Source organism: Neophocaena asiaeorientalis, unplaced genomic scaffold (assembly GCF_003031525.2).
Source record: "Neophocaena asiaeorientalis asiaeorientalis breed wild unplaced genomic scaffold, Neophocaena_asiaeorientalis_V1.1 scaffold283, whole genome shotgun sequence".
In the NCBI taxonomy this organism is placed as follows: Eukaryota; Metazoa; Chordata; class Mammalia; order Artiodactyla; family Phocoenidae; genus Neophocaena; species Neophocaena asiaeorientalis.
Genome location: NW_020172827.1, coordinates 2,528,929 through 2,638,378, shown reverse-complemented (window position 1 = coordinate 2,638,378; position 109,450 = coordinate 2,528,929). Strand labels below are relative to the sequence as shown.

At 38.4% G+C, this 109,450-nt stretch overlaps 2 protein-coding genes and 1 long non-coding RNA gene across 3 annotated transcripts in view; 2 read left to right on the top strand and 1 right to left on the bottom strand.

The window, feature by feature from the left end:
• Positions 1-9,767: 9,767 nt before the first annotated feature.
• On the bottom strand, positions 9,768-34,063 carry LOC112397717 (uncharacterized). Its single transcript, XR_003002860.1, has 3 exons — positions 33,961-34,063; positions 11,652-11,733; positions 9,768-9,877 (listed from the first exon to the last, which is right to left on the bottom strand). It is a non-coding gene; the product is annotated as an uncharacterized LOC112397717 (long non-coding RNA).
• A 32-nt stretch (positions 34,064-34,095) lies between these two features.
• On the top strand, positions 34,096-80,555 carry TMCO1 (transmembrane and coiled-coil domains 1). The gene is made up of 7 exons (XM_024741972.1): positions 34,096-34,378; positions 34,785-34,862; positions 43,842-43,901; positions 55,424-55,470; positions 56,830-56,897; positions 66,723-66,867; positions 77,461-80,555. The coding sequence occupies exons 1-7, from the start codon at positions 34,309-34,311 to the stop codon at positions 77,557-77,559; spliced, it is 567 nt and encodes a 188-aa protein (XP_024597740.1). The 5' UTR covers positions 34,096-34,308; the 3' UTR covers positions 77,560-80,555.
• Positions 80,556-86,854: 6,299 nt separating this feature from the next.
• ALDH9A1 (aldehyde dehydrogenase 9 family member A1) overlaps positions 86,855-109,450 on the top strand; it is a 28,733-nt gene continuing 6,137 nt past the window's right edge. Inside the window, exons 1-8 of the mRNA XM_024741977.1 lie at positions 86,855-87,064; positions 88,851-88,996; positions 97,380-97,509; positions 98,269-98,403; positions 99,683-99,879; positions 100,535-100,675; positions 106,073-106,261; positions 106,487-106,574. Of these exons, the coding sequence (XP_024597745.1) occupies positions 86,884-87,064; positions 88,851-88,996; positions 97,380-97,509; positions 98,269-98,403; positions 99,683-99,879; positions 100,535-100,675; positions 106,073-106,261; positions 106,487-106,574 (1,207 nt within the window). The 5' untranslated portion in view covers positions 86,855-86,883. The remainder of the gene's footprint in view (positions 87,065-88,850; positions 88,997-97,379; positions 97,510-98,268; positions 98,404-99,682; positions 99,880-100,534; positions 100,676-106,072; positions 106,262-106,486; positions 106,575-109,450) is intronic.

The following is a 109,450-nucleotide window of genomic DNA, read 5'->3' as shown; positions in this document are numbered from 1 at the left end:
GGACTCAGGGCTGTAAAGGACACCTGCCCTCAAAAAAATGTTCTGAGGTAGGGAGTAGTGAAAAAAACTCAAAAGAGGAAAATTTTCAAGAAGATCGTATGAGAGGTAAGTTTTACACACTGATTAAAGAAATAAAAAGGAAAATGGATAAAAGGTCAACATCAGGAATTATTAGACTCATGCAAATCTAATCTACGAAAAGGTTTCAACACACACCAGGCTTATGACCACCAGCAAAAAGTCTACAAACAATAAATGCTGAAGAGGTTTTAGAGAACTCTAACTGCTGGTGAGATGTAAAGTGGTAAGAGCCAATAATGAGAACAGAAAAGAACTGCATTTCAAAGTAAAAATTGAGGTACCATTCAATCCAGCAGGTCCACTGCTGGCCTTTCACCTAAGAAGACCAGAGTCAAGAAGACACAGGCTGGCAAAGGTGCACTGCAGCAATATTCACAAAAGCCAAGACGTGGAAGCAACCAAAATGTCCATCAACAGATGAATGGGCAAAGAAGAAGTGGTCCATGTACACAATGGAATATTAACCATGGAAAACAATGAAGCACTGCTCTTTGAGGCACCACAGATGAGCCTGGAGATAATCACAACACATGAGGTAAGTCGGAAAGCAAAAGACAAATAGCTTATGATATCACTTCTAGGTGTTATCTAACAACTGACACAAATGAACTTATTTCCACAGAGAAGACACAGACTCAGAAAACAAACTCTGGTTATCTAAAACGAAAGGTGGGAGTAATGGATAAATTAAGATTAGGGTTACCAAACCTATACCAATACATATTAAATACATATATCAAAAAGACCGACCATATACCAACGCAGGGGTACAGATCACTGTGTATTAATTTACATGAGAAGAGGATCTGTCCATGAATATATATATATATATATATATATATATATATATATATATATATATTTTTTGAGATATATATATATATATATAATGTACAAATGAAACAGATTGTGTACACTTAGTACAAATAATATTCTAATAATTACCCTGATTAGTAAAAATAAATTAGAACAAGAAGTACTGAGACATAAACTTATGGAGGTTTTCCCTGGCAATTTCCATTCTAATTTACAACCTAGAAACACAACTTCCAGGAAAGGTCTACTGCCCTAGTAACCAGATTTGGGAATGGAGAAAGGCTGCCACCTTGTGGCCGTTTCTCACAATAGCAGCTTTAAACCCAGTGCTAATGGTCACTTAATATTAACAATATTTGCAGGCCTGTAAACGACACCTGCCCTTAAAAAAAATCCTGGGGTCGAAAATAGACCAAAAAATTCAAAAGAGGGAAACCTTTCAGAATTCAGAACAATGATAGTGAAAATGATCCAGGGCCTCGGAAAAAGAATGAGGACAAAAATTAAGAAGATGCAAGAAATGTTTAACAAATACCTTGAAGAATTAAAAAAGAAACGCCTAGAAGAATTAAAGAACAAACAAACGGACATGAACAATACAATAATAGAAATGAAAAATACACTAGATGGAATCAATAGCAGAATAACTGAGGCAGAAGAACAGATAAGTGACCTGGAGACAGAATGGTGGAATTCGCTCCCACGGAACAGAAAAAAGAAAATAGAATGAAAAGAAATGAAGACAGCCTAAGAGACCTCTGGGGCTACATTAAACGCAACAACATTCGCATTATAGAGTTCCCAGAAAGAGAAGAGAAAGGACCTGATAAAATATTTGAAGAGATTATTTTCGAAAACTTCCCTAAGATGGGAAAGGAAACAGCCACCAAACTACAGGAAGTGCAGAGAGTCCCAGGCAGGATAAGCCAAAGGAGAAACATGCCGAGACACATAATAATCAAATGGACAAAATTTAAAGACAATGAAAAATTACTGAAAGCAACAAGGGAAAAATGACAAATAAAAGACAAGGGAACAGCTGATTTCCCAGCAGAAACTCTATAAGCTAGAAGGGAGTGGCATGATATATTTAAAGTGATGAAAGGGAAGAAACTACACCAAGAGTACTCTACCTGGCAGGGTCTCATTCAGATTCGATGGAGAAATCAAAAGCTTTAGAGACAAGCAAAAGCTAAGAGAGTTCAGCACCACCAAACCAGTTCTACAACAAATGCTAAAAGAACTTCTCTAAGTGGGAAACACAAGAGAGGAAAAGGACCTACAAAAACAAACCCATAACAATTAAGAAAATGGTAATAGGAACATACATATCGATATTACCTTAAACGTGAATGGATTACATGCTCCAACCAAAAGACACAGGCTTGCTGAATGGATGCAAAAACAAGACCCATATATATGTGGTCTACAAGAGAACCACTTCAGATGTAGGGACACATACAGACTGAAAGTGAGGGGATGGAAAAAGATATTCCATACAAATGGAAACCAAAAGAAAGCTGGTGTAGCAATACTCATATCAGATAAAATAGACTTTAAAATAAAGAATGTTACAAGAGACAAGGAAGGACGCTAAATAATGGTGAAGGGATCAATCCAAGAATATAAATATATAAATAAATAAAAAAGAATTAAAAATAAATAAATAAATAAAAATTTTAAAAATAAAATAAATAAAAAAACGAATATAAATAAATATATATGCACCCAACATAGGAGCATCTCAATACATAAGGCAACTGCGAACAGCTATAAAAGAAGAAATCAACAGTAACACAATAATAGAGGGGGAATTTAACACCTCACTTACACCAGTGGACGGATCATCCAAAATGAAAATAAATAAGGAAACAGAAGTTTTAAAAGACACAACAGACCAGATAGATTTAATTGGCATTTATAGGACATTCCATCCAAAAACAGCAGATTACATTTCTTCTCAAATGCTCGCGCACGGAACATTCTCCAGGATAGATCACATCTTGGCTAACAAATCAAGCCTCAGTAAATTTAAGAAAATTGAAATCATATCAAGCATCTTTTTAGACCACAGTGCTATGAGATTAGGCATGAATTACAGGGAAAAAAATGTAAAAAACACAAACACATGGAGGCTAAACAATATGTTACTAAATAACCAAGAGATCACTGAAGAAATCAAAGTGGAAATCAAAAACTACCTAGAGACAAATGACAATGAAAACACAACAATCCAAAACCTATGGGATGCAGCCAAAGCAGTTCTAAGAGGGAAATTTATAGCTCTATAAGCCTACCTCAAGAAACAAGAAAAATCTCAAATAAACAATCTAACCTTACACCTAAGGAAACTAGAGAAAAAAGAACAAAAAAAAAGAACCCAAAGTTAGCAGAAGGAAAGAAATCATAAAAATCCGAGCAGAAATAAATGAAACAGAAACAAAGAAAACAATAGCAAAGGTCAATAAAACTAAAAGCTGGTTCTTTGAGAAGATAAACAAAATTGATAAACCATTAGCCAGACTCATCAGGAAAAAAGAGGGAGAGGACTCAAATCAATAAAGTTAAAAATGAAAAAGGAGAAGTTACAACAGACACTGCAGAAATACAAAGCATCCTAAGAGACTACTTCAAGCTATGCCAATCAGATGGACAACCTGGAAGAAATGGACAAATTCCTAGAAAGGTATAACCTTCCAAGACTGAACCATGAAGAAATAGAAAATATGAAGAGACCAATCACAAGTAATGAAATTGAAACTGCGATTAAAAATATTCCAACAAACAAAAGACCTGGACCAGATGGCGTCATAGGTGAATTCTATCAAGCATTTAGAGAAGAGCTAAGACCCATCCTTCTCAAACTATTCCAAAAAATTGCAGAAGAAGCAACACTCCCAAACTCATTCTATGAGGCCACCATCACCCTGATACCAAAACCAGACAAAGATACTACAAAAAAAGAAAATTACAGACCAATATCACTGATGAATATAGATGCAAAAATCCTCAACAAAATACCAGCAAATAGAATCCAACAACACATTAAGAGGATCATACACCATGATCAAGTAGGATTCATCCCAGGTATGCAAGGATTCTTCAATATACACTAATCATTCAGTGTGATACACCATATTAAAAAATTGAAGGAGAAAAACCAGATGATCATCTCAATAGATGCAGAAAAAGCTTCTGACAAAATTCAACACCCATTTATGATAAAAACTCTCCAGGAAGTGGACATAGAGGGAACCTACCTCAACATAATAAAAGCCATATATGACAAACACACAGCAAACATCATTCTCAATGGTGGGAAACTGAAAGCATTTCCTCTAAGATCAGGAACAAGACAAGGAAGTCCACTCTCCCCACTATTATTCAACATAGTTTTGGAAGTCCTAGACGTGGCAATCAGAGAAGAAAAAGAAATAAAAGGAATAATAATTGGAAAAGAAGAAGTAAAACTGTCACTGTTTGCAGATGACATGATACCATACATAGAGAATCCTAAAGATGCTACTAGAAAACTATTAGAACTAACCAATGAATTTGGTAAAGTTGCAGGATACAAAATTAATGCACAGAAATCTACTGCATTCCTATACACTAATGATGAAAAATCTGAAAGAGAAATTAAGGAAACACTCCCATTTACCATTGCAACAAAAAGAATAAAATACCTTAGAATAACCTACCTACGGAGACAAAAGACCAGTATGCAGAAAACTTTAACACACTGATGAAAGAAAGTAAAAATGATACCAACAGATGGAGAGATATACCATGTTCTTGGATTCGAAGAATAAATATTGTGAAAATGACTGTACTACCCAAAGCAATCTATAGATTCAGTGTAATCCCTATCAAATTAACAATGGCATTTTTTACAGAACTAGAACAAAAAATCTTAAAATTTGTATGGAGACACAAAAGACCCCAAATAACCAAAGCAGTCTTGGGGGAAAAAAGCAGAGCTGGAGGAATCAGACTCCCTGACTTCATAGTATACTACAAAGCTACAGTAATCAAGACAATATGGTACTGGCACAAAAGCGGAAATACAGATCAATGGAACAAGATAGGAAGCCCAGAGATAAACCCATGCACCTATGGTCAGCTAATCTATGACAAAAGAGGCAAGGATATACAATAGAGAAAAGACAGTCTCTTTAATAAGTGGTGCTGGGAAAACTGGACAGCTACATGGAAAAGAATGAAATTAGAACACTCCCTAACACCACACACAAAAATAAACTCAAAATTGATTAGAGACCTAAATGTAAGACTGGACACTATAAAACTCTTAGAGGAAAACATAGGAAGAACACTCTTTAACATAAATCACAGCAAGATCTTTCTTGATCCACCTCCTAGAGTAATGGAAATAAAAACAAAAATAAACAAATGGGACCTAATGAAACTTCAAAGCTTTTGCACAGCAAAGGAAAAGATAAACAAGATGAAAAGGCAACCCTCAGAATGGGAAAAAATATGTGCAAATGAATCAACGGCAAAGGATTAATCTCCAAAACATATAAACAGCTCATGCAGCTCAACATTAAAAAAACAAAAACCCCATCCAAAAATGGGCAGAAGACCTTAATAGACATTTCTCCAAAGAAGACATACAGAGGCCAAGAAGCACATGAAAAGCTGCTCAACATCACTAATTATTAGAGAAATGCAAATCAAAACTACAATGAGGTATCACCTCACCAGTTAGAATGGGCATCATAAGGAAATCTACAAACAGTCAATTCTGGAGAGGGTGTGTAGAAAAGAGAACCCTCTTGCACTGTTGTTGGGAATGTAAATTGATACAGTCACTATGGAGAACAGTATGGAGGTTCTTTAAAAAACTAAAAATAGGGCTTCCCTGGTGGCACAGTGGTTGAGAGTCTGCCTGCCGATGCAGGGGACACGGGTTCGTGCCCCGGTCCGGGAAGATCCCACATGCCTCAAAGTGGCTGAGCCTGCGCGTCTGGAGCCTGTGCTCCGCAACGGGAGAGGCCACAACAGTGAGAGGCCCACGTACAGCAAAAAAAAAAAAAAAAAATTTTTTTTTCACATATATGTGGAACCTAGAAAAATGGTATAGATGAACTGGTTTGCAGGGCAGAAATAGAGACACAGATGTAGAGAATAAACGTATGGACACCAAGCAGGGAAAGTGGCTGGGGGGGGGTGGGATGAATAGGGAGACTAGGATTGACATATATACACTAATATGTATAAAATAGATAACTAATAAGAACCTGCTGTATAAAAAAATAAATAAAATAAGATTGAAAATTTAAAAAAATAGAAAGAAAAAGTTCTTCTCTTCCCATAGACATATTTATATGAATTATTTCTATGCTTATATCTATAAATACAAAAAAAGGAATAAAACCTACCTTGAACCAAAAAAAGAAAAAAAAAAAAAAAAAAAAAAACCACCAATTATTTTTGAAGTTGGTCAGAGGTGGGGAATCGTCTCCCATGCAGCCAGCAGCACCCCCGCAAGGAGCGTTCTCATTGCAAAGCTGGGGGACTGCGAGGAGGCGTCTCTGAGTAAACGTGAGCTGAGCCCCAGGCCAGCTGCTGCTAAACTGTTCCCACCCTTCCCAGGTAAAACACCTGAATGTGTGCAAAGACTTTAAAGCCTAGAGGAAAAGGGCTTGGAGTCACACCAGCGACAGCACGCAGGCCCAAGATGGTGCCTGCAGGCCAGCCAGGATGGTATGGTACGTGGACCTCTCACTGTTGTGGCCTCTCCCGTTGCGGAGCACAGGTTCCAGACGCGCAGGCTTAGCGGCCACGGCTCACGGGCCCAGCCGCTCCGCGGCATGTGGGATCTTCCCGGACCGGGGCACGAACCCGTATCCCCTGCATCGGCAGGCGAACTCTCAACCACTGCGCCACAAGGGGAGCTCCACACATCGTCTTCTTTAGCAGATGGCAGACTGGCAACTCCTGAAGAAAGTCCAGGAGAGCCCCACTCACACTGGGCCACCCACAAAGCCGTGGCCCCTCACTCCCTCCCACCAGCCCAGCCCACAGACTGCTGACGGGACAGAGAATATGGCGTCAGGCACAGCTGCAGGGGATCTGGCTGCCTAGGGGGGGTCTTTATATTGACCTCAACCCAGGCACACCTGGGGAGGGCTGGCCCGCCAGGTCAGCCAATCCTCACCCATCAAGGGCTCATAGTTGCAGAAAATGGGCCTTGCTGCACCGGCCAGGTCGAAGGAACAAGTTCTGAGAGTCAGGATAGACAAGGGGCTGCAGCTCTGGCTTGTTTTCTAATCATTTTATCTGGTCCATGAGTGGGAGACAATTCAAGAAAACCCTCTCCTAATGAGAAGAAGCCAGGAGTCAAGCAGAGGAGGGGTGGTGGGTGGAGACATAGGCCTGGTGCCCCAGCTGCAGTGGAAGCCTCTGGAAGACCAGGCGGAGTGAGGCCACACAGAGTGAAACCCAGGGTCACAGACCTGTTGGAGCTGATGTTTTGTTAGTTCAAGCCCTGCTCTGCGGTGCTCTGGGTCAGCTCTGACCAACAGGTGAGCTGGGGGTGCTCTGCAATGAAGGCTATGTGCATGGTTCCTGTGTTGCCACCCCTGCTGGGGTACCTGCTCAGGCGAGCTCCGTATCCTGGAAGGGCCCTGCCCATGAGAGCCCCATGGGCTGCTGGGTGCCAGCCCAGTTGAGCTCCATATCCTGGGAGGGGACTGACCACGAGAGCCCTGTGGGCTGCTGGTTACCTGGTAAAGGACATCAGGACAGTCCGTGAAGCCACCGAGGATATATATCGAGTAGTTCCTAATTCCTACACAATGCTTGTCATTTGACTCTCCACTTGCACCTGTTATTCTGTATTAGACTTAAAAGATGCCTTCTTCTGTATTCCATTAGTCCTAGAGTCACAAGAAACTTTAGCTTTTGACTGGCAGGACTCAACATACAACAAAAAGAATACTGCTGGGCCGTCCTACCACAAGGGTTCAAAAATTCCCCCACCATCTTCAGGGAAACTTTAGCTAAAGACCTAAAAGATCTACCTCTGGAGAAGGAAATTCCCTCCTTCAATATGCAGACATTCTGATCACCAGCCCTACTAAGGAGGTCTCTGAACTACGCAGCCAATAAAGGATAGAAGGTGTCCAAGAAAAAGGCTCAAATATCACAGACTAAGGTGACCTGCCTGGGCTTCATTCTCACAGAAGGTCGATGAAGTGCATCTCAGGAAAGGGAAGAAACCATTTGCAGCCTTACCCTTCCTAAAACAAGAAGACAGCTTAAGGGTTCCTGGAGAGGCCGGGGATTGCTGCATCTGGATCCCTAACTGCAGTCTAATAGCTGGGCCTCTATATGAAACATTGAAAGGAAAAGATGATGATCCTTTTGAATAGAATCCAGAAGCGGCCTTTCAAGAATGGAATGAGCAGTTAATTCAGGCCCTGGCCCTGGCCCTCCCAAATTTAGCTAAACCCTTTGACCTTTACATTCCCGGTAGAAGGTGAATCGCCCTTGGAGTATTAGTGCAAAAACTCGGACCACTTGAAATGGAACAACTCAAGAATGCCCTCCAGGTAGAAGAAACTACGGTAACCAAGAGCTGGGCCCGCTGCCCCATCCAGCCAGGATACTGGTGGTATCTAAAAACCTGTAAATCAGCAGCCCGCAAGGTCAGCTGCCTGCTAAGGGAAAAGGACCCCACGTGGTGATCCTAACCACCTACCTTGCCTTGAAGTTGCAGGGGTCGCTCCGTGGGCACGCTGACCTCGAGTGAGGAGGCCCTCAAGCTCCAACCTCCAGAGAGACAACTGGGGGCCCCCATGACGACTCGTGTGAGCATCACTCGACCTGGAGCTTCTCTTCCGGAAAACAACAAGAGTGTGCCCCAGAAGAGCAGACTACTGCTTGCAGGACTTACTGCATCCAGAGGGGAGCTAATAAGCTTGGCGGGGGAACTGTATATCACGCTGTCACCATAGGAAAGCCACCAGACACCACGGTGATGGTGGCCAATGAGACTGGCTGGACTCCTAGCTACTTCAAAAGTCCGTTGACTCAGTGGCCATCATGGTCCTGGATCACCACCGGCCTTGGACTGTCTGTGAGTTGACCAGGCAGGGCTCTGACACCTGGTTCTGTTTTTAAGTTAATTCAGTGGCCTAACTGAAGAAAGCACAGACTACTGGTCAGAGCATCTAGGCTGGCAGAAACCGTCAGCCTAAGGTGGCCGAACAAATGTGGGGCCGAGGTAAAACCGCCACTCTAGCGTCTCTGCACATCTCTTTCCTGGACCCTTAAAGGTCGTTAGAATTTATAACACTTCCAATGCTGGTGCTCAGGCGGACGAACAGTGAGGCAGGAGCCCTGGGGACAATCAACCTCACCTGGAGGCTGCTGAGGAGAAGTTCTGCCCCTCCCCGCCAGGTATGAGGACTCCCAACTCAGCACGAAGCATTTACAGAAGAGGGGTCTGCACCCTCAGCGCCCCAAGAATGAGGAACGGGACAAAAGGCAGAGGAGGAGTTTGCCACCGGCAAAGCCCATGAAAAATTCCTGGAGATAAAAATAGAATCTGGGCAATAAAGTAAAGTCTAACCTTTTTTTCCTTTGTGCTTTGCCTAATTTCACTTGCTCCTAAAGTTCCGCAGGCAGAGGCCTCACACCTGGCACTGCAGAGCCGATTTCCTAGTGCAAAATGGCTGGGCCGAACCTCAGCTCGCGGGGCCCCGTGCAGACTCCGCGACATAGAGCCTGAGTTCAGCCAACCCGCCCCTCGAGAGCTCCGCCCCCTCCCTCCCGCTGACGCTGCCGGGATCCCTACACAGCAGCCCGGCCCACAGCCCGCGGGGGAGCGCATGCTCTCACCTCTCCATTCTCTGATCAAAATATAAAGTTTTCCTTTGCTTCTGAACCAAACTCAGTCTCGTTCTGTTGACTCCAATGACGCTGGGCAGGGGGACCCTTGTTGGGACCCACTCTGGAGGATCAGTAACAGAAATTGAGAACATTGTAACTTCAATGAATAGATGTGTGAGCCAAACTGTAATTAACATAGAGCAGTGTATAAGGCTCGTGTAAAATAAGATGTTTCTAACACTTCCATTTGATGTTTCCATAACTTTACTATAAGCAAGTTCAGTGGAGGGGTTTGTCTTATTTGTCAGGTCAACATTAGAGAAATGAAGTGATTTCTTTCCAAGGATGTACATCTAATAATCTTGGCTGAAGCTTCAATCTTGTTTTGAATGCTTTTCCATTGAATATGATATCTCTCTTTCAGCTCCCCCATTTCTGAGAAGTATAAAATCTTATAATTTATTATTACCAAAGGGGAAACGCGGGAGGAGGGATAAATTAAGAGTTTGGGATAAACACATACACACTGCTATGTATAAAATAGATCATCAACAAGGAACTACTGTATAGCCCAGGGAACTACACTCAATATTTTGTAATAACCGATAAGGGGAAATATTCTGAAAAACAATAGATATCTATATCTACATCATCTATCAACGACAGATAAAACGAAACGTAAAGGAGGCCGACGGTGAGCGCTTCTGACCCTGAAGACTTCAATCATCTAAAGCTTGGAATCTGCCTACTGCCCAAGGCCCTTAATGAACATACACATACCCATAGCTTAAAAATTTCCCAGTTTGTGTTTCCGGGAGACACTGATTTGGAAAAATCTCCCGTGTTCTCCTTACATGCAGGGGATTCTTCCTACAGCTAAAACATGCCTGTGACACCCAAAAGATGGTACACCGTTTGATCAGGAAGAGTTTGGAAAAGACACGTCATCTCCTCAAATCCTGGTAGTCGGGTTCACCCCTCCAACCTCTTTCCTAACAAGCTCCCCACTTGGAGAATCAGCACCTTTAAACTCCTGTTTTGTACAGTTTGCAATTTGTCCCGAGGATGAATGGGAAGAGGGGGAACCAATGAGAGACTAGCTCTAGGTGTTTGGACAAGCACATGTCACTCTAATTTCCAATCAGGAAGAAGAATTAACCAAAGGCTCAGCCTGCCCCACCGGAACCAGAATAAGACCTGAAGCAATCCTGCAGTTTTGTGGCCAGTGCACAAAAAAGCGAGTTGAAAAATGGAGCTCAGGGGCACTGCAATTCACAAACCTGCAGAGTTATAAAGGACAACTATCATCCAAAAATATATTGAGGTGAGGCAACCAAAAGGATCTGAAAGCAAGGCATAATTGCAGGAAACAGTTTTCAAGACGTAGATTGGACTCACCTTCAAAGCACATGAAAAGTGGCAGAACTTCGCCAATGATGCAGTTGGCCAAAAAGGGCATATGTGTTTTTCCTAAATATATTCAGAAAAATCGCATACGTGCTTTTTGGCCAACCAAACAAGCAGGCAATGCAAGTCAGCACTACAAAGAAGTCTTACTTCACATTGGTCAAAAGGGCCACCCTGGAAAAGTGTAAAAACCACAAATGCAGGACAGGCCAGGGAGAAAAGGGAGCCTTGTTACGCTGATGGGGGGGGGATGTAAATTGCCAATGGCCACTCTGCAGAAGTGTATGGTGTTTCCTGAAATATCTAAAAAACAGAGCTACAGAGCATAGGGCACTTCCACTCATGGGCATATATCTTGGGAAAACCAAAAATCGACAGGACACAGGCACCCCAAGTTTAGTGCTGCTCTGTTTACAAGAACCTCGACTTGGGTACACCTTAAATATCCCAGGAAAGAGAAAAATGGATAAAGAAGTTGTGGTACTTACGTACAATGGAATATCACTCAGCCATGAAATCAATGTCATGAGGCCAGTAGCAGCATAATGAGTGGATTTAGGTACAATGATTCTAAGTGAAATAAGTCAGACAGAAAAAGAAACTTATCATAAGATATCACTTAGAGGGGGAATCTAAAAATTGCTACACATGAACTGAATTATAAAACAGAACAGAGTCACACATTTAGAAAACACACTTATGGCTGCTTAAGGGGAAAGGTGAGGTGAGATGCTGCATAAAAGAAGAGTTTGAAATTAGCACAGATACCGTTCGATAAACCAAATATGTAACGGAAAAGACCTACTCATTGCTCAATGAACTGGACTCAACACACCCTATTCACCGGAGAAGAATATATCTGAGTAGTAAGAATCTTTTTTTTTTTTTTTTGCATCGGCAGGCGGACTCTCAACCACTGCGCCACCAGGGAAGCCCTAGTAAGAATCTTAAAACGTGTATATTGATATCTCTCTGTAAGTAAATGAAGTGGGTGTAAAGCGGCATGAACACAGCATTGAAAATCAGCTAAACCCCACTATAAAAATAAATTACAAACAAAAACAAAAACAAGGACAGTGAAAGTGAGAAAAATTCTTACAAAATTCATTCAGGGGCTGTGATGCAACCTGGATTGACCACATCTAGACCCACAGCTGGATGAGACATAGGCTGGACACTCTTGGGGCTGAGAGGATTGGTGAGTTTGGGTGAGCAAATGCAGACCCTTTAAAGTAATACTGCGTGGTACCCATTCCATGGGTCCCAAATCTCCAGATTCAGGGGAATCTTCCTACAGCTAAAACATGCATGGGAAACCCAGAGGATGGTACACCGTGTGATCAGGAAAGGTTTCTAAGACGCACCTCATCTATTCATCTCCTGGTGCTCGGGTTCGCCATTCCAGCCATTTTACTAACAATCTCCCCACTTGGAGAATCAGCACTTTTAACCTCCTGTTTCGTACAGTTTGCAATTTGTCCAGAGGATGAACGGGAAGAGGGGGATCTGATGAGAGACCAGCTCTAGGTGTTCGGACAGGCATATGTCACTCTAATTTCCAATCAGGAAGAAGAATTAACCAAAGGTTCAACTTGCTCCCTGGAACCAGAATAGAGTCTGAAGCAATCCTGCAGATTTGCGGCCAGCTCCCAAAAAAGCAAGTTGAAAAATGGAGCTCAGGGGCACTGCAATTCACAAACCTGCAGGGTTATAAGTGATAACTATCGTCCAAAAATATATTGAGGTAAGGCAATCAAAATGATTTGAAAGCAAGGCAGAATTGCAGGAAACAGTTTTCAAGACGTAGATTGGACTTGCCTTGAAAGCACATGAAAAGCAGCAGAACTTTGCCAATGATGCAGTTGTCCAAAAAGAGCGTATGCGTTTTTCCTGAATATATTTGTAAAAATATAAAAATCCTTTTTCCTGATATATATATATATGTAAATACATATACACACACATATATATATGGTAATATATCCACAAAGTAAAAAAAAGAAATTAGCTATACTAAAGAGTATACAGTAAAAACTAAATATTTACCATGTGTATTCCCAACGTTACCACCCAAAGGCAATCACTCCTAATGGTTTCTTACGTATCCTTAAGCAGTCCATGCACATAACAAATTAACACACACACACAAAAGTATATGTGTATTCTCTCTCCAATTAAAAAAAAATAGCATATGCTGCAAACTGTTCTCCATTTTGTTTTTATCACTGTATCTTGGAGACTATTCTATATTAGTACAGAGGTATCTGCCTCATAAAAAATTTTTTAAAATTAAAGGCACAAAACAAAATAGTTTCAGGGCCTAGAGGAAATTACTTTTGAGGAAGGCTAAACAGATATTATGGGGAACTTATTGGTTATTAGGAGTATAAAGAGGAATTAGAAATCATTTCTACCTTCTAGGAGTCACATATTAGGAAATACACTCATATAAACAATTTAGCAATTGTTAATACCGTATGATGTGATATTATGCTATACAGTGGCAGCACAAAGGATTAAGTAATCAACTCTACTTGTGCCAGGAACAAATGTTAAGCACTTCATGGGCATTAACCCATATATGACTTACCACAGCCCTATTACATGCCTGCAGGGGGTCTTTATTAGTCAGGGTTTGATTAGAAGTTCCGCCAGTTGAGAGACTGCACTAAGATGCAAAAGTTGCCCTGCTATATATTTACCAATAAAACAATCACTTATAAAACTAGTCATCAGATATCCCTCCTCATGTAATATCTTTCTGTTCCCATTAGCCTATTTGCAAATTCATTCCAAATTGTTTGCAAAATGAAACTGCAAATCTATTGCAGAAGATGTAGGACTTTCACGAAGTCATGGAAAGTAATAGTGGAGAATTCCTCAAATCACAAGCAAAGCCAGAAGAATATTATAAATATAACATTGTTATGGAAGTATACTATTTAATAATTGAGGAAGACAAACTCCAAAAGGGTAGTGGCATTTCACAAGAAAATGATTTGAATGCAAAAGAAAGGAAAAGTAAAATGTCTGTTTCATATATCATGGTAAGCAAAGGCAAAAGCCTGGAGTAGATAAACAAAAGATAACAACAGAGTGGTACCAATAAGTGTACCACTACAGAAAATCATCAAGTCAAAAAGGAAGAGAACAAAAGAAGGAACCAAGAAATAACAAAACAGCCAGAAAACAATTAACAAAATGGCAACAGTAAGTCCATACCTACCAATAATTACTTTAAATGTAAAGGACTAAATTATCTAATCAAAAGACATAGAGTTCTTGGGACTTCCCTGGTGGTCCAGTGGTTAAGACTTGGCGATTCCACTACAGTTCTGCAGCCTGTGGAAGGAAAACCACATGCACAGAAAGATAGACAAAATGAAAAGGCAGAGGACATTGTACCAGATGAAGGAACAAAATAAAACCCCAGAAAAACAACTAAATGAAGTGGAGATAGGCAACCTTCCAGAAAAAGAATTCAGAATAATGATAGTGAACATGATCCAGGACCTTGGAAAAAGAATGGAGGCAAAGATTGAGAAGACGCAAGAAATGTTTAACAAAGACCTAGAAGAATTAAAAAAAAAACACCTAGAAGAATTAAAGAACAAACAAACAGACATGAACAATACAATAACTGAAATGAAAAATACACTAGAAGGAATCAATAGCAGAATAACTGAGGCAGAAGAATGGATATGTGACCTGGAAGACAGAATGGTGGAATTCACTGCCACAGAACAGAATAAAGAAAAAAGAATGAAAAGAAATGAAGACAGCCTAAAAGACCTCTGGAACAACATTAAACACAACAACATTCGCATGATATGGGTCCCAGAAGGAGAAGAGAGAGAGAAAGAACCAGAGAAAATATTTGAAGAGATTATAGTGAAAAACTTCCCTAACATGGGAAAGGAAATAGCCACCCAACCCAGGAAGCGCAGAGCGTCCCATACAGGATAAACCCAAGGAGAAACATGCCAAGACACATAGTAATCATACTGACAAAAATTAAAAACAAAGAAAAATTATATTGAAAGCAGCAGGGAAAAATGACAAATAACATACAAGGGAACTCCCATAAGGTTAACAGCTGATTTCTCAGCAGAAACTCTACAAGCCATAAGAGAGTGGCACGATATATTTAAAGTGATGAAAGGGAAGAACCTGCAACCAAGATTACAATACCCAGCAAGAATCTCATTCAGATTCGATGGAGAGATCAAAAGCTTTACAGATAAGCAAAAGCTAAGAGAATTCAGCACCACGAAACCAGCTCTACAACAAATGCTAAAGGAAACTCTCTAGGTGGGAAACACAAGAAAAGAAAAGGACCTACAAAAACAAACCCATAACAATTAAGAAAATGGTAACAGGAACATCCATATTGATAATTATCTTAAACGTGAATGGATTAAATGCTCCAACCAAAAGACACAGGCTCGCTGAACAGATACAAAAACAAGACCCATATATATGCTGTGTACAAGAGACCCACAACAGATGTAGGGACACATACAGACTGAAAGTGAGGGGATGGAAAAAGATATTCTAAGCAAATGGAAATCAAAAGAAAGCTGGAGTAGAAATACTCAGATAAAATAGACTTTAAAATAAAGAATGTTACAAGAGACAAGGAAGGACACTACATAATGAGCAAGGGATCAATCCAAGAAGAAGATATAACAATTATAAATATATATGCACCCAACACTGGAGCACCTCAATACATAAGGCAACTGCTAACAGCTATAAAAGAGGAATTTGACAGTAACACAATAATAGTGGGGGACTTTAACACCTCACTTCCACCAATGGACAGATCATCTAGACAGAAAATTAATAAGAAAACACAAGCTTTAAGTAACACAACAGACCAGATAGATTTAATTGATATTTATAGGACATGCCATCCAAAAACAGGAGATTACACTTTCTTCTCAAGTGCACATGGAACATTCTCCAGGACTGATCACATCTCGGGTCACAAATCAAGGCTTGGTAAATTTAAGAAAACCAAAGTCATATCAAGCATCTTTTCTGACCACAACGTTATGAGATTAGAAATCAAATACAGGGTAAAAAACGTAAAAAACACAAACACATGGAGGCTAAACAGTACATCACTAAATAACCAAGAGATCACTGAAGAAATCAAAGAAGACATCAAAAACTACCTACAGGCAAATGACAATGAAAACACGACGATCCAAAATCTATAGGATGCAGCCAAAGCAGTTCTAAGAGGGAAGTTTATAGCAATATAAGCCTACCTCAACAAACAAGAAAAATCTCAAATAAACAATCTAACCTTACACCTAAAGGAACTAGAGAAAGAAGAACAAACAAAATCTAAAGTTAGTAGAAGGAAAGAAATCATAAAGATCAGAGCAGAAATAAATGAAATAGAAACAAAGAAAACAAAAGCAAAGGTCAATAAAACTAAAAGATGGTTCTTTGAGAAGATAAACAAAATTGATAAACCTTTAGCCAGACTCATCAAGAAAAAGAGGGAGAGGACTCAAATCAATAAAATTAGAAATGAAAAAGGAGAAGTTACAACGGACACCGCAGAAATACAAAGCATCATGAGAGACTACTACAAGCAACTCTATGCCAATAAAATGGACAACCTGGAAGAAATGGAGAAATTTTTAGAAAGCTATAACCTTCCAAGACTGAACCAGGAAGAAATAGAAAATATGAACAGACCAATCACAAGTAATGAAATTGAAACTGTGATTAAAAATCTTCCAACAAATAAAAGTCCAGGAACAGTGATTAAAAATCTTCCAACAAGTAAAAGTCCAGGGACAGATGGCTTCAGAGGTGAATTCTATCAAATATTTAGAGAAGAGCTAACACCCATCCTTCTCAAACTATTCCAAAAAATTGCAGGGGAAGGAACACTTCCAAACTCATTCTATGAGGCCACCATCACCCTGATAACAAAACCAGACAAAGATACTAAAAAACAGAAAATTACAGACCAATATCACTGATGAAATTAGATGCAAAAATCCTCAACAAAATACTAGCAAACAGAATCCAACAACACATTAAAGGGATCATACACCATGAACAAGTGGGATGCAAGGATTTTCAATATACACAAAGCAATCAATGTGATACATCATATTAACAAACTGAAGAATTAAAACCATATAATCATCTCAATAGATGCAGAAAAAGCTTTTGACAAAATTCAACATCCACTTATGACAAAAACTCTCCAGAAAGTGGGCAAGGAGGGAACCTACCTCAACATAATAAAGGCCATATACGACAAACCCACAGCAAACATCATTCTCAATGGTGAAAAATTGAAAGCATTTCCTCTAAGATCAGGAACAAGACAAGGATGTCCACTCTCCCCACTATTATTCAACATAGTTTTGTAAGTCCTAGCCACGGCAATCAGAGAAGAAAAAGAAATAAAAGGAATAATAATTGGAAAAGAAGAAGTAAAACTGTCACTGTTTGCAGAAGACATACTATACACAGAGAATCCTAACGATGCCACCAGAAAACTACTAGAGCTAATCAATGAATTTGTTAAAGTTGCAGGATACAGAATTAATGCATAGAAATATCTTGCATTCCTATACACTAACAACAAAAGATCAGAAATAGAAATTAAGGAAACAATCCCATTCACCATTGCAATAAAAAGAATAAAATACCTAGGAATAAACCTACCTAAGGAGACAAAAGACCTGCACTCAGAAAACTATAAGACACTGATGAAAGAAATCAAAGATGACACAAACAGATGGAGAGATATACGACGTTCTTGGATTGGAAGAATCAATATTGTGAAAATGACTATACTACCCAAAGCAATCTACCGATTCAATGCAATCCCTATCAAATTACCAGTGGCATTTTTTACAGAACTAGAACAAAAAATCTTAAAATTTGTATGGAGACAGAAAAGACCCCGAATAGCCAAAGCAGTCTTGAGGGAATAAAACAGAGCTGGAGGAATCAGACTCCCTGACTTCATAGTATACTACAAAGCTACAGTAATCAAGACAATATGGTACTGGCACAAAAACAGAAATATAGATCAATGGAACAGGATAGAAAGTCCAGAGATAAACCCATGCAACTACGGTCAACTAATCTGTGACAAAGGAGGCAAGGATATACAATGGAGAAAAGACAGTCTCTTCAATAAGTGATGCTGGGAAACCCAGACAGTTACATGGAAAAGAATGAAATTAGAGCACTCCCTAACACCATACACAAAAATAAAAACAAAATGGATTAGAGACCTAAATGTAATACAAGACACTATAAACCTCTTAGCAGAAAGCATAGGAAGAACACTCTTTGATATAAATCACAGCAAGATCTTTTTTGATCCACCTCCTAGTGTAATGGAAATAAAAACAAAAGTAAACAAATGGGGCCTAATGAAACTTAAAAGCTCTTGCACAGCAAAGGAAACTACAAACAAGACAAAAAGAAAACCCTCAGAATGGGAGAAAATATTTGCTAACAAATCAACGGACAAAGGATTAATCTCCAAAATATATAAACAGCTCATGCAGCTCAATATTAAAAAAACAAAGAACCCAATCAAAAAATGGGCAGAAGACCTAAATAGACATTTCTCCAAAGAAGACATATATATGGCCAAGAAGTACGTGAAAAGCTGCTCAACATCACTAATTATTAGAGCAATACAAATCAAAATTACAATGACGTATCACGTCGCACCAGTTAGAATGGGCATCATCAGAAAATCTACAAACAACAAATGCTGGAGAGGGTGTGGAGTAAAGGGAACCCTCTTGCACTGTTGGTGGGAATGTAAATTAATATAGCCACTATGGAGAACAGTATGGAGGCTCCTTAAAAAACTAAAAGTAGAATTACCATAGGACCCAGCAATCCCACTACTGGGCATATACCCAGAGAAAAACATAATTCAAAAAGACACATGCACCCCAATGTTCATTGCAGCACTCTTTACAATAGCCAGGTTATGGAAGCAACCTAAATGCCCATTGACAGAGGAATGGATAAAGAAGATGTGGTACATATATACAATGGAATATTACTCAGCCATAAAAAGGAACGGAATTGGGTCAGTTGTAGAGACGTGGATGAATCTAGAGACTGTCACACAGAGTGAAGTAAGTCAGAAAGAGAAAAACAAATATTGCATATTAATGCATGTATGTGGAACCTAGAAAAATGGTACAGATAAACCAGTTTGCAGAGCAGAAATAGAGAGACAGATCTAGACAATAAACGTATGGACACCAAGAGGGGAAAGTGGTGGGTGTGGTGTGATGAATTAGGAGATTGGGATTGACATATATACACTAATATGTGTAAAATAGGTAAGTAATAAGAACCTGCTGTATAAAAAAATAAATAAAATTTAAAAAAAAAGACTCCGCGATTCCACTGCATGGGGCACAGGTTCAATCCTTCGTCGGCGAACTAAGATCTCACATGCCACATGGCGCAGAAAAAGAAAAAAAAAAAAGGAAGACACAGAGTGTCTGGTGTCTGAATGGATTACAGAAACAGTAAGACCTAAGTAACTATATGCTGCCTATAAGAGACTCACTGAAGATTTAAGGAAACACACAGATTAAAAGTGAAGAGATGGAAAAAGTTATTCTTTATAAATGGAAGCCAAAAGAAAGCAGGAGTAGCTATACTTAAATCAGATAAAACAGACTTTAAGCCAAAGACTGCAATAAGAAACTAGGAAGGTCATTATACAGTGATAAAGGGATCAATGCAAAAACAGGATATAACATTTGTAAATACTTATGCAACCAAAATATGAGCACCTAAATATATAAAGCAAATATTAACAGACCTGAAGGGAGAAATGGCAACATAGTAATAGTAAGGGACTTTAATAGTCCCTTTCAACAACGGATAGGTAATACAGATAGAAAATTAATAAGGAAACATTGCACTCCAACTACATTAGACCAGATGGCTTTACCGGCGAATTCTACCAAACATTTAAAGAATTAATACGAATCCTTCTCAGACTCTTCCAAAAAATAGAAAAGGAAGGAACACTTCCAAATTCATTTAATGAGGCCAGCATTAACCTGATACCAAAATAAGACAAAGATGCCATGAGAAAAAAAAAAAAAATTACAGATCAGTATCCCTAATAAACACAGATGCAAAAATCCTCAACAAAATATTGGCAAACCAAATTCAACAATATATTGAAAGGACCGTGTACCATGATCAAGTGGGATTTATTCCAGGAATGCAAGGATGGTTCACAATCTGCATATCAATCAATTTGATATCCCTCACTAACAAAATGAAGATAAAAATCATATGATCATGTCAATAGATGTAGAAAAAGCATTTACAAAATTCAACATACATTCATGATAAAAACTTTGAACAAAGTGGTATAGAAGGAGTGTACCTCATAATAAAGGCCATTAGGACAAGCCTCCAGGTAACATCATACTCAATGGTGGAAAGCTGAAAGCTTTTTCTCTAAGATCAGGAACAAGAAAAGGATGCCTACTCTTGCTACTTTTCCTCAACATAGTACTGGAAGTCCTAACCAAAGCAATTAGGCAAGAAAAAGAAATACAAAGCATTCAAATTGAAAAGGAAGAAGTAAAATTGTCTTTTTTGCAGATGACATAATATTATACATAGAAACCCCCAAGGGTTCTTTCAAAAAACTGTTAGAACTAATAAATGAATTCAGTAAAGCTGCAGAATACAAAATCAATATACAAAAATTAGTTGTATTTAAAAACACTGACAATGAGCTATCCAAAAGAGAAAATAAGAAAACAATACCATTTACAACTGCATCAAAAGAAATAAAATACCTAGGAAAAAATTTAACCAAAGAAATAAAAAAATTGTATAATGAAAACTATAAAATATTGATGAAAAAGTGGAAGAAGACACAAGTAAGTGGGAAGTTATTCTGTGCTCATCGATTGGGAGAATTAATATTGTTAAAATGTTCATACTACCTAAAGAAATCTCAAATTCAATGCAATACCTACAGGACTCCAATGGCATTTTTCATAGAAATAGAATAAACAATTCTAAAATTCATATGTAACTACCAAAGGCCCCAAATAGTGAAAGCAATCTTGAGAAAGAACAAAGTTGGAAGTATCACATGTCCTGATTTTAAACTATATTACAAAGGTATAGTAATCTAAACAGTATGGTATTGGCATAAAAACAGACACATAGATCAATGGGACAGAATAGAGAGCCCAGAAATAAACCCATGCATATTTGGTCAATTAACAAAGGAGCCAAGAATATACAATGGGGAAAAAATAGTCTCTTCAATAAATGGTGTTGGGAAAACTGACAGCCACAACAATGAAACTGGACCTCTATCTGATATCATATACAAAAATCAATTCAAAATGGATTAAAGACTTGAATGTAAGACCAGAAACCATAAAACTCCCAGAAAAAAAGCATAGGGAGTAAGTTCTTTGACATCAGTCTTGTTGATGGTGTTTTGGGGTTTGTCATCAAAAGCAGAGGCAACAAAAGCAAAAAATAAACAAGTGAGACTACATCAAATTAAAAGTTTCTGCACAGCAAAGGAAACCAGTAGTAAAATGAAATGGCCACCTATGGAATGTGAGAAAGTATTTGCAAATCATATATTTGATAAGGGATTAATACACAAAATATATAAAGAACACATAAAAACTGGGCAGAGGAACTGAATAGATATTTTTCCAAAGACATACAAAAGGCCAACAGGTACATGAAAAGGTGCCCAGGATCACTAATCATCAGGGAAATGCAAATCAAAACCACAATGAGGGGACTTCCCTGGTGGTGCAGTGGTTAAGAATCCGCTGCCAATGCAGGGGACACAGGTTCGATGCCTGCTCCAGGAAGATCCCACATGCCATGGAGCAACTAAGCCCATGTGCCACAACTACTGAGCCTGCAATCTAGAGCCCACGAGCCACAACTACTGAGCCCACATACCACAACTACTGAAGCCTGCACACACCAACTATTGAAGCCTGCACACCTAGAGCCCATGCTACACAACGAAGACAAGTCACCGCAATGAGAAACCCACACACTGCAACGAAGAGTAGCCCCCGCTTGCTGCAACTACAGAAAGCCCGCGTGCAGCAACTAAGACCCAACACAGACAAAAAAATATAAATAAATTAAAGAATTTAAAAACTCCTTATCTTAAAAAACAAATGAAAAAACCCTACTCAATGTAAAAGTTGTGAGCTAAGTTTTATTCAGGGACCTTAGAGAGGACTATAGCACAGGAGACAGCCTCTCAGTAGCTCTGAGGGGCTGCTCTGAAGAGGTAGGGGAAGAGCCAGGATATACATGATTTGTGGGGTTGGGAAATACATGTAGTCAAGCATGTATCTTGGTAAAAGATGACTGCTAATCACAAAGAACAGATATCTAAAGTTAGTAATTGTAATGCTTTTCTGCGTATGGGAAGATTCAAGCATTTGGAGTCATTGAAATTTTTCCTTAGATATGGATCGTAGCTATCTAGGAGCTCAAAGCACAGAATATTTCATGCTGTTCCCCACCCATCCCATCCCATTCTTTTTTTAAAAATTAATTAATTAATTAATTTTGGCTGTGTTGTTTTCACTGCTGCATGTGGGCTTTCTCTAGTTGTGGTGCATGGGCTTCTCATTGTGATGGCTTCTCTCGTTGCAGAGCATGGGCTTTAGGCGTGCAGGCTCAGTAGTCATGGCTCGCAGGCTCTAGAGTGCAGGCTCAGTAGTTGTGGCCCATGGCCCCACTTGCTCTGCAGCATGTGGGATCGTCCTGGATCAGGACTTAAACTGTGTCCCCTGCATTGGCAGGTGGATTCTTAACCACTGTGCCACCAGAGAAGTCTCCCCCCATCCCATTCTGAATTCCCCTCAGAGCGCACAGATGGTGAGCTATCTCAGTGAGTTGCAACTTAACCCTTTTATAAATGGGATGATAAGCCACACTCTGTTCTTTTTGTTGAAGTCTTGGTTTGCTGCCATGAGGGGCAAATGACTCCATTTTGGGCCTGTTACTTTTTTTTTTTTTTTAACATGAGGCTGTATTGTATAATTGAGATTTGCTATGAGAGTAGAATTTAAATGTTCTCACCACACACATGCACACAAAAGATATGTGAGGCAATTGATGTGTTAACTATGTAGATGGAGGGAATCATTCACAATGTATATGTGTATCAAATCACTACAAATATTTTACAATTTCATTTGTCAATTATACCTCAATAAAGCTGAATTTTTGTTAAAAAATTAAAACATCTTTCAAAAATGACCCTTTGGGGACACACAGCAAACTTGGGCTGAAGTCTTGCTCCTCCAACCCAACTGTAAAGATGCCATAATAGCAAGAAAGTTGATAGATTCCAGCACTTAACATAATTACTGTAAGAAAAGCCTGGGGGAGAAAAAATAGTGATTCAGTTCCTGAATGGGGAAAAAAATGACAGTCAATATGTAAGAGTGCCAATACCATGAAAATGGATATTCTGGGTGAGAACTTAACTGTGCTTTTTTTCTTTCCCTCTCACATTGTTTCTTCAAGATGGTTTCCTAAAAATTGATTTGCATATATAATTTTATCAGATAATGCCAAATTCCTTTGCATGCAGTTATACAATTTTGCATTTCCATCAGCAATGTATGAGAGTGTCTGATAATTCATAACCATGCTCATGGAGTATGTTGTCAAATTTTTGGATTTCTGATAGGTGAGAGAGTTGAGAGTTGAGAAATGGTGTCTCAGTGTTGTTTATTTACATTTATTTATTTATTTATATTTTTGGCTTAGTCGGGCCTTAGTTGCGGCATGCGGGCTACAGAGTGCGTGGGCTCTGTAGTTGTGGGCTTAGTTGCCCCACAGCATGTGGGATCTTGGTTCCCTGACCAGGGATCAAACCCATGTCTCCTGCACTGGAAGGTGGATTCTTAGCTATTGGACAACCAGGGAAGTCCCCCAGTGTTGTTTTAAACTGACTTTCTTATGAGTAAGCTCGACTGTCTTTTTGTTTAAAAGACATTTTTCTGTCGTTTTTGTGAACTACCTATTTGTGAATTTTGTCCATTGTCCTATCATGTTATGGATCTCAGTTTCTTAATGTAAATCAGCCTTTTGTCTGTGGTACAAGTTGCAGTTTTTCATTTGTCTTTTGCTATGTTTGTAGCCCTTTTTGTCATGCAAAAAAATATTTATAATCTTTAAACACTTACATGTATCAGTCTTTAGTATCATTTCTTCTGATTTTGGGTACTAGTTAAGAAAAGATTTCCCCTCTCCCAGTTCTAAAGAAATTTATCCCTGTGTCTTCTAGGGCTTGTATGGTTTCATGTTTTTAATTTTAGATCTCAAACTATTTTGCTAATGTTTTCAAGTCTTTCATATTCTTACTGATTTTCTATCTACTTGTATCAAACTATGACTGTGGATTTATCTATTTTTCTTTTCTGGTTTGTTAGTCTTTTATTTCATGTATTTTGAAGCTCTGAATTAGGTGCATATACAATGAAGGTTGTTATGTCTTTATGTTGAACAAATCTTTTTATTATTATGAAATGTCCTCTTTACCCCTGGTAATATACTTGTCCTAAAGTTTACTTTGTCTCAGATTAATATAGTTCAGCTTTCTTAAGAGTAATATTTTCAAATTTCTTTTAACTTATGAGTTTTAATATTTAAGAATATATTATATTCTTGCATATCTATATATACATTATATATATATGTGTATTATTTAATTGGTTCCTTTTAAAAGCCAGTATGATCAACAGAAGAATGGCATAATGATGTCAAGTAACATTGCTTGACCTCTTCCTATTTGTTCATTTATTAGGCATGTATTATTTTTATCATATCAATAGCAGAATAAAATGTAATTTTGAAAAAAAAAAAAGAAAGCCAGTATGAAAAATCTCTGCCTTTTCATTTTGGTGTTTAGATCATTTACACTTAGTGTAATTTTCCACATGGTTAGGTTTAAATTTACCATTTTGCTATTTGTTTTCTATTTTTCTGATCTGTTCATTGTCCCCTTTTTAATATTTTCCTGGTTTATTTGAATTATTTTATTTAATTTCCACTTCTGGCTTATTAGTTATATATATATATTTTTGTTGTTGTTGTTGTTGTTGATTTATTTATTTTGGCTGCGCTGGGTCGTAGTTGCAGCATGCGGGAGATTTGTTGTGGCATATGGCATCTTTAGTTGCAGCATGTGGGCTTCTTAGTTGTGGCATGCGAACTCTTTAGCTGCGGCATGCGTACAGGATCTAGTTTCCTGACCAGGGATTGAACCCTGGCCCCCTGCATTGGGAGTGTGGAGTCTTACCCACTGGACCACCAGGGAAGTCCCATTAGCTGTATTTTTGTATTAGTTTTTTAGTGGTTGATCTAGAGTTTACAATTGCATCTTTAACTTATATTCTATCTTCAAATACTATTATACGACATGATAAAATGTAAAAATCATACAAGTATACTTACATTTCTCCCATCCATTCTTTGTTGCTGTTCTTGTCATACATTTCACTTTTACACGTTATTAACCTCACAATACACTATTACTATTTTTGCTTAAACAGATATCTTTTAAATAAATTATAGTTTATGAGAATCATTATATTTACCATATTTATTATTTCTGGGATCTTTATTCCTTTGTATAAATCCAACTTTCTATCTTGTATCATTTCCCTTCAGCTTGGAGAACTTCAACATTTCTTTTACTGTAGTACAATATGTTACAGACCACCTCTCTCAGATTTGTCTGAAAATATCTTTATCTTACCTTGATTTTTGATGAATATTTTTGTTACATGAAAAATCAGGGTTTTTTTTCTTTCAGAGTATTAAAAATGTTCTATCTTCTGACTTGCCTAGGTTCTAATGAGAAAGCTGTTGTCATTTTAATCTTTGTTTCTCAGTACATAATGTGTATTTTAGTTCCTCTTATTGCTTTTCATTATTCTCTTTATCAGCACTTTTCAGCAATGTGATTATAATGTGCTTTGATGTGCTTTTCTTTTTACACTTACCCTGTTTGGGGTTAGTTGAGATTCTTGGATCTAGGGTGGTAGTTAAAAACAGTATAAAACAGTGTTATATCTGCATTCCATATGGTCAAGAAGCTAGAGAAAAGACTGAACACGCTAAGTAGAGACATGGAAGATATTAAAAAATCACAAATAGAACTCCTAGAAATGAAAACCATATTGTCTTAGATGAAAACCACACTGAAGTGACAGCATACTAGATATTGCAGAAGACTGTTCAGTGAATTTGAAGATAAAGCACTAGAAACCATCCCAAATGAAACAGAGAGAAAATTTACCACAGATTACCTTAAATTTCTGAGAAGAAAAAGGTGAACTTATTGAAATGAGATGAGTTCCAATGTGCTGGAAGATGTGAGAGAGGTAGGGAAGATTCTAAAAGGCAAACAGGATAGAGGTTTAGGAAAAAAGATAGATAAAATGATTGCAAAGAGCATACAAGACTATGCTGAGTTTGTATAACATAGTTTCTTTTAAGGATCCATTTCCCCATTAGCCACACTAGAAACACCAGAATAATTTTTGCCATTTCTCCTTTCTCTATTCTCTAAGCCATGCTAAATTAGTCTGATGAATTACTTTCCTGGTTTCTCTAGTATTCATTCTTTTCACTGACACCCTAGTTCTGGCTCTTTTTTCTGTTCGTCTGGACATCAATATGGTCTTCTAATTAATCTGCCATCCATTCTAAACTGTGTTGCCAAATTCTTTTTCCTAAGGCACCACTTTGATCATGTCACTTTTTTACTATAAAATCTTCAAAGGCTCCACTGCCCTCTGAATAAAAATTTGGACTGTGTTTCACCTGCATTTCAAAGTCTTACCTATTTCTCCAGCTTTCTGTCTTATGATATAACTGTACTAAATTATCTGTTATTTCCAACAAACTTTCATTTTACTGCCTCTTAATCATTAATGAAAACACTTACTGAGTACCTACAATGTGGCATTAGTCTAAATGACAGGGATAGTCACTTTCCTTCAACCTAGGTTCATGGAAATCTGATCACCTTCATACAAATCCATATAATGAAGTTTCTGAACTTCCAAAGTTGAAGATCAGACCTCAGATAGAGGTAAAATCACTACGGTACAGTCACTTAGGAAGTTTTACCTGAAATAACCAACTGCCATCTATGTTCAGAACATTATGGAATGAATTATTTGCATGAGGTTCAGAGAGAACACAGAAAACAGACCACAGAAAAATGCGTAAGAATCAGATTGAAATGAGTGAAAAAGGTCTAATTTGTCCTGCACAGAACAATTTCTCCTTGGGAAAGGATAAGTGATATGTACCACAAGAATGGAAAGTTAAAATTTCCCTGTGCTTTGGTTGAATGCTTTTGTACGTAGAACATGCATTTCATCCCTTTGACAAATATTTTTAAGTATCTACTAACAGGCCCTGTGCTTGGTGTATATGTCAATTTGAGATGGAGCTCCTGAAAAGGCCCAGAGTCAGAGAAATGAACATTTAGTAGTATTGTTTATGGTATTTATGTTTCTCCATGAATAAAATCAATGCCTTTTTGGCAGCAAAGTGAATTATTAAGGTGGGTAATAGTCTAAGTAGTGAGTACAAGTGAATTATCGGCCAAGAATCTACCATAGGAATACTGAGTAAGCATGACAATGTGTATTTCTAATGGGAAAAGTCACCTCAGATTTTAGTCTTCTATTAAAGATGGCCCAGACTCACATGTGAGAAAAGGAATGTGGACTTGTTTAGGTATTTAAGCATTTTCAAGGGTCCCTTCTAACTCTTAATATTATAAAGCTTATTGTCAAAACCAAATTTTTTGTATTTTCCGCTCTTAAAAGGCTACTTTTCCCAGACATTCTATGTCAGGTTTGTCAAAATACAGAGACAGATTTACCATGAAATTAATGAAAGAAACTTACGCTTTTGGGATCCTCACTTGCGCTGGCCCCTTTTAAATAAATAAATAAGTATTCACTTTTGTACCTAATTTTGACATGTGATTCCATATTGTTCTTTGTAGAAAGAGCCCAAGAATTGTATAAGCTTTAGGTCACAATACACCTAGAAATGCCTCTGGTAGAAACCTTATAATTACTGAAGTATTCTTGTTCACCTCATTTTATTTAATTCTAAGAATTACTATTTCATCCTTCAAAACTCTATTGGATTTTCTCTTGTCAATTTCTGCTGATACTATTTAGTTCAGGGCTTCCTCACTTGAAAACTGCATCATGATGATAGCCTGATAGTTGGTTTTCCTGACTGCAATCTCCCTTCCAAATAAATCTATTCTATGTAAAGATGGCAGACTAATTTTCTTAAAAAGAAACACTGCTTATTTTGCAAAATTCCCATCCAAACTCAAGATATTCTCGTGTCTTTCCACTATCACTGATCTTCTACACTTGGGATGCTTAAATGCCCAGGCAAAAGTGACAGTCAATAAGAGGATACTTGAAGCCACAAGAGAAATGTGACACATTTTTCTAGAGTATCATTTTTTTCTTGATAGCAAGTAATTTAAAAGATTATTTCCCCCCTTTTCTTTACTTGCATCAAAGAGATATCGAATTGAATGTAAAAAGATAAAATATTTTTGAGCTCAGATGCAGAAAATTAGATTCACTATTATTCTTGGCTCATGATACATTCTCACCACTGGTTCATTCAAGGCTCTCAAGCATTCATTCATTCTTTCATTCAAAATAATACAACAGGGGAATTCCCTGGCGTTCCAGTGGTTAGGACTCCGAGCTTTCACTGTTGAGGGCCCATGTTCAATCCCTGGTTGGGGAACTAAGATCCCAGAAGCCGCACAGCCAATAAATAAACAAACAAACAAATATCCATGAAGTCACCGCCAACATGAAAACTAGGACATGAATTTACATTGACATTCACCTCTTTGACCCTCCATCGCATCACCCAGCCTCTTCCCACTCAAGGTAACACTATCTAAATCACCATTCTCTTGCTTTTCTATTTAATATCACAGGTGTATATATATATATATATTCCTAAACAGTTTTGGGGGGGCAGCTTAGAAGTTATTAACTTTATAAGAAGTCTATCACATGCTGTATGTAATTCTTAGACTTACTCTTTTCACTCAATATTATGTTGCTAGGATTAATGCACATTATGGCATATAACTGCAATAAATTCATTTGGAGTGCTGTATAAATATATTCTAATTTATTTATCTATTCTTCTACTTGTAGATGGGCATTTGGGTTGTCTTCAGATTTTGATATTAAAGAGAATGCTCATATGAACAATCTTGTGTATGTCCTGGTACTTGTTCAAGTTTCTTTTGGGTATATACCTGGAGCAAAATGGTAGGTCAAGGGGTTTCCAAATGTTTATCTTTACAGGGTAATGATAAACTTTCAAAGGAGGCTGTACCAATTTATACTCCCACTAGAAATGACTAAAAGATTCTGCTGATCCACATCCTCTAGATATGGTCCAACTTAAAAAAGTTTTTTTAAGTTATGGTAACATAGGCACAATATCAAGCCTACCATTTTAACTATGTCTAAGGGTACAGTTCAGTGATATTAAGTACATTCATATTGTTGTGCAATAATCACCCACCACATCCATCTCCTGAACTTTTTCATCTTCCCAAACTGAAACTCTGTGCCCATTAAACAATAACTCTCCTCTCTCCTCTCCCCAGTCCTTAGCATCCACCATTCTACTTTCTGTGTCTATGGATTTCACTACTCTAAGTACCTCGTAGTGGAATCATACAGTATTCATACTTTTGTGACTGGCTTATTTCACTTAGTGTAATGTCTTCAAGGCTCATCTATGTTGCAGAATGTGTTAGAATTTCCTTCTTTTAAGACTGAATTATATATATATGGACACATTTTGGTTATCCATTCATCCATCTATGAACACTTGGATTGCTAAGTATAAGGGAAGAAGGGAAAATTGGAGTTTGAGTGAAAGAACTGGATAGGTTCAGTCTGGGATATCCAAACGGAAATGCCCAGTTGGCAGTTAAGTTACTAGGTCTGAGAATCAGAAAAGAAACCTGAGCTACAGATATTATTTCATGAATTATCAGTGGGTAAATGGTAACTGAAGCTACTGAAGAAAGCAAGATGACAGGGAAAGTGAATAGAATGAGAAAAAACTAGTTCAAGGATTATGTACTAGGTGGTTTAATAAGAACCAGTAACAATAACAGTTAACACTTATTGTGACCTTTCTATGAGCCGGGTACCATTCTAAATATTTTGCTCAAATAATTAAAAAAAACAACTTTGGACTTATTATTATGCCATTTTACATTTAAGGAAACCAAGGCACAATGCAGTGAAATAATTTGCCTGAAATTGCACATTAAATTGAGTGGTGAAGCCAAGATTTGAAGACAGGTAGCCTGACTCCAGAATTTTGTTCTCAACCCTATACAAACCTCACAGTAATTCTGGAAGGTAGGTATTTTTACTTCTACTTCATAGATTAAAAAAATAAATGAGGCTCAGAGAAATTAAATTAACTTGCTAGAGTAATACAGCTTGCATGAAGTAGGATTACGATTCAAACGTAAAGACCACATCCTTTAATACGTCAGTTATGAGAAGAGATTTAATTTCTCTCATAATCTTTTACAATGCCTCGCCTAGTACTAAATATTTGTATAAAAAATGGTATTATTATCCTTAATTATTACTACTAATAATGTAAGAACATTGAAGTTTAGCTCCAATTTACCTTTCACAGGAAGTTACTTGAGGTTGTACCACAACATAAAAAAAGTATAAACTAAGGCGGAAGATGTGGGTCCAGGAAATAGTGACTTGTACCCTAAAGAATAGTGAAAGGAAGTCCCAGTACAAAAGCCTTATAATAGTCATAGAAATTGGAGCAGGACAGTGAATTTTTGGACAGTGGTCTTCATGGAGAAAACTTTGAAATCTAAAAATTAGTACAATGAGACTTTAGAGATATGATAAAGGAACCTGGTAGCATGTAGTAAAGATGTCACTGAATTGCCTCTAGCACTGTTCTTGAACAAAAGGCATTAGGGTCATGATATTGTTGCCCTAGAGAAGGAAATGTTATCCTAGCAGACAGTTCTGTAGTAAATATTAACATAGGAATAATTGAAATGCTTTTTATTACTGTATTTCACTGATTGTAAGACTTTTCCCCCCATATTTTAAACTTCTGGATGGGATGCATCTTACAATCAATGGTGTGTCATGGTTTAATTATTTTCTTTCTTAATAGTACATAAAATAATAGTGCATCTTCTAATCAATAGCATATTGGATTTGATCAACTATGTGTGCCACAAACAGTTTTATATGCTTTATAATATTACTCTTTCAAATTTAATCTTCCTAACAGTTTCATGTAGCTGACGCTATTACTATTTTATAGACAAGGAAACTGAGGCTCAAAGATGTTAAACAAGGCTTCCCTGGTGGCGCAGTGGTTGAGAATCTGCCTGCCAATGCAGGGGACACGAGTTCAAGCCCTGGTCTGGGAATATCCCACATGCCGCAGAGCAACTAGGCCCGTGAGCCACAACTACTGAGCCTGTGCGTCTGGAGCCTGTGCTCCCCAACAAGAGAGGCCGCGACAGGGAGAGGCCCTCACATCGCGATGAAGAGTAGCCCCCACTCGCCGTAACTAGAGAAAGCCCTCGCACAGAAACGAAGACCCAACACACCCCAAAATAAATAAATAGATAAATAAATTTGTCTATTTATTTAAAAAAAAGATGTTAAACAATATGCTCAAGGACTGCTGTCAACTAAGTGGCAAAGCCAGAATTGAAAACCAGGTCTGGGGAATTCCCTGGCGGTCCAGTGGTTAGGACTCAGTGTTCTCACTGTCGGGGCCCTGGGCTCAATCCAGAAACCTCGTGGCATGGCCAAAAAGAAAAAAAACAGAAAAAGAAAACCAAGCCTTACTTCAAAGGTCATGCTCTGTTGCACCTCAACATTTACCATGGGCGATACAAAGTTGAATAAAAACCATCGAAGTTGAATAGTTCAGGTGGGATGAAGTTTTTCCAACTCCTCCAGAAAGAACCAATCTTGCCCTCATCTGTGCTCCCATAACATTTTATGAGTACCTCTGTGGATGTAAAATGTCACCTGCCATATCAGCAAACATAGGATATTGTGGCCATCAAGCCATCAGCCACTACATCAGCCCTGAGGCAACTCAGGATAGAGAAAAACAAACAGGCTGCTGGTCACCAAGCTGTCAGCCACTGCAGCTGTCCCCAATGGTGCAACCTGAGGGGATTCAGGATGGAGTAAAAAACAGGATACTGGCCCTAGACAGTTAAGGTGCATATCAAAGGAAGGATATCAATAAGCCCAAACTCTTGCATCTTCCCATACACAGCTAAATTCATTAACTTGAGATGTCTGGTTTTTCTTCAATTAGCAGTACTCTTTTGATTGCCAACTACCTGGTTTTTGTTGCAAAAACTCCTATATATCCTTGCTCCTCCCTTTCCTCTTTGGAGCAGTGTCTCAGAGCTGAAAGGCTGCCTCCCGGGCTTAAGGCCTCAGAAAGTCCACGCGGAATAAAATATAACTCCCAACTTTCAGGTTGCGCAATTTTTTTCAGTTGACACCTCTAGTATATGTTGTTATAATGTATAACTTACAGGGAAGTCAGTAGTAGTATCTTAATCACTCTTTCCAACCTTAACAGTGCTTACCACTGAGCCTGACACATGAAGAGAAGCTCAATATCTGTTAAAAGGAAACAGGGTCTCTGCCACTAAGTGTAAAGAGGAGACAAGAAAGGCACATATAACTAATAAAGGCCAAATATAGTGTTATAGGAAAATTATAAATAAAATGCATTGGAGTTTACAAGAAAAGAAAAAAACAATAGAGAGTACAGGTCAAGGGGAAACAGTTCAGCCAGCTTTCAGATTTTCCTACACACTCACACAGACACAGTCTGGAAAAGCTGAAAAGGCTGAAACCAAGCTAATGAGACAATTTCTCTACCCATTTTAAAATTTAATGAGTTACCAGCATTTATAGACTGAACTTGTAAAATTTCATATAAAATCATTTTCTTGAAAAATGGGAAGGTATTGGAAACTGGGTGCTCATTCTCCAAGGGAAACTGGTTGGATGTAGCAATTGTTCCCTTCAGATAAAGTTAGTGCTCCCTTGCTCATCGTAGTACCTCCCACCATTTTCTTACGCCCACCCAGTGTAAAATACTTTATACCTGACCATGATGGGTATTTGGGTTTAGGACCCCTTCTCAAGACAAACCGCTCACTGCTCTATTACACACCGGGTATTTTCAAGCACCGTGTCTCTGCCTGGAAAGACTCTGCTTTCTACAAAACCACTCAGACTTCTCTAAGCGACTGCTTCAATTCCTTCTACTAGCTTTCTCTGATTATCCCCTCAACCTGGTCACCGCAGCATTCTGGTCATACCTCTATTAAAACCCCAATCACACCGTATGTACAAGTTTTTCTCTTTTACTAGGATGTGAGTGCCTGGAAGCCAGCGGGCCACGATTCATTGACGTTCGCGCCCCAAATCCGTGGCCCGGCATCTAAACACAGGCATTCGGTACGTGTGTGCGGAAGTCAATCTCCCCACTTTACGCAAACCTAGGCTAAACTACCTACTCGACCTTAGATGTGGGACTGAGACATAAACGCACACGAGTCAAAACAAGTCGACTCTGGGCGAGAAGAAAGCACACCTCACCACCACCGCGAGAAAACGCTACCAGACGAGGTTCCGCCGCCGTAATTCTGTTTCAGCGGCTCCAGTTCCAACTCTCGCGAGATTCGGCCTGAGCGCCAGCCCATAAGCCCCAGAGACACGCAGCTCGGTTTCCGCGGGATTCTCGCGGTAGCGCGACACGCCAGGAGGAGCACTTCCGGCGCTGCGCCCAGGAAGCGGAAGTGAGGCTTCCAGGCTGAGAGTGTCGGTGTGTTACTCGGCTGTCCGGAAATCTAGAAAAAAAAAAAATCGTTTTCGTTTCACTTTCCCTGGCTTTCGAGCGCTTCCCCCCTGGCGGGTGGGAGTGCAGAGACTGAAGCGCAAGATGAGCACCATGTTCGCAGACACGCTACTCATCGTGTTTATCTCCGTGTGTACGGCTCTGCTCGCCGAGGGTGAGAGCGGCTGCTTCTCTGACGTTTGATCAGTCCCCGAGGGAAGGATCCTAGGCCCTGGGTCCCTCGAGCCTAGGGAGAGGTCGCGAGCCTTGGCGGGGGTGGGAGTGGGCTTCATCTCCATTCCAGGGAATCTTACCTCCAGGAGCGGGAGGGGTAGTGTGGAATCGATTGCCGAGGTTTCTTCGGTCTAGGGGAGGTTTCACTTGCGTGTTTGTGAAGACACCTTCGTATCGTGTCACAGTTTTGGTTGAAGATTCAGTTGTCTTAACGTTTGAAAAAAGTTAACTATTGGTGAATACAAAGCAAAAAATTGAAATCCATTCTTATCCAACGGTAACCACTAATAAAGGCTGTTGACCGTTCCAAACATTTCTCTATTAGCATGCTGCTTTTAATGTTTCAGGTATAACCTGGGTCCTGGTTTACAGGACAGACAAGTACAAGAGACTGAAGGCAGAAGTGGAAAAACAGAGTAAAAAATGTGAGTATGGGGCTTCCCTGGTGGTCCCCAAAAAAAAAAAAAAAAAAAAAGTGAGTATGGCAACATCCTTTAAAAACAGTTTTCAATACATCAGGCTCACTGAGTGCATGTTCACAGTACATATTTTAGGAGCATCAGCTGATGTAAAAACTTCATAGGAATACAAAGGTGAATCTGACTAGAATTGAAGTCTGTTTAGAAATATAAGATTTTCTTTTTTTTAAAGAAAACTTTTAAAAATAAATTTATTTATTTTATTTTTGGCTGCATTGGTTCTTCGTTGCTGCGTGCAGGCTTTCTCTAGTTGCGGCGAGTGGGGACTACTCTTCGTTGCGGTGTGTAGGCTTCTCATTGTGGTGGCTTCTCGTTGTGGAGCACGGGCTCTAGGCACACAGGCTTCAGTAGCTGTGGCACGCAGGCTCAGTAGTTGTGGCACACGGGCTTAGTTGCTCTGCGGCATGTGGGATCTGCCCGGACCAGGGCTTGAACCCGTGTCCCCTGCATTGGCAGGTGGAGTCTTAACCACTGCACCACCAGGGAAATCCCGAAATATAAGACTTTTATGCAGAATACGTGATACAAACCTCAGTGGAGTGACTGACAAGAGAGGTACTTATGTGCTGTGGTGGTTCTAAAGAAGAGACCCCATTCAGTTGTGAGGGGCCATGGAAGCCTTTGTGATGCAGATAGCCTTGCAGTCCTTCATGTGTAGTTAGAATTTGGACAGAGGATGAGATGAGGAAGGAGTTCCAGACAAAGGAAATAGCATACGTGCAAAAAGGGAAATTTTAACTAGTAAGGTGTGTTTGGAGAACAACAGGTCATGATGATAGGTATCAAGGTAAGTGGTGTCTTCAGGGATAAGCCAACTTTCATTTGGGTCTGATGGTTGAAGGAGTATTTGAGGAAAAGTTTAAGAACAAGTTGAGTTTGTTGTTTTTGAAATAAAACAGGAATTCCACAGGATACAGCTGAGGGGGCTGCTATAGGTATAATGTGAATGGTTCCTTACAAGCTTGATTTGGTTTTCAGTCTCCTTTTCTGCCTTATAAAGATTAACTCTAACTTTCACATCTTAAAATTCTTGTGACTTTCTGTATTCTATGACTTTTCTATATGTCTTCATAAGAGTTTGAAGTTTTCTTTTTTACAACATCCCATTTCTAATATCCACATAGTAACAATTTGTGGTCAGTTGTGTAAAATTATTCTCCTTTTCTAGAAAAGGAGATTGAGACTCAGAAAGGTTAAATGATGTATTAATGTCTCAGAGCAAACAAAGAATTAGAAACCAAATTCAGGCCTTTTAAGTTACGGTTTACTGTTCCTTCATTTATTCAATGTTGTTAATGCACCTCAACATATTTAAAACCAAACTCATTATCTTTACCTTCACACATGTGATCCTTTTGCAGTATTTTCCTATTCGGTGAATGGTACTTCCTTGCTTCCAATGGTGCACGCCAGAAACCTTACTATACTTTCTTCATTTGGCTTTCAGGACACCACAATCTTGGGTTTGCACTTACCTTGTCAATTGGTCATTCTTTTGCAGTTTCCTTTTTGGTTCCTCTTCTTGACCTCCTGTTGTTGGGAGTGACTCAAAATTTATTTTTTTTCCTCTATACTCCCTTAATGAACTCATTTATGTGCTCTATTTGCCAGTGACCCCCAAATTTATATCCTTAGCCCTCTACTAATGCAAGATTCATATATCCAACTATCAACTTGTTAATTCCACTGGAATGTCTAGTGTATATCTCAAACCCAACCTGTCCAAATTGAACACTGTTCCTCACTTCCAAGCCTGCTACATTAGTAGCCGTCACAGTGTCTTGGTCAGTGGTAATCCTGTCCTTGTGTAGGACATAAGGACATAATCCTTTTGTAGTTATCTTTGACTCTTCTCTCACAGCCCACATCCAGTACTGTTGGGCTGCTTTCAAATATATCTAGAATCTGCCCACTTTACATCACCTCTACTGCTAACTACCATAGTCCAAACCACCATCATCCTTTGCATGAATTATTGTGATAGCCTCCAGCAAGTGGTCTTGTTTCTCTGTAATCTGTTCCCAAGATAGCAGCCAGAATAATCTTTTTAAAAGTATATCAGGGGCTTCCCTGGTGCCACAGTGGTTGAGAGTCCGCCTGACGATGCAGGGGACACGGGTTTGTGCCCCGGTCTGGGAAGATCCCACATGCTGCGGAGCAGCTGGGCCCGTGAGCCATGGCCACTGAGCCTGCGCGTCCAGAGTGGAAAAAAAAAAAAAAAAAAGTGTATCAGATCATGTCCCTTCTCTGCTCATAACTCTGTGATGGTGTCCCATTCTGATTCGGAGGAAAAGCCAAAGTTTTTACAGTGGCCTACAGAGGTCCCCTGTTACTGCTCTGATCTTCTTTCCCTCTCATTCGCTCTGCTCCACTCTCACTGACCTGTTTGCTGTTCCTTATTACACATCAGCCTCACTCCTGTGCTGGGACCTATTTAATGGCTGTTCCCTCTATCTAGAATGTTCTTCTCTGTGATATCTGTTTACCTAACCCTTGTATCTTCTTCACATCTTTGTTCACAGCTCACCTCAGTGAGTCTTAACTTGACCACCCTATTTAAAACTGCAGTCAGCCTACCTCCTGTACCACTGCCACTCCTCATCTTCCTTATCCTGCTGTTTTGTTTTGTTTTCATTCATCTGCTACAATGAATGCTTCACTAGGGCAGGGTTCTTTTTTTTTTAATCATTGTTGTTTACTGATGTATCCCATGCACCTAGAAAAGTGGCTGGCACATGGGAAATGTCTAATAAATATTTGTTGATTCAAATACTTCCTTCTATCACCCTGTATGTGCAGTCCACTCTCAACCCCTGATCCTGTTGTCCTCCTGAAGAGTTTTCAGTCTTTCCACATCTCTTCATTTCCACCACCATCACTTAGCCTAAACTTCTGTCACATTTCATTTGATTTACTGTGATAGACTCCTCATTGCTCCACCTGCAGCCACTCAAATTTATTCTGTTCAGTAACACCTGGAGTAGTTTTTCAAAACACAAATCTGATTGTGTTATTTGCCCTTCTTAAAACACTCAATTTCTTCCCATTGCTTTGAGGACAAAGGTGTGTCCTACAAGGTCTAGCGTGGTCGGGTACCTCCCTCTCTTCCTCTCCGACTACATCTGCATCATGTTTTCCCCTCCTTTCTATTCTCTAGCCATCCTCTGAACTAATCTTGCTTTTTCCTACTATGGAACTGGGCTTTTGTATCTACTTTTTCCACTGTCTGGAATAATTTTCCCTTCTCATTTGTCTAATAAACTCCTAGTCATTCTTCAGATCTCAAAGCCTTATTTAGTCTCCCCAGCAGGATCAAATCTTCGGATCATGGACCTTAATTTATCCAGATACTTCTCCTTAGAGAACTTATCATAATTACAGTTTTTTCTATGTATAATTATTATTATTCAAATAATGTCCTCTCCCCAACTGAACTGTAATTTCTATGAGGGCAAAGGCCCTTGTGTCTCTAGCACTTAACACAGGTCCTGGCATAGATTCACTACTTGATAAAAGCATGTTGAATAGCTTAAAGAATAAATGATCTCTGTAACATAACATCACATGTATTCTTTGTGAGGAATTGTTCTGCTATGATCATAAACTAGTTAGCCAGCATGCAGTGGCATCCAAAGACAAATTTCTTCATATCACATGTATCATGGAGTAGTCTTATGAAATACAAAACTCCTTTAGTTTCGAATTTGTTTGGATTAATATTCTCATACCTTAAATACTTATATGAATTTGCTCTGTAGATTTTGGGCTTCCTTAGTATCCACAACTGATTGCCTTGTTTCTAGTTATCTGTATTACAGAAGTTAAGTCTCCTTCACCTGACACCTAAATTCAAAGTAATAGTTGCCAGGCAAAGCTTCCATGGTTGTATTTTTTAATATAATTGACTAATGTGCTTGCTTTGAAGATAAGTATGAGGTAGGTTGGTGATGATTGGAATGTCTCAAGGCATTTCTTATGGTCTTAAGTCCTCTATTTCAGGTAATCTATCAAAACTCAGTGAACATGCACAGACATAGAAAACAGATTTAATGATTATCAAAAGGGAAGGGTTGGGGGAGGGATAAATTAGGAGTTTGGGATTAGAAAATACAAACTACTATACATAAAATACATAAACAGCGAGGTACTACTGTATAGCACAGGGAACTATTCAATAGCTTGTAGTAAACTATAATGGAGAAGAATCTGCAAACGAACTTATGTATATATGTATAACTGAATCACTTTGCTGTACACCAGAAATTCACACAACATTGTAAATCAACTATACTTCAATAAAAAAAAAAACACAAGAACTCAGTAACCATGTATTATTTTCATTTACATGATCAGTTGACACATATGATTGCTTGCTTGCTGTAGAGGTCACCATGATGAGTGCAGTATGCAATGAACGGGCATAGATACTGTCTTCTAGATATTTGTAATCAAATGGATAACTATTATTTAGCATGGGATATTTAATAGGAAGAAATAAGGTAAATTCCCTCTTTGAACAAACGTCTTGATTGCAAACATAATCCCTTCTGACATTCTGTGTTCAAAATTTCATATGGATCCAGGCAAGAAAAGTTTGTAGGGACCAAATTTATAGATGGCCCATGGGAATTCCCTGGTGGTCCAGTGGTTAGGACTCCACGCTTCCACTGCAGGGGGCACGGGTTCAATCCCTGGTTGGGGAGCTAAGATCCCGCAAGCTGTGCAGTGTGACCAAAGAAAAAAAGAAAAAAAAAAAAAAGAGAGAGATGGCCCAGGCATAGAACTTATACATAACTATGATTAACATGTTAAAGGATCTAGTGGAAAATGTAGACAATATGCATGAACAGATGGGGATTTTCAGGAGATGGAAACTATAAAAAAGTGTCACATGGAAATGACAGAAATAAAAACATATCAGACATAAAGGATCCTTTGAGGAAATTATCCGATATGCAAGGCCTTAAAAAATTTTATCTCAGCCAACTATTGGAAAATACACTACACCAAAACAAATGAGTAAACCAAAAAAAAAAGGAAGATATGAACTCCAGGAAACAAGAGCTCCAACACAGGACTCAGGTGAAGGGAATTGCCCGGACGATGATGAAGGCAGATTTAGATCTGACATTCTTAGGAATGTCAGCTGTGCACCAGGTTTAGCTTGTAAGAGGGTGCTAGGAGAAACTTCTTCAGGAAAATTTATAATGCCTAAGGATCTGACTTTGTACAGGAAAGATTTAGACAGCTAACTAAGAATTTGGGGCTGAATTAGTGATAAGTACGGAGACAACCAAACAAATTTTAAAATGCCATAAATCTAGGAAAAACTTGCAGGAAGTTAAATAATTTGCTACATAAATTACCTGTGAACAGTATTTTCATGATCATAATTTTGTAAATGTTGAACTCACATTTAACCAAAATTACAACTATAACAATGGATTTTATGATGTAACTAGCTTATTTCAAGATATAGGGGTTAAAAGAAAAAAAAAAAACTTTATGGGAGTTCCTTGGTGGTGTAATGGTTAGGATTCGGTGCTTTCACTGCCATGGCCTGGGTTCAGTCCCTGATCGGGGAACTGAGATCCCACAAGCCACCGGTGCTACCAAAAAAGAAAAAAGGATATAGGGGTAAATATCAAAATAATTAGCTAAAAGAGGTAAAAGTGGTTGCTCTTTGAAATGAAGGAAATAGGGAGTGGGGGCAAGCATAAGACCATCGCTTATCTTTAAAACTGACTCTTTAAAATAAATGAGTGTTTTACTTTGGTTATTTATTTTTTTAACTATTTTGTATTGGAGTATAGTTGATTAACAACATTATGTTACTTTCAGGTGTACAGCAAAGTGTTTCAGTTATACATATACATGTATCTGTTCTTTAAAATGTTTTCCAGTGACCACTCTCATTGGATGATCACCAACTTGTAGACTATTAAAATAGTTACTACCTGATATTTTAAACTTATATAAAAATCTAATCTATTCACAACTTCAGGCAAACAGAAATTCTTTATGAGTATAAATAAGTAGGCAGTCACAGTTGAAAAAGTAGAAATTTTCTGTCTATTGAAACAATTTTGAATCAGTCAGTACATTTTGGACTTTGATAGCTAATAATGAATTTAAGGTGACTAAAGTGTATTTTCACACATTTCAGTGAACAAACCAATCAATAGTAATAAACCAAACTGAAAGGAAGCCTTGCTATTTCATCTACTCTTTGTTCTGTAATAAAGCGATGGGAATCACAGGCTCAAAATGTAAAAGAATAAAATGAAATGAAAAAAATAATTAAAACCTCAAAAAAAATTTGTAGGGTTTTTGAGGAATACAAAGAAATATAAATATATTTGAATCAGAATTAGGTGTAGATTTCGTATCTTGAGCAGATCTGATCTGAGGCATTATTTGGAGAATACTGGTGTTACCTACAAAGCTGTCCTATTGTGGTGGGGCCTTTGACAAAAGATGCTTTCATAAAGGTACCAAGCTGTTTGATTTAGGTGGTCACTAGACTTAACGAGTGTGCTCTAAACGTCAGTAAGTCTTTTTTCGTTGTGTCACTTTAATAATGTAGACCAATGAAAGAACACTTCAGTAAATGAGAAAGATTAAAGTACTATATGTAATTGGATTCTTGTAACAAAATTATTTATTTGAGAACATTTATTAAGTACGAATTATTGTAAAGTATGAAGTATTTCTTTAGTTTACAGTGCAACAGGATAAAGCTTTTAGAGTAATTTATAAACTGTTTGACAACTCTAATTCAGAATGCAGCAATACCAGGTCATGGGCAAAAAATGTGTTTCATAGTAGACGTCTTTTATTTTTGTCAACTCTGATATCTCCATTTCTTTTCTTTCTTTTTCTTTTTTAGAGGAGGATCTCCCTTTATTTTTAAAAATTAATTAATTAATTTATTTTTGGCTGCCTTGGGTCTTCATTGCTGTGTGCGGGCTTTCTCTAGTTGCTGCGAGCAGGGGCTACTCTTAGTTGCGATGCGCGTGCTTCTCATTGCGGTGGCTTCTCTTGTTGCAGAGCACGGGCTCTAGGCGTGCGGGCTTCAGTAGTTGTGGCACGCGGGCTTAGTAGTTGTGGCTTGCGAGCTCTAGATCGCAGTCTCGGTAGTTGTGGCGCACGGGCTTAGTTGCCCTGCGGCATGTGGGATCTTCCCGGACCAGGGCTCGAACCCGTGTCCCCTGCATTGGCAGGCAGATTCTTAACCACTGCGCCACCAGGGAAGTCCAGTATCTCCATTTGTTGTTATAGGGTGAGGTTCTGGTGAATAAATATCAGCAAAAAGAGTTTCTTCGCAAATTCATGAGGTTAAAAAACCATTAGGTTAATTTATATTATCCCTAGAAAAGATTTATTTAGTCTTAATCCAGTGTGCTAGAAGATCAGGTTAATGTTCATTGTATTATCTTATGTTTCTATTCTCTAGCCTTCTGACTTTTTTTTTCCCCTTGTTCTTTATGCAGTCATGGTTAAATGCCAAGTAGCTTAGCTGTGTTATAGTCCTTCTGAGGTGGGAAAGAAATATTTTTTTCTTTGGTTAATAATAATGATAAAGAATAAAGCATCAATGTTTCTGTCCATTTTGTCTTTTAAAATGTTATTTCTGTAACATCTTGTAGAATTTGACTTAATTTCCTTTTATGATCTCATACTAGTAGTTCATTCTAAATCTCTGTCTTGGGACTTCCCTGGTGGTCCAGTGGTTAAGACTCCAAACTTCCACTGCAGGGCACATGGGTTAGATCCCTGGTCAGGGAACTATGATCCTACATGCCGCCTGGTGCGGCCAAACAAACAAACAAAAAAAACCTCTTTTTTCCCCCTATATATGTCATGTTTTATCTTTTTATCTACCTAGAACAGTACCTGTCACTTAGACACCCAATTCACACACACACATTTTATTATAGTCAGAACTTTTCCATTTTATTTTAGTCAGAACTTTACCATTTTATTTGTAATAGTGGAGTTAAATTGAATTTTATATCTCTTTTATAAAGGAGTAACACCAATTTTGCTTTTAGAATTCAGCATACTTAATATACTAAGGGAAAGATTCCTACCTGCCATTTCTCTTTAATGCAGCTTTCAGAAATAATGCATGTACTGTACTATTTGCTAGTAAAGGAAGTATACTAAGATAGTATAAGAAACAGATAATGTAAATAGAGTAAAGGTAATTTTTGGTGTATCTATTGCTAGTCCATTCATAGGTGATTAAAGATAGTAAATATTAAATAGTTAACACTATTCTTCTTCAAAAGCTTACTGTTACTCTATCGTCATATTAATTGAAAAGCCTCAAAAAAAATTAGTCGTAGCTTTTTTGGCTCTCCTGATCTTCCTACCCTGTGTATGTGTTGCCATTTTTCTGTACTATAATTGTTACTTGATTATGTGCCCTCACTAAATTGCTTTTTAGAGGGCAAGAACCATGTTTATCTTTTTATTTACCTAGAATGGTGCCTGTTAACTTAGGCAGCCAATAACTGAATGAATGAATGCCCACCTTCTATGGTGAATATGAGAATGGTACTACAATTAATCACCTGAGAGCAGAATTTTTAAATTGTGCTTAGACTCTACCTAAGGCAATCACCCACAGCTAATGGTCTGAAAATCATCTCAGTTTTGATTATGACTTTGTGTTTATAAAGTCCTTTATGGGTATTTAATTAATGATGCTTACAATATTGCTGTTTTATTTTTAGAATATTGTGTCTACCTTTTACTGTCAGCAGGTGTGGGAGCATACCAGTTAACCATGACCATAATCAAAGGCAGCGTGTAACTTTCTTGTAAGCTTCTTTCATTGGTTCAGCTGTGATAAAACATTCTTTGTTTCTTTTGTGTAATGCATAATTAATTTTTACTGTGTTACTATGTTGTTTACAGTGGAAAAGAAGAAGGAAACAATAACGGAGTCAGCTGGTCGACAACAAAAAAAGAAAATAGGTAAGATGAGTTATTGGTATACAAAATATTGAAGTTTCTTGGAAGAAATAAATTCTTAGATAATGAAAATGGAATAAAGTATTTAGTAGTGGTAACTTACGTTTGTATAGTTTTATGGTCTACAAAGCACTTGCATATGTTATCTTACTTGATTCTCTCGTTTTTGCTCTTAGGTTTGAAATTTCAGTTTAGTGAAATGGTGTTGACAGTCATGGCTTTTGAACTTGGCTGAAGGTTCTTGGCATAGTTTGTAAAAGGGTATTGTTTTTCTTATCTGAGATGATTATTTCCAGTTAAGTCTGAGTTACTTGTATTTATTGTTGCCATAACTTCCTTACTGAGAATTGACTGGTGATGGAGATCTACCAAGATGTAGGAAATTTTCTGCTGAGCAATTTTACCTAGTCTGCAAAATAATTATATGTTTTTGGTTTTCCAGTGTAATTTAGAATTTAATACAGAATGTAGTTCAGTTCCAAAAAGACAACTTATAAGTGACTGCCTGTGATTTCTATTTATACTTTATGATGCTTCCTGATTCTACAGTCAGAACAAAATGGTTGTGAAATTGTGTATTTGGCTCAGAAACTATGTCTCTATGCCTAGGTCACTGCTGTTAAATCCTGGGAGATTACTCTACCAGGCTAGACTATACAATTGTTCTGTTCTGGTTAAAGCTTGTCAGTTTAGTGTAGGGGTATCAGATATGTTCTAAATGGCTTATTCATTTAGTTCCATGGCAAGATGCTACTGTACATCTGCTCTGTATGTGTCAGTCACTCTGGTGGGCATTGGAGAAACAAAGTAGGAAAAAATTCTGTCTTTTAAGACAGGGGTCCCCAATGCCTGGACCACGGACCATTATGGGGCCACACAGCAAGGGGTGAGTAGTGGGTGGGTGAGGGAGCGAAGGTTCATCTGCCGCTCCCCATAACTCTTCATCGTATGCACTACCACCTGAACCATCCCCACACACACACACCCGCCCTCCTCGTCTGTGGAAAAATTGTCTTCCACGAGACCGGTCCCTGGTGCCAGAAAGGTTGGGGATTGCTGTTTTAAGAGGTCTAAAGAGGAAAAACAGATCAATACAGTGTAATACTTACTTTTTAGAGAGATATTCTGAGTGTCATAAAAGTAAAGAAGAAAGGATATCCAAACCAATCTAGAGGACCAGGTTTTCTTTAAGAGATAATGCTTAAGCTGAATCTTGAAGCTTTAGTGTGCGTTAACTAAGTAAAAATATAAATAAATAAAATACTGATCAGTTGAGTTCTTACCATCTGCAACACCCTGAAGTAAGCACTTGACATTTTTTAATTCTCTTAACAATGGTATGTGGTAGTGAACAGTGTTACCTCAATTTTAGAGATGAGAAAATTGAGGTTTAAGTAACTTGCTCTTGGTCATTCGGTGGTATGATGGATTAAGTCAGTGGTAGAGAAGGGGTTTGAACCTAGTCATTCATAACTTTAAGAATCTGCAGTTTTTTAAAATAAATTTATTTATTTATTTATGTTTGGCTGCTGTGGGTCTTCGTTGCTGCACGTGGGCTTTCTGTAGTTGCAGCAAGCGGGGGCTACCCTTCCTTGCAGTGCGTGGGCTTCTCACTGTGGTGGCTTCTCTTGTTGTGGAGCACGGCTCTAGGCACGCGGGCTCAGTGGCTTGCAGGCTCTAGAGCACAGGCTCGGTAGTTGTGGCACATGGGCTTAGTTGCTCCACGGCATCTGGGATCTTCCCAGACCAGGGCTCGATCCCGTGTCCCCTGCATTGGCAGGCAGATTCTTAACCACTGCGCCACCAGGGAAGTCCCAAGAATCTGCATTTTTAAGCCTTGTATATTCTCGGTAGAAGGATAGGCATATACAAAAGCATAGAGGGATCAAATAGCAAGGTATATACCTGGAACTATAAATAGTTTAGTATAACAACTAAAAAAGAAGGTATGTGTAAAGTACAAGCAGACAAGGCTAGAGAAATAAGTAGGGCCTAAACTAAGGTAAGGAGGTTAACGTATGCAGAAGTCTTCCTGTAACCATTAAGGGATTTAAACAGATTTGAAATCAGATTTTAAGGAAGACAACTCTGGCAGTAGTTTGGAGGATAAATCAGAGAGGGGATCATTCTGGAGGCAGGGAAGTTATGAGGCTTTTTAAGTATCCTAGGCATGCAAATGGCAAGAACCTGAACCTAGGCATTGACAATGGGAATGGTGCAGATTCAATGGATATAGAGGAAGTAGATGTAACAGGACTTGAAGGCCTTTTTTTTTTTCTCTTAATTTTATTTATTTATTTGGCTGCATTGGGTCTTCGTTGCTGCACACAGGCTTTCTCTAGCTGCGGCAAGCGGGGGATACTCTTCATTGCGGTGCGTGGCCTTCTCATTGCAGTGGCTTCTCTTCGTTGCGGAGCACAGGCTCTAGGTGCACGGGCTTCAGTAGTTGTGGCACGCAGGCTCAGTAGTTGTGGCTCGTGGGCTCTAGAGCACAGGCTCAGTAGTTGTGGCACATGGGCCTAGTTGCTCCATAGCATGTGGGATCATCCCGGACCAGGGATTGAACCCAAGTCCCCTGCATTGGCAGGCGGATTCTTAACCACTGTGCCACCAGGGAAATCCCAGGACTTGCAGACTTTTTAGATGTAGGGTATGTAGAGATGAATGAATCTGGGAAAAAGCCCAGATTTCTGATTAGGAGAGGAAATAATCAGAGAAATTGCAGATTGGGATGAGGAAGAGGAGAGGATGATTTCAGGTTTGAACATGTTAGATTTGCAGTGTCTGTGTGACAACAGGGCGGAAATACTTGGTACACTGTTGGATGTATGGTTTGGAGCTGGCAGAGAGATAAAGGCTACAAATAGAATTTAGAATCATATGATTATAAATTATAATTGAGTCCACAAGGTAAATGAAATCACACAGGGAGACCATATAAAGTAAGAAAAGCAAAGAGCTAAGGATGGAGAGTTTTGAGACATAGAAATTTAAGGGGTAGAAGAAGAAGTGGAGCTTGGAAAGGTATTGCCAGGGAAGTTGGAAAGGAGTTGTGTCACGGAAGTTGAGGGGAGAGTTTCAGAGGACAGGAAGTGTTAGAGGCTGGGTATTAAATATCTAAGAGGCAAAACAGAGATAATTAGTGATTTAGCAAGAATAATTTCCGTGGCATGATAAGGGATAGAAGCCAGATTGTATAGATTAGGGAGATAATGCATGGTGAGGAAGTAAAGACATTGAACATGGGTAATTCTTTGGAGTAGCTTTGCTATAAAGTATAGGCAAGATATAAAAATGGAAGGCACATTACCCACTACCCTTAAAATTGACAGCACAAACTATCTATACTCAAAATTATTTTACCATGGAATGCTACCTTAAATTGTTTGCTCACCAAAATGTCATCAGAAGGTAAAAGAAATAATATTTATGAAGAGTTGCTTGTCAAAATCTAATAGGAGTTACAAGACATAATATTTGTTAGGAGTTGCTTGAAGGACCAACATCCTATCCATTCTGTAGATTTATAAATTTTACTCCTAAATTAAACCAGACTATCAGAAATCTGTAAACCTAAACTTGTATATAGTTTTGGACTTTATAAAATTGCTTCTACTCTATTTCTCCTTGACATTTGCACTATTAGACATGTCATGAAAAACTCAGCCAGATAAAATTTACTGTAGTTGCTATGGACTATCTTTGAGAACATTATCTACAACATTGCATGATACCCCTTTGACGAGAAATTATGGAAACTTTATAGTAGTTTTCAGTGTCAAGACAAGCAGTGATTCTCATAAATAATTGATTTATTTTTTATCTTATTGACCCTGTGCTTGAACTGATGGTTTTTCCCTCTACTTTGAGACTGGCTGCTAATAAGCATAGAGTCAGATTTGCTGTTCATCTCCAGCAACTTTATAAGACCAGTTAAATGTATTTTTGTAGACTGACCCTATCTACAATTTTGTTATTATGCAACCCTTACTTTCCCTTTGCTCAGATTCCCCACTTGGGTTTCTTTAAAATAAAAAATATATAGGTATGACTTCCCTGGTGGCACAGAGGTTAAGAATCCACCTGCCAATGCAGGGGACACGGGTACAAGCCCTGATCCAGGAAGATCCCACATGCTGCAGAGCAGCTAAGCCCATGCGCCACAACTACTGAGCCTGCGCTCTAGAGCCCACGAGCCACAACTACTGAAGCCCATGTGCCTAGAGCCCGTGCTCCACAAGAGAAGCCACTGCAATGAGAAGCCCGTGCACCGCAACAAAGAGTAGCCCCCGCTCGCCGCAACTAGAGAAAGCCCGCGAGCAGCAACGAAAACCCAGTGCAGCCAAAAATAAATAAATTTATTTTTAAAAAAGCAAACATATATATACAGTAATGGGGAGACTATAAAGAATGATATTGCTGCATTGAAAGAAGGGAGTTTTTAGTAAGAGGGGTGTGGTCAGCAATATTCAGTGTTTTAGAGAAGCAAAATGTCATTGATATCACTAGGTGAAGCTCTTAGAGATAATGGTCTTGGATAGAGACATTAATTTGAAACTGAGGTGTCTGAAGATTTTATGTTTCCCATTCTTAATTTCAGGAGCAGATGTCTTGGTTATTTTACGTTTCCGTCTCATAAAAGAGAAACTACTTTTGATGTATGAATTTTATTTAGATCTTTTGGCTGCAGTCAAGTTACCTCAAGTAATGAGGAATTTAAGGATACATGTGATCCAGAACTCAGGAAAAGCTGAACTATTTGGTTACAGGAAGGCAGGAACTGTGTTAAAGCAATTCCTGCAGGCAGAGCAAGCCCTGGGATAAAGCCAGACATTGGGCTCCACTATTAATTTTTAGTACTTCTCTCTCTTCTGTTGTTCAGCTTCCCCACTTTCTCTGCAGTGCTTCCGTAGCATTTAATTTTTGCCTGTGCCTAACTTTGGCTTGTCTCCTCTGGTTCTTTCTATATCGGTATTACTCATAATGTGCTCTCTAGACCACCTATATCAGTATTGCTTGAGATACTTGTTACAAATGAAGGGTTCTGAGTCTTACTCCCAGGCTTTACTGAATCAGCATTTCTGGACATGGGACACAGGAGCCTGCTTTTTTAACAAGCTGCCCAGATAATTTTTAGATGAACTAAAGTTCAAGAGCCAGTTCTACATTACTATTTTGCTGTTTCTGCTCCCACAGTTAAATGATTTACTTTCCCAATATTTTCTGGTTTAAATTCCTGCAAGAAGGAATCCAACTAGCTCAGCTCATCTTTTTATGCTGTAGGTCATGGGTAAGTCTATGGATTGGCCTCCTTTTTGGTCAGTAGTGGCAGGGCAGGGGATGTTAGGAATATTCATAAGGTTGAACCTCAACAGAGACTATGATGAGAGGGAGATATTCCCCAGAAGGTGACCAGAGAAGGGAGAGCAGGCATTCTGAAGCTTTGCTGAATGGGGTGTGTATCTCCTTTCTTGGTGACTTGGAAATATGGGAGGACATTTTTGAAATTTATTTGGGGCCCTGAATTAATATATTTATTCTAGATGTTTATCTATGCTATTTGGATTTTCTATAAAAGAAGGCTGTATCAGGCATTTCATTTAAATTTTGCTTCTCCCAATCTACATGAAATTTTAAAGGCATGTTATTAATTGGTCTTCCATTCAAAACAACTCAGAATATAGAAATGTCTATGGCATACCTAACTCTTTTAATCTATAGAGAAGCATCTGCTATTTTGATCATCTCTTCCTTATTTGAGAATGTTCCCCATCTCCCAAACTGTCAGTTTGATCAGACTACCCAGTTGCCCCGTGAGTACTTTAATTGATTTATATTCTTTGACAGAAAAGTCACTGGTTATTTATTTTTTATTTTTTAAATTTTTTTGGCTCATTGGATCTTTGTTGCTGTGCCTGGGCTTTCTCTAGTTGTGGTGAGCGGGGTTGCAGTGCGTGGGCTTCTCATTGCAGTAGCCTCTCCTGTTGTGGAGCATGGGCTCTAGGCGCGCGGGCTTCAGTAGTTGTGGCACATCGGCTCAGTAGTTGTGGCTTGCAGGCTTTAGAGCGCAGGCTCAGTAGTTGTGGTGCCCGATTCTTAACCACTGCGCCACCAGGGAAGTCCCGTCACTGGTTATTGACTAAGGTAAATGGTGACGTGTTCCTTTCTTAGTTAAATTATATTAACTTATTGTACAAAGCCTAATGCTGTCAAAAAAAATGTGTGATAGATTGGCTTGAGGTTTGTTCATTCTTTGGTCAGAATGGATGTCATCGTTGCTACTAGTGGATTCCAATAGCTACAAGAAATGTAGCTTCTTTATAATTAGAGTATTCCCTTTTAGAATTTTAATGTTTCCTTTTGTCTGTCATCTTGGATAATAAATCATCCTAGAATATAAATATATCTCCTTTATATTTCCAGTTTTTTCTCTCCATGAAATTTCCTTAAATTTCATAGAGGTGTATTCCAAAAGTTCAGTAGTAAAAGGGTGTATAGAATTCCTTTCAAATGGAGGAATTGAGGTATGATTCTCCTCTGTATTAAATCCTGAGGTTCTGAATGCCATAAAGAATAGTTCACACAGGACAAGTGAACACTGAATGACATAGAATATTTATTTCCAGCACTCGGCTTGGAACCTTTAAATTCTAGATCTTCAGGGGAGGTGTAGAAGGTTTTAGACATAGTTTTCTCCCTTCTTATGTCCACATAGCAGTTGAAAGGTGGGCTGGGAAGTACAACCATCTTGGAAGCCTTGGGCTTCTAGATGTTGAGTTTTCTCAAAGGAGAAAACTAAGGGTGAGTGAATCTTAGGAGGAGGTTCACTAGCTATACTTCTTTTTTTTTTTTTTTTTTTTTTTTTTTTTTTGCGGTACACGGGCCTCTCACTGCCGCGGCCTCTCTCGTTGCAGAGCACAGGCTCCGCGGCCATGGCTCACGGGCCCAGCCACTCCTCGGCACGTGGGATCTTCCCGGACCGGGGCACGAACCCGTGTCCCCTGCATTGGCAGGCGAACTCTCAACCACTGCGCCACCAGGGAAGCCCTAGCTATACTTCTTTTAAGTAACACACCACCAAGATGAAAATAACATTAGACTGAGACAGTGACTTCCCTACCTTATTGGGGCCAAGAAACAACTTTTTGAGAGGAGTTATGCTAGTTAACTGACAACAGTTAAGGGCTAAGTTACACACAGAGCAATAGAGAACCAGTCAAACACTTTTACTTATTTCAGTATACTCTTAACTATTTGGGGTACTAGAAGTTAAGAGTTAATTAACTAGCTTTTATTGCATCATCTCAGCCAAAATTGTTCTCATAATTACATGAAGCATTATGCTCAAATATTTGATTGCTGCTAATAAACAATATAAATCATCATTTCAAAATAAATTGTTTGCACTTATTTTGACTTACTAATGTGACTTTCCCAGAAATTATTCACTTGAGGAAACAAAGTTTCTTGATAAGGGAAAAGCAGGTTATTTAAAAAAAGATACTTTTTTCAATACAGTTTATTATTTTCAATACAGTTGGATTATTCTTATAAAACCATGTATTACATGGTGGTTATATTGACAAACCTGTCTTCATAAGCATATTTAACCCATAATGTAATGTAAAAACTTTATTTTTAGGGACAATAGTTGGTTTTGTTTTTGTTCCTCTTTTGTATTGCTGGTAATTAAAAGTAAAATTGGTTAGGAAATAACATTTAAAATTTACTTAAATCATTGAGGCTTAAAGAAAAGTATATATGATTACAGTATGAGAGATAGAAACTCTAAAAGGATGTTTTAAGTACTTTTAAGGACTTAAATGTTTCATTTCTCATTGTGTCTAACAGAATATCCTTGTAAAACTTGAATCTTACATTTTAAAATAATGAGAATGAATAGAATAAATCTTTGCCTAGCAGTTTTATTAGAGTCAGGGTTTGGTAGTCATAATGGAAGAGAGATAGAGAAGGAGTTTAATAATTTTCTAAGACCGGAAAGAAAATAAAGAGGGTAAAAGAGAACGTGGGTATTGAGAGAGAGAGAGAGAGAGAGTAAGAGAGAGAGAGAGACAGACAGACAGAGAGAGAGAGATTAGGAGGATCTGAAATACGATTAATGAGCTGGGAATGGAGAAAACTGAAAATGGAAAAACTTTAGACTAGGCATTGAGGTTACTGGGGAGAGGGGAGGTATATAAACCTAACTGTGGCTTTATGGAGATATTTACAAGTTTATCGTTCGTAACTTGGGGAGTACATGAAATTGCTTCCCTATTGGTAACATTTCTATTAGATCAGGTTTGCTGTTTCCCACATGGGCATTTCTGGATTTCTGAAAACTCTTTCATTGTCTAGGACTTTAAATGTTATAGTGCTTGTAGTGTTTACGCTTCTTGAGGCATCTTAGCATTTCCTACCAACTAAGCCCATCAAGGTCATAGGAAACTTGACTCTGTTTCTTTTATCCCCTCCAAAACCAGACGAATGTTAACTTATTTCTGAATTATTTGAAACCAACAAAACCTACTTTATGTGTATACGGTGGGTACCTAAAAACAATTTGAGTTGAAAAATCTTCAGGAACCAAGCACAGTAGTGTTGGGATATATCATAAACCTGTACTGCTGTATTCTTCTTAAGCCATGTATACATACAGTCTACCTTGACACTACATATGGTTAGAGCTTCTGTTTGGACATAATTGAAAAAAGTGTAATAGAACTTCATAAAAATGGTGTCACTTTAGTGTCCTCTCAGCCTTTCAGGCTTTAAGTGCCTCTTCAGCCTACCAGCTTTATCAAAGACTCCTGTCCCAGAAAAGGGATTTTTGGTGTAGGGTATCTTCAGATCAGCTTTTATTATATTGCTGATTCATTAAGCAATATTGAGCATATACTACAATACTGAGCAACTAACCACTTGCCAATTACTGAGGATACAAAGATGAAGAAGTCCTCGTCCTCCAGGAGCCTGCCATCCAGTTGCATTGTTAAGTACATAAACAGATCATTATAACAAAATGTATAAACTCGGTGAGTATAATGATAGAGATGTGCTTGGAATATTCTGGAAGCATAAAGAAAGGACTTCTAATCCGGTGTCTAAGACTGCATTGTCCAATACAGCAGCCTGTAGCTACATTTGACTGTTCAGATTTTAAATTAATTAAAATAATTAATAAATGAAGTTGAAATTTTAGTTCCTCAATCATACTGGTCACATTTCATTGCTCAGTAGCTACATATAGCTAGTGACTACTGTATTGACAGCACAGATGTAGGATATTTTCATAATTGTAGAAAGCTTTTTAGAATAGTATTGTTTAAGGAATCAAGATTGTCGAAGGAGGTGACACAAGAGCTGAGGCTTAAAAGTTGAGTACAGGCTAGCTAGGAAAGGGTTTGATGGGGTAGGATAAAACAGTCTAGGTGGAAGTAGGGTAGCCAACCATCCGAATTTGTCTAGTCCGAGGAGTTTATTGGGATGTGAGATTTTCAGAGCTAAAACTGGAACAGTCCAGGGAAGACTGGGACACTTGGTCACCCAAGGTAGAAGAGACTTTATGAACAAACACACTGAATCAAGAGAAAAGCATCATATATACCGGAACTTAAAGTTGTTTGGTATTGTAAGAACATAAAAATTTACGGGAGTGCTTGGAAATGTGGCTGCAGAAGTAAGCAGGGGCCAGATGCAGGACTTGCAGGTGATAGTGAAACATGATCTTGGGACTTCCCTGGCAGTTCAGTAGTTAAGACTCCACGCTTCCATTGCAGGGGGTGCGTCTTATCCCCCATGGGGGAACTAATTTCCCACATGCTGCGTGGCGTGGCCAAAAAAAAAGAAACATGATCTTGTAGGGATGAAAAGCCATGGAAGGATTTTAAGCTGGGGAGTATCAAGATTTTGTTCAGTTTTGCCTTTTAAGTAGATCTGACTGCATTTATGTAGAAGATGGATTTAAGGGAACAAGTTTGGAGGCAGATCTGTTAGGAGACTTGAAAGTAATATAGGTAAGAGATGTTAGAAATCCTAACTAAGGAAGTGATAGTAAGGAGGAGGGGAAGAGGTAGATTTCATAAGTATTTATGAGGTATAATTAATAGAACTTGGTGCTTGATTGAAGATAGAGTAGGGAGTCAAGGATGTGCCAAGGTTTCTAGCATAGATGCTTTTCTATACCTTTCTTTTCATGTCTCAGTGGTAGTCCTTTTCCCCCTCTACTTGGTTTTACGCCTGTTTACCTTCTAGTCATCCCAATCTTCAAACACCCAATTTTAAAAAGTCTTATTACATTTTAAGAGGGCTGCTCAGGTAGAAAAAGAGCTCTAGCCCCTGAGATACACCTTAGTTCCACCCCATTTTGTTCATTTTGTTCCATATATCTTCATAATCCCCACTTTCTCCTGCCTGTATCCTTTCCTCCCAGGGAAAACAAACTGGATAGGAATGATTTTGGACAAGGAAGCATATATTCGTCTCACCGTACATTGTTTGGAAACTACAGTCTGCGGTTCCCATAGGCCTGTTCTTCCTTTCCTGAAGTTGCAGCCCTCACACCAGTTTCATATATTCCAATTGTATATTTTTTATTTTAGAGGGTATTATATTTTAATTCCATAATCTTCCTGTGAGGGTGAGGATTTGTGTGTGTTTTGTTCATTCATTTATCCCTAGTGCTCAGAAAAGTGCTCGGCATTTAGTAGGTAATCAATAAGTATTTGTTGAATGAATTGATCCTGGTGATAAAAATGCATAATCAAAGAAAGCAGTAGCATAGTATATATAGAGATCATTGTGTTGGGAGTTGGGAAACTTGAATTCTCATCCTGGCTTTGGCATAAAATACCTGTGTGGTCTCTGAGAAGTCACTTCTCCTTTGCTGGGCCTCAGTTTCTTCATAAGTACAATAAAGTCCCTTACGTTGATGGAATACAGTAAATAAGGTCATTAATGTACAACTGAGACTTCTTTAGCAGTTTAGGTTCTGTGTATATAACAGTTTTCTTGAAATATATGTCAAATTTCCTAGCTTTCCAAGTGACTTAACTATGAAACTATGCTTATTTTTAGATTGATTTGACTGTAATATGAAAGAACCTGAATCTTAAATTCATTTTAATTGGCTCTTAATTTTTAGACTCCATGCTCTCTTAGAGAAACTGAAAGAGGGGGGAAAAATCGTAACAGATGGGTAATTAATACTTGAAACCTAAGTACAGTCATTATGGTTATACTTCCTTTTGATGTAATGTAAGAGTATATCTTAATGTACAGAGTCCAGACACTTAAAGTTTAAATTAAACTTTAAATATTTTTATTTATTTAATTTGAACTATTTTGGTGCCCTGCTTCATTTGAATTTTCTGTTAGTACAAAGTATACAGTATTCCATGTGTTCAGCTTATCTTATTAAGTGATACTGAGACAGAAGTGCTATTATAGTCATCAGGCAGTGACAGTTTAACATCTGCTTTGCGCTCAGCGCTTTGTATATTAACCAGTTCATTAATTCTTTGCAGAGCGGCAAGAAGAGAAACTGAAGAATAATAACAGGGATCTATCAATGGTAAGAGTCCTAAATATAACTTCATGATGAACCACGTGTTTTTCAGCAAAAGACCCTGATTTTCATCAAGTACACTGCACTTACCTTTTCAGAAATTTATAGTTAATGCAGGCTATAAATAATATCATGGTTGTTTCTGGACCAAATAGAAGTGAAAATATGCTACTGGACTGAAACCTCGTGTTAGTAATATGAATAGCTTTTTTTTTAGGCTCTCTCGAAGTCATAATTTGTCCCTTTCACACAGTTTTTATTAGCTTCCACCTTACATTTTCAAATGAAGTAGCTTATTTTCTTTTTCTTCCTCATGTTATTGCTGAATCTTTGGCTTTATGGTGACCTGGTAATCCCAAATAGGAGTTGGAGCATCATAGATGGACTTTATTGTGGCCTTTATTCTCTAAGAGGCCTTTTGATCTGAGGGTCAGGCATATCATAAAGTGTAAGGAAAAGTGATTTTATTAGCCATTTACTCATTTTTTATAAAGAGTAGAGTTCAAGCATGTCTTTCTGAGGTGTAGGTAGGCTAATTATATGGCTTGACTTATTTTTCTACTTAATTTCTGTATATTCAACACAGGACATCTAAACTGTGCAACAGTTGTCTTTTGCTTACCAAGAGACCTTTGCTGTATTATTTTATCTTCTGTTTCTTGAAATTCTTATTAAGAAAGATCGTAATTTAGAAGTGCATTTTTTTTGAAAATAGCTTTTCTGTTCTTGCAACTATTACATGTTCATGAGACCAAATTTGGAAACTGCAGAAAGAATAGATAAAAAATGCTGATAAACTGTTAATCTTATATCTTTATGATCTTTTATTTGTTTATACTTTTATGGCACATGTAATTAAGAAAGAAGTTAGCTGCAAGAAACAAAATGCTTAATAATGGCTTAAACATATAAAATGTTTTTCACTTGCTCAAGAGGTGCAGAGGTTGGTGGTCCTGGCCTGCTGTGGCAGCACAGTAATGGCACTAAGGACTCAGGTTAACCTTCCTTAGCTTATGGTCGTTTGGTTGTTTGATGGTGTTTTACTGTCAGGCATTATGTTCTTCATTCCAGGCAAGAAGTACGGGCAAAAGGCCTAAAGGGATGCTAGCCAAGTTTGTCCCTTTTAAAAGTTCTGGTTGGTACTTACATCTCATTGGCCAGAGTTGGGTCATATGACCACCCCAATAATATTCATCAGAAGCTGGCAAGGAGAAGAGGCCTTGGAGGTGGAGGGTGGGTTAGCCAATAAACAGCTTTTTGCCAAGGAGCATCTTTTAAAAATGACGTAAACCAAAACTTTGAGGGGTGTGCTGTAGTGTTGGTTTTTCTCTAGTGTAAAATAACAATTCGTTGGTTTCCTTCCAGGTTCGAATGAAATCCATGTTTGCAATTGGCTTTTGTTTTACTGCCCTAATGGGAATGTTTAATTCTATGTGAGTAGCCTTTTATATGGTTTTATCTAAATATTGCTCTATGTGTGTGTATGTGAACAATTAGCTTTTTTGGTAATATTTTGATATTTCAAATTTACAGAAGTTACAAGAATAGTACATTGATTAACCAGATTCACAGTTGTTAACATTTTGCCTCATTTGCTTTCCTTTTTTCTGTTTCTCCATATCATATATGTACTCATTCATACATTATTTGTATATTTTTCTGAATCATTCAAGAGTTTGTTGTAGGCTTCATGCCCCTTTACCCATAACTACTAAAGTGCGTATTTCCTAAGAACATGGACATTCTCTTACTTAACCTCGATCCAGTTATCAAAATCAAGGGAAATTTAATTTTGATGGAATACAATTATATGATAACTTTTTCACCCTCTTAATATTGAAGATATCTTATATGTAAGGCAAAGACTAAGGTTTTATGGGTCCTTTAAAAAGAATTTAATACGTCTCCTGGGTTTTTAAGTTCCTTAATAACAAACTTCTTCAAAATGAAGGTAGTCATACAGAGATGTTTTGACTCTTAAAATAGAGTCTTAACAACTATAATCTTGTTTAATAATAAGGTAGGTTACTGTTGTCTAAACTAGCATATAGCAGGCCTGAGTAATTGTAGGACTGCTTTTGACAGAACCTGGGAAAATATCCAGAGATGACAAGCTGTCATTTCTTACCTTTCAGAGCTCTCCTGAACTATCCCACGCATTTTCCGCACTCACTCTTTTCCTTCCGTTTCTCCTACTCTTCCTCCCCTGCTTCATTTCTACCTGTCTGTCTCTCTCTCCTTGTACCCACACCCCACCCCACCTCCAGTCTGTTCTTCTCTTCTCACCTGTCAAGGGCCTACTTTGTGCCAGGCATTGTGCTACGTATCAGAGTATAACAAATAAGATGTGTTCCCTGCCCTCAGTAATATCAAAATTTTATAGAAAGAAAGGACAAACAAATCAATACATTGATGGATGTTACAATAGATGTGTGTGTGTGTGAAATATAGTAGGGGGGGAAAAGGGGAGTGGTTATTTTTACTTAGGTGAGGCACCAAAGGGAATGTCCAAAATGATTTTAATACAAAATTTCCACTTAACTAGTGATTACTAAAATCATAGACCTTTACTGCTGAAAAGGGCCTTTGGAAGATTAAATAACTTGCCCAAGGTCTCTAGAAGTCTCATAATTTCTAACTTATAACTCTAAACTCAGTATCCTTTTTTCACTGCTATGCTTTCTCTCATTTCTTGGGTATATATCACCGTGGATTACCAGGCAAACCAAACACTGAAAGATTTTGTAGGTAACTAGTAAACTTCATTGATACAACTCAAATACTCAAATATTCTTTAATTTGTCACATTCTGGACAGTATAGAGCTAGCTAAGTACTCATCTATATTTTAAAAATTTGATGCTTATCATCTTATTTTTCTCATACTTATGATTTTTAAAATAATATTTTTATAGGTTAGTGGTGTGTGTATGTAGAGCTATACTTACTGGTCTTGGCTTTATTGTGTGATACCTACAATAAATTTGAATCACTGCTTTGCTTGAAGTTCAGCATTTGATTTTATTCCTTAGTCTTATGTACAGGTGGGTTCTAACGAAATAGGCTAATTAAGAAAGAACTGTGGGGAATATAGCCAATATTTTATAATAACTCTAAGTGGAGTATAATCTTTAAAAACCATGAATCACTATGTTGTACACCAGGAACTTATTTAATATTGTAAAACTTATGTATACCTGAATTTTTAAAAAAAGAAAAGGAAGAAAGAATGGTGGCCATTTCTACCAGTGGTAATGCTGCCTTATATTCATGTGGTTCCCTTTCTTAATGTTATTTGTGAACATATCGTGGTATGAATGGCTGGTCTATGGGAAGGGCATCTGATTCAAATATATTTTTCTCCCAATGCCATATTTTTCCCCTCAGGTGTAACCTTTTATTACATTTTTTTCTGTAATCATTGAAGTAATAAATTCTTACTGGAAAAATTCCAATAATATATAAATGTATAAAATATAAAGTAAAGATCACTCTGCCTTCCTCAAATGAGTACGTGTCCTTTCAAGATTTGTACTTCTTCTCTCTGTATACAAACATTTAGATATTTGTATGTATTAATTTTTATACTCCAAAATGGTTGTTTTGTAACCTGCTGTAGTTACCTGTGATGATTTTTTAAATACAGTATGTGTAACTCTTGCATAATCATTTTTAGAGGATTTTTTAAAAATTTTTTTTAAAAAATTATTTTTATTTTTTTGGCTGCGTTGGGTCTTCATTGCTGCATGCAGGCTAGGATTTTTAATATTATTTATTTATTTATTTGGCGGCACCAGGTCTTAGTTGTGGCTCATGGGCTCCTTAGTTGGGGCTCGTGGGCTCCTTGGTTGTGGCGTGTGAACTCTTAGTTGCAGCTTGCATATGGGATCTAGTTCCCTGACCAGGGATCAAACCCGGACCCCCTGCATTGGGAGGGCAGAGTCTTAACCACTGTGCCACCAGGGAAGTCCCATCTTGCATAATCATTTTTAATGTTTGTCAGTATTCTATTGAATGGATGTACCCTAACTTATATAATCTTCTATTAATCTTCACACAGAATTTTCACAGGTAGTATGTACACCAGTGTATGCTTATTTTTTCCTCAGGCATATCCTAGAAGTATTGCTTAGGTGAAATTTTTTTTTTTTGGCCTTGCCGCACAGCATGCGGGATCTTAGTTTCCCCGACCAAGGATCGAACCTGCGACCCCGTGCGGTGGAAGCGCGGAGTCTTAATCACTGGACTGCCAGGGAATTCCCCTAGAAAGGTTTTTATTAATTTATATTTTTCGATTATTGCCCTCAGTACTTGTGAGTGGTTCTTTCTTCATATATTTGTCATCACTGGGAATTATGTATATGTTTAATATTTGCAAATCTAATAGCTAAAAAATAATATTTCTTTTAAAATTTGCATTTCTTGTGAGATGTAGCATCTTTTCATATACTTATTATGTTTATCTATTTCTAAATTTCTAGTTCATGTTCCTTCCCTTATTTTCTTTTTATAAGAATTTTTTATTTATTGAGACTATTAAGCTTTCTTTTTGAGATATATGGGCAATGTTAATTTTTTTTTTTTTTTTTTTTGCAATGTTAATTTTTATGTCAAATCTGTTACTCTTTTCTGTTATATAAATAGTTCCTTTCTCATACCAGATTATATAAATTTTTTTCTACTTTTTATTTTTTATATTTAAATTTTGTTTCATCTGTAATTTTTTTTGGTGGTTAGTTTCCAACTTTACCAAGTACTTAGCTATTGTTAATACCAGGTAGGGAACAAATAATATATTTTCCCTGATGATTTGAAATGACTAGTTTATGATATATCAGGTAGCTTCCCAAAGCTTATGTAGTAGATTTTTTTTTTTTTTTGCTGTACGCGGGCCTCTCACTGTTGTGTCCTCTCCCGTTGCGGAGCACAGGCTCCGGATGCACAGGCTCAGCGGCCATGACTCACGGGCCCAGCCGCTCCACGGCATGTGGGATCTTCCCGGACCGGGGCACGAACCCTTGTCCCCTGCATCGGCAGGTGGACTCTCAACCACTGCGCCACCAGGGAAGCCCTATGTAGTAGATCTTAACCAGGAGTGCGCATCAGAACCAAAGTTTAAAAAGAAAAAGGTTTTCTTATACTAGTAATATACAAGTACTTCTAAAAAATTCAAACAGTATAATGTAGAATAAAAGGTGAAAGTGAAACCAAATGAGTTGAAAACTTATGTCCACACAGAAACCTGCACACAGATGTTTATTGCAGCTTGATAATTGCCAAAACTTGGAAGCAACCAAGATGTTCTTCAGTTGGTAAACGGATAAACTGTGGAACATCCAGACAGTGGAGTGTTATTCATTGCTAAAAAGAAATGGGCTATTGGCCATGCAAAGACATGGAGAAACCTTAAATGCATATTACTAAGTGAAAGAAATCAACCTGAAAAGGCTACGTACTATATGATTACAACTATATGACATTCTAAAAAGGGCAAAGCTCTGGAGACAGTAAAAAGGTCAGTGGTTGCCAGGGATTAGGTGTGAGGGAGGGATGAATAAGCAGAGCACAGAGGATTTTTTAGTGTAAAACTATTCTGTGTGATACTTAATGGTGATACATGTTGCTATACATTTATTAAAACCCAAGAGTGAACCCTAATGTAAACTGTGGACTTTGGGTGATAACGAGGTGCCATTGCAGGTTCATCAGTTGGCAATTATGAATAATGCTTCCATAAACATGTGTATGCAGGTTTTTTTGTGAACATGTTTTTAACTCCTTTGGATAGATACCAAGGAGCATGGTTGCCGAATGGTATTCATGTTTTTTTTCTGGTCTTTGTGCTCAGACCAGAAATTTAAATATATATATATATATATATTTCTTATGTCTAGGACTGTGAGCACCTAGAAGTTAAAGAATGTATCTCTATTTTTATAAGCTGGTATGTGAGATTAAAAGTCTAGTACTTATTTTTTTTTTTTTTTTTTTTGGCAAATTTCAATTTTTTTTTTACATAATGGTGAGCAAATTCCAAGTTTTATTTCACATATATTGAAAAGCAGACATTTCAGATCTGATGTTCAGAATATCCAATCTATAAGATTCAATACTATCTTCATATCCTCAGATAGAATGTCATTGTTCATGTGACGTGACAGTCCAGACAATAGCTGGGATTGAAACCGAATGCACCCCTTTCTTTTTCTTTTCATTAAAAATATTAGCAAATAATAATTTAATCAAAATTTAATCATATTTTGTATGTATGAATTTTAAATTTAAATGGGAAAAAAAAGTATAGAAAAAAAAGCCCACCATCCCTCAGCAGTTCTAAACAAAAGTAATGTGGGTGTCAGTTATTACAGTCTAGTACGTATTTTGATTGTATTGAAGAATCACTATTCATTTTTCGCATAATTTCTCTTAGTTTCACCTTGATCATCTGTTTATTATAGAATGGAATACATTATCTCTAATACCCATTTTAGTCTTACAATTGTTGATAAGAAAAAAGGCTCAAGTTAGACTAAGATGGGAAGGACTTGAGCTCCAGATTGCCAAAGTAGCAACAAGAGGCACCAAATTCAGCTATTTGTCTTTGGCTTCTCTTCTGGATCATTTCCATAAAGCTGAAACATTAAATCTTAGAAGTGATCTTAAAAGTCATTTTAACACATTACTTCTGTGTCAATATGGAAATCCCTCCAATAATACCTCTAGCAGATAATTTTCCATTATTTTTAATCATTTTCAACGATGAGGAGCTTGATGTTTTCTGAGACAATATAGTTTTACTGAGTAGTATTTAGGGTTTGAAAGTGGTTCCTTTTACTGGACCAAAATATGCCTGCTTGTTCTGTTCATGAGCAGTGGTGCTGCCCTCTGGAACTGCAGAGAGTAAGTTCACTTAAAGAAATAATCTACCTATTATAAGCTATCTCTCTCTTTGCACCTTTTTCTTTCCCTCCCTAACTCTTTTCATTATTAGGCTACACACTAGTAATGGTGTCTATTCTTAGCTATTCCTATGGAAAACCTCTAATCTCCTGGAAAAATTAATTTGAAGGGGTTTTTTCCTTCATATTTGTGGCTGGTTTAAGGTCTCATTCGTGCTAAATGTTCAGTTTCACATAAATGAATAACTCACTTATAGGGCATGAAAGATTTTCTCTCTCCTTTTTCTTTTAAAGCTTTTTTCCAGCTTTATTGAGATATATAATGACATATAATATAGAACATTGTGCACGTTTAAGGTGTACAGAGTGATAATTTGATATACATATTGCAAAATGATTACCACAGTAAGGTCAGTTAGCAAATCCTTCATCTCACATAAATATCATTCTGTTGTGGTGGCAGTGAGAACAATTAAGACTTACTCTCTTAGCTTTCAAGCATATAATACAGTATTAACTATAATTACTACGCTGTACAATAGAAGCCCAGAGCTTATTCATCTTAAAACTGGAAGTTTGTACCCTTTGGCCAGCATCTCCCCATTTCCCTCAACCTTCATCCTCTGGCAACCACCAATCTAATTCTGTTTCCATGAGTTCAGCTTTTTTAGATTCCACATATGAGTGATGTCATACAGTATTTGTCTTTCTCTGTCAGACTTGTATACAGTATATATATCACATTTTCTTTATCCGTTCATCTGTCGGTGGACACTTAGGTTGTTTCCGTATCTTGGTTATTATGAATAATACTGCAATGACATGGGAGTACAGATCTCTTTGAGACAGTAGTATATTTCAGTTCCTTTGGCTAAATAGCTAGAAATGGGATTTCTGGATCATATGGTAGTTCTACTTTTAATCTTTTGAAGAATATCCATATTGTTTTTCATAGTAGCTGTACCATTTACATTCCCAGCAATAGTGCCCAGGGGTTCCCTTTTCTCCACATCCTTGCCAGCATTTGTTATCTCTTGTCCTTTTGATAATAGTCATTCTAACAGGCATGAGGTGAAATCTCATTGTGGTTTTGATTTGTATTTCCCTGATGGTTAATAATGTTGACCACCTTTTCATGTACTTCTTGGCCGTTTGTATGTCTTGTTTGGAAAAAATATCTGTTCAGATCCTCTGCCCACTTTTTAATTGGATTATTTGGCATTTTTTGTTTTGCTATTGAGTTGTACAAATTCTTTACATATTTTGGATATTAACTCCTTATCAGATATATAGTCTGCAAATATTTTCTCCCATTTCATAGTTTGCCTTTTCATTTTGTTTCTTTTGCTGTGCAGAAGCTTTTTAGTTTGATGTAGTCCCATTTGTTGATTTTTGTTGCTTGTGCTTTTGGTGTCATATCCAAAAAAATCATTGCCAAGACCAATGTCAAGGAGCTTTTTTCCCTATGTTTTCTTCTAGAAGTTTTACAGTTTCAGGTATCATGTTTAAGTCCTTAATCCATTTTGAGTTAATTTTTGTGATAGGAGTCCAGTGTAATTCTTCTGCATGTGAATATCCAGTTTACCCAGCACCATTTATTGAAGAGACTATCCTTTTCCCCCATGAGATTTCTGGCTCTTGTCAGATATTAGTTGACTGGGTTTATTTCTGGGCTCTCTATTCTATTCTATTGGTCTGCATGTCTATTTTTGTGCCAGTAATATATTAGTTTGATTACTATAGCTTTGTAACATAGTTTGAAATCAGGAAGTTTGATGCCTCCAGCTTTCTCAAGATTGCTTTGCCTATTCAATATCTTTTGTGGTTCCACATGAGTTTTAGTATGGATGTTTCTATTTTTGTGAAAAGTAGAGTTTTGATTAGAGATTGTGTTGGGTCTATAGATGACTTTGTTGTTTTTAATAAATCTATTTATTTTATTTATTTATTTTTGGCTGCATTGGGTCTTCGTTCCTGCGCATGGGCTTCCTCCAGTTGCAAGGAGCGGGGGCTACTCTTCATTGCGATGCACAGGCTTCTCATTGTGGTGGCTTCTCTTGTTGCGGAGCACAGGCTCTAGGCATGCGGGCCTCAGTAGTTGTGGCATGCAGGCTCAGTAGTTGTGGCACACGGGCTTAGTTGCTCCATGGCATGTGGGATCTTCCCGGACCAGGGCTTGTACCTGTGTCCCCTGCATTGGCAGGTGGATTCTTAACCATTGTGCCACCAGGGAAGCCCTGTAGATGACTTTGGATAGTATGGCCATTTTAACAATATTAACTCTTCCAGTCTATGAACATGGATATCTTTCCATATATTTGTGTCTTCTTCAGTTTCTTTATCAATGTCTTATAGTTTTCAGTGTATATATCTTTCACCTCCTTGATTAAATTTATTCCTAAGTATTTTATTGTTTTTGATGTAGATGGGATTGTTTTATTCTTTTTTTCATATAGTTCATTGTTGGTATATAGAAATGCAACTGATTTTTGTATGTTGATTTCCATCCTGAAACTTTGCTGAATTCATTTATTAGTTGTAAAAGATTTTCTTTTTGGTTACAATTTCAAGTCAAAAATGTCAAGGAATAAAATGACTGTATAAGATGAATTTGTTGGGTGTGTATGTTAGCAACAAGAGGGGTAAACAGTTTGGGCTATATTTATTCCAGCCCTACTCCTCACAGTTTAACTCTACAGATGGAGAGTAGAGTGGTGTATGTAGAACAGTATACTGCATATAGCATATAACCAGGAAATATTGGAACAACTGTGTATAATACTTCCTGTGAGTGAATGGGAATACCTCCTCCTGGAAAAGTTATTACAATACTTTGTTTTGCTTTTGTGAGGTTAGTAGATAAGAATAACTACTTCAAGCAGATCTTTAAATATTTTCGTCATATCCAAGTAACAACAGTTCATGATTGAGCCCTTACCCTGTGCAAACTATATACTAGGAAAGCAGTTGGAAATAGTAAGTGGACAATCATACATATGTACAGAATATGTCAAATTCATTCTATTTATATTCTTTGGAGTTCAGCTGTGTAAGAAGCTCTTTATAACCACAATAGTTAATATGGATATTTAGGTATTTTTTCCCCCAGCGAAAAAGATGGTAATGCTACCTCTCTTTTCCCTCTCCCTCTATAGAAATATTCTAAATACCAAATGTTTTTCTAAGAGGGAATGTTCTAGATATTTTAACTGGAGTTAAAGACTTTATTTGGATAAAGTAACTGATGCTGTCATATATTTTTCTAATATTATGAAGTATGAAGTCCTTAATCACATTAATTTATAATTCTCAATATTGTCTGACTGTACAGCTTATTCATAGAAAAGTATAAAAGAAGTTTATATCCTCAGCATCTCAAAATAAACACTGATACCTATTTTCTTCTAGTTTTTTTCTAAGATTTTCTCTTTTCAAAACATTTTTCTTTTCTATTTTAGAAAAAGTAAAAGGAATTACTTTCAAACATTAGAAGTATGTTAAAAGTTATCTCAGAGTATTATGTATGCCATTTTTCATTCACCACTATGTATATTCCATGAATTTCTCTCCAGAAGTGTTTATCCTGTTCAATATGTATATACTGGGACTCTTTGAGTCTTGGAAAAGAGGGTTCTTAAAATCTTATTGGTGTCATGGTTTAGAACAGTGGTTCTCAAAGTGTGGTCTGGGGATCCCTGGAGGTCTCTGAGACTTTTAGGAGGTCCTTGAGGTAAAAAGTATTGTTGTAATAATTCTAAGATGTTATTTGCCTTCTTCACTCTCTTTCTCTCATGAATGTACAGTGGAATTTTCCAGAGGCTTCATAGGGTGTGTAATATTGCAACAGCCTGAGTAATGAAGCAGCTATGAGAATCCAACACTTTTCTATTAAATAAAACATTAAAGAGATTGGAGGGAAAAAAGCCTTTCTTCTCACTAAATTCTTTTCCTGTATGGAACATATATTTTCCATAAAAATACTTGTGTTAACATACTGAATATTGCTACCTTTTAAATGATTTGATAAATGGTTTAAATTTTCTGTTTTAATTTATAAAACAGTAATATTGATAGATATAACCTCTAAATAAAACCTCTTTAGGGTCCTCAATAATTTTTCAGAGTGTTAAAGGATCCTGATACTGAAAAAATTAAGAAGCACTAGTTTAGAAAAAGATTGATGGGAAAAATCTAGGCGCCCTTCCTTACATCCTTATACTTCAAGTCTCTTTTTAGAATATCATCCTTTCTTTGTTTTTTAGAGATCAAGGGACTTAGAGTTCTATTTCTGTCCCAGATTCTTCTCTGGAACTAAGAAGCTTGTCAGTCTTCCAAAAATAACAGTTTTTTTCCTTTTTAGATTTGATGGTAGAGTGGTGGCAAAGCTCCCTTTCACCCCCCTTTCCTACATCCAAGGACTGTCTCATCGAAATCTGCTGGGGGACGATACCACAGACTGTTCCTTCATCTTCCTGTATATTCTGTGTACCATGTCAATTCGACAGGTAAGTGACAACATCCACTATTTAATATGTATATCCTTCCTTGCTGTCACACCCTAAATTAGTGTCTACTTCTGTAATACTGGAAATGTCTACCTGTTGCTACTGAGATCTTTCAGTTGCTTGTTTTAGAATTCGAGTATCATCTAAAACTGTTTTAAATGTATGTAGGTCTAGATTACTGATCCTTAGGGATGGGAAGTAGCCATAAAATCAAACATGGTTTCCACATCCCATTTTTAGAGCTCTCAAGTTTCTTCTTTATTGCAACTATCTAAAGGTAGAAAAGTAAAGAGTGGGTTTTGTCTTCCCACTATCATTTCTTCTTTATTATACACCAGTGCCTTTTGGCACTTCAGAAACACAAATAAACAAATAATTTGGTGACTTGAAGTTAGTCACAGTTGAGATAAAGTCTGGCTTGTAGAATTTACATTCAAGCAACATGATGGTCAGACAGTCATAGTGAAAAAGAGTGAGAGCTAAGAGATACATATAAGGTTGTGAGAGCCTGGAAGAGAGACATAACATTCAATTAGTGGCAGACGATTCAGGCAGAAAGGTTGAAAGAATGAAGTGGCTTTTGAGATGGGACTTTAAAAAGTAAGAGAGGTTAATTAAAGTCTCTGGCTCCAGAACTCTTCATATTTCAAGGCATTATTCAGTTTTTGAACATACTGCCACTCAGCAGGCATTGTAGTGGGGAGGTTGGCACATGCAATAAGTATGAACATGATTCTTTCAATGATTGTTACATAAATGATTCAGAGTTATTTTTCTTCTTCTTCTTCCTCTGAATATTGTCTGTGGCAGCAGGTTTTTTGATTTGTCTGGCATGTGGGAATCAATAGGAAATGGAATAATAGTTTGAAGCTCACAAAGATCTTCATGATCTTACCACTTAATACTTTCCTTACCTCATCTCTCACCTCATCCAACACTCCAGCCATTCTGACTTGCCTGACAGTTTCCATGTTCCACTTACCCAGACTCACTTTTTGTGAGTCCTCTTCCTTCTATCTGGCTGTCTCCCACCTTTTTCTGTTGCATATTAAATGCAACCAAGTTTCCAGGCTTCCTGGAATCATTTTCTGACACTTGCTGCATTCTGAAGGGTAGATGTATGACCAGATGCAGAAATCTCAGAAGATTATCACAGTAGTCTAGCAAAAAATCACTATGTTCTAAACTTACAGTGATGGGAGGGTTGAAAAGGAGAGGACAAAGTTGAAAAATATATAGAGGTAAACTAGCAGAACTTAGTGATTGATTTAATGTGAGAAAGGAGAAACTAAGGTAACTTCAACATTATGGCTTTGGTGACCAAATGGAGGATGGGAATAGAAGAAAGAGAAGTAGGTTGGTTAGAAAACATGCTGTTTGAGGTGTTTGTGAGGCACTTAAGTGGGTATGTCCACCAGGAAGTTGTATTCTTGTGTAGCCGAGGTGTATTCTACATCTTTTGACATGCTTTAGCATTTTGGCTGATCTGAGGTGAAAGCCAAGACAGCGACAACATGGATCTCTTTGTTGGTTTAACAGAGGTCATTGATAACTAGAATATTGCTCTTAAATTTGATTATTTAAGTATGAAATATTAAAATTATAGCTAGGGTCAAAATACTAATAAAAAAATGATGTATACATGCTACTTTAAGCAACAAAGAACAATTCTATTTTAATTACATGCAGATGTTACTACTTTATTTGTGATGGCTCACAACAGTTTTGTGGTTTTTTTGTGTTTGGGGGTTTGTTTTTTTGGGCCAGCCTCGCGGCTTTGCAGGATCTCAGTTCTCTGACCAAGGATTGAACCCAGGTCATGGCAGTGAAAACCCGGAATCCTAACCACTAGGCCACCAGGGAACTCCCTCACAATAGTTATTTTAGATGCACCATTTGCACTGCTACCTGGACATTGTTACCTAGAAATCACCATCTGAACTGTAGAGGTTTTTTTTTAGTGAAATAAATGTTAAGAATGATCATTGAGAAAGTTCAGCTCAAGCTGGTCTTTAAACTCCTTTCAGTTATTTCAGAAAGTCTGGTGAGGTGTATGTGTAGCAATTAATTTTATCAGGAATGCCATGGTCATTTACCATGGTGGTCAGCAAACTTCTTCTGTTTGCTGACCACCATGTAAGGGTCTAGATCAGGGGTCCCCACCCCCCGGGCTGCGGACTGGTACGGCATGTTAGGAACTGGGCCACGCAGCAGGAAGTGAGCTGCGGGCAAGCGAGCGAATCATCTGCTGCTCCCCATCGCTCACATTACTGCTTGAACCATCTCCCCGCTGCCTGTCCATGGAAAAAATTGTATTCCATGAAACCAGTCCTTGGTACCAAAAAGGTTGGGGACTGCTGGTCTAGATGATAAATATTTTTGTTTTTACTTTTCAGACCATACAGTCTCTGTCACAACAACTTAACTCTGCCATTATAGTATGAAAACAGTCCTAGACAATATGTAAATGAATGAATATGGCTGTGTTCCATCAAAACTTTATTTATAAAAACAGTCAGGGGCTTCCCTGGTGGCGCAGTGGTTAGGAATCTGCCTGCCAATGCAGGGGACACGGGTTCGAGCCTGGTCCGGGAAGATCCCACATGCCACGGAGCAACTAAGCCCATGTGCCACAACTACTGAGCCTGTGCTCTACAGCCCGCGAGCCACAACTACTGAAGCCCACGTGCCACAACTACTGAAGCCCATGCGCCTAGAGCCCATGCTCCGCAACAAAAGAAGCCACCACAGTGAGAAGCCCGCGTGCCACAATGAAGAGTAGCCCCCGCTAGCCGCAACTAGAGAAAACCCGTGCACAGCAATGAGGACCTAATGCAGCCATTAATTAATTAATTTTTAAAAAACGGACAGTAGAGCAGCCATGCTAACTCCTGAGAATACAAAAAAAAGGTGAAAGGTGATGGGTGGGGAGAGAAGGAGAGGCAAAAAAAACCACAAAAATTCAAGTGTGTTTGTTTTCAGCCAAGGAAGATATATATTCATACTTTTAATTTCCGCTTGTCCGAGTCTATGCACTGATATTAATAAGAGAAAAGTATATAGAGCTCTAGTATAGGTATTCTGAGATATTAAAAATCTTTGAAAAATCACTAAAATGACCTACTTTTATCATTTTTGTTAGCTGCCAATAGTTTCTTATTCTGTTCCCCGTTGGTTGTTAGTATGTATACTAACAGGAGGATTATGAACTTACATCCAGTCTGAAATACTTTAGCATTTGAAGTGTTACTATGGAATATATGCTTCTTTCTTTGAATTAAAATTCCTTTCTCTTATTCCCTTTCTCTTTCTATGTTTTGTTTTGTTGTTTTATTTGTTTTTTAAGATCTTACATTGCATAATAGTTAACTCTGTAGATGCATGTGAAATGATCCGTCATAAAATATGAGGCTTTCAGATTAGAGACTGTATTATGATTCCCTCAATGAAGCCATTCTTTTTTTAAAATTAATTAATAAATATATATATATTAAAAAAATTTTTTTTGGCTGTGTTGGGTCTTTGTTGCTGCGCATGGGCTTTCTCTAGTTGCACCGAGCGGGGGCTACTGTTCATTGTGGTGTGCAGGCTTCTAGTGATTTCTGAATTTCCTGTATATATCTTAAAGTGTAGTGTACACCTAAAAGGCAGGTGTGAAACAAACAGTAGATACTACACCCAAATATAAACTTGGAAAATTGGGGTTATACCACTTTTTACTCCCTAAAACAATGTGGGAAAATTCATGTTGCCCCCAACCTCCAGTAGGAATTGTCAACTTTGGGATTTTTACCAATCTAACAGATAAGAATTGCTCTCTCATTGTAGTTTTAATTTGCTTATTTGGATTGAGCATCTCTGTTTGTCTAAGAGCTATTCATGTATTTTTTTTCTTCCTTTGGTAGACGAGACACTGTGTATGCTTTTTGCCTATTTCGCTATTGGGTTGTTGGTCTTTTTCTTAATTTTTAGCTCTTAGATTAGCCCTCTCTATGATCTAAGTTACTAATAATTTTTACAAATTGTCATTCGTGTTTGTTTTACTTAGTATGGTTTTTGCCATGCAAAATTTTGTTTGCTGGAGGTTTTTAGTTGTTTTTTTTGTTTGTTTTTCTTTTCCTTTTTTGGTTTACTAGTCTTTAACTAAAGTTATAAAGAAATTCATCCTTGTTTTCTTCTAGTACATTTTGGCTTCATTAAGTCATGGTTCGATGCATTTGGAGTTGACACTGGTGTACCTTATTTATTCTTTGCTCTTGTACTTTGCCAACTATTATGTGATTTTTATTAGGGAAAACATGGATTCATTTGAGATCAAAGGTTGCCTATCCCTTGTTTTCAAAGACTGAGGAGCCAGAGGGTCAAAAGAATGCAGTAAGGTTAATGATCATTCTTGAATCTAGTGTGTATTTGAATAGGACGAAGCCCTGTCAGCAGCCTACTATTAATATTTTCTCTGGAGTGCCTGTCTAAATTCCTCTTTGAAATTTGAAAGTCTGTTCAGATCCCAGTGCAAGTGTTTGGCTGGGGACACTCCTCCTTTCTTCACACCTTGTGTAGATAATTAGGGTTTTGGAATGCGCAGGTGTCATAGAGTGGGCTAAGCATTGTGATCTGAACCCCTAGAGTAAAAGAATATGGAGGAGTGGGTCAAAATATATGTGTCATACCTGTAGAGTCTCAAGGTTTAAACTTGTCAGTGTGACTGCCCCTGGTAGCAATTTTCCTGAGGAATCCTCAAGGCAATGCTCTCTTATGTCCAGAAGCTACTTTCTGGTTTCCTGTATTCAGTAATACCAGTGCTTTTAATCTTTCTTGTTTATTGTGGTAAAATAGACATAACATAAAATATGCTGCTTTAACCATTTTTAACTGTACAGTTCTGTGACATTAAGTACATTGTACGTTGTCATATGACCATCACCACTATCCATCTCTAGAACTTTTTCATATTCCCAAACCGAAAATCTCTGCCCATTAAACACTAAATCTCCATTACCCTCTCCCCTCAGTCCCTGGCAACAACCATTCTACTTTCTGTCTCTTTGAATTTGATTGTTCATATTTGTGAATTTGACCTCATATAAGTAGAATCATACTTATGTCCTTTTGTAACTGGCATGTTTTAAAGGTTCATCCATGGTGTAGCATGTGTCAGAATTTCTTTCCTTTTTAAGGGTGAATAGACATTCAGTTGTATGTATATACCACATTTTGTTTATTCATTTGTCAAAGGACAATTGGATTGCTTCTGCCTTTTGGCTGTTGTGAGTAATGCTGCTGTGGACACAGGTGTATAAATGTCTGAATTCCTGTTTTCCCTTCTTTTTGCATATATACCCAGAAGTAGAATTGCTGGTCATACTGCAATTCTATGTTTAATTTTTTGAGGAATCAACATGCTGTTTTCCACAGCTACTCATCATTTTACCCAGTACTGTTATCTTAAGGCTTCAGTTTGCCACCAGTTTGAGACCATTTTTAAAAGAATACAAGTAATTTCTCATGCTTTTGTTTCAGTGAGTGAAAACCATAATTTCATTCACTCAGGGTTAATGTTTATGCTGAATGTGTAAAAACAAAATGTATTTTATTCGTTACCTCCAGCAATGGTGGGGTGACCTTGCTTGTTTTAATGGGGAAGTCTTCTTGTAGTAAATTAGAATATAACATCTATGGGAATGAGAAACATTTCTGTTATTCATGTCCTTAAAGTGTCAACAGTTTTAATTGCTGAAGTGAGTAGATAGTTCTATCACCAGGTTTCTGGAATTTGCTTTAAACACCTTATATTTGCGAAAGATTATGATATTTACATATGTCAGTTAATAACATCTCTACGGTATTAACCAGAATCCACTTCCTTTACTGAGAGTGGTAGTGTGATTAAATCAGCTAGCTCCAGTCCCTTCGTGACAATACCCCAAGGGTAGGAGTGTGCTAACTGGTTTAAAAAAAAGTGTCACCTTAAGAACAACTGCTAAAAGCAAAAAAGAAAACTGCTAACTTTCTATATCATGCCCCCTTATTATGATGGAGGTATAATATTAGGTTGAATTAAGGGTATCTATCTGCTTCAATATTTTTTTCCCCTATGTATAAGAGAACTTACTATCACATTAATAATAATCCCTTGATAGTGTCCTCTGTTCATTTATTCATTCAACAAAATTGAACACATATGTGTATCAGGCTCTGTGCTGGATGCCTAGTATACAGTTATTTAAAAAAAAAAACTGACGTATAATTATGGTCCTTGCCCTCATGGAACTTATGTTTCTTTTGAAATAAAAAGGTTAATTTTCCCCACCTGCAACTTCACTTCTAAAGAAATCATTATCAAATATGAGGGTATAGAAGTACATTTAAAATTATTTCTATTATACTAATCATTCAGAGTGGAGGCAGATTAAACAAAGATTAAATTTTAAACCTAAACTAAGGCAGTTTTATGACATTACTAATTCACGTAAGTATTTGTGAGTCTGGTTTTTATCTATTATTTTTTTCATGTTCTGGTATGTTAGTGATTATATGATTCACCACTGACTTAAGAGTTTTCAAGGGGGCACTTCCCCGGTGGCGCAGTGGTTAAGAATCCACCTGCCAATACAGGGGACACGGGTTCGAGCCCTGGTCTGGGGAAATCCCACATGCTGCGGAGCAACTAAACCTGTGTGCCACAAATACTGAGCCTGCGCTCGGAGAAGCCCACGCACCGCAATGAAGACTAACCCCTGCTCTTCGCAACTAAAGAAAGCCCCACACAGCAACAAAGACCCAATGCAGCCAATAAATAAATAAATAATTTTTTAAAATAAATAAATAAAACAAGTTGGAAATTTAGTGACATTCTATCATTTGGTCTTCTTATTGCTTTGTGTAGTGGATTTTTAGAGGGGGGCATGAAGGAGCTATTTTTATTATGAAAGAAATACAGACATTCTCCAGCTTTACTAAGGGGAAGTAACCTACTAATGATTGATTTTTCTTCATAACCTGTTTTTAGATTTCTTTTTAAAGTACAGCATGGTCTATAGTATTGTGAGTGATTGAATGAATGAATGAAGTATTTTATGGCAAATATAATTTAAATGAGTTCTTGAAGTTGTGTCTTCATATTTAAATATTATGTGATATTCTGACAGTGTTATCTCAGAAATATAAACATATCAGTAACAATTATTCTTTTTTTTGAATATTTGAATTTTATTTATTTTTTAATACAGCAGGTTCTTATTATCTATTTTATACATATTAGTGTATATATGTCAATACCAATCTCCCAATTCATCACACCACCACCACCCCCTGCCGCTTTCCCCACTTGGTGTCCATACGTTTGTCCCCTACATCTCTTTTCTTGTTTCTTGAGGAAGGCTTGTATTGCTGTAAACTTCCCTCTTAGAACTGCTTTTGCTGCATCCCATAGGTTTTGGATCGTTGTGTTTTCATTGTCATTTGTCTCTAGGTGTTTTTTGATTTCCTCTTTGATTTCCTCAGTGATCTCTTGGTATTTAGTAACATATTGTTTAGGCTCCCTGTGTTTGTGTTTTTTACGTTTTTTTCCCTGTAATTGATTTCTAGTCTCATAGTACTGTGGTCAGAAAAGATGCTTCATGTGATTTCAGTTTTCTTAAATTTACTGAGGCTTGATTTGTGACCCAAGTTGTGATCTCTCCTGGAGAAGAACTGTTCCATGTGCCCTTGAGAAGTGTAATCTGCTGTTTCTGGATGGAATGTCTTATAAATATCAATTAAGTCTATCTGGTCTATTGTGTCATTTAAAGCTTGTGTTTCCTTATTAATTTTCTGTCTGGATGATCTGTCCATTGGTGGAAGTGAGGTGTTAAAGTCCCCCACTATTATTGTGTTACTGTCGATTTCCTCTTTTAGAGCTGTTAGCAGTTGCCTTATGTATTGAGGTGCTCCTATGTTGGGTGCATATATATTTATAATTGTTATATCTTCTTGGATTGATCCGTTGATCATTATGTTGTGTCCTTCCTTGTCTCTTGTAGCATTCTTTATTTTAAAGTCTATTTTATCTGATATGAGTATTGCTACTCCAGCTTTATTTTGATTTCCATTTGCATGGAATATCTTTTTCCATTCCGTCACTTTCAGTCTGTATGTGTCCCTAGGTCTGAAGTGGGTCTGTTGTAGACAACATATATATGGGTCTTGTTTTTGTATCCATTCAGCGAGCCTGTGTCTTTTGGTTGGAGCATTTAATCCATTCACGTTTAAGGTAATTATTGATATGTATGTTCCTGTTACCATTTTCTTAATTGTTATGGGTTTGTTTTTGTAGGTCCTTTTCCTCTCTTGTGTTTCCCACCTAAAGAAGTTCCTTTAACATTTGTTGTAGGGCTGGTTTCATGTTGCTGAATTCTCTTAGCTTTTTCTTGCCTGTAAAGCTTTTGATTTCTCCGTCGAATCTGAATGAGATCCTTGCTGGGTAGAGTAATCTTGGTTGTAGGTTCTTCCGTTTCATCACTTTAAATACATCATGCAACTCCCTTCTGGCTTGTCGAGTTTCTGCTGAGAAATCAGCTGTTAACCTTATGGGAGTTCCCTTGTATGTTATTTGTTGTTTTTCCCTTGTTGCTTTCAGTAATTTTTCTTTGTCTTTAATTTTTGTCAGTATTATTACTATGTCTCAGCGTGTTTTTCCTTGGGTTTATCCTGCCTGGGGCTCTTTGCGCTTCCTGGACTTGGGTGGCTATTTCCTTTCCCATGTTAGGGAAGTTTTCAACTATATCTCTTCAGATATTTTCTTGGGTCCTTTCTCTCTCTCTTCTCCTTCTGGGACCCCTATAATGTGAATGTTGCATTTAATGTTGTCCCAAAGGTCTCTTAGGCTGTCTTCATTTCTTTCCATTCTTTTTTCTTTATTCTGTTCTGTGGCAGTGAATTCCACCATTCTGTCTTCCAGGTCACTTATCCATTCTTCTGCCTCAGTTATTCTGCTATTGATTCCTTCTAGTGTATTTTTCGTTTCAGTTATTTATTGTTCATCTCTGTTTTTTTGTCTTTAATTCTTCTAGGTCTTTGTTAAACATTTCTTGCATCTTCTCGATCTTTGCCTCCATTCTTTTTCCGAGGTCCTGGATCATCTTCACTATCATTATTCTGAATTCTTTTTCTGGAAGGTTGCCTACCTCCACTTCATTTAGTTGTTTTTCTGGGGTTTTATCTTGTTCCTTCATCTGGTACAAAGTCCTCTGCCTTTTCATTTTGTCTATCTTTTTGTGAATGTGGTTTTCCTTCCACAGGCTGCAGAACTGTAGTTCTTCTTGCTTCTGCTGTCTGCCCTCTCAGTAGCAATTATTCTTAATGATAAAGTATTGGGGAGTGTATACTTCAGAGGAGCTTAGATACAGATATTCTCATAGTGCCTTATGCACATTAGGTACTCAGTAACTGTTGAATGAATGAATGCATACAAGCTAACCTGCCTACCCTGGGTTAGAGTTTGTTCTGAAGAACAGAACTTTAATAGAGGAGGTACTATGTAAGAGAACCCATTAGATTAAGAATCCAAAAACATGGGTTTTAATTCTAACTCTGTTCTTCATTTAACTTTGTAATTTTGGACAGGCCATCCTACTCTTCCAAGTTTTAATTGGAATTTCTCAAATATAAAATGAAAGACTTGAGCAAAAATAATTAGACGATCTTTAAGGTTTTCCCACTTACAGGTACTGTACAATATCTTAACTGACCTTATTTACCCTCTCCACATTCATGAACCCCTTCCCTCCCTCTTTAAAGCAAACCACCTTATCCCCACATCACAGTGTCCACTCCTGTTCTCTTTAGAACTCCTCCACCTGTCTGCTCCCACCAGTTGAGTCATTGCCTTCCAAGAGCCAATTGTGTTTATCCCTAAAGTGTTTATGCTAGTTTTACTCATTGTTGCATTTATGTTATTTAATTTAATGTTATATTAACCGATGAAATCTGAGTATAAAATAGTCTTTTCTATGAGAACTAGTTTCATAAAGTTGAGTTTCTAAAAAAAAAAAAAACTACTGAATTAGATTTAAGTGAGATAGCTGAAAAGATGAGGGGTTGTGTAGAAACCTAGGAGGATTCTGAACTTAGATTACTTTGCAAAATTCTGAATTCTCTCACTTCTTTGAAGACATTGATACCGAATATTTCAGTTTCAGCTGATACTGAATATTTCAGTTTCAGCTTCAGGCGGTGCAATAATGACTAAATCCAGCTATAAGCCCCATACTCAGAGAAAAAGCCTTCCTACATGAAATAGCTAATGAATGTACTTTGTGTACATTGTACACAATGTACTTGTGTTGAAATAAAAGATTACCTCTTTTTATGATTCTCCGCTTGAAAAAATCAGCTTCTTTGGTTAGTAGACCAAGATCCTATGAGGGAAGAGGCCTTTTACTGTTCTGTGATCTCTATAACATTGTAGGCCTTTTAAAAAATAAGTAGTAATCATCCTGTTTTAGGTCATATTAGTACTTTTTATTTGTAAGGTTTCTCTTTATATGAGATCTATGTTAAATACTTTTCTCTATATCTCATTAAAACCCAATTTTTATTCTGTTTCCTTCACAGAACATCCAGAAGATCCTTGGCCTTGCCCCTTCACGAGCCGCCACCAAGCAGGCAGGTGGATTTCTTGGCCCTCCACCTCCTTCTGGGAAGTTCTCTTGAATTTAAGAAGAACCCTATAATTCCTGTCATTCTTTTTAGACACTCAAATAAGACCGGCAACTATTTTGTAGCAAGAGCCATAGGCAGCCTTAGCACTTGGGCCACTTTCTAATTTTGAGTTATTTCTAGGTATTTTGGGATATGATTCGAATGAGAATGGCACTCAACAAACATGATAGTGCTTTTGGTCACAGATTAATTTTTTTTAAACAAGTGTTTTGATTAGATAAGCACAGGTGATGTTTATGTAATGAGAAACAAATTCTTATTTTGCTTACACAAATATTTCTGTGGGATCAACTTTCAAGTATGTGCTGTGTGCCATGTACCATGGAAGTTGGCTCTCTATGAGCATTTAGAGATCTGGAAGAAAAATTTAGTTTATGTAACTCTTACTTGGAACAATTTGTTGTGTGTTTTTTTCAACCCAAATATATGACCTGAGATCAATAAAAGAGGCCAAAATTTTAGCTATTTCATCTACAAGGAGAGACGTGTTTTGTTTTGCCATATTTCTAGATACATATTTTTAGTAATATGAACATAAGGGTAAACATTGGCGAGGAAGGGGCAATGCTGTTTTTGTTTTTTCTCGCCCGTCCTCCCTACCCTGGAGCAATGTTTAAATGTAATATTTTATCATACTTGCTTCATATGCTCAAAATACAGAGTTGCCCTGTTATAGGAATTCTAAAACATGAGAGGAAAAGAAGGTAATAACTCACAGGAGTATAAAAATGAGTGTCCTCAGCAGTTTCCTTCATACTCTAGTACAATCTGTTGGATTCTTGGGAAGGCACTCAGTCCTCCCCTCGAGGCAAGGTTATGGTTATTTGTGGTTAATCTTGCAGAGCTTCCTTGTAGTCACAGTGGCCTTTGGTTCCTGACCTGCTCCTTTGTAAAGGATGAGGGGATGTTTATACCATGATCTTTCCCCCCGAATCCATGGAATTAGAAATCTTATGTGGAGTGATAACTCTAGTACTAAATGTTTACTTTTATCAGTAGTGTCCTTAGATGCATGTATTCTACCAGTGAGAAAGGTACATTATTTGCAAAGTAACAACTGTTAAACCAACAGCAAACTTTTCAATGGCATCAAGTCCAGAAGACAGTGGGATAATATTTTGAAAGCTGGAGAAAATAATTATCAACCTAGAATTTTATGTACAGCTAAACCAGAAGTTTGGGAGCAAAACTGGGGAAAATATTTTCAGAGCTACAAAATCCAAGATAGTTGAATTATTAAAGGATACATTTCAGGGACGGGAAAGAATACCAGGGGGAAGTTGTGGGATCTAAGAAACGATGGTCAACACAGAAATTGATAAAATATATGGATAAATTTAAATATTTTATGGATTATCTAGTTTAAGGATTATCTCAAGACAACCCCACAAATTAATTACTGTTCCTGCCCTCATTTAACAGATGAAGAAACTGAGGCAAGAGAGGTTAACTAACTTGCTCAGCATCCCTTAGCTAGTGAGTGGCAGAGTTAGGATTCGAACCCAAGCAGTTTAAAGCCATGTAGTCCAGGCTCTCAAATGCTATGTTGTATTATAACATCCCAATATAGCATGTGGTGAGTCTCTTCCCATCTCTTTCCCTTATCTCCTCAGCTAGAATATATGAGCTCTAAAGTTGAGGCTTTGTCTTTTTTGGTTGTTGTTCTTGTTTCCTCAAAGCCATCACATGGGTGGGAGGGAGCACAGCAGGAGCTCATTGAAAGCAGATGAAATGGAACAGAAATCTCTATTGCAAGGTTACCTTTATCAGAAAAGATGCCTGATAATGGATAGTGATAACTTCTAATGGTCTTTTCTCCATGTCATTAACTGTTCCAGGCAAAATAAAAATTAAAAGGGTGATAAAGAAGGAAATGATGATCACGATAACAATGATGAGAAAATGATGGAATATCTAAAATAAAGCATAAAGAGAGAAGAAACCACACTCAAAATTCTGCTGTTACCTTGTAAAGTGAAAATATATAGTTCATCCTCCCATCAGCCCTCTTAGGTTTTGAAGTTGGTGCTTTCTAATCAGATTTCTAATGGATGTTGAGGTTTTCATAAACTATATTTCAGTGGAAGAGGGTAAATAAGAGGGAGAAGTGAAAAAGGAGAAGGAAGGAGGAGAGAGAACATCTATTCACCCTATTCCTAAAAGGACACAATAGCAAGGATGAGTGCAGAGGAAACAGAGCTATCACATCACAAGAATGTAAATTCAAGGAGATACTAAGGGCTACTATAGCCTCACAGTTAGCTTTTTAATTTACTTGCCCTGAAAAATTTTCAAGACTAGTCATTTGGATGACTCTAAATCCAGACCATCACTGAATTAGTGGAGATGACATTTCAAGCCAGAGAAGCCTCTGAACAGCTCTCAAAACAGGTGATTTGGCTACTTTGCTTATGTAAAGGATAGATTGTCCCCGTCCTAGTTAAAAAAAAAAAATCAAGCATTATTAATATTTACATTAGGCTACTCAGGTTGTGCTCATAATATACTTAGTAGTAAACTTTTTAAAAATGCAGGTAAACCTAAATTTATTAACACATAAGACTTCAAAATCTAAGCCAGTTTGAAACCTGGAAAGCAAACGAGTGTACTCATATGCCTTTGACCAGTTTGTGGTTCCTCTTCTCTCATTTGTAAATTCTTCTCTTCAGTTTGTTTAGTAATTTAAAATGACGTCAGTGTGTTGATGAGCATCCAGAATTTTCCCTTACATCCAAATCAAAACCATTTTGTCACAGGCTAGTGTGTAGTAGGGTTTTTTCAACATAACTTAAACTTATATTGTGTATTTCAGTCCTGCCCTTCAATACAAGTAAAAGCACCATATACTTTCTCCTTTTTTGGATTAATTCTGCTTAAGTTACAGTCTTTTATTTTCTTTGAATTTACTTCTTGCTTTGAGTTTTAAAGCTTTTTAGAATGGAGAAAAACCTCAAAAATAAATGAAAGTTAAAAAGATGTATAAAGAACACCCAGATACTGATTATTCATCTTCAGCAATTAATTAATGGCCAATCTTATGTCTACCCCTTCTTGCTTCTATTCCTCTTATATTATTCTAAAGCAAATCCTAGGCATTGTATCTTTTACTCATAAACGTTTCAGGGCTTTAAAGAATATCTATATCTCTCTATATATGTCTCAATACCATTTTCACACTTTAAAAAATCGACAATTCCTTGATAGGATAATTGTCTATAGATGTCAGAATTTTTTACAGTTTTTTTTGAATCAGTTGGTTGACAAGCGTTGTAAATCTCTTCTAATCTATTATCGTGGTTCTCAAACTAGAATACATCAGAATCACCTAGAAGCCTTAAAACACAGACTGCTGGGCCCTACTGCAGAGTTTCTGATAAGACTGCAGTGTAGCTTGAGAACTTGCACTTCTAACAAATTCCAGGGTGATGCTGATGTTGGCTGGTTTGCAGTCCACTCACATTTTAGTTCCCCACCATCTCTCTTTCATTTCCCCCCTTGTTATTTATTTGTTGAAGAAACTGCATTGTTTCCCCTGTAGGGTTTCCCTCAGTTTGAAATCTGCTGATTGCATGCCTGTTTTACACACTGTTGGTTGTCTCTTTTTGTAATGTTAGCTTTTGCTAATCACTAATCACTAATTACTAATAATTAGGGATTGAAAAATTATGATACTCTACTATCTCTTCATTTATTAGGTAAAAATACCTCTATAGGTAGAAGCATCCCTTCATATACCGTTTGGTTACCCAGTGTTAAATTTTATAGGAAAGGCAGACTAAATGCGTGATTATCTGGTTTTCAAAATAATGAGCTGTTCACTCTAATGCTCCAGGGGTGAACAATGTGTGTGATTAGCAGTTCATAGGTTTAAACATACTTGATTCATTTCAGTTCACTGAAGTTATTTTTCTTGCGGATGCTCAAATTGTCCTATTTTTGGCCAGTGAGAGGCTCTTTAAGCTGACTCCTGGGACTGTTTGACATGACCCTAGTTTTCATTGGTGGCATCCTTGCTAAGTGATATGACAAGATGTTCCAGGGCCACCTCATATTTCCTGCCTGACCAGAAGGCAACACTTTCTTCAAGGAGGCCTGATTATTTTTACTGGGGAATGGTATTTGGAGACTGCAGTCAGAGCATAAAGATGCTCGTTGAGACTGGGTTAGTAGGTTTCTAGGCCCTTTTTGTGGACTAAGATAGGTAATACGTTTTGTTGTTGTTTTAAGGTAAAATGCATCATGTGTTTATACCAGTACTCTATGCCCCTCTTAAATTCCGAGCTACAGAGTTTTTCCTTAATTTCTTTAACCTGTGTCTCTTTTAATTCTCATGCTAAGAATTCCAGTTTTATTGCCAGAAATGATGGAATATCATATACTTAGTCTTTAGCATAATCCCACAATATCCACCCAAAAGTCCCAGAATATCAATACCAACATTACTACCAACAATATAATTACTAAAAATAATTGAAGTTTTTTGGGGGGGAGAGTGGGGGGAGGTTCTTTAAAATACATCCCACTCCAGGTATACAGTCAGATTACAGAAATTTCAGATTATCTGGAATAGTTTCTTTTTTTTTTTTTTTTTTAATGAAAATACCCTAACAGATATTTCAAAATACACTCATTATGGAGACTCACGTTGACACAGGAACAATGACAATACTGAATTGACAGTGCAGTTGTTTTGTTTTGTTTTTGGGGTACGCGGGCCTCTCACTGTTGTGGCCTCTCCCGTTGCGGAGCACAGGCTCCGGACGCGCAGCCTCAGCGGCCATGGCTCACGGGCCCAGCCGCTCCGCGGCACGTGGGATCTTCCCGGACCGGGGCACGAACCCGTGTCCCCTGCATCGGCAGGCGGACTCTCAACCACTGCGCCACCAGGGAAGCCCTGGAATAGTTTCTTTTTTGAGTTTCTCATTCATGTCCTCATTTCTGTCCCCTTAATTTCCCTGAAGTAGCCTCCCAGGTAGTCTCCTTTACTCTGGTCTCTCCTGGCTCATCATCCATCCTGTAAAGTCAATAATCTTTCTAAAATATAAATCTACTTGTGTTGATCCTCCAAGGAAAGTTGTCCACCGGCTTCCAGTAACCTGTAAGTAAATGTAAACTATTTAGCATAGAAAATCATCCTAGTCTGCATCTCCAGCCTCTCCCACTCCTAGGATCTACCCTTCTCCCATCCCTGTCTCGCATACATCCTAGGCTCTAGTCAAGCAAATTTATTTTTTAAATTCTGCATTTTTCACATTTTTAGACTTTATTACCTTTGTTTTCTCTGCCTGAAATATTCTTCCTCTTATTTGCCTGATTTTCTCATGTTTCCTTCCAACTCAACTCAAGCATCTCCTCCTCCTAAAGGTTTTCTCTGACCTTTACGTGTTAGGTTTCTTTTCCCTGTATCTGTTTGAGCTTTTCATATGAGTCATTTATTAAAAATGGGCAGATCTCTTAACTTTCTAAGCCTCAATGGCCTCATCTGGAAATGGGATGAACACTCCAGTTAAAACTGTCATATCCAACATCACTCATCTGTGTCTTCAGCTAGATTCTCTTAGTTCCCTCTGAAAAGCCTGCTGCCTGCTGCCCACAGCACACTGGACACTCTCAGCCGCACGTATGCACTTTAGCTCTTACCAGGGAATTGTATAACGTTACTTGTTTTACTTGTTAATTTTAATTATGTACACTAAGTATTGTGTAAATTAATGAAATATGAATGCAAAAAAGAGAATTGTGTCCATGAAAACTAATTTGAATGGTTTGGAATGACTCAATAAAAGCAAATTGCTAAAAATAATTGCTTTGACTTACATATGGGTAAAATAACAGAGACTGAAAAAAGTAATAAAAGTTTAGAAAGATTCAGTACTCATATTCATTCTTAGTGTTTTAGTTCATACTTCACTTTAAAGAAATCAAAACTGGAAATCAGAGGTGATACATTTTCGTCTTAAAAATATTTTATTTTAGGGCTTCCCTGGTGGCGCAGTGGTTGAGAGTCCGCCTGTTGATGCAGGGGACGCAGGTTAGTGCCCTGGTCCGGGAGGATTCCACATACCGCAGAGCGGCTGTGCCCGTGAGCCATGGCCGCTGAGCCTGTGCGTCCGGAGCCTGTGCTCCGCAACGGGAGAGGCCACAACAGTGAGAGGCCGCATACCACAAAAAAAACCCCACAACATTTTATTTTAGGAAAGCATTGCCACAAAACATGGAATTTTCATCATCACAAGTTCTGTTTAGAGACTTCCCTGGCGGTCCAGTGGTTAAGACTCCATGCTTGCACTGCAGGGCACGCGGGTTCAATCCCTGGTTGTGGAACTGTGATCCCGCATGCTGCGTGGCATGGCCAAAAAATAAGATTAAATAAATAAAATTTTAAAACTCTGTTTTTAAACAGTCTTTGAAATCTTTGAGTTGCAAATGTTTGATTCTGTTGTTTTATTGCTATAAACTATGCATGGAAAACAAAGAGTTCTTTGCAATGAATGAGGCAGTCATGGTGAATCAAACAAACGAGAGGTGATACATTATGGGTTTAGTGTATACAAAAAAAGAAAAAAGGGACTTCGCTGGTGGCGCAGTGGTTAAGAATCCGCCTGCCAACGTAGGGGACACGGGTTTGAGCCCTGGTCTGGGAAGACCCCACGTGCCGCGGAGCAACTAAGCCCGTGCGCCACAACTACTGAGCCTGCGCTCTAGAGCCCACAAGCCACAACTACTGAAGCCCGCATGCCTGGGGCCCATGCTCTGCAACAAGAGAAGCCACCGCAATGAGAAGCCCACGCACCACAACGAAGAGTAGCCCCCGCTCGCCGCAACTAGAGAAAGCCCGCGCGCAGCAACGAAGACCCAAAGCAGCCAAAAATAAATAAATTTATTAAAAGAAAAACGAGACTCAAAAAAATAGGCTCATATTCAGGGAAAAAGCCTTGACCCTACATCAGAAGTGAATAGGTATATATTTGTTATAAGTTAGAAGTGTCTGAAGTACATACAAAAATTTTTTCATGATTCTGTAATTAACTTTTTAGGTTAACCTACAAATTACTGGTTCTAGTCACATCAGCGACATGGATATTTCCCTCATAGTGTTTTGGATGGATTATATAAAGCAATTGACATTATGCCTGGCATATTGAAAGCATTTGATCTTCAAACACAGCAGTCCTATAAAGTAGATAGGATATCTTTTTATTGTCCTGATTTTCTATGTGACAGATCAGGTTCTGAAATGTTGTGATGTGTCCAAGATCACAGCAAGTGGCAGAACCAGGAAGAGCCTTAGGCCCCAGGGTCCATGCTCTTTCCACTAGAGCATCCGGTAGGCTGACTCCATTGGGTCTACAATATAAGACAGCTGAGCTGGAATCCTGTCTGGACTTGTTACCCTTTATGCAAAATGTCTTCATGTAAGGCAAGCTGGGGTTCCCAGGGAGTATCATTTAAGTGACTATCACTGTCTCTTTTCCCTCTCTTTTTAAAAAACTTCCCCACATTCCTGTTTCACCATCTGAATGGTATATATTAACATGACTTTGTGAATCTTAGAAGAAAATTTTAAATTATTAAATCAGGAAATTGTCCACCTGTCACAAATGAATATGGAAGAGGATAAACATAAGTCTACTAAGAGATGATGTTTTTTAATTTCAAAATTGCTTTTTTTAATTTTTATTTTTCAAACTTACTTTACTGAAGTATAGTTGATTTACAATGTGTTAATTTCTGCTGTACAGCAAAATGATTCAGTTATACAAATATATGTTCTTTTTCATATTTTCCATTATGGCTTATCACAGAGATGACTTTTTTTTTTAATCTTTGAGTCTTTAATTTATTTTATTTTTGGCTGCGTTGGGTCTTCGTTGCAATGCATGATCTTATCATTGTGGTGGCTTCTCTTGTTGCGGAGCACCGGCTCTAGGAGCGCGGGCTTCAGTAGTTGTGGCACGCAGGCTCAGTAGTTGTGGCTCACGGGCTCTAGAGCACAGGCTCAGTAGTTGTGGCGCACGGGCTTAGTTGCTCTGTGGCATGTGGGATCTTCCCGGACCAGGGCTCGAACCCGTGTCTCCTGCATTGGCAGGTGGATTCTTAACCACTGTGCCACCAGGGAAGTCCCAAGACAATTATATTCTATATGTGAAGAATGTGTGCATTCTCAAGGCTTAAAATGGAATTCAATCTGTAAACTATTATAAGAGAAAGTCCCTGTAAATATGGACAGGAAAAGGATTCTGAATAATTTTTTTCCTCTTTTTGTGTGGATGGTTTTCTGGTTCCTCATTGAAAGAAAAGTGTAATAGATGTATTATTGTATCCAGGAAAAAAGTTGTATGAGTGTTTATTTTTAATGTAGTTCTAGAAGATGGAGTAAGAGCTGGCTACTCCCTAAAGACATTTTCTTTTACTCCTGGTGGATGTATCAAAGCATGGAGTACCGCTAATGATGAAACTAAGCCAAAGCAACAGCCTGGCAGCTGGATGACATGGGGGTGAGAGGGGAGTGAGGGACCCCAAATGGGTTCCCAAGGGCTCCTTCCTTTGGGAATCCTGGAGATGGGGGAAGAGGATCTAGTTGCTTTTCTCCTTCACCTCCAGTTCTCTGGGGAAGGAAATTTGGATATGGAGGCGGCTTTAGTGGCACCCAGGCTTGGCTTTAAGCAAATTGTGAGGTAGGCAGTTTCTCTCAGCTTCTCCTCCTCCTTTAGCAACCATTCCATTCCTCCCACTCCTCTTTATCCCTTCACCTGTGCCGTCCCTCGTGCATCCATCTCAGGAGGTGCATTCGTCTCACTTGGTGTGTGCCTGTCTCTTTAAATTTTCACCCAGATCACAACTGGCCAACACCCTCTGTGGCTTCTCAGCTGCTTTGGGAGTATTGCTAAGAAGCTCCTCCCAGGAAATTTACAGCTTCTTTAAATCTTTTCCCCAGGGCCAGCTTCCTGGGTTTCAAAATCCCCCTTTTCTTTGATAAATGACTACCCAATTAAGAGTGAATTTTGATGGCAACCTTCATGGGGACAACATCTGGACCTGGTGTAGTGAGAAGAAATGTGCTTTGGATTTGCACAGACCTGGATTCCCATCCCAGGTCCTCCAGGCGGGGAGATCTACAACCTTTCTGAGCTAGTTGCCTCATCTACACAAAGGATGATAAAAAGGTCTCGCAAACTCCGCCCCGGAAGGCCCGGCTCCTTTCCTGGAGGCCCCTTAACTCTAGTCCAGCGGCGCCACGCCCCTCAGCCCGTAGCGGCCCCCGCCCCTCCCCGCCTCCCCTTAACCTAGGGCACGACCTTGCGCCCGTCCCCCATGTTCCTCCGAGCGGGTACGGCCGGGCTCTCTCCGCTTCGCCACACTCTCCGGCCTGTTCTGGTCGCCGCCATGAGCACTGGCACCTTCATCGTGTCTCAGCCTCTCAATTACCGCGGCGGGGCCCGCGTGGATCCTGTGGACACCTCCGGCACCGAGAAGGCGTTCGAGCCAGCAACCGGTAACGGGACGGAGACCGGGCGGCAGGACCGGGACGGCGGGGCGGGGAACGAGGCGGGGACCGGGGTGGGGGCGAGGGTCGGGCGCGGATTGACTCTCCCCCGCCCCAGGAGTGAACCTAGTCTACCTCCCTGAACCTTCATGTAGTGCATTCAGCAGACGTTTACTGAGCACAGGTAAGTGACAGTGTAGAGTATAAAGTTGTATGTGTAGGCAGCTAACGGTGCTGTGCAAACTTGAAAGCATGTGGACCGGACACGAAGGGGGTCGTAGGAAACTGGACAGGCTGGTGAGTTGCTCGACGGGGTCATGGGTAGTTTTACAACGGCCTGAACAGAGAGTCCACAAAGCCCCGGTGGGTGAGGTGGAGTCTTCGTTAATTTTATTAAATTTTAAGGTTAGGACTGCAGTAATGTCTTCAACCGTGCACGTAGCAGAGGAGTTCTAGAAGGACGAGGTGAAAAGAAACACTTGTGCCAAAATGGGGGAACGCGCACAGAGGTTTCTAGTTAGCTTGAATGAGGACTTTGTTGCCATCCCCTTATGTTAAAATATTTCCGATCATGAACCAGAACTGGGAAAGGGAAAAAAAAATCCTGCTTTTATCCCGTGTTTAATGTGTGCCCAGCACTGTGCCAGGCCCTCAGTTTGCCCTGCGAGCTCCATAGATCACAAAGCAAATGAGGAATAGGTTTTTTGTTTTGGTTTTGCTTTGTGTTTGTTTTGCTGGGTGTTATGGGATATTTATGAGGAGAAAAATGTAAATGTTTGTGCAAACCAAGTGGTATGTAGCCAGAGGGATAAAACTGGATTTCAAGAGACTGGAGAATTTACATTTGACCAATAACACCAAACCACAGAGCAGGAAGGGGCCACAGACACAATCAGGCTCTTCTTTAGGTAGGAGGAAACAGCCTCTTGACCCCCACCCCTATAATGATACAAAAGAAAGAAAAATTGCTCTTTATTTTAATTGCCTACAGTGTGTGTGATCCTTAAGCACTGCCTTTACCAGTTGGCTACTTAAATTTGTAACAAATAGCAGGTTTGTGAAATCTCTGGAAAAAGCAGAGTCCCAGGTGTTCTTGTGGGAGGGGAGAAGAAACTGCTGACTTGACATCTTAAAGAATTCTTTTTAGTAGAGTCAGTCACAACGCTTGGGATTTGGGTCTAGAAAAACTGATCATTTCATATTTTGCCCAGGATAGGGAATAAGACTGAAATAAGAAAATGAGGGACTGTTTGTCTTTTCCCCATATTTGAGAAAAAAATTTTCTTGCTTTTAGGAATATCTTTTCTTGATATTCTGTTTATTAACCATATTCATCAATTATCAGTATTATATGACTTGTATAGAACATAAACCAGTGATTTAAAATCAGAGTTCATAACTCAGGAGACAGAGTACTTTGATTTTGTAAGACCTCTGGGATTCTCAAACATAGTTAAGGAGCATTGTGAAATCATTGATTGGAGGTTAATGTTAGTAAACCCAAATGTAAAATAGAGGAGGGCAGGGGTTCTTACCCTGAAGTTCATGGTGTGCTAGGCAAGGGACATGTTCTCTCTATAACTCTGTGATACGGTTCAGTACATTTTTCTGGACAGAAGTCTGCAATTTTTATTAGATCTTGAAAAGGTCAGCTGCTGGTATAAGGGTAGTCACTAAATCAAACCATACTTTAAAACGAGAAGAGGATCAATAAAAGGAAAATTGGATACACAATACTTTATTTAAAATGTGTGGCAACCAATTGAGATAACACTGACTTTCCCTGTATTTCTAGGGCGAGTGATAGCTACTTTCACGTGTTCAGGAGAAAAGGAAGTAAACTTAGCTGTTCAAGATGCAAAGGCTGCCTTTAAAATATGGAGTCAAAAATCTGGCATGGAACGTTGCCGAATCCTTTTGGAGGCTGCCAGGATAATAAGGGTATGTTTTAATTTAATGTCTTCCAGAAAAGTCCTCTTGCACTGTTCTGTGAGTTCTTTATGATGCTTTGCAGTTAGACCTTGATGCGCTATTAGGTGATACCTTTTTGATGAAGTAGGAAGACATTTCCATATGCTCACCTTGGTATGTACAACAAGCTTTCCATCAGTGATTTCATTCTGGCTCTTGGCTCCTTGTGACATCTCCCTCGGCAGGTTTTCTTTTCCGTCTTTCTTTTTTTTGCGGTACGCGGACCTCTACACTGCTGTGGCCTCTCCCGTTGCAGAGCACAGGCTCCGGACGCGCAGGCTCAGCGGCCATGGCTCACGGGCCCAGCCGCTCTGTGGCATGTGGGATCTTCCTAGACCGGGGCACGAACCCGTGTCCCCTGCATCGGCAGGCAGACTCTCAACCACTGCGCCACCAGGGAAGCCCTTCTTTTCCTTCTTTGTTGGAGTGATAATGTATCCTTTGTAGCTTGTCTCCTTTTCATTTTACTATGTATACTTGTTTCCTTTTTACTTTTTCCTCTGATGACTCTTAAGTTCACTTTTCGTTTTCAGGTTTATTTTCTACCTTAGCTGCCTGGAAGATTTCATAGATTCATCAGTGTTCCCTTCTTAAGAAATAAAGTTTAGCTTTTTACAGTCTTAAAGAGCAAAAGTACTAGATTGTCATTACAGAAAATTAGAAAATTCAGAGGATATACACCAAAATATAAGTCAAGGATATCTCTCAGTGTAGGACTGTGATGATTTTTCTTTTCCTCATCAGTGTGTTATGTCAGAAACTGAGGGTCTAAGAGTTACCCTACTTGCAAGGTTATATGTGTGTTCTGACAAGAGACATGAAGCTTTCTGGATTAGGGAAAGGGTTTATTACAGCACCCAGATGCTGTACCCAGAGCAATACTTTAGCACTAGTTTTCTGAGTCCCAGTCCCCATGGGGTGATGCAGTGAGAGGCAGATGTTAACCCTGTTGCATGCAGTGGTTGCACCACAGGAGAGGAACCCTAAAATAATGAGACTCAGCTTATATGGGGGCTGCACATCTGCCCATTCTCTTCTCTGGAGAGAGGTTACTCATTAAGCAGATCTCATAAGGGGGGAAGGTGTCATTAGGTTTACTACCCTGGAATATAAGCAGATGTCTCCAGGAACAGGAAGGAGAGAGCTTTATATCTCCACATCGCTCCAGTGACCTCTATCTTTTGGGAGACCCTGTCTCTGCCTTCTAAGGCCTTTGTTTTTCAGTCAGCTTGTCAGTGTCCTTTGCTCAGAAAGTCTGGACCATGCAGTAGTGTAAAAATATTCCTGGAGAATTTTCTCCCAACAAGGTATTTTCTGCTATTAAAATTTATTTATTTATTTTTTTTTATAAATTTATTTATTTATTTTTGTCTGTGTTGGGTCTTCGTTTCTGTGCGAGGGCTTTCTCCAGTTACGGCGAGCGGGGGCCACTCTTCATCGCGGTGCGCAGGCCTCTCTCTCACTGTTGCGGCCTCTCCCGTTGCGGAGCACAGGCTCCAGACGCGCAGGCTCAGTAGTTGTGGCTCACGGGCCTAGTTGCTCCGCGGCATGTGGGATCCTCCCAGACCAGGGCTCGAACCCGTGTCCCCTGCATTGGCAGGCAGATTCCCAACCACTGCGCCACCAGGGAAGCCCTAAAATTTATTTTTTATTTGATAGATTAAAAGTGGTAACTCAAAGCTGATAATTTATTATTCTGATTTGTCTCTCACGTTTTCCTTGTGCATAAGCATTTGGGTTGTAATATCTTCTTAAGAACCGGCTCCTTTATCATTATAAAATTACTTTTTAAATCCTGAATAATATCTAAATTTTTTTTTGCTCTGAAATGGACTATCTGATATTAATTTTCTTTTCCTTTAAACTCCCCATTCCATTTTCTTTAATATCTTATAAAATATTTTTACATATTACAGTCAAAAATATATTACTATATTTCTCTAAAGCTCTTGTCTGATGATCATACCCTGGATCTGCCTTTACCCAAAACTATTCCGTAACTAAACAAATCCCACCCTCTGACCACAGCCTACAGTTATAGCTCTCAGTTGTTTCTCGTAGTGATTTTTCTAGTTAATCGTGATCTGCAGTTCTTTGCCCCTTCCATTTTTAAACTATGCACAATTATCTTTTATAAGATAAAAAGATTTGATATTTTCCTACATTTTTAGCATTTCTAGTGCTTTTCATTCCTTTGGGTAGGCCCAAATTTCCATCTGTTACCATATTTTTTTTTCTGCTTGAAGAAATTTCTTTAGCATTTTTTATAGTGCAGGTTTGCTGGAGATGTTCTTTCAGGTTTTGTATGTCTGAAAGTCTTTATTTTGCTTTCCTTTTTAAAAGAATTCTAGGTAGATAATTCTAGGTTGACAGTTTTTTCTTTCAGTACTTTAAAGATGTTGCACCGCTGTCGTCTGGCTTGTGTTGTTTCAGAAGAGAAGCCTGCTTTCATTCTTATTTTTGTTCCTCTGTTTTTAATGTTTTTTCCCCCTTTGGCTGCTTTTAAGATTTTCCTTCTTACCACTAGTTTTAAGCAATTTCATTATATCTTCCTTTTTTTAAAATTTAATTATTTTTTTATGCAGCAGGTTCTTATTAGTTATCTATTTTATACATATTAGTGTATATATGTCAATCCCAGTCTCCCAGTTCATTCCACCACCCCCCGCTTGCCCGCTTGGTGTCCGTATGTTTGTTCTCTACATCTGTGTCTCTATTTCTGCCTTGCAGACTGGTTCATCTGTACCAGTTTTCTAGATTCCACATACATGTGTTAATATATGATATTTATTTTTCTCTTTCTGACTTCATTCTGTATGGCAGTCTATGTCCATCCACATCTCTACAGTGACCCAATTTCATTCCTTTTTATGGCTGAGTAATATTCCACTGTATATATGTACTACATCTTCTTTATCCATTCATCTGTCGATGGGCATTTAGGTTGCTTCTATGACCTGGCTATTGTAAATAGTGCTGCAGTGAACATTGGGGTGCATCATTATGGCTTTTGATGCAGTTTTCTTTATATTTCTTTTGTTTGGAGTTTATTGATCTTGAATCTGTACACTTACAGTTTAGTTAAATTTGAAAAATATTGGCTATTATTTCTTCAGATATTTTTTTTCTGCCCCCTTTTATATCTCCTCTTCTTCAGAGCCTCCAATTACATATATGTTGGGCTGCTTGAAACTATTCTACAGTTCACTGATGCTCTGTTCATTTTTTCCACAATTTTTTTCCTCTATGTGTTTTATTTTGGGTAATTTCCATTGTTATGCCTAAAGTTCATCTATCTTTTCTTCTATAGTGTCTAATCTGCTATTAATCCCATCCAGTGTATTTTTCATCTCTAGAAGTTCAACATGAGTCTTTTTTGTTGTTGCTCCACGTTGCTCCCTAACATGCTCATGTTTTCCTCTGCCTTCTTGAGCACATGGAATATAGTTATAATAACATTTAATATCCCTGTCTACTAATTCTGTCATCTCTCAATTCTGGTTCTGTTTCTATTGATTGTTTTTTTTCCTCCTGGTTAGGCATTATATAACATTCCTACATTTTGCATGTCTGGTAATTTATTACCAGTAGACATTGTGAATTGTATGTTGTTGGATGTCGAATATTCTTGTACTTTAAAAAATATTAATGAACTTTGTTCTGGGACACAGTGAAGTTACTGGGGATCAATTTGATCCTTGCAAGGCTTGCTTCTGTGCTTTGTTAGGTATGACCAGAGAAGCTAATTTTGCCCCACTACTGAATACCTTTTTGAATACCTAGCTTGATGCTCTGTGTATTAATGAGGTTTTTCTCACTGTGGCTGGTGGGAACATGAACTATTCCTGGCCCTGTGTGAGTTTGGGGGATTTTTTTCACCTTTTTGGTTAGTTTTTTTCCTGGCCTTGGGTAGTGTCCTCACAACTGACCAGTTCTCAGATGAAGACTTAAGAGGGGTCTCTGGGGTTCTCCTGTGCAGCTCTCTTCTGTCCCATACTCAGCCTGCAGACTGTAGCCATCACATACTCCCTGAACTCCCAACCTGTTTCCTCAACTCAGAGTATCTGTTGGGCCCCACCTAAGTTCCTCCTCCCTGCTCTGTGATGAACTCTTTCCAGGCAGTAGGCAAGAATACATGTAGGGCTCACCTCTTTTGTTTCCCTCTCTCAGGGATCACTGTCCTGAGCTGTCTGTCCAGTGTCTGAAAATTGTTGTTTCATGTATTTTACCTGGTCTTTTTAGTTGCTTAAGGTGGAGGCTAAATCTGGTCCCTGTAACTCCACCTTAGCTGGGAGCGCATTGACTCCTAGTGTAGTGAATGTTTTTTAGTATATTTATTGGTCTTATGTTTCCTTTTTCACTTTGAATCTTTTGATGCTTTTTATCAGATTATAAAGATCTTAATGGTAGGCCCCAATCATTTCTTAGTTGGAGTGTTCTTATGAAAGTCGCTATCGTTTGGCTTTCAAAGGAGAGAGAAAATGTGTTTTAAAACTGTGATAACACATTTACATATAAAAAGATTGTGTATATAGATTATGCACTTGCCTTCAGTGACTGCTTTGCTCAGCTCTGCCTCTTAAAGCAATCAGGGGCTCAGGCTTGTCAAGGTTTAGTGGGCACGTCTTTGCTCAGGTGGTTCTCTTATAAAAGCTAAACACTGAGCTTGCTGAGAGGTTTGAAGTGAAGGAGAGAGGTGAGTCTCCTGCCCTTTGCTTCTTCTCTTTCATCCCAGAGGACCCCTGGTCAGGTCACATGTGAAGCAGGGTGGTGGAGAGGATGACAGGGGTAGATAGGAAGTACATGTTTCCCAAGAAATACTTAACAGCAGTACATTGTCATGGTGGACAGTTTTGTTTTGTGATGGCTCTTGTACTAGTAGGGGCAGGAAACTTATATTGTTTTCCCATTCTCCCTCTGCTCTCCTTATTCTGGGAGGGTAAGCGAATACCATTTCCCTGAAAGCAATATTAAGTATCAGTAGAGATCCACTTGGACTCTGATAGTTTTCGTCAGGGACTTTTTTTGATGATCCTTGAAGGTATGTTGAAAGATCTCATAATGGCTTTTTATTTTATTTTTTAAATTTTTGGCTGCGTTGAGTCTTCATTGTTGTGCGTGGGCTTTCTCTAGTTGTGGCGAGCGGGGGCTACTCTTTGTTGCGGTGCATGGGCTTCTCATTGAGGTGGCTTCTCTTGTTGCAGAGCATGGACTCTAGCTGCGCGGGCTTCAGTAGCTATGGCACGTGGGCTCGGTAGTTGTCACTCATGGGCTTAGTTGCTCTGCGGCATGTGGGATCTTCCCGGACCAGGGCTCAAACCCATGTCCCCTGCATTGGCAGGCAGATTCTTAACCACTGAACCACCAGGGAAGTCCCTCATAATGGCTTTTTAGAAATAACCTTTTTTGTGAGGGTAGAAAATGCTGGAATAAGATAAGAAAAATCTCAAAAGGCCAGCCAATAAATTGAATTTTCTCTTTGAGTTCAAACCTTGAAACAGTCCTCAAAGCTAATTGCCTGTCCATTGTTTACCAAAATAATAATAATAAAACTTCCTTTCTTAGTAAATATTCCAAGGCTTTTCAGCAATAGTCACAGATTACTTCCTGTCTGTCCACTCTCGTATTAATGTGGAAGACAACAGCATTTCACTTTTGCCAGTTTAATATTTCTTCATGTGTTTGAAGTGTAATATACTGATTCATCAGTGTATTTATGCTGATGAGTGAACCAGTACCTACTTCCTCTTTAGGGACTAGTTGCCTTCTTGCATTCTAGAAATGTAGTTTAAGTCACTTACGGTTGATCATGCCTTTTGAAAATGTGTTTCATGTTGATCATACTCAACAGATCCAAGAAGGGGAATAACTTACACGTAGTTAAAAACTGTTACATCAGAACTGATGCTTGTTGTCCTTCTAGGTACCCTCTTTCCAGTATCAGTAACTTGGGAAACAAGTTAATTGTTAAAAAGTCGTTTTGGTGAGTGTAGAATCAGAGAAAGAGAAGGTAAATTGCTGGTTTAAAAGGCAATTTATTTTAGACTGTGTTGAATGTAAACAAATTATCCTTTCTGAAGGAACATGTCTATTCAGTAATTGCAGAATTTATTTAGAAGTTACTAACTTCCTTTTTTATGTTTTTTGTTTTTTGATTTTGTTTTTTCTTGGTTTTTTGGCTGTGAGGCATGTGGGATCTTAGCTCCCTAACCAGGGATCAAACCCGCACCCCCTGCATTGGAAGGCAAAATCTTAACCTTGAAGGCAGAGACTGGACCTATCCTTTTTTTCTTAGGCAATCATTCTGCATTTGTTACTGTCTCCAGTTCACTTAGTTGTTGTTCTGGGGTTTTATCCTGTTCCTTCATCTGGAACATATTTCTCTGCCATCTCATTTTGTCTAACTTTCTGTGTTTGTGGTCTCTGTTCTGCAGGCTTCAGGGTTGTAGTTACTCTTGCTTCTGGTGTTGTCCCCTCGTGTAGGAGGCTGGTCTAGAGGCTTGTGCAGACTTCCTGGTGGGAGGGACTGGTGCCTGCCCACTGGTGGGTGGATCTGGGCTTTGTCCCTCTGGTGGGCAGGGCCATGTCAAGGGGTGTGTTTCGAGGTCGTTGTGGGCTCAGGAAGACTTTAGGTAGCCTGTCTGCTGATGCGTGGGGCTGTGTGCCCACCCTGTTGGTTGTTTGGCCTGAGGCATCCCAGCACTGGAGCCTATAGGCTGTTGGGTGGGGCCAGGTCTTGGTGTCAAAATGGCGGCCTACAGGAGAGATCATGCCAATGAGCACTCCCCAGTACCTCTGCCACTAGTGTCCTTGTCCCCACAGTGAGCCACAGCCACCCTCCGCCTCCCCAGGAGACCCTCCAAGACCAGCAGGTAGGTCTGGCCTAGGCTCCTATGAAGTCTCGGCTTTTTCCCTGGGTCCTGGTGTGCATGAGACCTTGCGTCTGCCCTCCAAGAGTGGAGTTTCTATTTCTCCCAGTCCTGTGGAGTTCCTGCAATCAAGCCCTGCTGGTATTCAAAGCCAAGTGCTCTGGGGGCTCCTCCTCCCAATGCCAGACCTCCAGGCTGAGGAGCCTGACATGGGGCTCAGAACTCTCACTCCTCTGGGAGAGCCTCTGCAATATAATTATTTTCCAGTTTGTGGGTCTCCCACCTGGCGGGCGTGGGAATTTGATTAGATTGCGAGTGTCCCCCTCCTACCATCTTATTGTGGCTTCTTCTTTGTCTTTGGATGTAGGATATCTCTTTTGGTAGGTTCCAGTCTTTTTTGTCAATGGTTATTCAGTAGTTAGTTGTGATTTTGGTGTTTTCACGAGAGGAGGTGAGCTCAAGTAATTCTACTCTGCCATGTCTGGAATTCAACAAATATGGAATGAATGAATCAAAGCACTTTATACCTCTGGTCTTTGTAGAAACAGAACATGTCCAAATATCATTATCAAACTGTCTTTTCATGTATTTCATACTGATTTTCATATTCCTCCTTCCATCTTTTCTGAGATTTGTACTCAATCTTGATAGAGTTTGTGTTAATTAGATGCTTGTGTTAATTTCTGTTGCTATTTCATTTTGCTTCTGGTAAGCCTTACTGATTACCAGTTTTAGTAAGAGAATGCATCTTCTTGTCAATTATTTGATTCATCTTTTATGTATGTTTAGATTTTGACCACAATGTTTATTTTAAATTGGATCCATAATAGCAAATATCTGTTTCTTACATATTCAATATTTTGATCTCCTTTAGGGGCATTATTTAGCTTTTCTTTTTAGGTCTAATTTCCCAAACTTTTTCCTTCATCCCTGGACTCTCTTACCTCTAAGTTGTATAAACTACATCTGGAAACAGTATTAGAAAAGAACATTGATGAGTACTAAGCATTAGAAAATAATTGTCTTGTGATTATCTTATGATTTTAACATGCTGCATTTCTTTGGGTGAATTAAAGCCGTGGGTATATAACCTTTTAAATGCCGATTGTGTGTTTGGCTGTTTTGTACAGTTTTCCTAAGTAAGAACTGTTTGTTCTTACTCTATACATGCACATGTATCTATACATATTTATACAGATGTACATATATAATATTTATTTCTCAAAACATTCCTTTTCTAATTGATCTTGAAATGAGGTGTTGGTCTTGTATCTGTGACAGTTACTTGATGGGGAGAACAGGGTACTGTTTAGCAATAAGTTTTATTTCTCTTCCAAATGTCCCATTGCCATTCCTTCTGTTTTCATTGAAAGTGAAAGCTGTTTCTATTTTTTAAAGTTGGGCAATGTATTCTGGTTTGACTGTTGAATGTGTTGAGGTGTATGGTAATTTGTTTTAAATCTGGTCTTCTGTTTCACCCAAAGGATCGGAAGGATGAAATTGCCACTGTGGAGACCATCAACAACGGCAAGTCCATCTTTGAGGCCCGCTGGGACATTGACACTTCCTGGCAGTGCCTGGAGTACTATGCAGGCTTAGCGGGATCCATGGCCGGTAAGCCCTCACCTGGCCTTCTGTGACCAGCTGACAAGGAGGCAGGAGAGCAGAGTCTGGGGGGTCAGTGTACAGATTTTGGAATTAAGACAGGCCTGGGTTAAAATCCTGGGCTTATCACTCTCTACTTCAGTGACATTGAGAACTACTTTATCTTTCTTTATTTAAACTGGAGATGGTAATCTCTATCTTCTTGGTTATTATAAGGATTAAATGAGATGATGTATGTAAAGCACCTAGCCTCATACCTGAGCTGTAGAACAGGTTGTGGAAAAACCAATTCTTGCAAGAGTCAGTAAGTACATCATATTTATTAGTTTTACCTACTTAGCAGAAAATTTTCTTTATCTAGGAAGTGTACATCAGTTTACATGTCAGCTGCTTTAGCAGGGCCCATGAGGGCTGTGGGGAGCCGGAAGTCTGAGGTTTCAGGGTCCTCAGACTCTTCAGCTGCTGAGTCTTTCCCCATTTCTGTTTCATTTCATCTAAGTTATGTAGTGGATGCTTGGTTAATTTATAGAGGGTTATATTGAGTTGAACGAACATGGTTTTGAAGGATAGAAAGGACTATTTACGTGAAGAGAACATGCAGAAGCAGTGTAAGAATGACTAGAATGAACAAAAGAACAGAGGTGGCATGAGCCCAGTGGCTGGGGCCTGGGAGGGGGCTGGTCTGACAAGTCCAGAGTGAGTCCAGGTGCTGGTGGAGTCTTGGGACAAGCGGTACTGCACTCTTCTCTACCCTCTTTTTCCCCTTAGGCGAACACATCCAGCTCCCCGGCGGATCCTTTGGTTACACCAGAAGGGAACCACTAGGGGTGTGTGTCGGAATAGGAGCGTGGAACTACCCCTTTCAGATCGCCTGCTGGAAGTCGGCTCCAGCTCTGGCTTGTGGTAAGAATGGATTATTCCTCTACATGTGAGCCACCCTTTCTCCCAGGACACGGTTTCACCCCTGCCCTACCCCTTAGGGAGCTTTGAGGTTATACACACAGACCGTGTCTACATTATTCCCATTTTTATTTAATTTATTTTTGTTTATGGGAAGGAAGAAAGTTAATTTTGGTCTTGGAGGTCTTTCTTTTTTAAACTGTCAAATGAATTAGATTTGTGCTACTTGTAAGTTCTCTTCCTTTATGGACAAGAATTCTGGACATGAATTTCTGTGTAGGGGGTAGCACTTAGGAGTTTTGACTTCATTTAGGAAGCAGAAGATAAACTTCCTCCTTCATTTGTGTCTTAAGAGAAGTGATAAACAAAGCTTCCATCGGAGAAGCTTTGGCTGATTAACAAAAAGTTTTCTCATGCTATTTAAAGAGAAGAATCTGTCGGAAAAGAAGACATCGTACCTTAGAAAAACTGTCAGGTTAAAAAAGCTTTACTATTAGGACACTCTATTGAAATGCAGCTTTTTTCTTTTTGCTGCTTCACGTTCTTTTTGCACATTTCTCTGTGATAGAGGAGAAATAGAATTAAGTTACTAGTTCAGGGTACTTGCATCAAATTAATTAACCTTTCTGGTCTTCAGTTTCAACTCATAAAATGGGTCTGATCATACCTACTTCTTACTACTGTTGCAAATGCTGAGATTAATATATGCAAAAAGGCCTAGATATGCAAGTGTAAGGTATTATTGGCTGAGACACTACAGGTGTGTGGCTTGGGGTCTGTTTAATAAGAGAAACCAAAGTGGGAAGAGCAAGATATATTTACTTATTAATAACATTTTTGACCTAGCATTTGATGGGGAACAGGAAACAATTGGAGGGACTTCCCTGGTGGTGCAGTGGTTAAGAATCCAGCTGCCAATGCAGGGGGGACGCGGGTTTGAGCTCTGGTTCTGGAAGATCCCACAGGTCACAGAGCAACTAAGACCGTGTGCCACAGGTACTGAACCTGTGCGCCTAGAGCCCGTGCTCCACAACAAAAGCCACCGCAATGAGAAGCCCGCACACTGCAACAAAGAGTAGCTGCCGCTCACCACAACTAGAAAAAGCCTGCATGCAGCAACGAAGACCCAACACAGCCAAAAATAAATAAATAAATAAATTAATTAATTAATTAAATTTTTAAAAAAGGAAACAATTGGAGTTGTTCTTGGTGTGTCTTCTTGTCCCGTCTTCAAAGGATCCTGTCTTAAAAGTCTTTCTGTGTTTGTGTCTTGGTAATGCAGGTAACGCCATGGTCTTTAAACCTTCTCCCTTCACACCTGTGTCCACACTGCTGCTGGCTGAAGTCTATACTGAGGCCGGCGTGCCTCCTGGGCTCTTCAACGTTGTGCAGGGAGGGGCTGCCACAGGCCAGTTTCTGTGTCAGCATCGCGATGTGGCCAAAGTCTCCTTCACTGGAAGTGTGCCCACTGGCTCAAAGGTAAAGATAAGACCAGTATAGGAGAACATAAATGGCATGTAGATCCGGCTGTGTCAAGCCTCCCCAGAATATATGTTGGAGGCTTATCCTCTGATTTTACCCAGCTTGTATTGGCAGGGAGTCTGTAGGTATTATTGGGCAGAGGTCTGAAGTGTGCTTTAAAAGTATGAAGGATAATTAGAATAGCCCACTGGTGTTAGGCTCATTGGGGATGGGAGTCATCTTCTCCTGCCTGTGTCTGAGAGGGCAGGCCCTGAGCTGTCACTTGTATTGTTTGGTAACTTACCTCATCTATAGCAGCCACCTCAGAAGAAAGGGTATTTTCTCAGTTTATTTCAGATTCATTGTTTTGACCTTAGTTTGTGCTCTGAACTCTGTCTGCCTTGAACATAGTAACAGTAATACAAAAGAGTTTCTGCCCATGACAGGGGAATTGACAGTATTTTTTAAATGAACTCCCTATTCAGACTATCAAGTGCAATTCTGAGGATTCTCTTCAGTGTTCTGGAAAAGAATATTTCAAGTAGACAGAGGACAAAGTATACTGAGAACAAGGCTGCAGGTCATGCATAGTTCAAGATGACTTTGGAGGGTCAGGATCTTGTTAACGTAGCATGTAATCTCATTCTGAATGCTTTTGTTCTTGTTCTGTAAGATCATGGAGATGTCAGCTAAAGGAATTAAACCTGTTACCTTGGAACTTGGAGGCAAGTCTCCACTGATCATCTTCTCAGATTGTGATATGAAGAATGCTGTGAAGGGGGCACTGATGGCCAACTTCCTCACGCAAGGCGAGGTGTGTACCTGACCCTGGAAGAGGTTTAATGGGAATCTCAACCCCTTCATCTTACAGCGTGTTTTCTTTTTCTTTTTTTTTTTTTTGCGGTACGCGGGCCTTTCACTGTTGGGGCCTCTCCCGTTGTGGAGCACAGGCTCCGGACGCGCAGGCTCAGCGGCCATGGCTCACGGGCCCAGCCGCTCTGTGGCATGTGGGATCCTCCCGGACCGGGGCACGAACCCATGTCCCGTGCATCGGCAGGCGGACTCTCAACCACTGCGCCACCAGGGAAGCCCTCAAAACGTGTTTTAAAGCTTATTATTTTGAAATAATTTCAGACTTACAGAAAAGTTGCACAAATAGTACAAAGAATTCCAATCTATCTTTGAACCAGGTCCCTCAGTGTTAACATTTTATCACATTTACCATTCTGTTGGTATGTCTATACCTACATATGCATATTATTACTGTTTTTTTCCTGATCTGTTTGAAAGTTGCAGACAGAAGATCCCTAACCTCTACATTCCTATGTGTATTTCCTAAAACCAAGTGCATTCTTTTAAATAAGCACAAAATACTTAGTAAAATATATAACTTGATATTAATGTAGTACTGTTACTCAGTCTATAGCCCTTATTCAGATTTCTCCATTTGTTTGACTAATGTCCTTTTAGAAACAATTTTTTTTTTTTTGCTGGTCCAAGATCTAATCCAGGAAGATGCATTGCATTTACTTGTTGTGTCTCTTTACTCTCACTTAATCTGGAACAGTTTTGAAGTCATTCTTATCTTTCAGGACCTTGACATTTTTGAAGAATACAGGCCATTTATTTTGTGGAATGTCCCTCATTTTGGGTCTGTCTAGGTTTTGGCTGTTGTTTTTTTTTTTTAATTGGATTCAGGTTATGCATTTTTGGCAAAACACCACAAAAAAGATGTTTTATATTTCACAGTGGTGTTGCTGACTTTGATCACTTGCTTAAGGTGGGTCTTTACTGTAAAGTTACTGTTTTTTCCTTTGTGGTTAATAAGTATATTGTAGGAGATAAAGTGAGACTATCTTGTTCCTTATTAAACTTTGACCTGCTAGTGTTAGCACCCTTGGTTGATGTTTGCTGGAAACATTTTTTTCTGGTGGTCACCAAGAAAAATTGGTGTATTTCCAATTCTGTTACTCCTTCTACATTTATATAGTTCACTGTCTATTACAAGAAAGAACTTTTTTCCTTTTCCCTTGTTTGTTTTTCATTCATTATATCAGCATAGACCAATGGATTCTTATTTCATTCTGCAAGTTATAACCCATTACTAGTATTATTTATTTTGATGCTCAAATAATTGCAGATTCAGATAGTGGGAGCCTCTTTCTGTGACTTTTTTTTTTTTTTTTTTTTGCGGTATGCGGGCCTCTCACTGTTGTGGCCTCTCCTGTTGCGGAGCACAGGCTCCGGACGCGCAGGCTCAGCGGCCATGGCTCACGGGCCCAGCCACTCCGCGGCATGTGGGATCTTCCCGGACCGGGGCACGAACCCGTGTCCCCTGCATCGGCAGGGGGACTCTCAACCACTGCGCCACCAGGGAAGCCCTCTGTGACTTTTTGATATGTTCTCATTATTCTTTGAGCACTTCTTTACTTCCTGACACAGCAAGGTGTTCTAGACACGTCTTGTGCTTTCTCTGGTGGAGCTCTGTAATGAGCCGTTTCTCTAAGGAGGCTTGGTCCCATTTAGTGGTAGGTGGTATTTAGAAACCAAGATCTGGGTGCCAGCTGTACTCGTTTCTACTGGAGTATCATTGCTCATATGTCTTCTCAGAGGCCAGAGCCAGGAAATATATATTTGGCATATGTGTATGTATGTACACACACATCTATTTATGTATCCATCTATATTAATAACTACAAGTTTATACAGATATTTCCAATCATTCCAATACTGCAAGGTTTATTTTAGCCTCCTCCCTTTCATATTTATAATTTCCTTCTCTGACAGTGAGACATTTAGCTTCCATTACTCACAATATATGTAATTACTCCGTCCTAGAATATGTTTATAATAGTTTCAGATTTGTGAAAGTACACTACTGTGAAAAATCTTCTAACTAGAGTACAACATTTTTTTTTTACAACTCTTTTTTTCTTTAGCCTGGGGTACAGTTAAAATTCTGTGTTCAGAAGTTAATGAGTCAGTTCTTCCTTCACCACCGCCTTCAGTATGGTTATGATATTCATTTTAAATAATGAGTTTATTCATTTCTGTTTGTATTTCATTTGGGGTTTATTTTCACCCATCCTTGCTTTAGGCTAAATACTAACATGGTTCTAAATGTCAGAATTTTACCAAAAAAGGAAACAAATGGCACTCCTCCTATCCCTTCTACCCATTCCCGTTCCCTCCTTCTTCCAATCCATCCCTATCCAACCAAACCTGTTTCTCATTTTTCCTTCCTATTTCTTTTTACACAAATGACCAGGTACTTGTATATTTCTTATTTTCTCTTCTTTCCTCAACACAAAAGATAGCAGAATTACTGTTTCACTTTTTTCACCTGGGAATCACTTCATTTCATAGAAATCTTCTTTCTTCTTTATAGCTGTGTAGTATAATTCCTTGTATAGCTGTTAGTTTATTCAACTACTCTCTTTTGGATGGGCATTTAGTTTCCAGTATTTTGTGATTACAAACAGTTCTGCAGTGAATAACCTCGTGCACATGTGTGTTCACATTGTTGGAGATATATTTTCAGAGTAAATTCCTAGAAGTGGTAAATGTAATTTTTTGTGCTTATTTTTTTGTGGTAAAATATATATAATATAAAATTGACCGTGTTAATCATTTTTGAGTGGACAGTCCAGTGGCATTAAGTACATTCACACTGTTATGCAGCCATCACCACCGTCCACCTCTGGAACTCTTTTCATCTTATAGGACTGAAACTCTACACATTAAACAATAACTTCATGTATCCTTTTCTTCCCAGTCCCCAGTAACCACTATTCTACTTTCTATCTATATGGATCTGACTATTCTAGGTATCTCATTATAAGTGGAATCAAACAGTATTAATCCTTTTGTATCTGGCTTATTTCACTTAACTTAAGGTCTTTAAGGTTCATCTATGTTGTAGCATGTGTCAGATTTTTCTTCCTTTTCAAGATTGCATAATATCCCGTTGTATATGTATGCCACATTTTCTTTATCCATTCATCTACCGGTGGACATTTAGGTTACTGCTACCTTTGGCTATTGTGACTAGTACTGCTGTGAACATTGATGTGCAAATATCTATTCAAGTCCCCGCTTTCACTTCTTTTGGGTATATACCCAGAAGTGGAATTTCTAGATCATATAGTAATTCTGTGTTTAATTTTTCAAGGAATTGCCATACTGTTTTCTACAGCAGCTGCACCATTTTACGTTCTCACCAACAATGCACAAAGGCTCTAATTTCTCCACATCCTTGCCAATACTTGTTATTTTCTGGTTTTTTTGGTCACAGCCATCAGAGTAGATGTGAAGTAGTATCTCACTGTAGGTTTTTATTTATATTTCCCTTATGATTAGTGATGTTGAGTGCATATATAATTTTGTAAGATAGTGCCATATTCCCCTCCAAATGGGTTGGACCAACTTGCATTCCTACCAACAATATATGTGTGCCTGTTTCCTCACGAGGTAAGGGGTGATACTTCACTGTATATCGGCAGGCGGACTCTCAACCACTGCGCCACCAGGGAAGCCCTTCACTGTAGTTTTAATTTCAATTATCTAATTATGAACGAGATTGAACATCTTTTCTAGGCTTAAGGACCATTTATATGTGTGTGTGTGAATTGTGCATAACTTTTATCCAATTTTATATTGAACATCTAGTCATTTCCTTCAATTCTTTTTGTAGAGATTTTTTTCTTATTCACACATAGTGAAGTCCACTTTTTTTCTTTTTGGCCGTGCTGCAACACTTGCAGGATCTCAGTTCCCCAACCAGGGATCAAACCCGGGCCCTTGGCAGTGAAAGCACCAAGTCCTAACCACTGGGCTGCCAGAGAATTCCCAAGTTCACTTTTTTTGGTGTGTTATACTATTAGTTTTGATTTTCCCTCAGTTTTTATAAGTTATTTAAATATTGGTGATAGTACCCTTTATCTGTGATGTACGTTGTAAATGTTTTCTTCCAGTTTGTTGTCTTGGCTTTGTTTAGGATGTTTTTGCCATGCAAAAGATTATTGATTTTATGTAGTCAAATTTATCATTTTTTTCTTTCATTGCACCTAGATTTTGAGTACTAGTTAGAAAACCTTTTCCTGCACCTGGGTTATAGTAGAATTCACCTATATTTTCTCTTGGTAATTGGTTTTTTATTCTATATTTAGATTCCTTATACATTTGGGGTTTACTCCTATGTACAGTATGAGATTGTATCTTTTTTTCCACATGGCTAACCAGTGGGACCATTTGTTACTAATTCATCTTTACTCTAGTGGTTTTAGATTCCACCTTTATTGTAAACTAAATTTCCTTGAGTACTTGGATCTATTTTTGGACTTTTTTTCTGTTCTACTGTTCTGATATCATTTGAGTAGTATTTATGTCTCATGTCTGTGGGAGGGTCTAAATAGTCATTACTTGTGTGTGTGTTTTTTTAAAATTTTGGTTGTGTTGGGTCTTTAGCACTGCGTGCGGGCTTTCTCTAGTTGCAGCGAGCAGGGGCTACTCTTCATAGCGCTGTGTGGGCTTCTCATTGTGGTGGCTTCTCTTGTTGCGAAGCATGGGCTCTAGGCGCACGGGCTTCAGTAGTTGTGGCACGCAGGCTCAGTAGTTGTGGCTCGCAGGCTCTGGAGTGCAGGCTCACTAGTTGTGACACATGGGCTTAGTTGCTCTGTGGCATGTGGGATCTTCCTGGACCAGGGATCGAACCCATGTCCCCTGCATTGGCAGGGGGATTCTTAACCACTGCACCACCAGGGAAGTCCCATTACTTGTGTTTTTAGAGACAAACATTGACTCTGAACCACCCTAGGTTTTTATTAGACTGAAGGCCTCAGTTCTTGATCTATTTTTACTCTTCAGTCCCTTCCACTCTTACCTCCTACTCTCAAAATATACAGCCAAATTGAGGATCTGAGATGAAGAAATAGAAGTCCTGTGGGTCATATGGATCTATTAATTGCTTTAAGGAAATTTATACAAAAACAAAGGCATAGCTTTTTTCTCATAGGGCAGAGAGTTTGTGTGTGGGGTACTATGTCCACAATTACATGTGTGATCCTATTCAGTATGGTGATAATTTTTAGAAGTGGAACTAACCTTTAAAGAAAGTATGTTGTCTCTTTTAAATTTAAAGCTGTTGAACTTTTTATCCTTTTCCTTTTTTCCCCCTCATCTACATATAAATTTTTATGTGTCTGTCCTTTAGGTTTGTTGTAATGGTACAAGGGTATTTGTGCAAAAGGAAATTCTTGATCAATTTTCAGAGGAAGTGGTGAAACAGACCCAAAGGATAAAAATTGGAGATCCCCTTCTGGAAGATACAAGGATGGGTCCCCTGATCAACCGACCACATCTGGAGCGAGTCCTTGGGTTTGTTAAAGTGGCAAAGGAGCAGGTGAGAAACAAGTGGAGGTGAGATGAGAGGAGGGGGAGGGGTAGTTACTCCTAGGTTACTTGCTCTATGCTTCTTTCCTATGGTCATATCCATTTGGGAGCTGTATTCTGCATTGTACTTGCAGTGGAGTGACTAAGTATGCATTTGTTCAGGACACAAGTGGCATTTCGGGAATGCATACTGGGGTTTTATGTTTAACATAAAATATGCGTTCTTTTTTGGCAGGGTGCTAAAGTATTATGTGGTGGAGACCTCTACGTACCTGAAGATCCCAAATTAAAGGATGGGTATTACATGAGACCTTGTGTGTTAAGTATGTCCTCTTGTTTGCTTTTAAACAGTTTGAATTAAATGTCAGATAGACAAGAATATTTATAAACTGTGTATATGGTATAAGGCAAGGGTTGCCAAACTGTGTGTCCCTGCTACTCAGATTTAAGGAGTAGAAGTTCTCCCTTACCTTAGAAGCCTCATGTGTGCCCCTTCTCTTCTTGGACAATGATATCAGTTACATGGGACTTAACTGGGTGTACAGCTGTTGTTCTAGAATCAAGGCACTCCAAAAAAATGAAAGGGCATGTTTGTTAAAAATTCAGTAATGAATTTCTTTTCTCAAGAAAGTTGGTAAAGAATGTGCTTTTCTTTGAACTTTAGGTCATCAATATAATAAAACCAATTTGTTGGACAATATATTAATATTTTCAAAAATTATATGATATAATAGTTTTAGCACTTCCTTTCAATCTGAAAAATCTCCTGGTTTGAACAGTCAAGTATGTGGTCATCCTACTGTCCTCACACCCATCTCCTTCTCTTCTACTGGGGGTGACACTATTCTAGATGTTGTTGTTGTCATTTACTTTTCTCTGTCATTTTATATTGTATGTTAGTATCTCCTATAAAAATATTGCTAGTTTCCTTGACTTTAAAAACCTATATATAGATGGAATTATGTTGTATAATTCCTTACACCTTATCCTGAAGATAGATTCAGCTGATTTTTGTCCCTGAGGTTGATAGTGGTGTCACACTTTTCAACCCTTGATATTTGGTGCAGTTTAACCTTTTAGGTCTTGCTAAAAAGCTAAAGATCTGCTGAGGTTTAAGGGCTGTGAATTTAGCATCCATGCCATGGATTAGCTTGTAGCTATTAAGGAAGAGGGAAAACTTACTATATGTTTTTACATAGAAAATACAGGTTAAACAGTAGTGTATATGGTATTATCCCAAATCTATTAAAAATCAAATATGTGCATGGGAAAAAGAAGGAACAGAGAATATGCATCATATTTTTTTTTTAAAGGAATCAGGTTTTTTGTTTTTAAATAAATTCATTTTATTTATTTATTTTTGGCTGTGTTGGGTCTTCGTTGCTGCACACGCGCTTTCTCTAGTTGTGGTGAGTGGGGGATACTCTTCGTTGTGGTGTGTGGTCTTCTCATTGCACTGGCTTCTCTTGTTGTGGAGCATGGGCTCTAGGTGCATGGGCTTCAGTAGTTGTGGCACGGGGGCTCAGTAGTTGTGGCTCACGGGCTCTAGAGCACAGGCTCAGTAGTTGTGGTGCACGGGCTTAGTTGCTCCGTGGCCTGTGGGATCTTCCCAGACCAGGGCTCGAACCCGTGTCTCCTGCATTGGCAGTCAGATTCTTAACCACTGTGCCACCAGGGAAGTCTGCATCATAATATTGATAGTGGATTTCTCTAGATGCTGGGATTAAAGGTGATTTTTTATTATACTTTGTGCATTTCTGAATATTACAGATTTTCTACAGAGAGCATGTATTTTACAATTAGGAAAAAAAATGTTTTTAAACAAACTGTGAACCTATGCAAAGGACAGGGAGCTAACTACCTTAACTTCATTCTAGTGATTCTGAAAGCCTTGTTTGTCATCTACAGTGTCAGTATCACTTGGAAAGCTTGTTAAAAATGCAGATTTCTCTTCCCTGCCCTAGACCCCCAAATGTCACTTTCAGGGCCCAGGACCTTGAGATCTGCATGTTAATAAGTCCTCAGTACATTTTTACACATATAAAATGACTGGAGAATGACTCCAGAACTTCAATCTTTAGATTCATTTACTTGAGATTTGGGGCTAAAGTATAATGAGTGTTATGTGTGGGGCAGGAACCTTTTCTTTTCTCGTAACATCAGCTGCCGCTTTATCCCCTCATCTCTTTTGACTCTCCAATATAGAATGCATTGCACACAGAGCCATACTGTGTTATCAACCTGTGTAAGACAAACTGTATTCTGGGACTGTCGGGTAATGAATTATCTTGAGTAATTTAATATTCTGGCTAACAATTTCCCTAAAAATTGTATGTGGATTAGTAATTTTCAAAGATTCAGATTATAATAAACTATCCTTAAACACAACCTAAAATTATTTAATATACCTTTGAAGATAGTTTAGGTGTCCCCAGAGTACAGTGTAACATACACACGACCAGAGTGCTGTTCTTACTTTGTATGCACAAGCTCTGATTCATCTCTTATGAGATTTTAGAGTCCTCCTCTTTGTAGATATGTGAGAAGTTGGTTTTTAGCTTTGGCTAGTGGAAAGCTGGTGTTTAAAGTAGGGTTGTCAAGCTGTTTTTCTGCCTCCACATTGTTTACATGTATCACACAACCTTACAAACAACATATCTCACTCCATGCGTGGTTTCCAGCATTGAGGTGAGCTGTTCTTCAGCCAAAGTGTGGATAAAAGCACCACTGTCTTGAGGGTCAGTGAGGTTCAGTATTTCACATCTAAATATATGAGCTTCTTTAGACATATATGCATATTTTAAAATGTCAAGTGTGAATTTAATCTTTTTAGGGATTTAGCCACTTAAAAACTTAAGTACATTTTCATATAAAATGAACACTCCTTCAGTTATTTCTAAGTTATTATTTTTACATTGTATTTTCTTTTTTAAAAATATTGTTTCTCATTCTAATCATATCAGAGTCATTAAGAAAATGTGAAAAAATATAAAAAATGTTAGTCATGTGTAACATTTTAACAGAAATTGGGAGGATATATACAGTTTGTACCTTTTTCAGTGAATGTTAATCATGAGCATTTACTTATTTTCTTCAAAAACATTACTTCTCTTTTTTAGTAATCATTTTAATTCATTTGGAGTGCATCCTATACACACACATGCACACACACACACACACACACACACACACACACACA

Excerpts from the sequence above, each read along its gene's own strand:
- TMCO1 (XM_024741972.1), top strand. The coding sequence starts at position 34,309 with ATGAGCACCATGTTCGCAGACACGCTACTCATCGTGTTTATCTCCGTG. Across the intron at positions 56,898-66,722 it reads ATGGGAATGTTTAATTCTAT|ATTTGATGGTAGAGTGGTGG; the intron begins GTGAGTAGCCTT and ends TTTCCTTTTTAG. Across the intron at positions 66,868-77,460 it reads GTACCATGTCAATTCGACAG|AACATCCAGAAGATCCTTGG; the intron begins GTAAGTGACAAC and ends TTTCCTTCACAG.